Below are 125,934 nucleotides of genomic sequence, written 5' to 3' on the forward strand. Positions count from 1 at the left end.
TTGATAAAAATAGAATATTTGTCAAGTACTAGATTGATGGAGTTGACCAACACCTACACCCAAAATTGCTTGCTTAGTGCCAGAATTTGAAACTTATTATCTTACATATGTTCTTTGTTTTGGTCATTCAACTGTGACCTTGCTGAATGGATTTGATGGACAGAAACTGAAGAGCCCATTGTGTATGTATATATACATGCACACTGATGTGTGTATGTGTCTTAGTGTTTGTGTGTCCCCTAACAGTGCTTGACAGCAGGAGTTGATTTGTTTACATTCCCATAACTTAGAGGTTTGGCAAAAGAGACCGAAAGAATAAGTGCCAGGCTTAAAAGAATAAGCACCAGGGCCGATTTGTCTGATTAAACCCCTTCAACTTTAACCAAACGAATCAGTCCTCCTGCTTATTTTTTTCAAGCCTGGCACCTATTCTTTCTGTCTCTTTTGCCAAACATCTAGGTTATGGGGATGTAAACAAACCAACTCCTGTTGTCAAGCACTGGTAGAGGACACACCAACAGTAGGACTCACACACATCTGTGTATGTGTATATACACACACAATGGGTTCTTCAGTTTCTGTCTATCAAATCCATTCGTATGACTTCGGTCACCCCAAGGCTATAGCAGAAGGAACTTACTGAAGGTACCACACTGTAGGACTGAACCCAAAACTATCTAGTTTTGAAGCAAGTAGGGGCATATATTCTGGGTGTGCTAGATGTGTGCTGCTCACCCATTGAAAATGGCAAATTCATTATAAATATTAACCTTATTCATTAATTTAATCACTAATCTTAATGGAAAACTTTTGTTATACCTCTGCTTGAAATTTGGTGGCATTGGGTGTGGCAGCACACTCGATGCAACCACCCCCATACATCACTGGAAGCAAGCTTCTTACTACACAGTTGTGCCCTAGTGTTCCCTCCCTATTTTCAAAATTTCCCAGTAAAGTTGACATGTAAAATTGTTCACATTTCTACACACACACACAGACATCACCATTTTGTATGTGTATGCATATGTGCTTGAACATGAATGATGAATGGCTACTACTTTCGTTGCTAATCCTAAATTAGCAGACAACACACACATGTGCACGTACACACGAGTGTGCACACACACGAGCATGCACACACATACACACATGTACCTACACACGTAAACAATTTCTTCCCCTTCCTTCCTATCTGTCTCACCCTCCACTCTTTATGTCTTCGCTTCCTTCTATCACTGTCTGATTTACTCAACTTTTGTTTTTGACTCTTCCTCTCTCGTTTATCATACTCTTCTTTACTTTGTAGTTATTTGACTCTCCTCTTTTTCATTCACACATATGTTCTTGTCCTCTACTTTCTTACCTACACACACACACATACAGGTCTCATGAAGGCTAGCAGGTTGAAACTTTGATGCCATTGTCATTACTCTTGTGAAAGATTATAGCTATACTCTACAAAAAGTATTAAATTCTTCCCTTTACTGTAAAAGAATTTCATTATAACAGTATAAAAACAAACATTAGTGCATGTGTGTATGTATGCACGTGGATATGTGTGTGTGTGTAATGCATGTGTGTGTATGTATGAATATATAATATATATATATATATATATATATATATAGGTGCAGGTGTGACAATGTTATAAGAAGTTTGCTTCCTAACCATATTGTTTGAGGTCATTTCCACCGCATGGCCCTTTGGACAAATATCTCTGCTTACTGGGTTTGATTCATGCAACTAAAAAATTTTAAGATGATGTCCTAGCATAATAGCTGCAGTCAAATGACTGAAAAAGGCGAACGGTATGCATGTTTGTATGACTTTGGTTGCTAGGTCAATGACGAATAGCTAGCTACTCTGACTTAGTACATTCCAGTAGCCACCAGTCCAGACATCATCACCACTTCCACTGTTGCTCTCGACACTTAGCTGCTCATTATTCATTTCATACTTGAAATATTTTACAAATTTATTTAGCTATTTTACGGTGAGAGTCCCCAGCTTTTTCACATTTTTCATGCTTTTTTCCTTTGAAGCTAAGTGGTCAGATTAAGCAATTATTAGTGTTAGAAACCAGACACAGACTCTGCCTCTTTGACTTACTTATGATATATATGTGTGAGTATATATATATATATATATGTGTAGTATATTTGCCACCTAAATGTGGCTAACCCTTAAGGGTTATGCTACTGTAGCTTGTAGCGTGAGGAAGACATCTCCTCCAGCTGGCTATTGACACACTTTCTGTGACCTATCAATATTTGCAAAGGGAAGTCATCGTTCCCATCTCCAGCCTGACGTGATACACACAGACCCGAGTTACTGGGTATTGACCCATCATCAGCGTGCGACAACCACCAGTTGGCGACAGGAAGTGGTTCTCAATGCAAATATATATATCATTTTTCCAGTGACGAAAAGTCACTGATCTCGTAAAAGTGGAAACGAGCAATAAATCTCTGAGCTAGGACTTGTTTACATGCTTTTAGAATAACTGCTGGGAATCCATCAGAGCCAGTAGCTGAGTTTGGGTTCATTTCATCTATAGCCCTTATTACATAGTCTCCCTTTATATTGATGTAATCGATCATCGATGCCTCTGTTTTTATATCTGCAGTGGGAGAAAAGTCAGCTGTATTGCTGACTCGCAAGGGAGGGCAATGTACTTGACCCCTTTACAGGGTAATGTTGACTTTAGTGAGTGGAAGGGATGACAAAATTATTGCTGGACTAGTGACCAGGCCTGAATATTTATTTACAAAGCTGTGGACTCTGTTAAAAATGGTGCTACTGCTAAACTAGGTGTGAGATATTTGCTCAGTGTGCCATGTGACAGGATTGTACCTGATACCATGCAGATGCAAAGAGAACTTGTTAATCAAACCATCACACCTGTATCCTGAAATCTCTCTAATTTTACCAGCAAGTTTGTAATCAATTCTAGAAGTTTATTTTATTTCTAATGGCTAATTTATGCCGCAAATTGTTAAGGTTTGTCACTGTTGACAACCTCATTGTTTTATCAGAAATTAACAAAACCATTACTTTCAGTCATTTCAATAATATCATTTAAAATCTAAGAACTCTTAAATCACATTTTATAGAATGCTGGTGTTTTAGGTAGAATTGGTTAAGTTCTCTTGAAGACTAAACATGTCTGCAAAATAAGTCTTTTAAAACTTTTGTGCTTCACATCTTTTCCATTATATATATATATATATGTTGAAATATACAGTATGTAGATGAAAATATATGTATGGATTGTATGTCTATTTACATAACAGTATATGTATGTATTCCAGAGGGTGACAAGTTCCCAAAAAAGGTGTGTTTAGCCACATAGAATAAAGGTACTCAAAATAAGTCAGTGAATAAAAATTGATTATGGCTTATATATATATATACACATACACGCACTGTGTATCTATACACAAGCAATGCCTACACACACACACACACACACACACACACACATATCTCTTCTCATATATGGTACATATGTACACTGATGTACATATATGCAATGTATATGTACATTGATGTGAAAGCATATGGCTCTGTGGTTAGAGCATCAGGATCACAATCATGAGGTAGTGTTCGATTCCTGGACCAGGCTGTGTTGTGTTCTTGAACAAGACACTTTATTTCACATTGCTCCAGTTCACTCAGCTGTAGAAATGAGTTGCAACGTTACTGGTGCCAAGCTGTATCGGCCTTTGCCTTTTCCTTGGATAACAATGGTGGCATGGGGAGGGGAGGCAGGTATGCATGGGCGATTGCTGGTCTTCCATAAACAACCTTTCCCAGATTTGTGCCTCGGAGAATAACTTTCTAGGTGCAATCCCATGCACTTCGATTGAAGGGGGTCTTTGTACATTGATATAGTGTGTATAGCTACTTACATACACAGCACGTATATGAAAATATATATACATATTGTATATCTATTTGCATATACATACTGTATTGACATAGGTTAGATCTAACATAGGTTAGATCTATAAACTTTCATTTTATGAAATGTGTATTAGAAATATTCTTGCTATACCAGTATATGACTGTTTTTCTGACAACAAAATATTTTAGTAGGACATATTAAAGGTTTGGACTTTATAATGTATGTGAGAATTTTCACTGTGAAAAAAGAAAAGTCGCACCCAAGTTGATTTTTTTTTTAGGCTGTGATATATCTTTTCTGTATTGGAAATGGCGCTATTGTTTCAAAAAGAACAAGTTATTATGACAATCTAAGTTTGTAAGAGTCTATTAATTTTCAAGGTGAAAGGTGAATTGTTGAAGAAATGGGAAAAAGCAAGATAAATTAATGCCTGTAAATTACGGCTTCTCATTATAATTCTATACAGATAGTAGATAGACTGTGGGCCTGTAATGAAAACAAGAAAGATGTTTTGTTAATAACTCTTAGAACGACAAAGGACTTTTTATTATTCAGGACCCCTTAGATGAGCAAGAAGATTGGAGAAGTTCTCCATTGACTGGAGGTGCTGGCTGAAAACTTGCAACAGAGTGGACTCTGCCAAAGTCACCCAAGGACCAGCTAATGGTCTTATACTAGGAGACTGCTTTAATCAATTACTGTGATTAGGAGTTAAACTCTGAAGACTTAAACAATATTCTATAATGTATTTAGATAAATGCCATAGTTAGGTCTAGACCCTATGCTCATGGCTTTTGGAGGTCCTCTGAAGCCAGTAACATGGAGACCATTTGCAGGCTTGTTGAATAGTCACAAGTTGATATCTGTAGGAACGGAATTCCAGAGAACCAACATTTTGAGGAGGCAAGACTTGGCATAGTGGTTAGTGTAAGGCCTGAAGGTGGAGGTAGATTTACTGTAGATGATGATAGGGGGATGAATAAGTGAGTGAGGAATACCTGAGAAGAAATGGTAGGAGTTCAACTAACTCAGAGAAGCAGAGCCTTCTGTAATAAACATGACAGGGAGGTGTCAGTATGTCTGTGGGTCAGAATTTGGTACCATATTTTCCTGTTGGAGTCACCATTTTTCTTTTTTTATAAATGACAACTACTGTTTGTGGAAACCCTTCTTGCAGTTAGTTGTAGGCCTGTCATGAGCCAAAAAACTCATAAGGCTTGGAGCTTAACATGTTTCCCATGGCATACAACACTAGCACCTCTACCTACACACACACCTGAACTTGATGCCAGTCTGTTGCACTTGTAGTTAGTAAACTGATCCTTTTACTCTCCATTTCCTACTGGCTGAGTCTTTTGATATTTACCAAAGATTGCTTCTTTCTCTGTTGATTTCTTGCATCAATAATATTTTTGTGTCCTGTCAGACACCTCTCCTGTCTGTGTAATCAGTTTGTGATTAAAAACAAGACACAATGGAATGGTTTAATTACTCTGAGGCCCACAAGAGAAATTTATAATCATCATTCATCTTATACCTATAAATTGATTACTGTATACAGCTCTTTACTTAAAATAATTTCTTTCCATCTTTTATTTAGCTCTATATATACTAGATTTTTATTTATACTAATTTATATAACCTGTATAATTTGTTTAATCTGTATACTAATTTTGAATTTCTGAAGCATGTAGGTATTTCCTCTAAGTTTGTACAAATATAAGCAATGTGACTACTGACTTTCTTTCATTAAACGTTTTGTAATGAATTTGGCAATTAATCTGCTAACAATCAAATTTCTTTAGTGTGCCAATTACTACTGGCCTTTCACTGTGCTGTGTCCTCTTTTTGCCTCTTCTTTTACTCTGAACTTGCTTCTTCTCTCAAGCTCTACCAAAACTTATCCAAAGCACCAACCTTTCCCACCATGTCTTGTACCAAAACTTTATTTATTTATTTTTTGAGAACTCTATTCCTTTATGGAAGGTTACACTGAATACCACCACCATCTCCTTTCACATCCTGATTAAGAGGTGCATCAATGCCACCTATATGGTCACTGTACTGACAAACATGTAAAAGAAAGTTTAATAAAATTGTTACAGTTTAATTCTTACTAGTTTCTAATCATTATTCAATATTGGCCTCATAATTTCTTCAAAGTGTCTTATTATAAGCCAAGTCTTGTCATTGTTCTTGATCATTCAAGAATGTATTTGGTGATAGCTTGGTTCAGTCTAACCATAACCATTGCATCTTTAACATATTTCTTGCAACAATCATCATATATTTGATACTTCATTAGCCTATTAGGGTGTGATTTAAGGTTGTTTTGGCTGTTATTTCTAGCAGGTCTAGTGACTACACTGAGTCTCCTGTTTGGCTTATGTAACTGTGTTTTAATTTCAAATGGTTGAGGTTTGTAACTTCTCTATTCTTCTATCATTCTTGATATCTTCAACTATAAATACAGTTCTATGACTAACTGCTGCTGTTGTTGCTGTTGTTTAATCAACAAATGGAGAATTTTTAGTTGTTATTTGTAAAGTATATTTTCCATTAAACTAATTTCTTTCAGCATCGGTTATATTAATTTTCTTTTCTCCAATACCAAAAATAATTGTTTTCTGTCTGTTAGCATCTACTTTTGATAAACATCAGAAATTATAATCAATATCATTGTTGTCTCCCTGTCAGAAAAAATTATTACAAAAATAAAATGAACAACCACTGTGTAACCTTTTATAATAGTAGAAATACTTCCTGTTCATCAATATATTTGCATAAGTTATTTTCAGAATCTTTGCAATTTATCAATAAGGCATCTTCATTTAACAACTTTGTCCATTTTATAAGCTATTTTCATAGACCTTATCTCCAGTTTTTCTTTTATAAGTCATCAAAAAAGCTCTTTGATTGTATCTGACTTTTATTATAAGTTTTCCTTGGCCTAATTCTATCTATCATACTCATTATTGCAATGGAGCTGATCACTTTCTTCCTCTCTACTACTTCCTTCCAGACTTTATATGCCAATCAATTTTTTTCAAATATCAGAGGTTTTGGTGTAGTTTCTCTGCTTTTCTATAATTAATCTAAGACTTTCTTTATCTTCAGTAACCCACTATATGTTTCCTCTAATAATATTTACATTTATCTGATGCCCTTGCTAAGTAGTCTATCTTCCATTTTTACTCACTGTCATTTGATATATGGTACCACACTTTTACAGATTTGGTTTGCACTGATTTTAGTATTGTTGAAAGTCCTCTATAATTGGTAAATAGAGAAATAACAAGTCAAATGTTTTATTATAATGCTTTTGCTGGTTCCTCATCTATCATTTAGTGGATTATTGTTTCTTAACAAGTCTTGTCTGCCTCTTAACCAACCTGTAATGAGTTCGAAGGCAATTAAATTTTATCAAATTATTAATGTTTATATTATACCCTACTTTTTAAATAAGCTGTTTCGTAACCAAAATATCCATATTTACACCTGGTTGTGCCAGGTTTAAAAGATGAACAATTAATTGATATTTTAAACAAATATCACAGTGATTGCCAAAAATTTGGGCAGATTGATGTTTGTCAGGGGTTCTCAAACTGAGTACCCTTATTTTAAAGGTACCCAACATGAGAAAATGCTGGGGTGTGTGGGATTTGTGAAAAAACCCTGGAATTTTAAAGTAATCACACCAAGGTCTTTTGCTGTTCTCAGTCACTTACTGCTATGCACAAAGGTTTTCATCAAAACAAATTTCACACATGATTGGCCATTGAAAAGGATTTGTGGATGTGTCTCTCTGAAACTGTCTGGAATTTAGATAAATGTTAAAAAGAGTCAAGTTTAATCAATCTCAGTAGAAATGTAATGTTAAATAAAAATTAATTTCTTACATAGCTGCAAGGTGAGAAATTTTTGTGGGAAGGAACATTTGGTTATATTCATGCCAATACTTGATTAGTACTTTAGTTTATTTATTCCACAAAGGGGAAAGACAAATTGACCCTGACAGAATTTGAACTATTTAAATTGAATTAATAACGAATGATAAATACATCTCCTGTCTGTTCTTTGGTATCCAACTATTTTACACTCTATTCTTCACACAGGGTACACTAGTACTGCTGGAAATATGATGAGATACACCAACACAGACATGACATGGTAAAGGGGCATGTTAGAAGTTTTAGAATTCCTGTACATTCTGTCGCCTCTCAAATACTATTGTAGTCTATATGATAACTTTACTTGTACACTCAATGTAGCTTATTCAGTATTGAATATATAAACCTTTTACTGTTCTTGTTTTATCCATTAAGCCACAGATTCAGAGCATGTTTCAGAGGTATTTAAATCAATCACACCAGCTTTCGTGTGTACAAGTGTTCACCAGGTTATTGCCAAACTAATGTTTAAAACACACACACACTCTCTCTCTCTCTCTCTCACCAGTCACTTAGCAGAATTATATGGGGGGGGGATTACACTTTTTAAGTCACATTCACAGCAATGGAATTGCAGGTTTCAAGCTGGCTTGATATGTTCAGATTTTCTCCAGTCAGTCATGTTTTGTACCAGAGATATCTGGTATTGGTAATGACCTAACTAAAGCACTGCAACAATTAGGTAATTAAGTGTACAGTTTGGTAATTAATTTGTTCCAAATTTAGAAGTAATGCTTTGTTTTATGGTGACAAAAATGTTAGATTGTTTTAAAATTCACTTGTGTGTGTGTCCATGTTCTGAGTTCAAATTACACCTTTCAGCATTCCAAAATTGGTAACATAATGATTAAGGAACTAGTAGTTTAAATAAATTCTAATTAACTACTCTTCAACTTAGTTAATGTATACACCAGTTGTTTTGTGCCAGATTGCCTTTCCATCACTATATTTCTGGTTTCTCTAACGTCATCCCTTGGCCCACTTTATTTACATCCCATTAGTTCATATTTGTAATTATTCACATTGTTTCTGGCTAAAACCTTTTGGAACTGCCCTCCCAATAAATATCTTTGTTAATTGATCAAGTAGGTATGTGTAGACATTTACATTATCAAAAAACTAGGGCATAATTTGGTTACTGTTTCTTGCTGGTTGTATGACCACATAGAGGCTTTCACATTAACTCTTTGTGCTCATTGTTATTGTTCCTTTTCTACAGCTAGTTTAGTATAATATATTTGAAAAGTTAAATTTTTGCTCATTTTTCATAATTTGTTTTTCATGTATTCTTTTTAAGACTTTATATCTTGGAGTGTTTTTTTTTTTAAATATTGGTGTTCATAACATTTATAATGTAAAAATAAATGTAGAAAATTAGTCGTCGTAATATTTTATCTGCAAAGAACTTCTCAATGAGACATGTATTAAGAATACAGTGTGTTGGCAGATGCAGTGTTTTTATCTGATTTGGTCTCTTCAGTGACAAATACTGCAGACATTCTGAGCTAAACTAAGAGATACTTGTTTGCATATAGACATCAATAAATAAAACATTGACTGATTTATGTGAAAGCTAACCAAGGTTGAATTAAATTAATCTATGCACTTGAATTAAAATACTGGTGTGTATAATATTTATGTGTATACGAATGTTGAACAGAACTGTCTGTGATATTTTGTCTTGATGAAAGTTCTCGAAGAGACTTAAGTGTTAAAAACACAGCTTCACTCATAATTCCAGTGGATTGCTAGATATGGTATTTTAACCTGAGTTAGTCTCTTTAGTGATGAATTTCTTGCATTCTCTGAACTAAGCTGGAAAAAGTATTTTGAATTTTGGTTATCTTTCAGCCAGAACCTTAACAACTTTCCTGTCTTTACTCTGTTGTTATTTTGTATTTCTCACTACTGTTTGTCATATCAGGTTTTGTTACTAAAAGTGCTTGAGCATCCAGCTAGATTTTTTACAGCATTTAGTTTTGTTTTTTCTGAATATCTTGACAGGCATGAATTTTGATCAGAACACATTTGATAACATAATTACCAGTAATATACTAAGGAATTTTCACTTCATTATTCCTTTCTCCTTCACAAAAATGATTTTAAAGAAAAAGTACCTGGTCTAATATTAACCTTTTAACTATAAATCTGCCAGACATTCTCTCTAGTTCTTTGATACAAAATCTGCTACAGAGCTTAAACTGTTCTTATTTATTTCAAATTTTCTATAAGAATCTTTTGTTGTGTCCCAAACACTAGCTTCATGTATTAAGAAACTATTATTTTACTAAATCTCACTAATTTCTTGATTATTGAAAATATTGATTGAAACCCAGGCAATATGACCCTGAAATAGTTAAGAGAGAAATTCTTGTTTATTTTTGTCAATAAAAAAACATACAAACTTTTGTTAATCCAATAACCACTGACAAATCTCATTCTGTTTTGCTTTTCAGCTGATGAATATTCAATCATTTCAAGCCCGTCCAGTTCCATATCTGTGATTTCATTCAAGAGCTTGACTCTAAGAAGAGTGCGTCGGAGCATCAGTGATACGGATACCGATACCACACCATCTTCAAGCACCGTTCAGTCGTTATTTAGTAATACCTCATCATCACAAACGACCAAATCTATAAGCAGTTCACAACCACTTCTTACAATAAAGGACACAACAGTTAAATTGGCTCCAACAACAGCAACAATATCTACTGCTAAATCTGTTCCTATTTCTACAGCAACCTCAAGTTTATCTCCATCAACCGCAACAACTTTGCCTTCAACAGCTGTAACAAATGATAAAGTCACTGATACTTCTACAAAACAGTCGACTCATTCTGTTACGGCCAAGTCCACCTCCGCCCCCCCTACTCCAACTACTACTAATACACCAACTACAACCACTCCAGGATTAACTACACCTTTGATGAAAGTTGTTGAGGTAAGGACTTATTATTATTATTATTATTATTATTATTATTAAGGTGGAGAGCTGGCAGAATTGTTGGAATGCCGGGCAAAATGCTTAGCGGTATTTCACCCGACTGTACATTCTGAATTCAAATTCCGCTGTGGCTGACTTTGCCTTCCATCCTTTCAGGGTGGATAAAATAAGTACCAGTTGAAAACTGAGGTTGATGCAAAATTGCTACTCTTGTGGTAAAATTTGAAATCATTAGTGTTATTAATATTATTATTATTATTATTAAGGTGGTGAGCTGACAGAACTGTAAGCATGTCAGACAAAATGCTTGGTGGCATTTCTTCCAACTTGGAGTCGTTAAATTAGCTACCAGTCAAGTCGATGTAATTAATTATCCCCCGCTCCACAAATTCCAGGCCTTGTGCCTATAGCAGAAAGGATGATTATTATTATCAATATTATCAAGAATATTAATACGCCAACTTGTTTTTTTATGTTTGTCCCTGTGGCGTGTGTCACACTTCAAAGGAAGAAGTGAGTGGCAAAATGGGAGGACAGAGAGGAAGTGAGATAGAGAGAGGGAGAGAGAGAGAGAGTGAGTAAGTGAGAGAGGCAGTGAGTGGTGATGGCGTTTGTTTTGTTTTTAAATTTTTATCATGTTGCAACAAAAGTAGATACATAGATAAAAAGAAAAGTTGATAGATAGATACATACACACATTGTTAAATTGAAAGTGGGAGAGAGGAGGGAAGCAGAAGTGAAAGAGATGGTAGATACATAGATCAAAAGAAAAGTTGATATATAGATACATAGACATATTGTTAATAACTACAGCAAATATTGGATGTCACTTTCACTTTTCATTACCACACAAGGATAAAATTTACTCACAAGTGGCTGAGTACTCTGCAGACGTGCATACCATAAACATAGTTCTCAGGGAGATTCAGCTTCACACAGAATATGACAAAGCTGGCCCTTTCAGTTGCAGCTAGAACTCATTTTGGCCAGCTGAGTGGACTAGAGCAAGATAAACCTTCAAGTGGCTAGAAGAAAATGAAAAAAGATCCTTTATAGGAGCAGGAAAATCTTTTTAGTCATTGGTTCTCACAATAGGTGTTAATCCAGTTCTAACAGCGGCATTTGTAGGTCTCACAGACCTGAACGCCAAGCCCTCAGATTAACACTGATGTGCAGGCTGTTGTTATGAAACTAAGCGTCAGTTGAGGGCAAAGTCACCACACAACGGAATGGCAATAATTTTGTTTTAGCTTTCACTACTTATACTAAACACATGATATTTGTGCCTAGTTCATTTCTTACACTCTTTTTTGAAAATGGCACTCCATCAGTTATGACGACGAGGTTCCTGTTTATCTGATCAATAGAACAGTCTGCTCATAAAATTAACATGCAAGTGGCTGAGTACTCCACAGACATGCATACCATAAGGTTGTTCTCAGGGAGAGTCAGCCTCACACAGAATGTGACAAGGCTGGCCTCTTTGAGTTTCAGCTACAACTCATTTTTGCCAATGGTATGGACTGCAGCAAAGTGAAGTAGTGTACTTTGCTCAAGAACAATGTGTGCTGCAGGGAAGCATACGCATGACTTTATGATCGTGGGCCGAATACTCCTAGCCACTGAGCCATGCACCCACACTCTCTTCACTGTAGAGAAAAGGAGTGAAGTGATAGATACATTTACAGTGACAATTAGACTGAAATACAATCGATCTTTTCCAGCTTCTTTACTTTTAACAATGGAGAAGAGCGAGCGTTTTTCAGGTGTTTACATTTTTATTATGGGAGTTCTAGAACGATCGAGTGTTAGTTATCTCTTGTTTCCCCACCACCTCTGGTACTTATTTGCCTTTTTCATAGTTGTTCATGTCTTTTAGTTGGGTCAGGGGGAAAGACCGTGTTTTTCTTTTTCAGGCTCATTTAACATTTACTCTAGAAACTACAAACAAGCCCCGCTCCCTTCCTCTTTTTTCATACAAAAACTCATGCAAATTTTGAATGGGGTACAGCGGTGAAAGAGCCTAGAAAAATGGGTAATACCCTCTACAAAATGGGTGGGGGAGAAAAGTTTGCCAACAGGTGGCCACACGAAATTCCACTCTATAGTTTAAAGAGTGCTTTCTACTATAGCCTTGGGCCAACCAAAGCCTCATGAGTGAATTTGGTTGACAGAAACTGAAAGAAGTCTGTCATATATATATATATATATATGTGTGTGTGTGTATGTTTGTGTCTGTGTTTGTCCCCCACCACCATTGTTTGACAACTGATGTTGGTGTGTTTGCATCACTGTAACTTAGCTGTTTGGCTGAAGTAACTGATAAAATAAGCACCAAGTGAATAAGTCCAGAGGTCAATTTCTTCAACTAAAGGGTGGTGCTCCAGCATGGCCACCGTCAAATGACTGACAGAAGTAAGAGAGTAAAAGAATACCAGAAGAACATTTCATACCACACAACCAAGAAGGTTCTTTGAATGTGTACAATGTATTTTAAGGGTAAATAGTAGTTCTGTTTATGCTTGTGTAACAGATATTTTGGTTGGATGATATAGTTACCAGTTTTACACTTCTTTCTATATTCTGTAGGTGTCACAATATAGAAACATTTCTCATGGTACGAGCACACAATTTATAGATGCTTACATTATTTATGTTTTCTGTGAATTTTTCACAGATCCAAGTAGTTATTGTTAATACTCTAGTGCATGCTGATTTACTTAGCAGGTATTTTATCTTAAGATTTGGTGACAAGTTGCCTCAAATCTCAAGAATTTTTCTTTGGATTGTTGCAGAATATAGGATACTTTGCTGTAATTTGAAAATACGAGTTTCAGTTCCAATTTCTTTTAGTTTCTTAGATAAAATTTTGGGTGTTGTGTCAAGTGCACCTATTACTACAGGAATAATTGTTGTCTTGATCTTCGATGGCTCTCTAAGGCCTGATATTTCTCAATTTTTTTCAGTTTTTTTTTTTTTGTATTGACCCTGCCAGAACTACAGGAGCTTTAAAGAGAAATACTTCCCAGAGGCAAGGCACGAATCGTCTCCAGAGATGCTCTTCTGATGTTATACAAAAGGCAGCAGCTGAGCAAGAGTCTTTTTTGTGCATGGTGCAAAAGATTGTGCAGCAGCTGACCTGGCTGCATCAAATGCAAACATGGAACCTTGCCCACCACTGTGCAAGACCACCACAATCAACAGACATGAGATGGCCTCCCCTAATGCCAGCACAGCCGTCACACCAATATCTTTACTAAACATTGGAGGTCTGTTGCATCACAACAACAAAAGCAAAATCTTTTTCCTGAGAGACCTTGCTGTATGCAATTAAGCCCTATGTATAGCACTCGGGAAAACTCATATTAGGCCTGATATAGAGGATGCAGAAGTACACGTACCAAAATATACCATACTGCAAACAGACAGAAGGGAAAGGACCCATGGTGGAGTTGCTGTATACATCTTGAGGACCTCATGACCCAGGTCCTACTGTCATGCTCAAATTCAGTATGTGACACTCTTACTGTATACATGGGACAATACAATATAGTTATATACAATACATATCATCCACCGGATGTTCCAAACTACTAAGGCAAGTTTGAAGATTGCCTCACAAGAATTAAAGAAACCCTCATGAAACTGGAACATCACGTGAGTGTGTTTCTTATGGGTGATTTCGACCTCCCCAGTGTCAAATGACCCAAGGGCCTCATGCTCTCAGGAATGACTCATTGCAAGCAACCACAGGTGGATTCCTGCTCAACCTCACTAATGCCCTATTCATGGAGCAACTTGTGCTCTGACGAACCAGGGCGAATAACAAATTGAATCTCTGCTTCACAAACAATATGGACATTGTTCATAGTGTGAAAGTGATGTCCACAATGCTTTTGGATCACAACATAATAGAGCTGTCTATATATGAACCAAAAGTAGCCAGAGACATACAGCCTAAAGGAAGCACCCAAAATCTTTCCAATATGAACTTCCACAAATCGATCCAAAAAGAGATCCTCACACAGGACTGGCTGAAATGTCTCTCCACACTAGACATGGGAAACCATATGCCAGCAATATGTCCCAGAGCACAAGGCCAGCAAAAAAAAGGAGCAAGAATCCAAGGGATAGGAAGATCCTCATGAGATGATAGCTGAAGGTTGCAAATCGCTCCAGCCAATATCCTAAGAATAGTGAAAGGTCCTGCCTAAAAGCAACTCTTATAGAGATTGAAAAAGCCTGAAACAATCCTATGTGAAGGAGAGAGCAGACAAAAGAGCCTGGGTTATGAAAAACATCAAGTCAAACCCAAAGGCCTTCTTTCATTATACGAAAAAAATAGCCTCAGTTTGCTGCAAAATATGACCCCACTTCCAGAAGGATGACTTCCTCACAGATAATCTAACCAGGACCAGTGAGTCACTGAATGACCAGTTCAAAGTGTCTTTACCACCCCACTGGAACACAGACAAATGAAAGAACCAGTGGGTTTCTTTCTCTCTCACACGTACACATGTCCATTTCATATACACATTCATACATCTTTCATTTTAAAACAAAACTAAATAAATATTAAAATTTTTACAGAAATTAATCAACAAAACTAGCTGATCTGGATGACAATTCTGAGAGTCAAAGCAAAAGGTTGCCCCAAAGGAATACCATTATAAAAAATTTTTCGAGTGCATTCAACGTATCTCAGCTCCAAAGATTTGGCTGCTATTTCTAGCACACCCAGCTACCACGTAACAGCTATTTGCGATAAAGGACCCAAAATACATGTTACGTTGTAGCAGGACATGCAAGAAATAGCAACCAAATCTTTCCTCTTCTAGGGTAAGGAACTGTTTATGCATGATTTTGATGTCACATTCGATGAAAGTGTGCAAAATAACCTGGAAGAGAAAAAAAAACTCACAAAACAAAACTCTGTTGCTGGGAAACTCTGACTTTCCAGGTGACCCAGTGGGTTATGGGTAGTCTAGTATATATATATATATTCTCTTTTCTCTTTTACTTGTTTCAGTCATTTGACTGCGGCCATGCTGGAGCACCGCCTTTAATCGAGCAACTCGACCCCGGGACTTATTCTTTGTAAGCCCAGTACTTATTCTATCGGTCTCTTTTTTGCCGAACCGCTAAGTGACAGGGACGTAAACACACCAGCATCGGTTGTCAAGCGATGCTAGGGGGACAAACACAGACACACAAACACACACATATATATATATATACATATATACGACAGGCTTCTTTCAGTTTCCGTCTACTAAATCCACTCACAAGGCATTGGTCGGCCCGGGGCTATAGCAGAAGACTTGCCCAAGATGCCACACAGTGGGACTGAACCCGGAACCATGTGGTTGGTTAGCAAGCTACTTACCACACAGCCACTCCTGCGCCTATATATATATATAAAAATAAGCAACAGTTGTCATGCAGAACAACCATTTCAAGCTATCTTCAGCTGCACAAATAAATAAATAGAATTTTAACAAGTTGGACACATTAATATAGTTTTTCTCAGATATTTTAACAGAGCAAGAAGATGGTAGAAAGTACTGTTTTTGCTGTTGTAGCTAAGAAGAAACTACACTTTCAGGAATTGCATTAAAGCCTAGTGGGATCATAGTGTTGTAAGGGATTGTAATTCATTTCTAATTCATTTATCTCTTTATCAGCTACTAAATTTAAGACTAGAAAACTGTGTCTATTTTGAATAAAGGACAAGAATGAGTTGATAGCTTATGACTAGGGATGGTCATAAATATTATCATATGTATCTCTTTTCCTCAGGGAAGAAATAAGATATTTGGAGTAGTTAGTTGGATATAAATAACTGTCTATAAAAAGAGGCAGAATAAAGGTAGACTTGAAATCATGATGTTAATTACCAGTTAAAGGAGCAAGATGCTAAGAAACCTAAGACATTAATAGAGAGGAAATTTTATTTTGGAACACTATGGGTGATTGTTTATAAACAATATTGTTATCTTGTATAAAAATAAAATTTAAGAATTTCAGAAATGATATCATAACCAAAATAGGTAAAAGGTGTGTATATATCAATCACAAACATTAATAAGGAATGATTACATAGAACCAGTTTAATATTCATTCATGTACTTAATTAATTACTTATTAGATAGTTTCTATAAAAACTGCTCAGGGCATTTACTTATGGAATAACTGGAAAGATATACATGCTATCTATTAATTTTAAGCCAGAAATCTGAAAAAAGTAAAGATGCATACAAATACACACACATATATATGCATATATACACATACACAAAGATTTATATGTATATATGGATATAGTATAATCATCTTGCATAGACTTAAGTAACTGAAAAATATCTATTTCAGAACAAGGAAAATAACAATTTATAAGGGATAAGAGATTAATAAGTAAGGATATCAAAATAAGAAAACAAAATAGTAACAATTCATAGAAAATAATAAGAAATACATATAACCTACATATAAAGAAACAGGGGATTAAAATTAGAGGTAAAGAAGAGATAAAGGTAACACAAAAGGAGTAGGTATTAAGTATGGAAGTAGTGAGGGCAGTTAAAGGTATTCAGACTGAAGAGATTTTATAAGTTGTACTTTTACAGGTGCTATTGTATGTATATAATTTTATAGTTTCTAGGGGGTATATAATTTAGTCGAAAGGAGACTTGATTAAACTACAAATATACATAATATGATCAGTAGGGTAGAACATCATAGAAAGGAAAATAGTGTAATAACCAAAATAGGATGAAGTCAGACTAACTAGGGAGGGGTTATCACCGGATAGTATTATATATAGCACACCACATATTTATATATATATTTATCATCATCATCATCATCGTTTAATGTCCTTTTGCCATGCTAGCATGGGTTGGATGATTTGACTGAGAACTGGCGAACCATATGGCTGCACCAGGCTCCAATCTTGATCTGGCAGAGTTTCTACAGCTGGATGCCCTTCCTAACACCAACCACTCCAAGAGTGTAGTGGGTGCTTTTATGTGCCACTAGCACGAGGGCCAGTCAGGCGGTACTGGCAATGGCCATGCCCAAATGGTGTTTTTTACATGTCATCTGCACAGAAGCCAGCACTGTCAACGACCTCACTTGAATGTTTTTTCATGTGCCACCAGCACAAGTGCCAGTAAGGTGACGCTGGTAACGATCACGTTCGGATGGTGCTTTTAGCGCTCCACTAGCATGGATGCCAGTCATGAAATTTGATTTCAATTTCACTTGCCTCAATAGGACTTTGCAAGCAGAGTTTAATGTTCAATGAATGAAAGGTACGCATGAAGTGGGTTGGCTACACCCCTGGCATAGGCCATGGGGTTATGGTCTCATTTGGCTTGTCAGGTCTTCTCAAGCACAGCTTATTTCCAAAAGTCTCGGTCACTAGTCATTGCCTCGGTGAGGCCTAATGTTCAAAGGTCATGCTTCACCACCTGATCCCAGGTCTACCTGGGTCTAACTCTTCCACAGGTTCTCTCAACCGCTAGGGTGTAGCACTTTTTCACACAGCTATCCACATCCATTCTCGCCACATGACCATACCAGTGCAGTCGTGTCCCTTGCACACCACATCTGATGCCTCTTAGGTCCAACTTTTCTCTAAAGGTACTAACACTCTTTCGAGCATTCACACTGACATTACACATCCATCGGAGCATCTGGCTTCATTCCTTCATTCCTCAGCAGTCACAGCCCATGCTTCACTGCCATGTAGCATGGCTGCTCATACACATGCATCATACAGTCTGCCTTTTACTCTGAGCAAGAGGCCTTTTGTCACCAGCAGAGGTAAGAGCTCTCTGAACTTTGCCCAGGCTATTCTTACTCTAGCAGCTACACTTTTAGCGCACCCTCCCCTGCTACTGACTTGGTCACCTAGGTAACGATTGCTATCAAGTACTACTAGTTTTTTTCCCTGGAATGTGGTGGAAGTTGTTCTCTGCACATTTTCAGTGTTAATTGCTCCTGAGCATCTGCCACATAAAAAAACTATCTTCCCAGTTAGCCCTTACTTTGATATTGCTGCACCTCTTCTGTGTCCATAGCTTACACTGGGTACATCTTATAGAGTTTCTACCTATGCCTTTTGTACAGGTGGAGCAGGGCCAACTACCTGAAGGGATTTGTGGTTTGCCTGCCTTCCTACTTATTAGAGACTTTGGTTTTAGCTAGATTGACTCTAAGGCCCTTTGATTCTAATCCTTGTTTCCACACTTGATTTTTCTCCTCTACTTCTGATAGTGACTCAGCAATTAGAGCAAGGTCGTCAGCATAGAGTAGCTCCCAGGGGCATCCTGTCTTGAATTCCTCCGTTATTGCCTGGAGGACTATGATAAATAGGAGGGGGCTGAGAACTGAACCCTGGTGGACCCCTACCTCTACCCGGAATTCTTCAATGTACTCGTTGCCAACCTTCACCTTACTGACAGCATCCCTGAACATGGCTTGCACACCTCTCACTAACCATTCATCTATCCCTAGTTTCCTCATTGACCACTAGATAAGGGATTGGAGGACCCTAACAAAAACTTTCTCCATGTCAACAAAAGCCAGGTACAGAGGTTTATCTTTGGCTAGGTATTTCTCCTGCGACTGTCTTACCAGAAATATAGCATCAGTGGTGCTTTTCCCTGGCAAGAAACCAAACTGCATCTCATCTAAACTGACTCTCTCCCTAATTAGTTGGGTTATGACCCACTCCATGACCTTCATTACCTGGTCCAATAGCTTGATACCTCTGTAATTATTTGTATCTAAAGTGTCACTTTTACCTTTGTTGCAGTTGACTATTGTGCTGCTACACCAGTCATTGGGTATGACACCTTCATGTATCACCTGGTTAACAATACAGGTGACTAAGATATAACCGACACTGCCAGATATTTTGAGCATCTCTGTAGTGATTCGTGATGGGCAGGGGGCTTTCCCTGTCTTCATACTCTTAATTGCTTTATCTACCAAGGTACTGTCAACTTGGATAGCTGGTCCCTCTGTTGGGTTGACATTCGGCAGACTCATTTTCTCCCATTCATTGTCTTTATTTAGCAACCTTTCATAGTGGCATCTCCAAACCTCTCTCTTTGCAGCTTCATTTAGTGCAAGAGAACCATCATCCATGCGGACAGATTTCTCTCCTACAACATCATGATTCTCTCACATACTGTCTTGCAACATGAAATGTGTCAAGACTTTGGTCCTCACGGCACAGAACATTGGCAAATTTTCCTTATCTGCTTCCCCTCTGGCTAAATAAACTGTCTCCTAGCTCCCCTTCTGGCAGTCTGATACAATTCCATGCTACCATCATTCTTCCAGTCCTTCCAAGCCTGTTTCTTTTCTCTAATAGCCCTGTCTACAACATTGTTCCACCACCACGTTATTTTGGGTCGAGAGGGGACTTTGCACCATCCACAGATCTGGATTGTGGCCCTCAGCAGGTTGTCCTATAGAAACCTCCAGTTGTCTTCCACATTGTGTGAAGCTATGTCCCCTTCTATTTCATCAAAGGCTTTGAGTAATATGTCTCTAAATCTCTGTAGATTCATAGAATCTTTAAGCCTCCAGACCCTTCTCCTCCATGCTGGTCATCTGGGCATCCACTTGACCCTGATCCTGAAGTCACTAACTACCAGTCTATATTATGGGGTTCATTCTTCACCTGAGAAGGTTTTAACATTTATAAGCAGCCATATTTCCCTTTTTCTGGCGAGGTTGTAGTCAATTTGGCTAGAGTGCCTGCCAGAACAGTAGGTGACTAGGTGACTGGCAGGTTTCCTGAAGTTAGTATTGCAAACCATAAGATCATTTGCATCGCAGAACTCCAGCAGCCTGGTTCCCTCCTCGTTCTGGAAACCAAAACCATAGCCATGGAGGCCCCCTGTATGTTGTCCAACATGTCCATTGAAGTCAGCAGCCACAAAGCGTTGTTTGTTAACAAGGTGGTCTGCAAGAGGGTATCATTGAATCAGTCTTTCTGTCCATTGGGTAGCCCCATCTGAGGGGCATAGTCCAAGATAATGGTTGCTAACCCATGATGAAGCACTACTCTAATTGTAAATATTCTGTCGCATACTCTGACTACCTTGATTACCTTATCCACCCATTTTTCCGCAAGAATTATACTCACGTCCCCAACCCCATCAGTGTTTCCTGCCCAGAAAATCTTGAACCTGTGTTTTTGCCTGTGAGGAACCTAGTGGAACCTCCTCTCCACCTTACTTTTTGGATGCAGCATATATCGACACATCTCCTTTCAAGCATCTCAACAATCTTACAAGACCTACCTTTCAGTGTGCCGACGTTGAGAATGCCAACCCTGAGGTTGTGGGAGGTATGTGCCTGTGAGACCGTGTGATGGGGGACATCCACTTCATGTACCTGAAAAGAAAGCTCGTATTTGGCAGATTTCATAAGCAAACAATAGCCTTCAGTTCAACCTGCATACACTACACTATATATTTTTGCACAATATGATCACTACCTTACATAGGAGATAAACCCTAAGTAGGGGTGGGGATGACATAAAGCCTTTAGAATTGTTCATAGGAAACAACGAAAGGATGACAAAGGATAGGATCTTCCGGTACAGGTGGTGGTTCACACCGCCATCTAGTCAAGGGGGTGGAAGGATGAATGCAGCACCACCTAGGAGTGGTCAAGAACACAAGGGAGAAAAATATTCTTTTGAGATTTGTGTAACATAATTTAACAAGACAGCAAATGTTGACAATAGTAAAATAGAATTGAGAAATTTGAGAGTTTTCGGTCAGACAAACTAAGACAAAATTAGAGAAATAAGTGACTGTGTGATAAACTTCAAGAGATGAATGAACAAGTGAATATATTGCGGTTAAGGAAATGCGTGAACTAAGGTTATCTTAAGGCAACAACAAGGAAGACGAAACTATTGAAACTATATTTACATGTCTACATGGTAATGAAATAGGCAGAATAATGGAAAGAACTAATAGGGGTTTATCATCTGTGCAGAAATAGAAGGGTAGATGAAGAAGGTTGAAAAGACAAAACTTCTTATGTGAGCTTCTGGGATTCGTATTCTTCAGCAGAGGTATTGAAAACAAGTAGGGGAGTTCAAATATATATATATATATATATATATACATATATATATATATATATACATATATATATATAACTACCTGTATGTATGTATGTATGTATGTATGTATATATATATATATATATATATATATATAAAACTGAGAATGTGTGTCTCTCTGTCCGTTTGTCTGTGTGTTTCCCTAAAACTTAAGAACTACGCAACCAATTTCATTCAAATTTTACACATGCCTTACTTAGGGTCCGGGGAGTGTCATGGGCAAAAAACTTCTTGCCTAGGGCGAGCCCACAGCAATATCATATCTTCTCCACTATTTCAGTATTACATATTAAAAGTAAAACAAAAACATCTCTCTGTTGTATGTATATGGATGTGTATATATATACTTGTATATGTATAGCTGTATATATAAAGATGTATTTCTATAGATATACATGTATGTGAATACATGTATGTCTAGATGTATATATATATAGATGTACATGTTATATGTACACATATATATACACATATATGCATGCATACATATATACACCCATACACACACACACACACACACACACACATACATAGGTGCAGGTGTGGCTGTGTGGTAACAAACTTGGGTCCAAAACACATGATCCTCAGTTCAGTCCCACTTGTGGTAACTTGGCATGCGTCTTCTGCTATAGCCTCAGACCAACCAAAGCCTTGTCAGTGGATTTTGTAGACAGAAACTGAAAGAAATCGATTATATGTATATGTATGTATAATGTAAGTCTATGTGTGTGTCTTTGTGTTTTTCCCTCATCACTGCTTCACAACTGGTGTTCGTTTATTTACATCCCCATAACACAAGAAGAAACTGATAGAATAAGTACCAGGCTTATCAAAATATAAAAAAGCACTACGCAGTGTCTCATATTTTTGTTTGCCCACTCAGTTGTATCTATCAATTTATCTTTGTGAGTGTGTGTGTGTATACATACATACATATATATATATATATTTACATACACACATACATATACATATATATATATATATATATATATATATATATATATATATATATGGATTTCGTAGACAGGAACTGAAACAAATTAATCGTATACTCTTTTACTTGCTTCAGTCATTTGACTGCGGCCATGCTGGAGCACCGTCTTTAGTTGAGCAAATCGACCCCGGGACTTATTCTTTGTAAGCCCAGTACTTATTCTATCAGTCTCTTTTGCCGAACTGCTAAGTGACAGGGACGTAAACACACCAGCATCGGTTGTCAAGCAATGCTAGAGGGACAAACACAGACACACAAACATATACATACACATACATACATATATATACATATATACGACAGGCTTCTTTCAGTTTCCGTCTACCAAATCCACTCACAAGGCATTGGTCGGCCCGAGGTTATAGCAGAAGACACTTGCCCAAGATGCCACGCAATGGGACTGAACCCTGAACCATGTGGTTGGCAGGCAAGCTACTTACCACGCAGCCACCTCTGTATATATATATGTATGTATATAGGTAAGTGTATGTGTTTTGTTATTGGCAACATGAATGACAATGGTCAGAGACTACTTGAATTTTGCACATGTTGGAGTAACCAGCTGGGTTTGCCATTGCTAAAAGCCAAGAATTACTTACTATTGAAAGCCTGACCAACTGCAAAGATATCAACAATTTTTTTCTTCTTTTTCTCCTTCCTTTCCTTCTTTTCTTCTTTAACACCACTTTCAGATACAAACACACACACGCACATATATACACACACACTCTTTCACAAGACAATGATAAAAAGGAAATCCAGACAATTTTTTGAGAAGTTCCATTTTGCCCCCCTTGGAGTGACCAGTTGGGTTTGCCATTGCTAAAAGCCAAGAATTACTAACTATTGAAAGCCTGACCAGCTGCACAGATATCAACAAATTTTTTCATCTTTCTCTCCTTCCTTTCCTTCTCTTTTTCTTTAACACAGCTTTCAGATACAAAAACACACACACACATCTGTGCATGCGCTCTCTCACTTTCTCTCCATTCCTCACCCTTTTATACTATCTTATATCTCTCCCCACCCTACACACTCAATAATGCTATAAAAAGAGACAAAATTCCTGCAAAGGTTCAATTTGACAACTCCACTAGAGTGGACGAAAGCGCTACTATATGATATATGATTTATAACAACATGAAACATACTAATAAATATCTGTAAATATAAAACCATCCAGATTTCTGAGTACCTCATTTCTTCTAATATATAATACCTGTACATCATCTCCAAACCTTCTAATATATATATATATATATATTATATATATATATATATATATATATATGAATATATATATGCACATAATATGTGTGTATGAATATATATACATATATGAATATATATATATACATGTAAGCGTGAGGGCCGGATCAAAACTAAAACAATAAAGATATTGATATTATTTGGGTTGTGATGTATATATAATTTATTTTTCTAAGCCTGTTTAGAGTTGGTTTCGTTTTCCTATTGTTTTATGAGTATCGATAAAGGTATATATATTTGAGTTTTGAAATAATGGGGTATATATGTAGATATAGCGTATATATCTTATTTAAGTTGTTGCTGTTTTGGCTCGTTGTTAGGTTGTGGGACGTTTCGTTTGTATTGTATTACTTTGTTTTTGATGTATGTATATAGTTAAAGGTTTTTTTCATTGACAGGTCAAATTGATTTTGTTTTCCGTTTTGTTTATGCAAACAGAACAATAGATACCTCCCCTACATTCTCATAGTCAAGTTTAAAATATTTAGTTTTGAATTAATATATATAAAATAATGTTCTAACAAAAATATATACATGTGTGTATGAATTGTATATGTATGTAAATTGGAAAATATATATATATTTATTGATGATTAATTAAACTTGTGTGTGTATATGCTACTGGGAAAGACTCAAGAGATTAAGACTATTCCTTAGAGCGTAGGCGAGAAAGATATGCCATAATATACATCTGGAAGATCCTGGAAGGACTTGTCCCAAACTTTGGCATCGAGAGTTACACAAATGCCAGAACTGGGCACCACTGCATGATGCCAAGGACTCCAAATTTGCCATCAAGATGTAGGACAAGTTACTGTGATAGCCTGAGCTTCAGAGGCCCACAGCTCTTCAATATCCTCCCAAAGAACCTGAGAGACCTGCATGGGGTGGATGCAGATGTCTTTAAAATAAAACTGAATCTCTTCTTGTCAGGTGTCCCAGATGAACCAACTTCACAGCAGGAGGTGCAGATGAAGGCAGCTGCATCGAACTCTCTCATGCACCAAATGGCAATTGCTAAAAAGCATTCGTGAAGTAAAATCATGTAGCAACACCAAATGGCGGTGCCCCAGCATGACCACAGCTCGTGAGCTGAAATTAGATAAAATAAAATAAATAAAAAAATAAATGTATGTATGCATACATGAATGATAGGTGTGTAAATATGTGTATACATAAATGTCTGTATTGTGCCAATAAACCAATTATAGAATGGAATAGTTATTGAGCTAAAGTTGTGAATTTACAAAACTTCAGTTAGATTATTTACTTATTTATGATTAAGCATGTTCATATAGTGTCTTTGTAAAGAGTTAGAAATTATAAATATTTCCATTTGATATTTTTTGTCAAATAGTTTAGAAGGTATCTTAATCCGATGAGGCATCATTACATGTTCAAACAGATTTGATTGTGCTAGAAAAACTTTGTTTATGAATGAAGTGGAAACAGTTGTCATTGATGAGATGTACCATTTGTTTCTATAAAATATTTACATTGAATTGAATTTATAATTGGTCAATTTATAGTTTTGTTTCGTTTTTCCATTTCTGATTTACATTTATATATATGTATATAGGTACATGAAGCTACTGCCCCTATGTCCCAGGGTCTCACAGGCACATACCTCCCACAACCTCAGGGTTAGCACTCTCAACGTCAGCTCACTGAAAGATAGGTCTGGTGAGATTGTTGAGATGCTTGAACAGAGATGTGTCGATATGTGCTGCATCCAAGAAGTAAGGTGGAGAGGAGGTTCTGCTAGGTTCCTCACAGGCAAAGAATGCAGGTACAAGATTTTCTGGGCACTGAACACTGATGGGGTTGGGGGTGTGGGTATTATTCTTGCAGAGAAATGGGTAGATAAGGTAATCAAGGTAGTCAGAGTATGCGACACAATACTTAAGATTAGATTAGCACTCCATCATGGGTTAGCAACCATTATCTCGGACTATGCCCCTCAGCCGGGGCTACCCGATGGACATAAAGACTGATTCTATGACACCCTCTTGCAGACTACCTTGTCGACGAATGACAGGGACCTTCTCTTTGTGACTTCATGGACATGTTGGATAACAAACAGGGGGCTTCCATGGTGTACATGGAGGCTACGGTTATGGTTCCTGCAACGAGGAGGGAACCAGGCTGCTGCAGTTCTGCGATGCAAATGATCTTATGGTTTTGCAATACTAACTTCAGGAAACCTGCCAGTCACTTACCGATCTGGCAGACTACTAGCCATATTAACTACATCCTCACCAGAAAAAGGGAAATATGGCTGCTTATAAATGCCAAAACCTTCCCACACGAAGAATGTACCCCACAACATAGATTAATAGTTAGTGACTTCAGGATCAGGGTTAAGTAGATGCTCAGACGACCAGCATGGAGGAGAAGGGTCTGGAAGCTTAAAGATTCTGCGAATGGACAGAGATTTAGAGACATATTACTTGAAGCCTTTGATGAAATAGAAGGGGATATAGCTTCACACGGTGTAGAAGACAAAATAACGTAGTGGAGGAACAATGTTGTAGTCAGGGCTATTAGAGAAAAGACACAGGCTTGGAAGGACTGGAAGAATAATGGTAGCATGGAATTGTATTGGACTGCAAGAAGGGGAGCTAGGAGACAGGTTTATTTAGCTTGAGGGGAAGCAGATAAGGAAAATTTGCCAATGATCTGCACCGTGAAGACCAAAGTCTCGACACATTTCATGTTGCAAGACAGTATGTGAGAGAGAATTGTGATGTTGTAGGAGAAAAATGTGTCCGAATGGACAATGGTTCTCTTGCACTAAATGAGGCTGCAAAGAGAGAGGTTTGGAGATGCCACTATGAAAGGTTGCTAAATAAAGAAAATGAATGGGAGAAAATGAGTCTGCCGAATGTCAACCCAACAGAGGGACCAGCTATTCGAGTTGAGAGTACCTTGGTAGATAAAGCAAGTAAGGGTATGAAGACAGGGAAAACCCCCGGCCCATCAGAAATTACTGCAGAGATGCTCAAAATATCTGGCAGTGTTGGCTATAGCCTAGTCACCTGTATAGTTAACTAGGTGATACATGGAGTCATACCCAATGACTGGTGTAGCAGCATAATAGTAAACTGCTACAAAGGTAAAAGTGATGCTTTAGATACAAATAATTACAGATGTATCAAGCTATTGGATCAGGTAATGAAGGTCACGGAGTGGGTCATAACCCAACTAATTAGGGAGAGAGTCAGTTTACATGAGATGCAGTTTGGGTTTGTGCCAGGGAAAAGCACCACCTATGCTAAATTTCTGGTAAGACAGCTGCAGGAGAAATACCTAGCTAAACATAAACCTCTGTACCTGGCTTTCATTGACATGGAGAATGCCTTTGACAGGGTCCCCTGATCCCTTCTCTGGTGGTCAATGAGGAAACTAGGGATAGATGAATGGTTAGTGAGAGGTGTGCAAGCCATGTACTGGGATGCTGTCAGTAAGGTGAGGGTTGGCAACGAGTACAGTGAAGAATTCCGGGTAGAGGTAGGGGTCCACCAGGGTTCAGTCCTCGGCCCCGTCCTATTTATCACTGTATTTCAGGCAATAATGGAGGAATTCAAGATAGGTTGCCTCTGGGAGCTACTCTATGCTGATGACCTTGCTCTAATTGCTGAGTCACTATCAGAACTAGAGAAATTTCAAGTGTGGAAGCAAAGATTAGAATTGAAGGGCCTTAGAGTCAACCTAGTTAAAACAAAAGTCTCTAATATGTAGGAAGGCAGGCAAACCACAAATCCCTTCAGGTAGTTGGCCTTGCTCCACCTGTACAAAAGGCATAGGTAGAAACTATATAAGATGTACCAAGTGTAAGCTATGGACATATAAGAGGTGCAGCGATATCAAAGTAAGGCTAACTGGAAGATAGTTTTTTTATGTGGCAGATGCTCAGGAGCAATAAACACTGAAAATGTGCAGAGAACAACTTCTACCACATTCCAGGGAAAAAAAACTAGAAGTACTTGTTAGCTTCTGTTACGTAAGAAGTATCAGAACCTAAGAAGCATCAGATGTGGTGTGCAAATGAGACATCTGTTCTGGTATGGTCATGTGGCGAGAATGGATGTGGGTAGCTCTGGGAAAAAGTGCCACACCCTAGCAGTTGAGGGAACGTGTGTAAGTAGTAGACCCAGGAAGATCTGGGATGAGGTGATGAAGGATGACCTTCAAACATTGGGCCTCACCGAGGCAATGACTAGTGACCGAGACCTTTGGAAAAATGCTGTGCTTGAGAAGATCGGCAATCTCAAGTGAGACCATAACCTTTTGGCCTATGCCAGGGGTGCAACCAGCCCACTTCATGCATACCTTTCCCTCATTGGACATTGCAAAGACCTGTTGAGGCAAGTAAAATTGAAATTGAAATCAAATTCGATGATTGGCATCAGTACTAGTGGAGTGCTAAGAGCGTGATCATTGCCAGAGCAACAAGCTGGCCTCCGTACCAATGGCAAGTAAAAAGCACCATTTGAGCATGATTATTACCTGCATTGCCTTACTGACACTTGTGCTGGTGGCACGTGAAAAAAACATTTGAACGAGGTCATTGCCAGTGCCGCTGGACTGGCTCCTGTGCAGGTGGCACATAAAAAGCACCATTTGAGCGTGGTCACTGCCAGTACCACCTGACTGGCCCGCATGCCGGTGGCACATAAAATCACCCACTACACTCTCAGAGTGGTTGGTGTTAGGAAGGGTATCCAGCTGTAGAAACTCTGCCAGAACAGATTGGAGCCTGGTGCAGCCATCTGGTTCGCCAGTCCTCAATCAAATAGTCCAACCCATGCTAGCATGGAAAGAGGACGTTAAACGATGATTATATATATATATATATATATATATACACACACACACCTATGTATATATACATAGGTATATATGTTGAAGGCTGAAAAAGAACACGCGAGTTGATATGTATAAGGAAAAGTAGAAAATGCAAAAATAATTTTATCATGAAGAACATTTTAGTACTGGTTTCATTCTTTGTGACTTTTTCAACTTAGAGTAAAGCATGAAAAACAATTAAATTGTGGAAAAATTAAATTAAATTAAATGTTTTTTAAAATATTTCCATAGTTTTCAAATGTAACGGACATTTTCCTTTTTTCTGTCTGTCTCTTTTTTACTCTTATACATAAATATACACATATAGACATATATACATATATATATACATATATATGCACACATATATAAACATAAATATATACATATATATATATATAATATATATATATATATATATATATATATATTATATATATATATATCTTTATATATATAAAACGGAGAATGTGTATCTGTCTGTGTGTTTCCCTAAAACTTGAGAACTACACTACCAATTTCATTCAAATTTTACACATGCCTTACTTAGGGTCCGGAGAGTGTCATCGGCAAAATTAACTTTTTGCCTAGGGCGAGCCCACAGCAATATCATATCTTCTCCACTATTTCAGTATTACGTGTTAAAAGTGAAACAAAAACATTTCTCTATTTTATGTCAGATACTTTCACTTTAACAATAAAAATAATAATAACAATTGAATTATATGTAGTAAGTAATAATTAAAATCAAACTAAAGTATAATATAATCGTAACATAACAAAAGTAAAAATAGCAATTTGTATAAAATTGCATCAATGACTTGAACTTGAATAGGTGGTTTCACATGAATGGGAATAAATTAAAAATAAAATTAGTGTGCAAAAATGGAAAAGTCCAGATGGATAATAAAAAATTAAATTAAAGAAAAGACTATTGTCTATAAAGTATACAATGTAGAGAAAAAAGATTTGAAAACATGGAGGAAAGCACCTTCGGAAAGTGTCTTGGTGCGACTATGAAAGATATCTAATCAGAGGCGGTAAATTCGCCACAATAGAAACAAGGTTCGAGCCAACAGAGCGTGCAAGGGAGTACTCGACTCGAACTTGCAAAGTGGAAATATTTTATTTTTACGTTTATATCTGGGACGTAGAACATCCCGGAAAAAAATTAAAAATGCCACCACCCCCCGAATTAGAGGTAGGCTGGATTGTAGCCACACTTCTATACAAGAGGGAGGACAACATACAATTGATTGAAATTCCAAGAGATGGGCTAACAATTCCAGTCTGTTATATATTTTGAGTATTGTTATCACTAACGATATCAAGATATAACTTTGTATTTTGTATTTTATGTGTAGATGTATATATATATATAGATGTACATGTAATATGTACACATATATATACACATATATACATGCACTAGCACTATGACCTGGCAACGACGGGTCTTTAATGCTAGTATATATATATATTAGAAGAAATGAGGTACTCAGAAATTCGGATGGTTTTATATTTACAGATATATTTATTTGTATATTATATGTTTTTATACATCATATAACTTAGATCATATATTAGCACTTTCTCCCATTCTAGTGGGGTTTTCAAATCGAACTATATATGTATATATATATAAGCCTCAGGCTGACCAAAAGCCTTGTGAATGGATTTTGTACACAGAAACTGAAAGAAGACCGTTGTATATTTGTGTGTGTGTGTGTATCTGCATTTTTACCCCCACCACTGCTTGACAACCGATGTTGCTGTGTTTATGTTTCCATAACTTGGCAATTTAGCAGATGACAGATAAAATCAATACTAGGATTACAAAGAATAAATCCTGTGGTGAATTTTTTCAGCCAAAGGTGGTGCTCCAGCATGGTCACAGTCACATGACTGAAACAGGCAAAACAATAAAAAAAAACTAACCCATTTTAATCCCGATCAAGGCTAGGTATCTCTGCTAGTATATATTATATATATATAATATATATATATATATATATATATATATATATATATGTACTAAGAAGCATTAGATGTGGTGTACAAGAGAGACGACTGCGCTGGTATGGTCATGTGGCGAGAACGGATGAGGATAGCTGTGTGAAAAAGTGCCACACCCTAGCAGTTGAGGGAACCTCTGGAAGAGGTAGACCCAGGAAGACCTGGGATGAAGTGGTGAAGCACGACCTTCAAACATTAGGCCTCACCGAGGCAAGGACTAGTGACTGAGACCTTTGGAAATATGCTGTGCTTGAGAAGACCCGACAAGCCAAGTGAGACCGTAACCTGTAGCCTATGCCAGGAGCGTAACCAGCCCGCTTATGCATACCTTTCCTTCCTTGGACACTAAACTCTACTTGCAAAGACCTGTTGAGGCAAGTGAAATCAAAATCAAATTCGACAACTGGCATCTGTACTAGCAGGATGCAAAGAGCACCATACGAAGGTGATCATTGACAGAGCGGCTAACCGGCTTCCATGCCAGTGGCACATAAAAGGGCACCATTCGAGTGTGATTGTTACCAGTGTCGCCTTACCGGTACTTGTACCCGTGCTAGTAGGGTGCCAAGAGCACCATCCGAGCATGATCATTGTCAGAGCAGCCAACTGGCTCCATGCCAGTGGCACGTAAAAGAGCACCATTTGAGCATAATCGTTACCAACATCGCCTTACTGGCGCCTGTGCCGGTAGCATGTGTAAAAAGATTCGAGCGAGGTCATTGGCAGTACCGCCTGACTGGCCCTGTGCCAGTGACATGTAAAAAGCATCCACTACACTCTTGGAGTGGTTGGTGTTAGGAAGGGCATCCAGCTGTAGAAACTCTGCAAGATCAAGATTGGAGCCTGGTGCAACCATCTGGTTCGCCAGCCCTCAGTCAAAATCGTCCAACCCATGCTAGCATGGAAGGCGGATGTTAAATGATGATGATATATATATATATATATATATAATATATATATATTTGAATGTGTATGAATTAGTTGTAAGGATTCTTTGTGTATCAATGAATATCAACATATAAGATCTCAGAAAATGGTTAGGTACAAACATGGATCTCATGGTGAAATAAAGCAATGTTATAGGCTTCAAAGCATATATATGCAAGTACGATATTTAATTTGTAATCATCAGTCCAACTCACCAGTGAATCCTTTGTGTGGGTATAGAATAATAAATATGAATGGTTGTTAAATTTTGCGATAGCTATTTCAAGAAAATATTATTTAATGTTGTCAGGTAAAATTTTGAACAAGTAAGATTTTAAACAGTTGATCTAGACCAGTGCTTTTCAACCTTTTTGCTGGAGCGGAACCCCAAGGAAACATTCCACTGGCTCGAGGAACCCCTGTGCAATAATTTAATTGTCTTATGCAAAAAAACAGCATTTAATTAATGAAATGAAAATACTCACGTTCAGATTTATTTACAATGAAAACACAAACTGTAAAAAAAATTGTCATGTACATATGCAATTTTATTCTTGCATCTACAGTTATTATTGAAACATGTATTAATAAACTTTAGTTTGAATAGGTTACATTTATTCTCATCAAAAACTCAATGAGAAACTTGAGCCTGGTGTTTCTTGCACAACTCTTTAAGATTGGGTCATGCTTTTGATAGACACACATGAAGTTCATATTCCACAGACAGCAATTGTGCTCGTTTCTTGTGCTTGATGGTTGTCAGGGCTGAAAATCCAAATTCACAAAAGTAGGAGGTTGAAAACTGCACAAGAAGTCACAGCACTTTCTGGGCGATTGCAGGATACTCCTTTCCAACGAGCAACCAAAATGCATTCAGGTGAAGCTCAGAATGCTTCAACTTTAATGTTCTGTCGTTTAAAACACTGGCAAGTTCTTCTTCTTCTGTTAATGTGAACTGTTCTTCAAATGGCTCAAATTCCACAAATGGGTTTCTAATCCAGTCATACTGGTCAACAGATATCGATGGAAAATATTTGTCAAGATTTGTTAACAAAGTGTGCAAATGGTTCAAAATCAGTAGTGCAGTTTCTTGACAATTCCTTTTAAAAACTCTTGAAAACATTTCCAAATTTCCTGCAGCTATGCATTTCTTCCATATTGTCAATTTCTTCTGAAAAGTATTTATTTTGTCAGTAGAAGACAAGATATTTTTGTTCCTGCTCTGCATGCCATTGTTCAAGAGGCTTAGCTCATGAAATATATTGGCAAGATATGCTAACTTGGAACACCAATGGTCATCACTCAAACATTCTACAAAGTCTTTCAGGTTTTCTTGCAAACAAAAGGTCAATAACTCTTCTCTTAATTCGTAAAAACGAGACTATACTTTTCCCCTTGACAACCATCGTATTTCTGTGTGCTGGATTAAGGTGGAATGGTCTGCTTCCATACCCACACAAAGTTTCGCAAACTATCGACATTTAAGTGACCTCATTTTGAAGTAATTATCTATTTTCACTACCATATCCAATACAGATTTTAGTTCAGGTCCAAGAGTTTTAGCAACTAGTGCTTCTCTATGAATGAAACATTTGGATTCTGTTTTTGTGCGATTGGGACAAAGCCTTTAAGACATCCTGTCATTGCAGGGGCACCATCTGTACAAATACCAACACAGTTTTTCCAGTTCTATCCACAATACTCTAAATATGAATTTAAAACATCAAATACATCTTGTCCTTTTCTTGTTTCTGGCAACTCTTTGCAACACAGGATGTCTTCTACAATAGCTTCATCATTGCTTCTTGTCCTTGTCATTCAACTTGAACTTTTTGGCAAACATAGAAACTTGCCTTTTATTAAATGCCAATTCTCTTTTGAAATATTGTTCTTTTTTGCCTGACAACTCTGGATGTTTAGTCGTTAAGTGTCGTTTCAGTTTGGCTGGTGCCATAGCACTATTAGCCAGCTTCTCCCCAGAAATAGTACACAAAGGTTAAGGGCAGTTTGGGTTTCCAGTCCAAGTAAATCCCAGAGCTATGTAGTTTTCACAATATTGACGAACTTTTAGTTGCAGGGTATTTCCATCATTTCTTGGTAATTTCGATGAGGCAGCATTACTTGCAGTGGCTGCAGCTTCAACAGACTGCCTCAGACCCTGTGTCTCTTCATATGTATCTAACTTACGTTTTTTCAGAAAGCAGTAAGCAGAATGGTATATATATATATATAGATATATATATATATAATATATATAATATATAAAAGCAAACCAAATAGTGGCAGGACAAAATGATCTTTAAAGTGTAGCAAGTTTAATGATGTAAAATTTAGCTATTTTTATTAATGTTTTTTTAGTAATAGGTATTTGATTATATTTAAACAATATGCATATAATAATAAAATAGATTTTCGGATTTGAATTTAAAATGTCGTTTATTTGTTCATTGTTCTAATTCAGAAATTTGTAAGGAACTAATAGTTATGCATATTTACATATCTTATAATTTAGTATCAGTTTCCCTATTTCTTTTTTTATTCTACATATGTAATTCAACTCTCTTTCGAATTTTTTAATCTTGACATTTCACCAAATATTAATAGACGTCATACAAGAAAAAGATTTTACAAAAACGCCTTTTAAAAAGCTAAAGATCTTTTAAAAGGCATATTAACAACAACACCTAAATGGCTTACACAGTTAAAATGTTTCTTCCAAATATAGTCACTCGTATTTTACAAAAGAAAACTAAACCATCATCTAAGTTGGCATGCAACTCGTAGATGTGCACGTACATGTACACACCAAGGATGAGGGTCATCTACGCTGGTGTGCAAATCGTAGATGTACACATAGGCCTAACATGTACATAGATATCTGCACAGGAGAATTAAAAATTACTGTCGTTTAGCATTTATGTAACTTCTTGTGGAACCCCTGGACTGTACTGGCAGAACCCTGGTTGAAAACCACTGATCTAGACAGAGCAACATTTATTGGTTTAATGTTGCTTTCAAGTTCTACATTCAAATTTGTAACAGATTTAGAAGGCATGGTCTAAAACTGGCAATTAAGAAACAAAGATAAAAGATTATTGAAATATACTCCAGGAAAATCTGAATTGATTTAGCAATTTAATTTATGGTTCAAATTTAGACACCAAAGTAATGTGAGGTTTCTACAGACACAGTGGTGTTAGGAAGTGTAATTAAAAAGACATTAAAATAAATAGCTGATTTATCCTCAGTTAAGGAGACAAACAAAAGGATTTCATCAACCACCAACATTAATCATTGACTTTCACGACCTCATACCCAATGTGCATGTCAATGTATATATGTCTGTGTGTGTGTGTGTATATATATATACTTCTTTACTACCCACAAGGGGCTAAACACAGAGGGGACAAACAAGGACAGACAAAGAGATTAAGTCGATTACATCAACCCCAGTGCGTAACTGGTACTTAATTTATCGACCCCGAAAGGATGAAAGGCAAAGTCGACCTCGGCAGAATTAGAACTCGAAACGTAACTATAGACGAAATACAGCTACGCATTTCGCCCGGCGTGCTAACGTTTCTGCCAGCTCGCCGCCTATATACACACACACACACACATGCAAGTCGTCAAGTCCTATTGTTGTCTAAGAAGTGGGATTCAGTGACCCCTGCCACCAATCTGGCATAAATCTGAACTGTGTTGCATCTAATCATCTTCTCAATCAGTTGTATTTGAACTCTTTATGCTGTTATCATAACTTGGTCTTTCAGTTTGTTATCCCTGCTATTGCTTCACTCTGAAGCAGCTCTCTTGTTCTTGTTAACAACACTCTAGCTATTCTGGAAGTTATTGGCTATGATATCTGCTTGTACTCCCTCATTGACTATAAACCAGTGACTGGTATATGGTCTCTTTAACAACATTTTCACAATTGCATTAAGTATACCTGGTGGTGGCGTTGCTGCTGCATTCCTTTCCTTTTGCTTTTCATCTCTTCGGGGATGAAAGGCAAAGTTTGACTTCACAGTGTCGATAAAATATAATAGCAGTTGACTGCATCAACTTGTGCTTTCCCAACTAAATTGCCATCCTTCTGCTTAAGTCCGAAAAATTTATTATTACCACTGTTTCTGTTGTTATTTCATTATTGTCATATTTACAATTATTTTTTTCCTGTTGCAGGATAATCACAGATACTATAAGTCGTTAATCATTCAAGAGGAACTCAATAAGCACTGGATAAACATGGATGATGGGCCATTCAGTAACCACAGAGTTTTATCTAACAATCACAGAGTGGCTGCTGTAAGTGTTATTTAAAGATCTCTTTGTTCTTTTACATTAAAAATCAAAATATATTAGGTGTTTCAGAAAGCCTTAAGCTTGTTTTCTTTCATGATATATGAAAGCTGTTGTATGGTTTTGGTTTAATTGTTTGAGTGTGTGTGTGTGTGTGTGTGTGATTAGGCTGAAATTTATATGTGTCAGTAAAGATTAATCAACTCAAATACTTTCTACCTGTAAAATACATAGTTAGACTTTGGTGTAATAAAGATGGTTTAGCATAGCTGTCAAATGAAGTGTTAGATATCTTAAGACCTGATCCCTTGTGTTACTTCAAGCATTTGGTTTTTCAATGTAGCTATTTCTATAATTTCGTAGACATTTGCAGTAATAGTTTTTAGTTAAATCTATTTTTTGTTTCCATTTATATTTCTTTTTTTCTATTCTGTTATTAGTTTGACAGCCAATATCTTGCGTGTCCTTAGAATTATGCATTAACAACTGTCTCCCCTTTTCACAGTGGATCCAAAACAATTTGCAAAATATATTAACAAGGCTTTATAGAATGTGAAACAAAGTTGTATTAAGTCTGACAATTTTAATTTGTTTAAATACCTTTTCTATAGATAGTTTTCATTTGATTTCTTTCTTCACCAGAAACATAATTCTTAGATTAAAATCAGGATAGTTTCTAATCTCTGGAATATAATGATTCCTTGAGTCATCGAGAAATTCCCCCTCTGATGGTCCTAGATTTACTTGAAACAGCTGCCAAATCTCTCTCGTATCACTTTTTTTTTTTACTTAAAAAAAGATATCGTCTCACAGAATGATATAGGCTTAGATACACCATCAGCTAAAAAACAAAGAAATGGTCCTAGTTGGAATGCTTTGGCTGGCCATATATCTGTTGTTAACATTTTGCAAATATGTTCAGTACAAACGAAGATTTTATTTCCATATAGAATTGACACATTATAGGTTTTAATTTTTGCGGTTTAGAATTGCTTTAGGTTCAGCTAGTTATCATTTTCTGAACATGTCTTATATTAGAGCAACTGCCTCACACAACACAAAATATTTTAATCTGAAATTTATTTTCATTGGCTGAGAAAAATAAGTAAATTAAGAAAATCTCTCTCCAATTAATCTCATCTGCCTTAATGAAGAAAGAGCATGTTTCATAATATGGTCTCTTCATATAGCCTTTCATTATGAGCAAGAATATACGTGAACTGTACTCTGTGTTCATTGACATTATCTCTCATTTACCTCTACAAACATCAGTCTATCTAACTGACCTCTATTAATAATCTTCAAGTACTCTCTGGCCATTATTCTAGCTGACCTCTAATCTCTTACCCTGTCAATCTGTTACTGACCCCCTACAAATAGTGTCTTGTTATAATTCTAAATGTAAGTTTAAGACCTGTGCAGAAATGCTGTTTAAAAGAAAATATTGTTTACAAATTATTTTAAGATTGTTGAGCTGTTAAATTTATAAACATGTTTTATAAAAATTTATATCTTTTCATTTCTCAGCCAGTGAAAATAAATTTCAAATTTAAATTTTTTGGACATACTGTAGTGAATTTAACCATAGCTACTGGAGGTAAGTGAAGTTTTCTCTTACTGTTTTGTTATTATTTTACGATTCTAGACATCATATCTGCTGATGACTTTTCATTGAATCAGTGACAGTCATAACTTCTTTGTACACATTCCTTTATGCATTTCCCCACACCCACTTTTGCTGGGTTTGGACTAGGAAATTTTTCTTTTAATGCAGTCATCAACATTCATGTCAGTTTGAAGGTGATCGCAAAATATATTGAGTAAATGATGGGAATAAGTGGTTGGTGTAGAAAATCTGAACTGAGAAATCTAGTTTATTCTATTATTTACAACTATTTTGGGTATATGTACATTCATATATGTTTGTGTGTTTGTGTTTATGTGTGTGCACACGTCTATGGTAGGTGTATGCAGTTGAATCAAAAGATACTTCATAACTCAAGTTACTCAGAAAAAGAAAATATTGTTTCAATGAAATCATGTTGATCTCACCGATAATTTTAAATCTATATATCATCAGCATATTTATTCATTCAGAAACCTCTTTAAACCCCCCTTGAAGCAGAACTCACTAGCCCTCTCAAGCTATCTCGACCCCAGGACTTATTGTTTGTAAGTCTAGTACTTATTCTGTCGGTCTCTTTTGCCAACCTGCTAAGTTACGGGGACATAACACACAATCGACATCAATTGTCAAGCGATGGTGGTGGGGGGAAAAACACAAATATATACATACATGCATATATATATATATATATGGTAGGCTTCTTTCAGTTTCTCTCTATCAAATCCAAATATTTTATGATGGTTATTAAAAATATGTTTTTTTTTATCTTTCCACATTATCGTGTTATCTGCTTTATCATTTAAGATTATTAATTTACTTGATCTTAGTATTTCACCCTATCGTATCATCTCATATTACCATTTACATTATAATATCATTTTGTATCATATTATCACTTTGTTTAAAAATTACTATATGGCTGTCTAATTTTATACCTCTATATTATAATGCTATCAACTCATATAAATACTTTACCCTTGCTACTCATTGTTACATAACTGACATAAGATTCAATAATTATATAATGTTCATGATAGATCTATAATTATTTCTCAGATAAGTACTATTATGAACCACATAAGTATATACTTCTCATCACTGACTCATAAAAGTAATCCTAAATATTAATGACTTGTAGGCACAAGGTATTTCGTTATGCAACCATAATATGCTACAAAGTATATTAAACATTTTTATAAGTCAATACCATGTACTACTGTGTTAGCAGTGCACTTAAATTACATGATATGTAGAGATGACCTTAACAGTAATTCTAAACTCTGTACAGATATATAGACCAGGAATCTGACGTCAATTTTGTACTCCTTTATTTTAATGTAGTTAATTATGTTAAATTATTCTATGGAACCTGGTGCAGCCCTTGGCCTTACCAGTTCCTGTCAAGCCTTACCAGCATGGAAAATATATGTTAAGTGATGATGATGATGATATACCTATCAAATGCTGAAATATTGTAATCAAGGAATATATAGGTTTCACATTTTGGCACAAGGCCAGCAAGTTAGGTGCAGGAGTGGCTGTGTGGGAAGAAGCTTGCTAACCAGCCACATGGTTCCGGGTTCAGTCCCACTCATGGCATCTTTGGCAAGTGTCTTCTGCTATAGCCTCGGGCCGACCAAAGCCTTGTGAGTGGATTTGGTAGACGGAAACTGAAAGAAGCCTGTCGTATACATGTGTATATATGTATGTGTGTGTATATGTTTGTGTGTGTATATGTTTGTGTGTCTGTGTTTGTCCGTCTAGCATTGCTTGACAACCGATGCTGGTGTGTTTACGTCCCCGTCACTTAGCGGTTCGTCAAAAGAGACCGATAGAATAAGTACTGGGCTTACAAAGAATAAGTCCCGGGGTCGATTTGCTCGACTAAAGGCGGTGCTCCAGCATAGTCGCAGTCAAATGACTGAAACAAGTAAAAGAGTAAAAGAGAGAGAGAGAGAGAGGAGGGTAAGCAAACTACATCGACTCCAGTGTTCAGCTAGTAATTTATTGACTATGAAAAGATGAAAGGCAAAGTCAACCTTGGTGAAATTTGAACTTAGAACAGAAAGGCAGACAGAATGCTGCTAAGCATTTTGCCCGGCATGTTAACGATTCTGCTAGTTCACTGCCTTAAATCATAGAATATATTAGCATCTTTGTGTCACTACGATCCACAGTATTTATTTAGTAAGTGACCTCAGTATAAATATTAGGTGTTTTTTTGTTGTTTTTATATATATATATATATATATATATTCTAATTTGGTCTCTCTGACACACTTTCTGGGCCACCTTGACAGCAATATAACATTTTGACTGAAAAAAGAATTACATCATTTGGATTTAGTTATAGACTCTAAAGTTCTTATTTCTTAGGAATATAGTTCTACATATATTTCTGGATAATAATAATCTCTTGTTGTTATGATTTTTGACAGTTTATGTCAGGATAAATGTGTTCAATATTCTTTTGGTGGCTTTCTATATAAGTGTTTTAGTGTGACTGTGTGGAGAAATGCTGTTCTGCATCCTATACCATTTAGTTACATAGAGATGGCTGTACTGTTATCAACTAAAGAAATGTGTGTATATGTATATGCATGTTTTCCTTGCTGGTATGGGTTGGACAAAGAATTTTTTTTTCTCCATATGTATGTATGTATTTACACCTGCACACATGTATAAATATTTGTGTGTAAAATAAGCACAACGACTGTGAAACTTATATATATCTACAATCTCTGTGTCTTTACCTATATATGTGTATATATATGTATGCATGGATACTAAAATAATGTATGTATGCTTGCATGTATGTGTGTGTGTATGTATGCATGCATGCATGTTTGTGTATGCATGCATGCGTGTGTGTATGTTTGTATTCTATATATTCATGTGTTTGTGTGTTTTTATGTGTCTGCATGTGTGTGTGTACCTCTGTCTCTTTGTGTGTGTGTATGGGGTCTTTTTGTAACTATGTACTGTGTCTGTATGTATGGATGTGTATCCCCACATGTGTGGATGTGTGTCTCCATATGTTTCCTTGTGTGAAGTGAGTTGTGTGTGTATATATATGGTCATGTGTTTCAGTCTCCATTTGCGTATGTGTGCTTCTCTGTTCATATAGCCTAAGAACATATCCGTCTGTATGGCTATCTGTTTACATTCATATCCATATACCTACATACATGAGCATATACATATACACATATACAGATACTCACACATACATCTATCTACATAACAACCCACTACCTATTTTACTCTACCTGTATAAACTGTGGGTATGGGGGTATGATATCTACTACGTATATTTCCTATTTTGTACTGGGGGTGTTTCATTTATGAGGACGTACTCCTGTATTTGTCTGAGTGTTGGGTCCTTTGGGTGCTTGGATAAAATGCTGATGTCAAGTTGACCCAGGTTGCCTCCATGTTTGGTCCTTGGCATGTTGGTATAGTATGGAGGACTGTTTTTTGTCATCATATTGTCTCAAATGTTCATTTAGTCGTTCTGCAATACTCCTAGATGTCTCCCCTATGTATGTCATGTTCATGTCTTTACAAGCACCTTCTATGCATTTTATGCTGTAGACTACATTTCGAGTTCTACAGTTAAAGCTAGTTCTAATCCTACATACCATGCAGTTATCATTGGTGCATATGGTATTCTCAAAGGGGTACGTCCTACACAGTTGTGATCTGACGGAGTTCCCTGGCCTTTCAACAATCTTAATGTTGAGTTCGGTCTCCTTTGCAGCTTTCTTAAATCTACGAGCTAGTTCTCTATGGGCTGTGGCCTCTACAAACATCACTCCTTGATATTTGTTGGTTTTATATCACGTGTTCACCTTGTTTGCTTTGTCACAAGTTCTTGTTTCTATATCTAGGGCAGGTACCACTGGTATCATTACATATAATGTTATCTAACTTCTTTCTAGCACCCCTGTATACTCAAACCCTATCTTTTTTATCATATCCAGAGAATTGCTTATGGTGCATGAAGTTCTGTACCTTCGTTTCATAGGGTTTGCATAGTGGGGACACATTGTTCATTATCCTAAGTCTGCTATCAATATATTAATTTTCATCTTGTGTGACAAAGCTGAGTTCTTGCGAACAACATATTTCGAAACTAACTTTTATCTTTACTAAATTAACCTTTGAGACTCACAATTTGCTTCCATGTTAGAAACTCCTCTTCCTCATGCTTTGTTGAGATCATCAACATGTTTGATTTGTTATGGACAGCTAGCCATGAACTCTCATAAACAGAAGTGGACTGAGGAATATTAAATTCCTTGTTGGATCTGTTGATGAATCACTTTTCTGATACAAACATGCTCATTGGTTGAACTGTCCCTGCTCCTAGTTTTCTTGGCTACCAGCAGACTACAAAACTTGGTACCCTGTTAAAGGATTTTCAAAATCAGCGAGTGCTTTATATAATGTGTTGTTCTTGACAAAAAGCTTTTGTTACCCAAAGAGGGGGATATTCATGGTTTCATTGAAGTTATCTTCCTGATTAACTCGGCTATAGCTGCCTACCATTTGTCTGATTGGGGCCATCAATCGTATGCCTTTCTCCTTGCTTCATTCGAAAACTTCTTTGTTCCTCTTTTATCAGTTCATGGTGATACTGCTCTTCCAGTAATTAGGGATAATTGCTCCCAGCATTATTTGAATGTCTGAAACACATTTCCCTTGGGCACAGGTTCTGTATCTTATCAATTATCCTTGATACCCCCCTTGCTTTCCTAGGTTTCATATCTTTAACCCTTTTCTATTCATTTTATTCTGTCAAATGTAGTGCTCATTTATTCACATTATTTTGAACAAATTATGCATTATTTTGTAGCTTTGAGATTTTGATGATATGATTTTTTTAAGCCTTAGAATGACATTGTAAGGTAGGTGTGATGTGCCAGATCCAGCCAGTTTGAACATAAAACAGGTAGAATATTTGTACCAGATATAGTTGTTTTAAATACAAAAGGCATGCAACAGCTGGGTCTGCTTTTAGTAACCTGTCTTTTGGCCACAGTTTTTCTCATTCAACAACATCTCATATGTACTCACACATGCACGTGCAGTAGTCCAGGCTTAAATGTGGTTGGTGGTCAGAAATGAAGCCAGCCATGGAAATTATGCTAGAAATGATTCCAATCCAAAATGGAAAAAGTTGACTTAAAACGATAAGATGATGATGATGGTGGTGGTGATGATGTTAAAGCTGGTTGTGGTGGTGAAGATAGTGATGGTGATTATGATAATAGTACTCTCACTTTTATATTTTAATTGGGAAAATACAATTCTAATTACCTTATAAATTATGGTATTATTAATTCATCATACTAATAATTTTATGAATTCTGTTATTACTTTCTATCCAATTCAACAAGTTCTCCTTCTGTCCAGTTATTACTTGACCAATCCTCCACTAGAGAATTCCACATGAGCCAATAGAAAGCATCAATTCACTTGAAATACTCTATAAAACTACTTTTAAATATTAAACAGACTTAGCATCTCACATTAGTATCATGGTGATATGATCTGATTTAATGATTAAATTAGATATTTTTTATTAATATTTTTAAAATATTTTCTGAGTTTATTGTCTATTTTCTCTTGGTTTGATTTTTATTTTATTTTTTCATATATATACTCAAACTTTGGGTTAATATTAAAAATAAGATTAATTAAAATAAAAATTAATAATGGCTTTGCCAACCACTCTTGCTCATACCCAATATCGTTTGACTTTTTATGCGTATGTTCAAAATTACTTGCCAACTATATTTGATTTCTTAAAGTACCTTGACAAACGAATCTTGACATGGAAACTCTGAAACTAGATAAAATCAATAACATTGATGATACATGTGTGCACACACACTCACATACACATGTGTATATATGTATGTGTGTGTGTGTGTGTGTGTGTGTGTGTGTGTATGTGTGCAGAAAGTAAAGGAGAGAAGACTTCTTAATTGTTTGTTTAAATTGATTCACTGTGTTAGATGTAGAAAATGTGATACCCAGTGTTGAGTGGAATTATTCCAGACTATGGTTTTGATGATTAATAAGGCTAAAATGTTTACTCACTCTATGCAGTGTACTGCACTTAACGCAATAATTCAACTGGTGATAAGTGCTTTATATGAGTTTATTTACTTGTCTTCCTTTATATATATATATATATATATACACACACATATATATTATTAAGCTATGTTCTGTTTGTGTTGGTCTTGTTATTAAATGTCCTTCTTGTCAAGCTATCATTTCATCTGAGATTTATACAAAACTATTCAAAGGAGTTAATTAACTCCTTTGAAATTGTTCTCAAGTCTTTACATCTTTCTGAAGTTGCTTAAAGGGCCATTTTGGTCGACTGAAACTAGTTCATAGAAATAAATACATTCAAAGTGGTTAGAATGGCTGGTTGAAACTGGTTTGTAACAATTTTTTTTCTTATACTGGAGATAGTGGCTGAGTGGAAATGGTTTGTAGACGTTTTTTTCCTGGTGTTTAGTGGCTGGTTGAAACTAATTTATGATAGTTTTTTTTAAGAGTAATGGGCAGATGAAACTAATTTATATCAGTATTTAATTTGTTTTCACACACACCATATACATAATGTTTTCCTATATATATATATGTGAGTGTGTGTGTGTATTCATTTGCCAATGACTCCTCATTCAGTTTCTCTATCTTTCTTTCATCTCCCTCTATTTCTTCCTCTTTCTCTTCTCTCTTTTCTCTTCATCCACTAAATTTATCACTGTATTGATATATTTACTTTTATAGGTTTTCTTTACATGAGTCCATTTTTACACAAATGGCTAACAGCAACACAGTACATTGCACCTCTCATGGCAAACTTTGATACCTCCATTGGTAAAGGTTCAGAAATAAGAATCCTCGATACTGGTAAGCTTTCTTTTTTATTTTATTTTTTATTTTCAGAATTAAAATTATTTTTTATTCAAATATCAATAGGAGTAGACCAGAAAGTCAAATTGCTTCTGAAATAGATTTCTGTTCTTTCACATTTGCCAGTTTTCAATATTAACTATAGATATCCTAATTATCTATTTGAAGGAAGCTTCTACAAGCTAATAAAGGAAATAATCTATATATTCAGTAATTTTCCTCTAAATTCTTTTGTTACTGATATCTAAGTATATACATTATGTCTATGATGAGGAACATTTATCTAAAGATAAATGTATTTTAACATAAGGTATAACTCCCTGGAAAAGTTACCTTGTATGTAGACAAGACTCTTTGATTGTTCAGCTACTAACTCTCTATGATAAGAAATAACAAAAAAAGAAAAGAAAAGCACATTCCATGAATTTCTTCCAGACTGTAATTGTTTTCCATCTAAGAGAACGTCTTGCTTCATAAAATGTTCAATATATCTCAGGTTATGTCATGCTAGCAATTTCTAAAAAGAATGAAATAGTACTGTACATTATTACTGCTGACTAGAAAATTTAAGCACTCCATAATAAATAAACAAAAATCAAATAAAAGAAAAATATATAATGCATCTCTTTTCTTATTCTTTAATTTCAAATTCAAAATTTCTAATCCCACCAGACATGAAGAAATGATTATCTCCCTAGCAGACAGTTATTACAATAACAACGTGCTTTCATCTGCTTGTTACATAGTGTGTTGGCTAAAATGTATTAGGACTACATGTTTGTTCATTATTTTTAAGACAGTCTAATTTGAGAAAGATTTGGCTTCTATATTTGGAAACTCATGTGACTTTAAATGTTCTCTTGTAGACTTGTGAATTCAATGTTGATTCATTGATAATGAAGTTCAAAATTGATTTCTCAATTTCTCAGTTAAACCCAAAGCTGGAAATCTAATTCAGAGTCTTTAAAATAAAGACAGGAGTCTGATGACATGAGGTCAAACCTTAGTCATTCTGTTGTACTCCTGGACAAGATACAAGAAAACTGTTGTGTTTTGGGATCAAATATGTTTGATCTTTCTCTATGGTAACAGTCACAGTGTTTGGTAGTTGTCAGTTGCAGGGCAGGGATCAAACTGTAGAAACATTTACTCCAACTATGTGACTACATTTACTAAAGAATAGAAAAAATGGTTGTTGTTACATTGAGACTCTCCTTTTTAAAATCTGTTGGACAGACAACAACTGCTACATCAAATAGTTCTTGTCATGGTTCAGCTCTGATCCAGACATGGCCATCGTTTCTTTTGACTCAGTGTATTTAAGATTATATACCCAAAATGTCCCTTTTCTTTGGAGAGAGAGAGAATTGTCTACTATTTTGAACAAGTTAGCTGACCTGTAGAGGATCTCTCATTGTTTCATACTTCATGTTTGAAAGGTTGTCAATAAGAAAGGTGTCCAGCTTTGAAACAATTGGCTTTAATATGTAAAGGGCCAAAATTATCAACTAGCCACTAGTATGGAAGAAACGGATAGCTAAAGCAACCAACTCTGTTTAAATCATTCAAAATATTTGCCTTAGACGTATTTAAATTTTTTTTTATAAAAACAACAGCAGCAAATTAACCAATTAGGATTTTAAATTAACAACCATAATGAATTTTTGTGATAAAGTTAATGTGTAGGATTTAGTCACCTATACCATTATCATTGATTTATTAGCAACAATTTGTAAATTTTCTCCACTAATTAGCAACATTGTATAAATCTTCAAAAGTTAGCCCTGATTTATTAGCAACACTGTTCAAATCTTCACGTGTCACAGCAGTTTTGTATTGTATATTGAACTTGTCCCTTATTTCATGATTTGGTTTATTCAACTGAAATATTAGATAAATATGTATATTAGGTGTAGGCATAGGAGTGGCTGTGTGGTAACTAGCTTGCTTACCAACCACATGGTTCCAGGTTCAGTCTCACTGTGTGGCACCTTGGGCAAGTGTCTTCTGCTATAGCCTCAGGCTGACCAAAGCCTTGGGAGTGGATTTAGTTGATGGAAACTGAAAGAAGCCCATCGTATAATGTGTGTGTGTGTGTGTGTGTGTATGTTTGTCCCCCCACCATCGCTTGACAACCGATGCTGGTGTGTTAATGTCCCCATAACTTTGCGGTTCGGCGAAAGAGACCAATAGAATAAGTACTAGGCTTACAAAGAATAAGTCCTGGGGGTCGACTTGCTCGACTAAAAGGCAGTGTTCCAGCATGGCCACAGTCAAATGACTGGAGCAAGGAAAAGAGAGATATTACCTCTCATCAACATTGTTCTGGTTTCTCCTTTCTTTTCTATGGATATTTTACTAAGAAGCACTTCAATGAAATATGAAGATCAAAACAAACTATTCATGCTTCCTAAATATATCTTTAGTTAAAAAAAAATTATTTAAAATTTAGTTTGTTTGTGTATCAACTTAATATTGAATTTTTTTTATATTGGTTTCTTTTGCTAAATTTAACAGACTTAAAATCTACCTTAAAACTATTGTGGTTTAAAATTTAGGTCAAACAGTGATTTGGTAAAAGGAAATTAAGATATTCCATTTGAATGTTACTATTGGATTCTGAAAACAAATGGACTGTATTGATCTAATGCATTTTATTAATTTCTGTTTTTAGTTTTTTATATTTCACTTCTCTTTGTTTCATTAGCAAGAAATGAAATTTTTGTTTTAATAAAACAGACATTCACTGCCATTTCTTTTTCCTTTTTTCACCAAATCTAATGGTCATTTTAAATTCGTTCCTAAGGTATTTTTCACTCTCTAGGTTGGCTCTGTATCTGCATCTAGAACCTCTCCAGGGTACTTGCTGGGGCAAAGTTTCTGTGGAAGGCCAACAGTTGCATGTTCTGCATATCTTCCTTCTTCAAACAACCACTGTTGTCAAAGGGAAAGGCAAGGACCATCACAACTTAGCGTCGGTGTTGTTGGTGAACTCAGAATGTAAAACAGCTGGAACAACCACCACAATGCAGTTTGTCAAAGAATCTAATGATTCTGTCAATACCCTGAATTAAGTATATTATAAATAATATTCTTCAAATAATTAATAATTATAATTATTCAAATAATTATTAATTATATTCTTCAGTTGGATGGCTGCCTTTCACTCTACTACTGCTCTTGATCAATACCAGTGTATGTGGATTCTCTTTGAAACCATGCTGTTTCATCAGCTTGTTACATCTCCTTTTAAATAATGCATGTAAATTATCTCTTGTTGATTAGTTAAGGAATTCCAAGATTTTTGTGTTGACCTTGTACAGCTGTTCTTTTGATGCTGTGGAGATCTGAACCCTGAGGTGTGGTCTCCAAATAATGTTACCATATTCAGAGTAACTTAGAGAGAATACTGGAGACTGGGTCTTTGTTTGTGAACAACTTTAAATTTCATTTGTGAATCAATGTGAATCACTAAATTTATTCTATGGGGGAATCCAAAGTATGAGCACCTGACAAAGACACTGATTCCTTTGACATGAATGCATGCATGTTGCAAGGTAATATGCTTGCCCCATTTCTTTAACATTTCTGTTGACAAACTTAGAGAACTCAGCTTTACTCTAATAAAATCCATCTCTCCTTGTCATCCAGCTGCAACAATAACAAATTCTGTTGATATTACTGTGTTAGCATGATATATAATCTCATGATTTACCACCTTTCTACATGACCTTGAGCAAGTGTCAACTACTATAGCCCAGGGTCAACCAAAGTGTTGTGGGTAGATTTTGTAGATAGAAATTGAAAGAAGCTCACGATGCGTATATGTTTGCATGCATGTAGTGGTGGTATGTTTTTATGCATATATGTATGCATGTGTGTGTGTGAGTGTATGTGTATCTTTGTATGTATGCATATATATCTATATATATTTATATACATATGTAGGTGAAATAAAGATCAGAGATACTTTGCTCATGCAGAAACTGCAGGAGCTACTCAGAGGTTTTGCAAGCTGTTCTAACTCCTTTGCAATGCTGGAAACCTTTCCATTTCATCAGTAAACGTCTCAACATCACAAGCAGGTTTCAACCCTTAGCCTGTACTTCACCTAACAGGGTCAGTGAGAACTGAGCTAGACTTCACCTATGGAAGGGTTCTACTTGCAATCTCTTATCAACTATAGCCATCTTGAGCTAGTTCCATCTGCTGTGCCTATTTTCTTGATGGCTTTCTTTGGTTTTCTGGCTTCTGGGCCTCCCTTCTATTCTGAAGGAAATAGTTCACTATTCCAGATGCAAAATAATGACAGCCAACTTCAGTTGTGAATGAGACCACATGGCAGCCCTTGATCAGAGCCTTGTTGACTAATTCCTGAGATTTCGATTTACTTATCTGGTGAGAAATATTGAGTCTACCCTCCCTGGGTGCTGTGAGTTCAACTGCAATGATTGTTTTTGTATTCTTTGAGAGTAGGAACATGTCTGTTTGAAGTGATGCTACCAAAATCTCTTCTGGGAATTCAAGTTTACCCCTTGCATCACCCCGCCTGAGGTTGACTACAAAACAGAAAATGGTCCCCTACACTTTTTCTTTGGGAGCTTGTCACTTTCATTTAGAAATTTGGTACCCTTTGATGTGGTAACTAGTGTTTATTAGCTGCCACCCTTTGCAGATCAGTCCACTTGACAATTTCTGCTAGAACCTTGTCATGTCTCCACTTGTATTGGCCTTCTCCCAGTGCCCTATGGAATCCAGTCAAAATGGGGTTCAGGGTGCAGAGTTGCCCTGCACTCTGCACTCATATTCTAAGGTTGTTTCAGGTTGCCAAGAGGTCAGTGACTACAAAGAAGGAAGCATGGACAATCTTCTCAGATCAGTGCTCCAGAGTTCCTTTCAGGACAGTGGATGTTGAAGTGCCTGGACCCACTGTATCCATTGACCCTGATGGCCAAACCTTACTGTCTTCAGCTGGCAATCCTCCTCAGTTGAATCACAGATCCTTTGCATTATAAGTTCTCTCCTACCTCTGGTATTTTCCACCTCTTGGTGCTATAATTGCCAAGTTGTCGCCATCATTGACCCACAACTCCAACAATCTCTTGGTGTTTCCAGTATGTCTCTACTTCCTTCACAGTTTCCTGAGCTTTCCATTTTCTGCCACACTTTATGGTCAGGTTTACGTGTTTGACTTTCTTATCCCCAGACAGAAACAATGTGGTGATTGTTTTTTGCCTTTGTAGCTTTGATTTTCCCCACCACTGATGAAATTGGTAGGTGGAGCCTTGTACAGATTGACTGAGTTGGAATTTGTGGGAACATCCAGCCATCTTTGCATGAACTTCCTTCACAACCTTTCCATTGTCTCAACCCAAGTTATAGAGAAGTCCTAAAGCAAAAATGGCTGCTGCAGTATGGGTGTGATACCATATTGGAAGCATGACACTTTGAACCTTCCAAGTAACTGACTTTTATCAACTGCCCTCAGCCAGGTGCCTAGTATGGTTTTGGTGTCTTCAGCATTGCTAATATCCTTAAGAGTATGATCATAACTTTTTCCAAGGCAACAGACACCTATTTTTCTTGAATTGTCGGTATCCTTGGGCCCTGAATTCTGGTGTCATTTGTTAGCTTTCTTTTAAGGATATACAGGCTCTGAGATTTTGCTTGAGGTATGAAAGGTGAATATATATTCATTTAATGACATCCTTAGGATTACAGCCTTTTCATGTAGTATTAATTTCAGTGTGGAAGTTATGCTTACATGTTTGCATTAATGTGTATGCTTGGTATTAAGCAATACAATTTTATATTCACAAATTGATGGAATTAAAAAAAAGCTAGCTCATGAGATCACCAGATTGTAGTGATTACACCAATGATCAACTAAGTGTGTGTGTGTGTGTTTGTATGTGTCCAACTGTCTCTTTGCTTTGACATTGGGCAGCAATTGTAAGCTAGTGTCACTGTCATGCAAGAGGTGTTTTTTGTTTCCAGTCTCCCATATAATCACAATTGGGCATTGTGAAATATTACCTTACTTAGAAACAGATGAGGGTTGGTGATGAGAATTGCATCCAGTTATACGAAATCTGTCTGATCCATGCAAATCTGGAAAAGCAGATGTTCCATATGTATTACGTGGTTGATAATATTTTCAACCAAGACGTTACCACCCAGTCACCCTACAATGGTCCATATCAAGTCATACATCTGGGAGATAAAACATTCCAACTCCTAATTTGCAGACGACAAGACACAGTCTCCATCGATAGAATGAAACCAGCCCATCTCGATACTGACAGCCCTGTTCAAGTAGCCCTGCCACCAAACAGGGAGCATCCTTGACAGATCACACCAATCCTTGACGAGGAACAGTCACCAAAGAATCAAGTAACCACACGCATGGGCAGGACAATTAAAATGCCTTCCTATTTCCAATCACAGTCAACAGTTCTGGTGGGGGAGCTATGTAGGGCAGGATTTGTGACAGACGAACTGTAGACAGGAACTTCACTGTGGACAAGCTAGGAAGTTGGTCAGCAGCAAAAGGGACTTCCGGTAGGAGAAAAAAAAACCCCAAAAGAACGTCAACAGTGTGTGTTAAATGAATCTGAATGAACTAAACAGAAATAACTGGTGACTTTAGCCCTGATGTACATAAAGTAATAAACCTTTGATAAATGTTTTCTCATCTCCACTAGCTTGTTTGTGTATAGCTTAACAAAGCTATAATCCTATATTTTAGCTGATAATTATACACACTATCTAAAGTCTCAATTTAACTGTCTTTCACCAAGACATCTTTAGTTCAAAATCAACATTGCTGTCTCATTTTTGTTTTGTTTTGTTAGTTGAGATGAAAGGACGGTGAATACAGCCTGTTTTTTTTTTGTTTTTTTTTTGGTTTTTTTTGTTTTATTCTCTAGTTACTTCAGAATGGCATTGATCAATACTTTGGTGGGTTTTACACATATGGTTACAAATGTCAGAATTAAACACAGTTAGTTAAGAAGAACATTAAATCTTTGTGCAATTTGAGAAGTGAATTTGCTTGATATGTAGGATAATAGTCAGAAATTAATAGTCTTCGCTTAGCTGCAAACAATGAGTGCAAGAATCTGCCAAATAAGAGAGATCCAGTATTTCAGATGTAAAAAAAAACATGTGTAGTTAGTAGAAGAATTCAGTATTTTCTGATCCATCACCTACTTTGATGGTTTACTAGCTATAAATGGCTGTTCCTCTTTCTTTAGTCGTCTGATTAATGTTGGATCTCGTTGAAAATTAAAGCAATTTCTCAAGAATCTTTAAAGATGCATAAGGCAGTTGGTATGAAGCATAAAAGTTGAAGTGTGCAAGAGAAATTACTGTATCGTTTTTGGTCAGTGATACATATAGACATTGTTTGGTGGTGGTGGTGGTGGTGGGGCAGTTCTTGTGCAGCTGTTATTTGAAGAGTACTTATTGTCAAAGAACAGGGAAGGGGACTGGAAAGACCCTACAGAGTCGATGGAAAAGAGTTGGTTGGTAAACAATGTTGTGTGGTCAAGATATCTAATCAAAGCCCAGTATAGAAAACTAGAAATTAAAACGTTGATGCAGTATACTGCTTACTAATTTCTAGAAGTAACTTTAGGGCCTAATTGATAAGGCTTTAATTACCATTATGCATTATACATTTCTCTATCATTTTGTTGGGATTATAGAGAAGCCTAGTAACATTTTCATGTAGAGATTTATATATTTGTACACAGATCGACCTTTAATGGGTGTATTTCGTAAGTAATTAGTAATGTGGTATAATGAGCAGTAAAACTATTTACACTGCAAATTTCAATTTTAGATATATGTTTTCTCAGAAATTAGCATGCGGCATGTTTTTGATATGAAGAAATCGATCTTACAACATATATTTAAGGTTTATTGGTTAAGTAGAGTTAATAGATCACCAGACAAAATGCTTTACAGTATTTACTCTTTTCTCTTAATGTTTTAAGTTCAAATCTAAAGATAAACTTAGTTTTGGGAATAAGCTCCACCACTACTAACTTGGTCACCTAAGTAACGGAAAGTGTCTACTATTTCTAAGGATCTCCACTTCCAATAAATACGTTAGAACGGAGCTGTTAACATGGTGTTTAAGGAATTTAGCTTTGCCATTTTTCTTTATTTCTTTCAATCTCATTTCTTCTCTATTTCTAATATCATCATCTGATAATGTGGGCATCTGTATCGTATTAAACATATTTAGCATTGTGAATGTGTATGGTCTACTAATGAAGATGATGCCCTCGTGATTATAATGTTATAGTTGGATATCTGAATTTGAGTGGTGCATTATGTCCTTGAGCAAGGTATTTCACATTGCACCAGTTGATTCAGCTGAAAATGAGTCCCAACTAAGTTCTGAAGCTGCCCTCTCATTCTTCAACTGCCACTTCCTCTATGTTCCGCAGGGTGGGAAGGCAGAGAGGGTGTCTATGTCTGCTGGAACTGCATAGGGACAGTCTGAAATAGAGAAAACATGGCACTTGTTATCAGGTTATACTCCACTTGTAAGTGACTAAGTTATGGGCAGTAGTTTTTGACTTTTAGCCTTACATATAACAGTGTTTGCTTTTGTCTTCAAATCCAGGATTCACTGTTTCTTATTTAATTAACTTGCCAATAACCTTCCCAACAGCTTGACATTTCTTTGAACATTCAGTTATTTCATGTGTGTGTGCGGATGCACGTGTGAATAGAGTTTACAACACAATGGTTTTATTGTCAAGGTCAAACCGTGACTGTCACTTAAAAGATTTTCCTGTTGTTCTAAATTATTGTAATGTCATTTATTATTATTATACTATCAAGTCAGTGATACTCTCTCAACCAATTTTTATTACTATAAAACTACACTAATGTTTCGTTTTGGGATTTGGTTTGCAAGATTCTTTATATGAGTTCGTGTGTTGAAGCATATTCTGTTGTGTCTGGGGAGAGTCACTCTCTTTTAGTGCCTTATAGTCAAGACTATTGAAAAGGTTGCAAGACACAATGAACATTTTAGAAAATAAAAATAAGAAATAAGTGGAAATTTTACCGGTGAGTGTGTTAAATAATAAGGCACTAAAAGAGAATGACTCTCCCCAGACACAGCAGAATACCCTATCTTCAATCATTTATTTTTATTTTAAATTATTTTCTTTCTAAACTTTAATATTTAATAATACTAACAGAAACACTGCCCCCTGAGTGGTTTTCTGTTAGTCGCTAATTTATATTTACACATTTGATTCTCAAGTTGTGTAATTATTCTAAGTTACATCTAATTTCCCTTTGTATCCTTTATTCATCAATAACTAAATGTAGAATAGGAAGCACTCAGAGACTTAAAATTTGCGAGGAAATCAAATATTATATTAACTCATCTTAGCTGTGTAAAAGTCCTTGGTTTATCATATAGATACATATCAGATGATTTCATAATTTGCATGATGGTGAACTAGATTGCACACCTGGGATTTTTACCAATACATGTATTGGTAAAAATCACAGGGAAAAACTTATTGTTGGTTGAAATACATGTGATTGTATAACTGTTATTTGCTCTGCATTACTTTTTGTATCAAGTACAGTACAATCTCCTGTTACAGTACATAAGGTTATTGATAGAAAATGAGATACAAGGTGGTATCAGTAAGTTCCTGGACTAGTTACGTTTTATTAAGGAAATAACTTATTTACCAAAGTTTTGACATCTCATTTGAAATAGTTACTGGTCCCAGAAGAGGGTGTGGAAGCAATACCATATTGTCTTTTGGTGATAAAATCGAGTGAGGAGAGCTTGGTGACAGAGTGCATTGTCATCATGAAACATCCAATTCTTCGCGCATCACAGATCTGGTTGCTTTTGCTGAATGTCCTCTCTCAAATGTTTCAAGACATTGCAGTAGAACTCGCAATCGATGCTCTGGCCCTAGGGGACAAATTCTCAATACACAACACCATGGATGTCAAAAAGCAATGAGCATACCTTCGATTGAGCTGTGACTCTATTGTACCTTTTGAAGTGCCTGTGTCACTTGAAGCATTGCGTATGACTTATTGCCTCATCACTGTATGCTTGCTAAAGCATGCTCAATGTCTCTGTAACAGATTTCCCAAGTTTAGCACAAAATTTCATGTTGGCTTTTTGTTCCAACTTCCTTTCCATGATAAAAATCGCAGACTACAGCATACATGTGATCACAAAAACACAAATTTTGCAACTTGCAAAGTAAACACAGCTATGTCACTTAGCACACTGCCTCATGAAGCACACTGCTAGTTCTCACTGTGTGCTGCAGAAGTAGTCCAGGATATCACCTTGTGAGTTTATATTTGGTAATATTGACATAAGTAAATTAAAACACCTTTTCATCTTCAAAAACACTTTGCAGATTTGATGCGAAATTAAACTTATAATTTGGAGAAATGTTTTTACTGATATATCTTGAAAGTAGCATCATGATGCCTGAGAGAGAAAGAGAAAAGTTAGATCACAGCATTAAAAAACACGATATCACATTAAATTCAAATAAGAATTTTTTTAATTGAAATCTTCAATAAATATAAGTTCATTGAGGACTATAATTTGATAAAAATATTAAAATTGGAATTTTTAAGAATTTACTAGACAGTTTAGTCTTTAATAATTGCCTTTATTTTTTAGTAAAAATTATTTCAAACTAATTAATAAGCAATGTTCTTTATTGTAGTAAAGCTGAATATCTCATTTTAGATTATCTTTTTTATTTTTTTATTTTATTTATATATTTATATATTTATTTATATATTTATATAACGCTTTGGCGTTAGGAAGGGCATCCAGCTGTAGAAACACTGCCAGATAAGACTGGAGCCTGGTGCAGCCTTCTGGCTTCCCAGATCCCCGGTCGAACCGTCCAACCCATGCTAGCATGGAGAACGGACGTTAAACGATGATGATGATGATGATGATGATTATAATTTTCCAATATTTTGTTACTTTTTCAGAAAACATGTTTGTAGTTCATTGGAAAAATGTTCATCTCCACGATCAGAAGTCATCGAAAGGTGAGGATGAATTTTCATTTTGTTTTTCTTTTTAAATATACCCATGAAATATGTCACAAAGAATATAATCTTTTAGAGCGAGACAAAATTGTAACTTTAATTTATTCATGTAAAGCTTTAGTGTAATTATGACCCATATATATTTTCTTTGTCACAATATTTATCTATCACTTCAACATTTAAATTTAATTTGTCAAAATATTTTCGTTGCTTTGAGACCATGACCTGTTCACTGACAAAGCTTCGTACTGCATCTCCTGAGATGCACCTTCCACGCTGCAATTGTTTTCGTTCCAACACACGATCTCAGATCAAGTCACTTGCTATGCAAGTACATCTCTGTAATATCTAAATACTCTGTCAGAAAAGAGTCTTATTTGGTTAGTGTTTCTTACAATCACAAGTAATTTCCATTTATGAAGAGAGGAAATAGTTCTATTGTTGCCATTAAATGAAATGTCTTACATTGTTAAAATCTTAATGGCAGTAAACCAAAAAGAGGTCTGCAAAGACTGCTCTTATAAAGAATGCATTTGTATTACCTCTGAACTTCAAAACATTTTGGATTTAAAGAAATTATTTTCATACACAGATTAGATCTGTGTATGAGCTGGTGCCATGTAAAAAGCACTCAGTCCACTATGTAGGGTGGTTGGTGTAAAAACCATGTCAAAACAGACACAAAAGCCTGGTGTCGTCTGATGCCTGGCTGGCTCCTGTCAAACTGTCCAACCCATGCCAGTATGGAAGGCAGGCATTAAACGATGATGATGATGAACTCGTGTGTGGAATTTTGTAGAGTGAGAAATTTTACACATCTATTAGTAATAAAGTAATATGATGTTAATTCAGGTGCTTTATAAAAATAAAAAATCTCCAGATGCTAGTGTAGTCATAGCTGTGTGCTTAAGAAGCTTACTTTGTTATCCTATAGATTTTAGTTCAATCATACAGGCCAGCACTTTGGGAAAATGTCTTTTACTATAACTCTGGGCCAACCAGTGCCCTGTGAGTGAATTTGGTAAGCAGAAACACTGTGGAAGCCTGTTGTGAATACATATGTATGTACATGCATACGAACATACAAACAAACAAATTAGGATAATATAACACAAAGATAGAGGATAACAGGCTTTAATAGTTGATCACATTTGCTTGTCACTGCACACCAACTTTAGTTGGTGTTTATATTTATATACCATTATAGAAGATTATTTTTTATAATTACTGTATAGTTGAATGCTGCTCAGCAACAGCCATGTGTGGGTACTTCATCAAGGCAGAATATAATTGATTCCTATTGGATTTTTCTGGGTACATGTGTGTCTTTGTATATGTCCCTTCCTACTATTGCTTGACTACTGGTGTTGGTTTGTTTATGTCCTCATAACTTAGCAGTTTAGCAAAAGAGACTGATAGAATAAATACCAGATTGTAAAAAGCTATAAGTACTGGAGTCGATTTGGTTGACTACACCATTCAAGGTTGTGCCCCAGCATGGTCACAGTACACTGACTGAGAAAGTAAGAAAAATGTTACACTTCATCTTTATTTATTGGAATTAAAATGAAGTTATTTCAACACCTTACAAATTCCAATGCATACTTAAAGAACCATTTTCTATAGATCAGTTAGCATGGTGTAGTAATCAAGCTGAAAATAAAGGCTCCACATTATAATATTATAATATTAACTAGCTGATATGTTTAAGACATTTAGAAGGCTAACTGTTGATGATAGTACTTAGACATTCTAAATTATGTTAGTAAATCCTCCTTTATTATGGTGTCTGCCCTTAAGAAAACTTAAGGCTCCCGTTCAGTGGCCTAAAAATGTAAGGTGTCTTTGAATAGCCTAACTGAGATGGGATGACATTTACTAACAAACATTTGGTTACCATCAATGTTCCCTAATATATCAATGACCTATAAACTTGTCTTCCAATCATTTCACATTTGCATGCTGATGTTAATAACTTTTAGGCAATGTCTTAAGCCAAAAATTACTTTGAAGTGACTTCAAATTGAGTGGACCCTATCACTTATGAAGTTTGATTTCATTTTATGCAAAATCTTAAAACATCTTGAAATACTATAACATTACAAAAATATATGGATCTTTTCGGTTTGACCGGCAGTTTTTTAAAATAATTTCCACATAACTAAACACTTTTAAACTTCGTATACTGGTAGAATGTGTTTATAAAACATCTTTTTCTCTTAGCTTTATTGAGAAAATTCTATAGTTTGTAAGATATTTGTTGTTTTTTTTTTCTTCAATTTCTGCAATTTCAACCAATCAATGAAAGGTGAAAACATTCTGTGCCGTATGAATATGTCCCTCGTTTAAGAAACAGATTGGGTTTATTTACATTTCTGAAGAAAAAAAAAGATACCCTTCCTCCCCACCCCTAACACTAACCCTAACTAACCCAAGCCCTAAAGCAGATTGAAATGCAATAGATCGATACTAGGGTCATAATTATGGGTGACAATTTCATATGACACCGCTAGAAAAAACGGCCGTTCAAACCGAAAAGATCCAAATTTACTCTTATATAACATTATTAAGTAATTAAGATGCACAACTTAAATATTCCCTCCTGATATAAATCTCTTATACAAGGAATACAGCTGAACAACTGAATAGTGTCAGAAAGTTTCTGTTTATACTGTACTGTTTATTTTCAATCAATGCATTCATATAAATGTTGTATTACAGTTCTTGTGAGTTAACTATTTTAAGGCTTGAGTCTGTTGCTAGTGATGCAGCCATATTGAAGTTTATGAAGCATAAAATAGATAGCACAGGGCTACATTAAATGTACTTTTTTTCTTTTGTGTTTCTAAATATATATTGTAGATTTAAATGACAAGGATTGATAAAGTGCTGACAACAGGAATTTTGTTTTCTCTTTACAGATGATTCCTTTAATTTCCAAGTGATTTTACTGAAAAATGGCACAATAAAATTTGTATATAAAAAGGTGATCATTCAAAGTTTGTTTGTACAGTTAAATTTTAATTTAGAATTCATTATCATAGTTTTGTGTGTTAATTAAGCCAGCAATATAGGAAGATTTTACAGTTGAAGACAACCATGGATAAGTATGGTATATCTAAATAATAGTCTTGCTGTAAAAATTGGTTGGTGTTAAGAACCAAATTAATGAGAGAGACACAGAGAAAGCTGGAGATTTAAGACCCTTAGATTACTTCATTTAATCACTGATAAATCAATACATCTTGGAACAAAAATGATTACAAGGCCATATTGTGAATTATTTATTTCTTTAGGGGTTAATCAGAGGAGGAGGAGGAGGTGTAGTCATAAAGGCTTCCGAATTGAATGGAGGAAATAATCCTGAGCTTGCAATTGAGTGAACTTTGCTACAGGCACATCCACTCAAGGACCAGCTGGTGGTCATGTTAAACTGGGCAACAAATTAAATTCACGACTGATATAGTCGTTAACTTGGATTTCAAATTTAAGCAGTCCTCATAGCTGTACTAAATATATTTATAAAGAAAATCCCTTACACTGCATTGTTAGTGATAAACTTTTATTTAAGATACATGATACTGTTTTCCCTTATCGTTTTACAAGAAATCAATTTAATTTCTACTTCCAGTTACCAATATCTCCTTATTTTATCAGTTCACAAAACCATCCTGTAAAAATAGGATTGTCCGATGCATATTACATTGACAAAAAGGGTGACAGTGGTAAGTTTACATTCATGTCAATTATCTAATATTTATTTTGCATGAGAGTCATGATAAATGGAGTGAGTTCACTGTTCTTCATCAAATGCATCAATTAATAGATAACTTCAGAAGAATACTTCTGTCAGGCTTTGAGTATCAACTAACCGTTCATCATATACATAGTAATAGTAGTAGTTGTAGGAGGAGGAGGAAGCTACATTGTCACTATGTATCTGTGTGAAATATAGTTCTTCTGAGTGTAAATATTGTGAGCAGTGAGGTGGATGGAACTGCATAAGATGTACAGGGTGTCCACAAAGTCTGGGTACATGGGGATTAACAATACTTTAAGAAATTATTATTTCTTATGTTTAATTGTTTATGTTATGATTTTATTTACTCCATGTACCCAGACTTTGTGGACACCCTGTATAACCTAATTCTATATAAAAATTATTTTTTACCTTTTGATCACAAACAATTTGTGTTTTAGAGCACCTTAGTTAGATATGTACAGGTCAAACAATTCAAGAGCACAATTTTGTTTAACTTTGGTCTCATAGCATTGGTTCTGTTAGACTCCTGTATGCTGTGCCTGTTCAACATCCCAATAATGTGAACCTAGTTGCTCCTCTTGCTAGTGTTCATTTGAAGGTGTTAAAGCTAATAATGTAATAAGTTTAAAATTGAAAGTGAAATACTGCAGAAAAGGCATTGTAATGAGTCCTGAACTGAAAAAAAGTTTAGACAAACAAGACATTAGAGATTACAGGTTCTCAATCATAAACTTTACAAAACTAGAATCTAAAATTATCCTCTCTTAAAACTGTGGGCTTGTTCATGTAGCTGAGTAAGCAATACCTGTGATGTTCTGTGTAAATGTTTATAGATAACATTGTTTGCCTGTCCACTACACAGCAAAACATAAATATACAGTGGTGATGTGTGTGCGCTCACACACACAAACACACACACACACACACACACACACAAACACACACACAATGGAGTATTTGAGGACATATTGGGTAATATAATAAAACAACTCTAATCTAGCAAAAACCAAATGTATGTTTATAGCAATTTGTGTACATGTTCTCAGTAAGCTTTCTTATAAGAATTATTTTATCAGTCTGCCACTGGCTTCAATGACTGCTTTGATGCAAGACTGGAATTGGTGACATGCCTGTTCTAAATGGTCTTCATTCATTTCAAAGTCACCTGAAGAACAGCTTCAGTGAAGCTATGGTCTTGTAGGGATGTCGATTAGTCTCCCTTTCAACAATGCTCCAAACATTTTAGTCCATGGGATTTGAATCCAGTAAGTTTGGAGGACACAAGTTTCATGTTACATGATCATAAAGATTGTCTAACTTCTATTCAGGGGTTACATGGACTTGGTGGGAAAGTGCTGAGCTCTGTTGAAACACATATGGCCTTCCACTGCATACTTCATCCATCCAGGATTTAACAACTGTCTCCAGCACCTCATTGTATCCAGCAGCATTAATTCTAAGAAGTTGTGGAGGGATGTGAGTTGGCATGAAATGACTTTAATTATTCACTATTCCTAAAAAAAACAATCATAGTTACTAGCAACTTAGTGTGCATCACTCTGGAAACATTTGTAATTTCCCCTGTTAGACTTTTGATCTTGATCAAACTTTTATTCCTCAAAGAGGAACCAAAGCAGGTCAGGTTTGTGAAGATTTTTAACCTTGTTCAGTAATCACTTGATATAGATCAGATAGTTTGCCTGTGTCATTACAGACATGAAGTGGCCTCCCCTCAGTACATGTGACTTGTTTTCAATGCCCTCATGCACAGCAGTTCTCATAATCTACTGCATCACCAGAAGATCTTTATTGATTACCCTTATTGATTTTCTAGGATCATCATCAATAATGTTTTGAGCCTTTTGGATGAATTGCAGTGTCCCTATTGTGTCCAAACGTTTAGAATCTTATTTTTGTCTTTAATACAGCTGTATTGTTCTTGCTGGAAGCTTCCTTTTTCATCCAAACTATGTATAGAACAAAGATCTTGCCACATTTAGAAAGTTGGCAATTTATAAACTGCTTTGTTTCACACTCATGTGGCAACAATGGGTGCATGTCTTTTCATTTCCTGTGTTAGCATTTTATCTGCCATGAAGGATCTGAAAGAAATAAAAGCTTTGTAATTGGTTTGAAGAGAGTAATATACTGATAATTAGGTTTCCTCAAGTACCCTTTGCACTCTGTATATTTGAGAGAGACTAGATTATACAGATCTCATAAAAATTTGATTGACTTAGATGAACTGAGGCAGCACATTCTTAGTTCATCATAATTAGTTATTTAATCATTGAGGGCATACAGTGATTCAGCAGGTAATCTCACAAGCATGCTTGTGTGTGTAAATATTCTCATTTCATATCCCTTTTCTATGGTGGTAAATTTGGATGAGCCATAACAATACAAGTTCACTCTTATCCAGAGTTATTGCTCTCACAGTTGGTTCAGGAGTCCATGTCTTGTTTGTAATTGATAAATTTGGTCAACTGGATGTCCATCCTATCATGTTCACTTTAAAAGACATTTACCCAAAGTGTCATACAGTAGAATTGAACCTAGAACCATATGGTTTTGGAACAGACTTCTTAATCCCCATGAAATAGATAGCACTAATATAATATGAGCAGTGATTCCCTTCTGTTATGAAGATACAAGAAATACATCCAATATCTTTTTATCTTATGAATATGTTCAAATAATTGTTTAATCATAAAATCTGTACTCTTCTGACATTTTATGTGGATACAGACATGAATTTTAACACTTTCCTTGCCATATTTTTAATTAAATATGTGTTTCACTTAATTGTGAAGATAACCAGGCATTTGGAGGGGTTTAGTAAACTAGCTATTTCATTTTTTTTAACAGAAGATTGTCCCATAAAATGAGAATGAATGATTTTATTTTAGATAAGAAGAGAAAAGTTTTGGATCAGAATTAGGAGTGGATTAATTTAGAATGCTCTTATGGAGCTACAGCTTAATATGAAGCTGGGGGTGAGAGATTTATATTTTTTAGCATGTATTGGCAGCTAAGTATTAGTAAAATTTAAAAACTTTTTGTTATTTTCATATTCTTTTAGGTATTGTCCGAATAATTTATGAATACCACAGAGTTACAATTGATAAGGCAAAAATAAGACAAAGAACCGTTGTGATACTTACTCCACTCCCAAGTAAGTCTGTTAACTTTTACTTTATTTGTTTTGGCTTTTTGTAATTATTGTCTCATTTTAGCAAACTTGATTCGTTTCCTTTACATTTGTATGTCACCTTTGTGTCTGTAAAGTGTATCTTGAAACCACTCTGAAGAAAATTCTCATTGTGTTGGTGTGAAACTTAGTTACCTTTGGGTTGGTGATGGAAGTTGTTTTACTAATTCTTTCCTCTGGGCATTGGTGATGCAAGAATTTGAAATCCATCCATATTGAGATTATCACATTAGATTGAATTAAGTAATGGCTTACAGCACTAAAGGCTCTTCTAACCTGTGTTAGAAGTGAATCCTATGATAAATATAACGATGGACTAAGTTATTGATATAGCAATTTAGTCAAGATCCAATAGTAATCATGACTTATACCCTTAGGAAACATACTTAGTTCTTGCATAATTTAGTATTTCATCTCTTTTCTTTTTACTATTCAATTAATCCTGTTGATGGAAGTTTCATCACTTGGTCCAAAGTCACCTCTCACAATACTACTTTGCCTGTCCTGTAGAGGGATCTTATCTGGCAAGTTATACTTGGTGATATCACAGCTGCTGGTGCCACAGAAAAATCACCCAGTACAAATTGTAAAGTGGTTGGCATTAGGGAGGGCATCCAGCCATAGAGACCATGCCCGTGCAGACAGCATAGCTTGGCACAGTTTTCTGACTTGCCAGCTGCTGTCACACCATCCAACCCATACCAGCATGATAGAAAGACATTTAATGATGATAATGATTAATTCTTTACTTGACAAGCAATCACATAATTAATTTCATTGGCAATCACACAGTATAGAACATAATGTATTAGGTATTTTTTACTATTCTTTATTCCTCCTTTCAGGATTGTTTATTTATTTGTTTCTTTGTTTTGTTGAAACACGTTTTGAGAGTACATGATGAAGAAAAGAGACTATTGTAATTTTGAACCTTCTTATCATATGTTAACAACTACCATGTACTATCTTGTATATAGAACCATATTTAGCCTTGTTAGGATGGTGTAACATTAAAAGCACGACATAATGCCAATAACCGAGACCTCTAGCATTATGTCATTCTTCAGAAGACCCATCAAACTGAGCAAAATGGCAGATGTGGCTGATACTGGAGTCACGCAAATGGCACCTATTCCAGTGGCATGTAAAAGCACCCATTACACTCTCTGAGTGGTTGACATTAGGAAGGGCATCTAGCCATAGAAAACCATGCCAAATCAGACTGGAGAATGGTGCAGCTTTCCAGCTTACTAGCCCTGGTCAAACTGTCCAACCCATACCAGCATGAACAACGGACGTTAAATGATGATATTGATAATGATATAAAATATATTGAATCATTGTAAAAAAAAAAATGGCATAATCATAGCTGGAATATCCTTATCTTAGGCCTGCTGATCCGGGGCTTACCTGAGATTATCAGCAACAGTAACTGTCTATTGTAAGGGCGCAGTAATGATATTTAAATTGCTGTTGTTTGGTTCCAGGATAAGCCTCAATGAGTAGACTTTTGATCAAAATACCCCACCATTGACTTTCCTATCTTTCTTATAGATATTTTAAACTATATTATCTAATGTACCTGATCCTTACGTAAGACAGCAGGGTGTGATTTACAACTCCATTGGGACTTCCCTGTTGGGATTAATTGTTTTTCATTGATATTTTTCAGGTAGTGCCTATAAACTTCAGCTGTCAAGGGGATCAACGATGGGAGAGACATTGTTCACGTCCCACTTGTTTTTAATGATACAAGTGGTACAGAATGATATGTCCATAGCTAGGAATTGAAACCATGCCCTATTCTTGATGATTTTGATGGGATAGCACCTTAGTGGCCCTTACTAATATTACTGGAATTCTTGCTCTGGTCCTTGGGTGGAATTGAGTGTGGCACTACAACGTGATGTTGGGTAGTGTTCCTCAATAGTGTCTCATTACCGTTGGACGGTTCAAGATTTTGAGAGTGATGTACCTTTTTATTAACACACTGATCTGTGCAAGATGATAATATAAAGTTTTGATCCTTCAACCAAAATGGTCACTTATTAACTTGGTCATTTGTGATTCTCACTGTAACATATCTTTAATACACACTGTAGTACACAAGTTCACATCACTTGTCTCTAAGTCTGCAGTGATAGCTCAGTCATGGGAACCACCATTAATACATTAAAAGTTCTTAGTTTATCTGATGAGATTTGATCTCAAAACATAAAGCAGTGATAGTACTGGGAATTCTTTAGTCTGATTAGCAACCAGCTTTGGTCATTCACTCTGTAAGAAATAGCAGTCAAATCTTTCCTCAGACTACTATCTTGAGACAAAAATACATTGAATAATATAGTCTTACTTGCACTATACTTGTAAGTAATAACTGGAATAACTTTGATTATAAGCCTGCTCAAGCCTGGGCTAAACAACAACTAATGTGAATATATATAGACAGATTGAATTAATGAAATGTATGAAGCCCATTGTTAATGATATTTCTACAAAATAATTGATATGTATTTGTTTCTTGTTAGCCATTAATTATTATCCTAGTAATTTTTTATTTATTGGTTAATATTTTTTTTTTCTTCTTTGCCTAGCCTGTAACCTTGCTGAAGATTGCCAAACATGTTTCACTCAGAAAAGCAACTTTTCCTGTAGATGGTGTTCAACTTTGCAACGGTGTTCCAATGGTATAGACTGGCACAGACAGTCATGGATTGCAAATAACTGTAATAGTGTTGTAAGTTGAGACTATTTTTCTACCGTGTATGTGTCACTGAAATTTAATGTCTTCACAGAATCAAAATTCGAGCATTTCTGTGGATCAAGACATTAGCAGGGATCTGTGAATATGTGCATCAGTGTGTGCATGTATGCAGGTGTATGTGCGAATATTCTTGCGCTCATCAAATGGATGAATATGTTCCTTTGGTACATGATTGTGTACAGTTTATGTATGTGTATTTGTAATATACACATACATATGACTGTATACATTCAATGCTTTACAAATTTTTATTGTATTACAAATCAGTTGTATTTGGAGAATGTGAAATTGCTTTGTTTTTTTCTATTCTTGGCATTTCTAAGATTTTATGAAAATCTGTTATGTAGCCCATTTGTACCTATGATAGCAGGTACAAATGAAAATCATACTCTGGTTATTAGAGCTGTAAGTTTCTCATCATTATGTAGATGTTCTTTCCTTCAACTTTTGGTGACACATTTGTATCTGCTAGGCAGCCGACTGTTATAACAGTGCATAATTTTTTATCTGTTGTCCCACAGAGCAATATCTAGTTTTGGTGTTTACACTAGAGTGCTGTTTTTTTTATTGGAAAAACACTAGTAATATTTAGTTTTTAAAAGTGTGGAAAAATTTTGATTCTGGTGTACCTTTGGTACTCCTACCAGGAAATACTTCATGCAGATAGCTTTGTAGTTGGTTTTAGTGACAGTATCAAGTCTCATGGAAAGGTAGTACCTTGTAGAAATTTTTGGAGAGCCTGCTGATGATGTGGGTAATATCTTCTACACTGGAGTGACACAATCAAGATTTTAGATACCTCTAAATCTCCATGTTGTGGATTCTTAGAAGCATTGAGATAATTCTCTTTTTTTTCATTGTTCCTTCAATTTGAATTAATTTTCCAGTGCCTTTAGCATAAAAATAGCTCCACAACATTATGCTGCCTCCACTATGTTTGATGGTAGGATTAATATTCTTCAGATTGTAGGCTTCTCCTCTTTCCCTCCAAACAGTTGCTCTATTATTGTGACTGAATAACTTAAGTTTAGACCACAGAACAGATTGCCAAAATCATTCAAGCTCCTTCAGAAAGTTCCCAGTAAACTTCAGATGAGCAGTTAAGTGCTTCTTCTTCAACAATGATGGCATGTCTTCAAGCCACTGATATTTAGAGTTCAAGTAGTTGTTGACCCTCACATGAACTCCTATAGCTGTCAAATTGGCATTCATCAATGCAGTTGTTATCTTACGATCATTGTTCTGCAGAGATCTTCTTTTTTTCTGCATCCATTTTCATTTTCCAACAAATTGTCTGGCAACAGGACTCTGCACCATGCCACACAAGCAGGAGAACCCAATCATGGCTGTCAGACAATTTTTGTGACCATATCACCCCTAACATCTGGCCACCTAACTCCCCAAACTGCAACCCCCTTGATTATTATGTGTGGGGTGCAGTTGAGTGAGAGCCCCAAAAAACGCTTTGTAATACCAAAGATGAACTGATTATGGCAGCATTCACCAACTTAAACAAGGAGACCTTCCAGAAGAGTTGCAGGAGATTCCGAAGTCGTCTGGAGACTGTGTTTGAAGCCAATGGCGATTTTATTGAATAAATTTACTCTTTAGTATTTCGAGATAATTTTTATGTAATTTTGGTAAATATATCTGTTAAAATGAGATGTCAGTGTTATTTTCAATTTTGCATAATTTAGATGACAATATATTCATCGTACCCTGTATATGTGTATATACATCTATCTATCTAAATATCCGTCCGTCCGTCCGTCCATCCATCCATCCATCCATCCATCTATCTATCTATCTATCTATCCGTCCATCCATCTATATATGTGTGTGTGTGTGTGTGTGTATGTATACATATATATGTATATATACTTAACATGTGTACATGTATGTTAAATCTATATGTGAGTGTGTCAATGTAATGCAGGTGAATAAGTTGTAACATTGCCTGCAAGATTCAAATGCAGCATCTGTAAAAACTGTGTAAATTTGCATTAGGTTAAACATTGCTCTTATTTGCATCAGCTAATATTTCATCAAATCTACTTAATTTAGATTTTTGGTGTAAGTCAGTGTGAACAGCTGACACATCTATTGATGAAGCTGTGTTGTCTCTGTCTCTACCTCCTACATTTTGCTGTCTTACATCACCAGAATTATAAGATATTTATCTTCCAGAACAAAACATCCATTTCAACATACTTTGATTATCTCAACTGCTGCAGCATATTTACTGTAATTCTCAGCCTGAAATCTAACCTGTGTTCTTGTTACATTTCCTGCTAGTCTTTTGTTTGCACCTCATATCATCATCATCATCATTATCATTATCATTTAACATCCATGTTCCAGTTGGCATGAGCTGGATAATTTGACAGGATCCATTAAGTCTGAGAACTGCATTGTGCTCAAGTGTCTACTTTGGCATGGTTTACTATAGTTGGGTGCCTTTATTAATGCCAACACTTTTCCGTATATGAACTGTAAATGGTCAATTTAGAATATCTCATTCTTCTACTCCTTACAAAAAAAAAAATGTATACCGTGTTTCACTTTCTGTTGAGAAATGTGTTACATTGATATATAACCTCCTCAAAACGTAATTTAACCCTTACTCTTTTGCACCTCCCAGCCTGTTTCATCTTTTTAAAATTCTTTGTATGCATTTGTATTTTTATTTATTTAATTTTACACTGCCTCTTACCTAAGTACATATCTCCTGTGTGTAGCATTATCTCGTAATCTTTCAGATTATTTAATGTGTCTTCTTTTTTCTGTCTGATATGATAAAGAAACACAGAATTACAGGTTTATTGTTTAACTTCACTCACTCTTCCACACTTTCTTGTTGCACAGAATGTAAATGAATTAAAGAGAAGCACATTCATTACAATAAATTTTGTTTACTGTATCATTTGTTTTTGGCTCCAATGTTAGTCTCTCTGGCTGGATATTTAATAGATAACCACCTGGTTGATTGATTTGCTAAGATTGATGTTAGAAATAACCTACCAATTTGAACCAATTCAAACTGCAAATGTCATGGACACTTGGTTGTCTTGTTCCTTAGTGACACTGTTGTACTGTCTCTGTCAACTATAACTTCAGACCAACGTCACTGGCTTTTCATAGAATGGTGCTTTTCACAGAATGGTGCTTATAATCAGTCACAATACCTGGCTTATACTTGATTCTCTATCAACCTTCCATATTTCCAATTTGCTTGCTGAATACATCAGTTCATATGTTCATATATTCTCTTCAGTATCAATAATATTAATATGCTACCTTGTTCTTTTTGTACTTACCTGTGGTATGTGTCACACTTACTTCAAAGGAAGAAGTGAGTGGCAAAGCGAATACCCCTAACTACTGAGCCATGCACCTTCACTCTCTTAAGAAAAGGAGTGAAACGATAGAGAAAGAAAGCGTCAGTCATTCACAAGGACAGACTGAAATACGATTGATCTTTTCAAGCTTCTTTATTTTTAACAATGAAGAAGAGGGAAAGACTTTTAGTAATGAATAGAGAGAAAGTCTTTCAGGTGTTTACATTTATATTCTGGAAGTTCTAGAATGATCGACTGTTAGTTCTCTCTTCTTTCCCCAACCCCTGGTACTTATCGCCTTCTTTCATAGTTCTTTGTCTTTTAGTTAGGGAGAAAGAGCATGCTTTTTTTTTTTTTCAGGCTTGTTTAACATTTTCTCTACAAACTACAAACAAGCCCCGCTCCCTTCCTTTTTTTTTTCCATACAAAAACTAATGCAAATTTCAAACAGGATATAGCTGTGAAAAGAGCCCAGAAAATTAGGTAATAGCACCCTACAAAATAGGTGGGGGAGAAAAAAGTTGCCAACAGGTGGCTATACGAAATTCAGCTCTATACTTTAAAGAGTGTAGACTATAGTAGACTATAGCCTCGAGCCGACCAGAGCCTCGTGAGTGAATTTGGTAGACGGAAACTGAAAGAAGCCTGTCATATATGTGTGTGTGTGTGTGTGTGTGTACATGTATATATTATTTTTTTTTAGTGTGTGTGTTTGAGTGTGTATTTGTCCCACCAGCACCACCATTATTTGACAACTGATGTTAGTGTGTTTGCATCCTTGTAACTTAGCTGTTCAACAGAAGAGACTGATAGAATAAGCACCAGGCTTACAGGGACTAAGTTCAGGGGTCGATTTCTTTGACTATAGAGCGGTACTCCAGCATGGCTACCATCAAATGACTGAAACAAATGACAGAATACCAGATGAACGTTCCATAATACTGAACAAAGAAGGTTCTTTGAATATGTACAATGTATTTTAAGACTAAATAGTAATTCTATTTACATTTGCATAACTGCAGTTTTACACTTCTTTTTATATTCTGTAACTGTCACAGAATATTTCTCACGGCACCAACAATTTACAGAAGCTTACTTTGTTTCCATGAATTTTTCACAGGCCCAGCTAGTTTATATGATTATATAAATTTCCCCATTCCTGAGATACTAAATTGTCAAGATATGCAGTTCTCATCCTGGTTTGAAATAAAGACCATGAGTAATAACAGCTTGCCACTATAGCAGTATTGACTTCATGCTGTGACTATATCTTAGAACAGTCCAGCAGACTGACTTACAGGAAGAGGAAGTGTTTGTAGGTATCCTTAGGATCTACCAGAGGAAGTCTATTCTGGTACCACCTTGAGAGAATATGTTCTGAGGCATGCAATTACTACTAGGACACTATTTTCCACTTTATTATCTTAGTAGGTAGGACTTAATCTGTGCTCCCTTCTCCTCTCTCCCTCTTATTTCAGCTGCTTCACTGTTACTTCCAGTCATTCATACTATCTTAGATAAACTATGCCAAAATTAGTTTTTAATTTTAGGTAATATTACCTTGTGTTAAATCCTGATTTAATATCTATATTCCGTGCTAGCATTGGTTAGATGATTTAACAATATCCGACAGGTCCAAAAACTGCATCATGTTCCTATGTCAACATTCACATGATTTCTATGACTCAGCCATTTTACAATATGTACTGAGTGCTTTTTCTATGCACTCACACTTGTGATGTTGCTATGCAGCTAGGAGAACTTAAGATCCTCTTTGACCAAGTGGAACTTCAGTGTGTTAGGAGATGAGAGTTTAAAGTATGAGAGAAAGTGGCTAGAACAGAACACATCTTTTACTGTAGGGGAGCAATATGACTGCACTCATTACAGAAAAGCGGGTGAGAGAGACAACAATAGTGTTGATGAAGTGCCAGGGTTGGCCTTTAAAATGTCTGTGGTAAGTAGAAGTGAGTGGAGAAAAGAGAACAAGGTTACAGGTACAACCTAGCTGTTCTGTCATTCTAAAGGAAAAAGAAAATATAAATTATTTCTTCACCCTAAGTAGTGTCACCAAAATGTAGCCGGGTCTTTATACATCAAAGAAATAATTTTTGTACAGTCTTTGATATATCAGCAACATTTATTTTTTGTGTGAGTTGAAACACTGAATCATTTAAGTGGATGAGTCAAGACAGAGAATCAATCAGGTTTGAGAATGAGTCAAGATGATGGAGAAGTCTTGTTGGTGAATGAATCAAATTAGTGAATCGTATTTGTTTCATTTATGGAATAAATCACAACCTTCTGCTTTAAGAAAAAAAAAATACATTAGGTAATGTCATTATCATCATCGTTATTTTAATGTCCACTTTTCCATGCTTGTGTGGAGAAGATGACATTTCTTGAGGCAGATTTTCTATGGTTAGATTCCCTTTCTCTCACCAATCCTTACCTGTTTTCAAGCATAGTTTACATCTCCATGTGACTAGACATGTTTTTGCAGAACATTAGAAACAAATGACACTCATTTACAGCAATCACACACTTTCAAGACAAGGAGTCACAAATGTACACACACATATGTATGTATGTATGTACATAGGTATGACAGGCTTCTTTTAGTTTCTGTCTACTTTCAGTTTCAATCTACTCACAAGGCTTTGGTTTGCGCAGGTGCTTCGCAGTGAGACTGAACTAAAAACCATGTGGTTGGGAAGCAAACTTCTTAACCATGCCTGCATCTATATAATGTAGCCCTGAATGTGCACAATTACAGGCTGATCAATTCTGAACTTTAACCCTTTAGCATTTAAACCGGCCATATCTGGCCAAAAGCATTCTGCCTGTTTTATGTTCAAACTGGCCAGATCTGGTCTCTCACACTGACCCTACAATATTGTTTTAAAAGTTAACAGCTACCTCATCAAAATCTCAAAACTACAAGATAATGCCTGATTAGTTCAAAACAATGTGAATGAAAAAGCATTAATTTTAGCAGAATAATGTGAACACTAAAGGGTTAATCCTATGTCTGGTGTAAAACAATTGTGATCATAACAATATCATATGTACTAATATTGTACTAAAGTGAATTATATTGGTTCTGAACATTTCTCACAGCTGTACAAAACAGTGTCCCATGTAAAAATCCTCATCATCATAACTACTGTCAACATTTTGTTTTACTAAGAAAAAATATGGCCATGTTTTTGTCTCCCCAGCCAGTTATTTTTGTGTGGTGGATATCAACAATTTTGAGAAAGTCAAAACCACAAATCAAATTTAATTCTCTGTTGAAATTATTTTTGTCTTTTAAATTTATTTATTTATTTATTTTATGAAGGAATATCATCTTTATTTTTTTTGTAAACATCTGCTTTTTTTTTTTTTTGCTTTTTTGGGGGTCATTAAAAACCATTTTCTTATTTCAAGGTATTTTTGTTGTTATTTTAGCTAAACAGCTGCTCAAGTATGTTTTCGAAGGATGTCGTTCAAGCACAGTATCTATAGGCTTAGAAATGGAAAACCATGGTAAAATAGGTTCCTCTTTAGAATGTTTTGTTTAGCTCTTTTTTTTTTTTCCAACTCTAGTCAAGCTATTGTGATGCTTTCAACTGAATTGGCTTTACATTGTTTTATTCTGTCTCTTTGATTTCTCTACCAAAGAAAATTCTAGTGACGATTTCTCAGTGAAACTCCTCCCTCTCTAAAATAACAAAAGTGAATGCTGACTAACAAACAATTAGCATCTTGTTAGATAAAGGCTCTGGAAATGTCATTGGCCTGCTTTATATATGCATCTCCTCCTCACATAAAATCTGTTGCATGGTCTGTTTTTATTTATTTATTTATTTATTTTTAATTTTTCTTTTTTTCTTTTTTTGTTTTGCACTTCTTTTAGTTTTTAGAACTAAATTCTTCTCTGATCTTTTTAGGTTGGAATTCTTTGTAATTCTTGAATTACAGAGTTTTTAGATAATAATGCTTGAAAGTCAGTTATTTTCTCTTCCTCATCACACTTTCATATGAAGTTTGCCTAGGTCTATGAATTAACGCATTTTACCTCCTCCTGCTCTCCTTCATTCTCTCCCTTCCTCTCTTCCCCAGTTTATCTCAAATACTGACTCAGCCAGTGTCTAAAATTGGTGAATATTTTCTCATTTCTCCCACATTATCCTACCATCTTGACTGTCTCCCTTCGTTCTATGAAAACCTAATTAATTTTTGGTCTGTTATGTTTCTGATTCCACCTGGATTGTTTGACAATACTAGTTTCATTATATATTTAGATAATTATCTCTAGATTAATAATAATTGGGAACATTTCATTATATTTGTATTACATCAAAATTTCTATCTAAAACCTATATACATCGTGTGTGTGTGTAGATGGAATTCATATACATTTGATAAGCATGTATTCAGCATTACTGTGCAGATATCATGGCTAAATGATAAGATAACATGAATAAACAAACAGATGCTTCACTAATTAGAAAAGAAGATCAGTTTGTCTGTTTCTGTCCCTTTCTGTATTGCCCAAATAACAAAGGATATATCTTATGTCTCTCAGTAAACAAACTTTTACTAGTGTGATGTTTATAAAACATGTTGTATATGTATGGCTTCTCTGCATAACATCTTGTGTTGTATTTGTAGTTTTTAATTTTAGAGGCTGTCAACCTTCTACCATTATGTAAATATGTTTATGTTAGCTGTAGATGAGTTACATTCATCATCACTATCATCAGTGTTTAATGTCCTCCTTCCATGCTGGCATAGGTAGGATGGTTTGACAGGAGCTGGCCAGGCAGAAGCCTGCACCAGACTTCTGTGTCTGTTTTGACATAGTTTTTATGGCTGGGTACCCTTCCTATCACCAGCCACCCCCACAAAGCAGGCTGAGTGCTTTTTACATAGCACCAGCAGAGATAAGATCAGTTTTGGCGTGATCTTTACAGATCAATACCCTTCCAAATGCCAACCACTTTGCAGTGTGGATGCTTAAGTGGTACCTGCACTGGCAGGGTCACCAAGTAACTTTGCAAGACAAGGAATCTTTGAGAGGGGAGGGAGCATTGGAGGAGGTAATCTTGCATCATTTAATGAATGGTTAGAGTATGATTGAGAGACTAAAACAGGTGTCTTGCTGTAGAGAGAAGGAGAGAGTTATAACCATGAAGAAGGCAGGAACAAGTGTGCTGATGTAAAGGAGATACATGGTTACCTAACCAAAAGTAAGAGCAAGAGGGGGGAGAGAGAGTGATCAAGAATGAAGGCAGAAACAGGTGTGCTGCTGTAGTGGAGATTCCTGGTTACCCAGCCAGAGGTATGAGCAAATGAAAAGAGAGAGTGTGTGTGTGAGAGAGACAGACAACAAGAGTGAAAGAGAAAGCAGGAAAGAGATGGTGGTAAAGTGTCGGGATATACTCACAAGGAATGGAGAGCAGAGCAAAGATGGGATGGCAGAGTAAGGAAGGAAGAAATAAATAGTGGCAGTTGCCAGGACATAGCCCCTAAGAATGGAGGTCATAATACACATGGCCAGGAATTGCCAAGAGGCATGAGTAGGGAGTACTTGTTCTAAACAAAGTTGTTGGGTTAATTCTGTGTAGTTAATCACTGTTTCAAGCATGTCTCTTTTTAGCAAATTCTGAAATTCTAAATCTTCACTTCATATCCACCAGGAAGGTTGAAATGATCACAGCCACAAAATATCAGTTTAAAGATATTATTTGATCATATGTCATCTGAAGTGAATATACCCAATATCAAAAGATAACTGTAGAGACAACCACAACAACCTCTGTTGAAGCAACCACTGCAATAGTTTCTATTAGAGCAATTACAATAAGTGGTTGCTTGTCAAAACACCAAAACAGCAACAACAACTTTTATCAAGATTACCCCACCTTTTATTGGCAAAACAACAACAAAGTCACTGTTATCGCTACTGAATATATTGCAATCTGTCTGCAGTTCATAGTTGTTATTAGATGTTGCGAATGTGCTGCAAAGCTGTGTAATTAAGGAAACAAATGACATGTTCTATAAGCAGGTTAACCACTAACAGCTTGTCTCACCACTTATGTAATTTCCCTGATCAATTATTATATTTGCTTCAGTTCAAGCAACACAGTTGACCAACAAAACACTAAAACCCAGTACATGCATCTCTTAATGATGCCCATGCACTCTACTACTCTGTGTTATTGCCTTCTGATCCAATATATTATAATTCTTTACAATGTTCTGATTAAATTAGGATGTACTAATTAATTTCAACCTTGTAGGGTTGGTAGGGCATTGGACAAAATACCTTGGAATATTTAGTTATATTTTCTTAAGTGGTGACCTGCAGAATTGTTAGCATACTGGGTAAAATGCATAACAGCATTTCGTCTGTTTTCACATTCTGAGTTCAAATTCTGCTGAAGCCGACATACTGGGGTTGATGTAATCGACTTATCCCCTCCCTGAAATCGCCTTGTACCAAAATTTGTAATAATATTTAATTACATGTTGTTACATTCTGAGTTCAAATCTGACCAGGGTTAACTTTGCCTTTTATCTTTTTGAAGTCAGTAAAGTACAAGTAATGGAACCAACTGAAAATAAACTGTACCTTCCCTCACAATGTCTTTGTCTTCAGTATTCCAACTTATTTCTTAACAAATGGCTTTGCTCTAGTTTATGATAAATTTATTTAATAATGTGAAAATTATTTACAGTAGCCTAACTAATTCATGTTTATAAATATGTTTTGTGACACCAAATGTCCCAACTGAAGGAATAAAGCAAGAAACGTTAGAAGATTTACTTCAGACTGAGTTTGAGGTGAAGAACTATTAGGTTTTCATTTGTTTTTGAGATTGAGATGAAGTGTTAGTTTCCCTTTACATTGGTTCCTTACAAGGATAAATTCTTATTTCTGAGAAATGTTTTAGAGTGAAAAGAAAACCTAACGTGAGGCCTGTAGGTGTGTGAACAAATACTTGAATTCCTTTTTGTCACAGTTGCTTAGGTTTCTTTTACAAGGAAAGAACCATAGGTCAGAGTATTACTTTTCATCACAAGATGGTCCTTCATCAAAGAATTGAAGGGTCTTGCAATGAACTTTAGTTATTTCTTTGCCTGGCATATTAACGTATTTGACTTTCAAAAGTCTGGCGTCAACTAGGACCATTGCTAAATTATCTCTACTACTTCTAGTAATTAACTATAATTAACTATAAATACTTCATGACTTCCAATCCCCTTACATTTTGTTCTCTTTTGCTTATTACTTCCTGAAGATAATTCTTATTTCTGCATCTCTTATAAGTTTTGTTGTTTATTTTGTTGATTGTAGTAATACTTGTAGTTGTATAGTAATTACTAGTAGCAGTAGTAATGGTAGTAGTAGATTTATAGTTATTATAGTTGTAGTTGTTATTAGGGTGATGCACTGACAGAATTGTTAGAGCATCAGACAAAATATTTTGTGGTATTTCCTCTAGCTCTTAATGTTCTGACTTCAAATTCCACTTTGGTGTCAAAGAAAAAAAAAAGAAGTACCAGTCAAGTACTGGGGTTAATGTTATTAGCTAACTCTGTTCAAAATTGCTTACCTTGTGCCCAAATCATTGTTGTCATCATCATCACCACCACCATTATCATCATCATCACCATCATCATCATCATCATTTGGGTGGTGGATTTGGCAAAATCATTAAAACATCAGAAATTATATTGTTATATTCTGAGTTCAAATCCCACCAAATCTAATTTTATCTTTCATCCTTCTGGGGTTTATAAAATAAAGTGTCACTCAAGCACCGGTATCAGTATAATTTGACTAGTCCCCCTACCTAAGATGCATCCTGCTATTTGTATGATTTGGCCATGTTGGATCCTGTGTATTGTGTTTTCTTCATGCAGCTGAGAGCTCATGTTGGTCAGCCACATGTCACATGGCCACAGCAAATGGGACTTGAACTCAGAGTATAACAATATCATTTCTGATGTTTTAATGATTGTTGGTATTTGCTTGGGTCATTCCAGGCAATTCTCTGAACAGTGTCCCTGCCAGTCCCCATCTCTGGAAATACTTCCTCATCTGCTGTGGCCATGTGACATGTGGCTGACCAACATGAGCTGTCATCTGTTTTGGAGACTCAGAAAGCAGTAGGGTTATAGATGCTGACCTTTTCTTTTTGATTAAACAGTAAAAAACTGAGTTTGCAGTTGTATGCTGCACACAGGTGAAGATAGTTACAAGGAGAGACGGTGTGAGAAGAGGACTGTGAGGACCAGTAGAATTAATGGTCATTGAAGCTATTGAGTTTGATGTGAGAGAGAGAGAGAGGGTTGGATGGAAGTCAAATAATTTTGGTGTAGAAGGCAAAATTAGAAGAATGTGGAGAAGAGAAACTTTGAGCTTGAGTTTAACACCATCATGTAGCCCTTAGGTGCCTTTACTCATGCCCCCTTTATTGCATGTATTTAAACATATTTTCTGGTCTATATCAATTTCAGATCCTGCATAGTGTCATGGGCATTGTTGTTTCTCTTCTAATTAAGCAATGATGAGGATGATAATAATAATTAAATGGACATCTTCCTTGCTGTCATGGGTTAGATGGTCTAACAGGATCTGAAGGGTCAGAAGATTATATTGTGCTCCAATGTCTGCTTTAGGGTAGTTTTCATGCTTGGATTTCCTCTCTAATGCTAACCACTTTATACAGAGTACTAGACACTGTTATGGTACCAACCCTAGTGGGGTTACTTGGAGCTTGCAAGACTAAAAGGAGAAGGGAGGGGATGTAATAGTTCTTGAGAGGGTAATGTTTGCAAAGTGGAACAGAATTATTGTTGTGAGAAAGCATTAGTGGAAAGAGTAATAAAGTAGACACTATTAAGGGAGTGTGGAAGGAGCAAGAGAAAGGAGGAAGGGATGGTGAAAAAAGAAGGGATAAAGTGGTAAGATAAGGTGGGTTGTGTAGAAGGGTCCAGGACTATTCCACTCTGTAATGGCAATCATGGGTGAAAGGTATGATGAAAGGAAACATGAAAGAGGGTGAGATAAGGGTGGTGAGAGTCGTGAGAGAAAGATTAAAAGAAAGGTGTGAAGACCATGGAGTATTCTAGATGGGGAGAAATTATAGGGAGTATTGAGAAGGTGGTGAAGCTGTGGAGAGAGATAATGAGAGAAAATAGAGCAAAGGATGGGGGAGCAGTGGGGAAGTGCAATGAAAGAATTGAAAGAATGAAAAGATGGATGGTATCACAGAGGGAGGAAAGAAAAGAGGAGTATGAAGAAATGAATGGCGAAGTGAATGGTATATAAGTGTAGACACCAACTTAAAAGTGCTAGAAAGTAAAGTGTGTGGGCTTGACAATAAAGATAGGTTTCAAGATAGACCAGTAAGGTTTATAGTTCTATGGCCCTACATTATAGAGAGTTTGCTATATCAGTATCCAACAGACTAATTGCCATACAGGATGTTTTATAGTCTCTATTTTGCCATCACACCATTTCAGGTTCAAATCACTTCAAAATTGCCTTTAGTCACAAAGCAAAGACATTTTTAGGATAAAACAAAACATCATAAGTGTGTTGAATTAGGAATGACTTTGGGCTAAGCATTTGCCATATTAATTTTTCCTCAAGTGAAAGTACCAAATACTTTCTAGATGGTGAACCCATTTTCATTAATTTTATTCCCAATATGTGCTCCAGCCTGGCCTTACACTTCATGACTTAACTGAACTAAACAACTAACACTTTGATACTGTTTCTGCTGTTTCTAGGAATACCACATCTACTGCTGCTGTTACTACTATTCTACAACCACCACCATCACCACCTCCTCCACCACTGCTGATACTTCCTACCACCACTACCACTCCCCCTACCATAAACATCATCACTACAACCACTTCAACCACCCAGCTACTGCAACTGTCACTACATTACTATCAGTCAATGAGGCCTTTGTGTGGTTACTTGGCTCACTAGAGATAGATAAAATTTCCTTCAGATCATATCCTACCATCTTAGGAAAGAAACACCGGTGGGTTTTGGGTTGATTGTGTACCTAGTAGGATATAGAAGACAGGATTGGCATGCCTAAAATGTCTTCCTTGGACTACGTAACAACTGTTATAATCTCTCCTTTCTCACAAGAAGTTGGTGGTGAATCTAATATATAAATACTAATGTTAAATGTCACTGGTGGCAAAGCAGCACACCGGTTTATTTTAGAGAGATTAGTAATAGTAGCAGTGAGAAATAACACACACACTCTCTCTCTCTCTCTCTCTCTCTCTCTCTCTCTCTCTCTATCTATCTATCTATCTCAACCTGTGTCAGTCTTGTGTGTAAAATAGCCAGGAACTGAGCAACTTGATTATTATTATTCTGATCTGATTATATTTTTTATATATTAGTGTGTCTAGTGATGAGTGGATGTATATGTATGTGCCAGCTACTTCTACTGTGTGTGGGTGTGTGTTAGACGTGATAAAATTTAGCAAATCTTTTCATTTAGCTATCGTTAAAATCATATATATATATATATATATTTGTCACCTAAATGTGGCTAACCCTTAAGGGTTGATGCTACTGTAGCTTGTAGCCCCAGGAAGACTTCTCCTCCAGCTGGCTGTTGACACACTTTCTGTGCCCTATCAGTATTTGCAAAGGGCACAGATAGTGTGTCAATAGCCAGCTGGAGGAGATGTCTTCCTGGAGCTACAAGCCACAGTAGCATCAACCCTTAAGGGTTAGCCCCATTTAGGTGGAAAATATACTTTACGATGTTGTGCAGCTATTGTTTATACCTTGCTCAGAGATTTATTATTACTTGTTTCCACTTTTTTGAGATCAGTGACTTTTCCTCGCTGGAAAAAGTATATATATATTTGCATTGAGAACCACTTCCCATCGCCAACCGGTGGTTGTCACTCTTCTGCGTTCAGCTGCTGTTGCTTTGTGAGTTTATTTGGTTAATGTTTTTTTGTTGTTGATTATTTGTTGAAATTGTTACATTTGAGCTCCTGTTGAAATTGAACGGTTGTCATCATTGACAAAAATGTTCGCCCTATGGGGCGGAAAATTGTTTTTGCACAACTTGTTGGACTGTTTTGTACCCGTTGCAAGGTTAAAAAAAAAAAAAATTCTGTCATTTTGACAAAAAATATCTACGCTTCTTTCTGGAATACAGAGGCCATTTGTAAAAATGGAATTAAACCTATTTTCAAATATTGACTTTCTGTACTCAAACGAGGACTTCCCAGCAATGAAAGGAAATAACCAAGTTTCTAATCAGGAAGAAAAGAAAAAACCCAGTTTCTCTACTGCTGTTGGTGGTAACTTTTGTGAATTGGAGGTGTCCAAGGAACAACTATTTAAGTTTAGAAACCTTATTTTAAAAAGTGGCAATGAAACAAAACTGTTGCCACCACAGAATATGTTACAAAACTTAACTGCCAGAATGATAGTCTATAAGATATATAACTGGAAAGAGAAAAGAATTATGTCGGTGAAGAACGAGGTGGTAGAAAAGTGCCTCACCCCCATTTGGGGGAAAAATCACCTATGTCAGTCAAGGAGCAAGAAGCGCCACTGTTGAGGCACAATTTGAGAACGCTAAAACAGCAAAGGAAGTAACCACCCAAACATTAAAAATGAAGAAGTAATTTTGCTCCCAACCTACCTAGGCCGGAGAACTGCAAAAATAACTATAGAGGCTATACCAGCTGGTTACGACATAACGTAGATGGTGGCGGCTGTAATTTACGATGCAGAGGAGGAGATAACAATACTCCAGATGAGAAAGAAAGACACTCTAAACTGGAAAAGCCAAACACTTGAGATGGTGGTTCAAGCCTCAAATGACGTGCTTGAATCGAGGCCAGACCGCATTTTTATAGGGGAGGGACTGAATGCAAGAGTATTAGACGAAGGACGTAGACCCAATGTTTTAAATGTGGAGAAAAAGGGCACGTCCGGTTGGATTGCGAAAAAATAAAAAACAACAAAAAAAGACTGAAGTCCCTCCCCAAAAAGAAAGGAACAAGAAAGTGTTTGAAAGTGTCACAGGAAAAGCAGGAGAAAGGAACAAACAAAACGTAGAAAAAGCACAACAGAAGGAAGCCGAAGAGGAAATGGAATTTAGACAGTAACTTCACATAAAAGAAAGAAAGCCCGTGTCCCAGACTCCCCTTTCCTGACAAAGAAAACATCTACACAAAATGCAAGCTCACAGAAAAACTCCCCAGTCCATCCCCAAGTCGAAACCCAACACCAACCCCCACCCCTAAAAAAAAAAGCACTTGGAGAAAGGATTGTGAAGTACAATGAGAAAAATGAGTTTCTAGCGAGAGTATTAACTGTGCATCATAAATCATATATTCTTCAGCCAATACAAAATATGCCTCCAAATATACGGCCGGCCATCAAGGAAAGAAGCAGACCTATTTGAACAATCTAAAGTGAGATACCTGCAGTACATACAAGATGTTAGCCAAGAGATGGCCAACAAAAGACTTGGGCTTAGCCCAGCAGCTACACCAGTAGCTACACCTCAGAAAGGAACGGAGTGGGAGGTTGGTGAATTCGTGCAGCCCCTCCCCAAACTTGAAATGTAAGTTTCTTTATTTTCACCATGGAGATTAAGTTAGGGTGTATAAATGTTTGTAGCCTGGGGTCGAGATGGAAGCAAACTTGTCTCCTCGATGACCTCAGGTCACTAGAAATAGATGTATGTGTGGTGACTGAGTCCAAGTTGAATGGGCTACAGGCGTTCTCAACTCTTCTAAATGGCTATGAGAAATTCATTTCTCCTAGTCGATTGGGAGGCGAGGGCATGGTGGTGTTGTTCAGGAAAAGCTTGGATGTACAGGAAAGTACAGTCCTTCTGGACCCAGAAGTTAGGCTAGTCATCCTAGATGTGACACATGCAAGTAAGCAGTCCTTCAGGTTGATAGTGGTCTATGCTCCTAAAGAGTGTAGACAAGCTGGTTTTTTCAAGACCTGGAGAGCTTTTTGGTGACGTCAAAAACTCTAGTTTTAGTTGGAGACTTTAACACTGTTCTTGACGCATGGGTGTATAGTGTTGGCTCAACCAATAGAAGGGGAAATACTAGGAAGCTATAACCTAGTAGACCATTGTAGATTGGATGAGCCGCTCATTCCACAGTGGATGTGGATTAATAACGACAGTTCACACAGATCTTATTTAGATAGGATATTTGTTAGAGAAAGAGATAGGAAAACATTTAGTTGTCCACGCTTTTGTTGTGTCCTTTACATGGCTCACAAATTTGTGACGTGTTAAGTGTCATAGACAGGGACCAGGGTACAGGAAGATGAACAAGTCTGTTTTGACTTGTAAAGTCTTCCATATCCAGGTTAAGGAGTTAGTGCAGATGGCATTATGTGGCACCATCATTAATAATAGATGGTGGTGCACCCTCAAGCGAGCCATTCGTTCTGAGTCTCTTAGATTTAGTAACCAGCTAAGTTTAGAGAAGTCAAGAATAGAAGGGTATCTAATTAAGGAATTAGAAGAGGCTATGGAATCTGGCTCTTCATCCAGAATGATGGCAGTGAGAGTGGTTTCCTTCTGTCATTTCAAAGCCAAACACGAAGGATGTAGAGTCAGGGCTAGGTTACATGCAATGAGTAGAGAAGGTATTAATGTTGCCGAATGGGCACGTCATGTGGAGAGCAGGAGAGGCAGAAAAGCCTCTATAAAGTTTTTGATTGATGAGCAGGGGAGTACGATGCAAAAGGCTTTTCACCAACATTTCGCCCGATTGTTTGGGGGGAGCAGGTTGCTGGACCATGGGGAGTCCCTAAAGGACTTCCTTCCCGGCAGGCCACAACTCTTGGCACGGGAGACAGACTGTTGTGAAGGGTCGATTACAGCTGTGGAAGTCAAGGAGGTGCTGGCTGAATGTGCTGGGGACAAGTCGCCGGGGTTGGATGGTCTCCACTATGAATTTTATCGTAGCATACCAGATTTGTTCAGACACTTGCTGGCCTGCGTCTACACAAACTGGCAGCCGAATGGGAGGATTCCTAGTTCTGTGAGTCAGAGAGTGGTGACGCTGATCAGAAAAGACCCGAGCAAGGGAGCTCGTATTAGTACCTTTAGGCCCATAACTCTATTCAATGTAGAGTTAAAGATCTTCGCCAAGATGTTAGTAAAAAGGTTGACACATGTTATGGAGAAACTTGTAGGGAGGGTTCAGACATGTGCCATTCCAGGTAGGTCAATCCAAGACAATCTTCATCTCTTATGTTACACCTTAGACAGGGTGGGTAAAAGTACCCGGTAAAGGTGGGGCATCAAACCCACAGTCCAAATAAACAGTTTTTTGGTAACGTCAAAAAACTCTAGTTTTAGTTGGAGACTTTAACACTGTTCTTGACGCATGGGTGTATAGTGTTGGCTCAACCAATAGAAGGAGAAATACTAGGAAGCTATAACCTAGTAGACCATTCTAGACTGGATGAGCCGCTCATTCCACAGTGGATGTGGATTAATAACGACAGTTCACACAGATCTTATTTAGATAGGATATTTGTCAGAGCAGTTTGAGATCAAGCGCTTGGTCTCTGCTTCTGTATGTACTGATTCTTGAGCCATTGCTGCAGAGGTTGGAGAGTTTGGAGGGCATCCCCAATGAAACCGGATGTGGTAAGTCTGTTTCTGCATATGCTGACGACGTCACCATCACTGTGTCCAATGTAGCTCAGCTACCTTGTGTAGAAGATGCAATCAAAGGATACGAGGTGGCGGCAGGGGCAAACGTTAACAAGGACAGGTTCATCGGCTTACAACACGGCTCCTGGAGTGGCATGATGATACCGTCCAGTGTCCCACAACACTGGACAGAAGGTCCTGTTAAGTTGCTTGTGCTGTTTCTTTCTTTAGACAGTAGTACCTTGCATTGTAGAGAGTAGTATCTCTGAGATAGTACATCTCTCATAGTTAAATGTTTTTATCAAATGTATAGCATGCATAACTAGTTAATGAAAGGTCCTTTGATATCTGAATTACTCAACCTCCTGCTGCTTTTGAACTCAGAACACTAAAAGACACAACTAAATATCATAAGAAATCAATTAGTTCTCCAATTCTGTCAATCCAGCAAACAAATTGCTGTAGTTTTGCCAATTACCATTGTTTCAAATTACCTTAGAGGATGCAGTCTTTAAACTTAGTTAGGTAAACTGCAAATTGTTATTTATTTGAAAGGGTTGACATCAAAGAACTTGTTTCTGTGGAATATATTCTCTGAAACAGTCCTTTCAGAAGTACTAAAACACAATACAACGGCTGTAGAGACTATGTAGTGTATAAAATAATGTCTTGTACTACTGTTAATGTACATAAGTCAGCCTGTCTGACAAATGGGTTTCATATTTAATATGATAGGCTGAGAGTACCTGATAGAATGTTCTGTAGAGTGTGGTTGCACTGAGATTATCCATGCAATTTACAGATTAAAACTCCATCAAAAGATCTGATCACCTTATTGAATTTTTGTTTCTTAAACTAGCTGCCTTTAAGTATGAAATTCATTTCCCATCACCTCTTGTCTTTATCTTCCAAAAATTTCAATCATCCGTGTTTGAGTTATCACCCCTGCTTGGTGTGTTTAAATTTAAAATACTCTGAGTGGGTTTTTATTGGCCAGTTGCATTGAAATAATTAACAGACTGAAGTTTTTCCAATTCATTCTATTAAACTGGTGAAAATCTATTGCACTAAATTTCACTTAGAGTTACTAATTGTGTGAGGGACATTAACCATTATAAACAATTGTTCTAATAATTTTCAAACCACTCTCCTCGGCCACCACTGTCACCATCTTCCATCATAAGTGGATATTAACAGTATTTCTCTCTAACTTTTACTGTTACATTCTCTTCCTATAAGTAATTATTACATATTCCTGTTAAGTCTTTAAATCAATGAACTCTTGAGACATATATGAAATGTTCATTAAAGTCTCATTCTGTCTTTCTCTATCTTTCCATTCACTATTCCCCAGTCTGTCTATGATACAAATTAATGCTGAACATAACAAATGTCTAACGGCTTTCTCTATTGTGAATCATCTATCTTATCCTCTTTAATTTCATTGATTACATCCCCTAATATGTTGCAGTACATTCAACGTATTTCTTGATTGTTATTGTTCATATTGTCCCCCAGCGTATCCTATCTCCAGTGCAGCTGCTATCAGTGCCTTATACAAAAAACATGCATTACTCAAAGATCAATTCTTTTAATACCATCCTGTGTCCCATCTCCTATATTTCCATACATTACTTGATACAGTATACTGTATGGTCCCTAGAACAGAGTGAAGTACCTTACTGGCTGCTGGCAGACATGTGATTGGTCAGTTTTGGGCCATAGATATGTTTGGACACAAAAGTTGAGGTCACTTGCTGTAAACAACTGCTGTTCACATACTTATGGCCATTGTTGTAATCACTTTTGTTCTTATCATCATTTGATGTCATGGTTATCATCATAGTCATTACATTAGTTATGTAATTTATTTTTAATACTAACACAAATTTAGCAGTGGCTGTAGTTAGTCAATTGAATTGACATCACTACTTAACTAGCACGTTATTTTATCAACACCAGATCTTAGATAAATGAAAGATATGGCAGACTTACCCACTGTTTTTATACTATGATAGCGAACCAACTGAGTACTCTGGGATTCAGTGCTTGTGTCTCATTTGAGATCTCTCAGCTACTGAATATTTCCTTCTCATTATGAAGGAACTGATGAATACTTCTGAATCACTTCCACACATTACATTTACTTCTTTTGTATATTCAGTTATGAAATTGATGTCTTTATAGGAAAATGTTCCAAAAAATACTTGTATGATTCTTACAGTGGCCTTGCACAAAGGAGCCTCTTTTTTGTCACTTCTTGATCTCTAGAAATAACATCCAAATTTTCCACATACCATATCTAACTATTTGAACCCCTGGGTATGCTTCAACAGGTGTAATTTCATTTCAGTATGTCCCTGAGAGGCACAAAAGCAAGTGGTCATATGGTTTTATGTTTACAGCTGAAAATAATTCTGTGTCTACCAATTAGTTGAGCCATAAAAAACAAAAACATGCAACTAACTGCTTTTCTGTCTGCTCGGGACATAATCAAACAACGTCACACCTGCTAAAGCATATTCACAAGTTCAAAGGATTAAAAAAGAAGACATATTATTTAATGCTGACCCAGATTCTGAGGTCATGTCTGGAATGCTTTTGATAGTAAGTCTGCTCAATTAAGGCTGTCCTTGGGCTAAACAGAGCATATTTTAAGTAAATACTGAAAGTGAGCAGTAGGTGTTGATTAAATGAATTATCACTGTGACAATTTAGAAAAATATATACATACAAGTGTGTGTGTACAAATACATACCTGTCTGTCTACACACACGCATGCACATTCATAACTACATATATATATATATACAATCCTTCCTTTTATCACTCTAGCTTTCATGCACCTAAAGCTGGTCTCTCACTCACTCTCTCCTCTTCTCACTCCCACTGTTTTGCACTACCAGTGTCACTAAGGATAGCAGTGGTTCTCTTTGGCTTACCACACATTGCAAAGAATACCACAGGACTTGTCTGACTCTCTCCTCAACACCCTACAGCTCCCTCACTCCCACTTATCACCCTAATTCTCACCATTTTTACTATACATTTAAGAGATCTCACCAGACCTGCATGTACCTCATATGCTCCAATTATATGTCCCACTAGCTATATCAACATCCATTGTTCACTCACTATTTACCCATCTCTCTCTCTCTCCACTGTACTCTCCGTTGCTGCTGTTACAATAAAATGCAACCTGTACATTCTACTAAGTATGGGCTTATGAAAACCCTTTAGTCTCATCATGGAAAGCATAGCAACCTCTCTAGTGCTGGTTCCATGGCAAATCCACTTAGTACTGTCTGTCAAGTGGCTGTTAATCAGAAGGATACCCAGCCTTAGAAACCAAGCAAAAAATTACACTCACAAGCAACATGTGGTCCTCTGACCAATCTAGCCAATCTAGTGAAACAGAAATGACCCATCCAATTCTTGATGTTCCACACACACACACACACACGCATGCACACAGGGAATGTCATGCATTTATACAGTTGTAGTGCCATTAGGCCAACAGATAGTATTATTTACAACATTAGTTCTGACTGTTCTCTGAGTTTAAATCCTGTTTCCTTTCACACACACACACACACACACACACACACTTTCTATCATAAGCTGTAGCAGATAGATAGCATCAGCAATAGAAGAACCAATCAAATTAGTGATAGGTATCAGTAATTTATTTATATATATATATATATATATATATATATATGATGATGATGATGATGATGATGATATATGAGTGAAAATATTTTATGTGGTTAGATGATTTAGCATCTATTTTTCATCATATTGGCAAAGGGAATTTTTTCTTTTTGCCTTTATTTATATCTATATATGTATGTGTATGGATATATAGACAAGCATCGAAGTGCCATGATAGATTAAATATTTTTAGAAACGGAGGAAATCTCTAATTTCCTTCATTTCTAAATACATATAATCATCATTTACTCTCCACATTTCTGCTTGCATGGGTTAGACAGAAAAGTTGAGGTAAATCTTCTAGAGCCAGATTCTCTTCCTGTAACAAAACACTCACCTGTTTTCAAGCGAATTTCTCTTTGGTCGGACATGTTTTCCATGGGAGACTAGAAATGAACAACATTGTATGATAGTGATGCTTCTTTTACAATCATCACATAATATCAAGACTAGGGCCCACACACATTACATACACACACGTATATATACATACATACATACATCATATATATATATATAATATATATATATATGATGATGATGATGATGATGATATATGAGTGAAAATATTTTATGTGGTTAGATGATTTAGCATCTATTTTTCATCATATTGGCAAAGGGAATTTTTTCTTTTTGCCTTTATTTATATCTATATATGTATGTGTATGGATATATAGACAAGCATCGAAGTGCCATGATAGATTAAATATTTTTAGAAACGGAGGAAATCTCTAATTTCCTTCATTTCTAAATACATATAATCATCATTTACTCTCCACATTTCTGCTTGCATGGGTTAGACAGAAAAGTTGAGGTAAATCTTCTAGAGCCAGATTCTCTTCCTGTAACAAAACACTCACCTGTTTTCAAGCGAATTTCTCTTTGGTCGGACATGTTTTCCATGGGAGACTAGAAATGAACAACATTGTATGATAGTGATGCTTCTTTTACAATCATCACATAATATCAAGACTAGGGCCCACACACATTACATACACACACGTATATATACATACATACATACATCATATATATATATATATATATATATATATGTATGTATGTATTTTGAGATGGTAATTTTTTTCTTTTTTTTTTGCCAAATAAAGACATGCATTATATATTCGTTCTTCACTCATTTATTATTGTTCTTATTTTATCTTACACTCTTTGTCTGGAAATCTTTCATCACACATCTGTGACCACTTCAGTGGCCTTTTCCATCCAGAGTGGACTAAGTGGAGCAGGAAGATACATGTGGATGAAAAGGGTTACTGAAGAGGTCACAAATATGTGATGAAAGATTTCCAGACAATGGACATGAGATAAAACAAGAACAATAACAAATGAGAGAAAAGCAAATATATAGTGCATGTGTTTATATGGCAGTGGGTGGGGTGACCATCCCAAAATATAACAGTATCTGTTTCAATACATGGTTTCATGTCAGAAGTCTTTCAGCACAAATTCATAAACGTATGTATGTGTGTGTGTGTGTGTGTGTGTGTGTGCATTCAGTAAGTTAAAAAGCATATAAATCCACAAACAAATGGAAATTAGACACAGAAGGTCATCAAATCCTCATTAGTTATTGGCCAGAGGGTCATACACAATTTCATGCCTTCAACAATAATATTGTCCCCCCCCCCCACCTGATGGTGCTGACAGCAAGAAGCTGCCAGGAAATGGCAAGCCAACAAACAAGGGACCAAACATGGCAGAAAGTGAATAAACAAATATGCATTACAGGAAGTAAACATACAGACATGAAATAAATGCTATTGAAGTGGAGACTGTCGTTAGATGGATGAGGGACAAAGATAAGAACAAATGAGAGACAAAATGTGAACATATGAACAAACTGAAATAAATGAGCAGAATACAGCGTTAGGGCCAGACATGAGACAAAAATGTGGTTAACACCAGGAGGAGTATCCTAAAGGATGAGAAGCAGTGAAATGGGTTGTGTCATGTGTCAGTAGTAGGCAGGAGAAAAGTGATAGAGGGCACAGAGAGAGAGAGAGAGCAGAGAAATAAGGGGAAGGCAAATGGCAGGAACAGAAGTGTAGAGAGGTGGAGGGGAGACAGAGAGAGGGTGAAAGGGAAAAAGGATAGGATAGGAATATGATGTATAAAAATATAAAAACATTTATTCTAAACAAAATAAGGATCACACATATACACATACAATGGGCTTCTTTCAGTTTCTATATACCGAATCCACTTTCAATGCTTTGTTGGTCCCAAAGCTATAGTAGGAGACATTTGCCCAAAGTGCCTTGCAGTGGGACTAAACCTAAAACCACATGGCTACGTGTGCATGTGTGTGTGTGTATGGCCAGTGACTAGAACTGAGTGTATGTGTTAAAAGTGACGTAATTATATGCAAGAACCATATTAAGTAATTAAAAAAACCACAAAGCTGTTCATTAATTTTTGTTTATTTCGTGATATATCAGTATATTCATTCTATAAATGTGACATAATCAGTGATAGTCTTGCTGCAACTGTTTGAAAGTTAACGACAAGTTCTTACACGACTTGGGGTTTATTGCTTTTGTTGATCACATATATCAGTCTGTATAGTAAGACAACAGGGTCACACCTGCCCTTTAGTAGGCGAGGATGGGAAGGTGAAGGAGGAGGATGAAATACTGTAACTGAATGAATTAAAACCTAGTTTAAGTGGGGGAAGGAAAGCTGTATATTTGTCATGTATGTAAACTGGTGTCATCTGCCTTCAAGAAATAAATGCAAAGTGAATTTAACAGGTTTTTCATCTTTTTAAATTTGCTAATAAAGCCATGCCACAATACAAATGCTGTATAATATGCATGTGTTTGTATAATAAAATTTAAATACATCATCATCATTTAAAGTGCACTCTCCATGATGATTTTGGATTGGACAGCTTGACTGGGTCTGCTGAGTTGAAGGACCTTGTTACACACCAGTGTTTGTTTTGACATGTCAGGGTTTCGCTGACTTACGAAACAATTGTGAAGTTCAAACTTTTGCCTGGAGTATCAGCAGTATATATAAATATATATATATATATATATATACATACATACACATACGGATATCTGTGTTTGTGTGTGTTTGCATGTGTAAATCACACATACACATATATGTATTATATATGAAACACGTATACTTATAATAAGCAGCAGAAACCTGCTCAGTGTGGTGGTCTTGTGAGTTCATTCAATACTGACAGAATATTACTGTCAAATTTAGCTCTGTCAGCAGAGAGAGGCAAACAAACACACATGCTGTGTACACATATACATAACATAAACACACATGCACACACACACACATTCGGTCTTTAATGTTATACAATAGAAAGAATAATATTTGCCTTCTCGCTTTTGGAAATTGTGTGTTGATTACTTGTATGACACTAGTTGTTTACTTTTGATTTTTATGAGGTGCTGGAAATTCTCTAATATTAGATTTGTAACTATTTTGGTGAATTGTATTTCTGTTATCTTCTACTTGTTTTGGGCATTAGACTTCGGCCATGCTGGGGCTTCACCTTTAAGAACTTTCAGTCAAATGAATTGACCCCTGAATTCTTTTGTTAAGCCTGATGCTTTTTCTATCACTCCTTTGCCCAAGCCCCTAGATTATGGGGACATAAACACACTGGTTGTCAAGCAGTGGTGGAGGACAAACACGCATACTAAGACACACACACACACACATATTTATATATATATATTTATACACATGACAGGCTTCTTTCAGTTTCTGTCTACTAAATCCATTCACAAGGCTTTGGTCGACCTGAGGCTATAATACAAGACACTTGCTTAAATGAATGCGGAATCCTGTGGTTGTTACCACATCACCACGCTGCACACATACATTGTGTCACATAAGCAAATTGGGTATTACATAAATATATTAAGCCTTTCATCTTCTCGAGGCTCTTATTCTCTATTATACGTGTATTTTCCATCACTCTGATGTAAATCTATTATCTAGGTCAGATATATTACCAAATATGATGAATATTATTTTCAGAATTTTCAACATAAACAATGAAACCTGTAAAATATCTCTAAATTCGATGGCTCAATTAGTTTCATGAAAATGTTGTATGAACTGTAAATAAGCAATAAATATTATGATTTGTAAAATAAGAATAAGCAATACAGGGTGTCCCAACTGAAAGTAGTGTTGAAATTTGGTTTCATTTTTTAAGAATTTTAAGCATTCAAAGTATGAGTTCATTGTATTGGGACACACTAATTAAATATGTTCTGGAATCAAAAATTTTAACTGGAAAAATGCAGAATTATCGGAGTTATGGGCATTGAAAGTGTACATGCATCAAGAAAGTGCAATAATAAGGTTTAGCAGTTCAAAACTGTGAGTAGCGAAATGCAGAATTAGGTTTGCTGATCATGAGAATTAAATATTGATCGCTTAATTAAAAACTAACAACTGTAAGTGCAGGTGCTATTAGTTATTTTCCGTGAGTGTTTTAAAAAAAATATTGTGCAGGTGCTATGGGTTATTTCCCTTGGATGTTTTAAAAAATAAATTAGTTATATGAGGTAGATATAAAGAACCCTTCCAGGGGCCGTATTGTTGATTCTTTTCAACAATCTAAGTATGTCATGAGGTTTCCAGCCATGAGTTCTACTCACGTGTCAAGTTTCATCAAAACCAATAAAACGATGTGGGTGGGGTTAGCTAACAACGCCGCAAACAAGCACACACCAATTTTCTACATATGTAGTATGTGCTTGTATGTGTGCACGTAACAATTTCTACAGCTTATCCGAATGAACAGAGAAAGAAGTACACAAATTATATTTGACATGCCTGTCATAAACGTTGGTTTTGTTTTTTCACTTTAAAGGTAAACGATTGTGATATAAGTGATTACCTTACTGTCAATTCATTGGATTAATCCCAACAAAATATTACAAGTTTAGCCACTAGCTCAGCACCTATGTTTGTGTTCTTCACTCCAACATAATAAAAACTTTAACATACTTCCAAAATGGGACTTAATCCATGTGTATCCACATGCTTATATGTGCATGTGTGGCTGGTGCACAAGAATAATACTTACAGAAATGGACTTGTGCAATGTTACACCTCTGAATTTTTTCTAATTGCGATAATGAATCAAGGAGTTTAGTTGTTACTGCTTAAATTAATTTCCCTTGCATTTGCTCTCTTTTCCAATATTCAATTAAAAGAGAAAATATGTTGTTACCAACAATGTTAAAACATTAGTAACTTGATCAATCTGTCATTGAATAAGGATTTTAATTTCATTTGCTATACATTTTGCTATCATTTATATGGAGATTTGCAAGTGTGGCATATAAAAACAACTTATTTTAATAGAAATTTTATGAGTACATTTCCGTAAATGTTTTTCTTGTGCACTACCCCTCCCATGCACACACACACATACACACTTGCACATATACGCATGTGGATACATATAGATTAAGTCCCATTTTGGAAGTATGTTAAAGTTTTTGTTATTTTGGAATGAAGAACACAAACATAGGTGCTGAGCTAGTGGCTAAACTTGTATTTTGTTTGGATTTATCCAATGAATTGACAGCGAAATAATTGCTTCTATCAAAATCGTTTGCCTTTAATGCAAAAAAAAAAACAATCTATACGACAGGTATGTAAAATATATTTTGTGTACTTCTTTCTCTGTTCATTCAGTTAAACTGTAGAAATTGTTACACGTGCGCACCCACAAGCACAAAAATTCTCTGGACATTTAGCTGTTATTTTTAGCATATCAAGTTTCGTGGTGAGGGCTTCACATGCCATGGTCCTTTTGTTCTTTCACTATAAATCTATGCATGCAGAAACAGACAAAGCAGCCGTTCATTTTCACTTTTAGACAGCAGCATGGGGTGTGGATCAATTTTGAAGTTTTTCATAAAAAATTTGAAATTAAAATTCGTTTCCCCCACCATATTCTTAATCTTCGTATTCTACCATTTAGATTGAAAAAAGATTTCTAAAAAACTTAAGAAGTAGAAGAGGGGAAGGCTTGGCGTAACCATCGATAGGCATTCACACATAAAAAAAAGGAATGCTCTAGGTCGAGTTTATACAGTCCACCCCAAAAACTTTGAATGCTATCCTGATCAGCTGTGTATTAATAATCGAATAATATCTTGAATTTCTTGGGAAATTCTTTTCTATAGCTTCATGAAACTGATGAGGGAGGTTGGATTTGATCAGCTTACCATATGGAATTATTAACCAAACAGTTTTGCTAGGACATACCTTGCTATTAGGGTAATTATCTTTAAAAGTTCTCGATGTACCTTTATGATATAAAAAGGGTCTTAAATAAAATTATCTCCCTTATGCTGCAGATTTACATTACTCGATTTGGTGTTGTTATTCGAAATAAAATATCATTAATATCATTATAACTCGATTTCATGTCCTGATTAATAATGCATTTATTGTTGCAAACATTGGCAGAAACATACCTTTAGTCCCTATCAGTGATTTGTACCATTCTATAAAATTTGACCTTTGACTTTCTTCTTCCTTTTCACTTCCACTAAATATATCTACTTCCATGCCTTTAAGATTTATTCCTATTCACCTATCACTCTATATCTCTCCACTATTAGTTTTCTGCGAATTTCTTTCTTTCTACTCCTTCTCTTTCTTTGACATTATATCTACTAATGGTTTTTAAAAATAACTTACTAGCATTCTCTTCATCATATACCCAGTCATCAAATTCAATTAAAATGTCTTATTGATGTGTTTGGTTTCTTTCTTTCCCTGATGAGAAGATTGCATTATTTTACACCATTTTATTCCTTATGGAAAAATACTGTTTTCTTTGAAACATGTCGGAAGTAAAAAGATTTGAATCACAACTGTATTTAAAACCATTTATTTATATATATATGTATGTATATATATATATGTGTGTGTGTGTGTGTGTGTGTATATTATATATATATATATATATATATATATATATATATATATGTATATATGTAAATGTAATATTTGACAATTATTCGGTAGCCATGATAAAACTCTGAGCTTCGGATGCCGAGGTTTGAAATCCACGCCGCCATCTATTCAGTTATCCGTCCATTGGAAAAAATGCTATGAAAATGACCCCTATATATATATATATATTTGTGTATGTATATGTATATATATTTGTATATGTGTATATATATGTGTGTGTGTATATATGTATAAATAGATACGGATATAGATATATATGTATATATATATATATTTGTATGTGTGTATGTATATATGTGTGTATGTATATGTGTGTGTGCATACATGTGTGTGTGTGTGTATATATATATATATAATAATATTAGGGAGTATATCCAAACTTACAGGGAAAAATTAGATATAGGATTAAATCAAATTTCACAGTATAAATATAAATTAAATTAGAGATAAAACCACTATTAGGCAACTCAGTGATAGACATAAACCAAAACATAAAAAACACAAAATGAATATAATAAATATAATATATAATATATATGAAATTTAAAACTTTAAATTATTAAAATTTAAATTTATAAATTTTTATATTTGTTAATTTTTAAATTTTTAAACGTTTAATTTTTTTTATATAACTAACTAAAAAGTATAAAAAAGTTAAATATTTAACTTTTTTATACTTTTTGGTTAGTTATATAAAAAAAATTTTAAGTTTAAGAATTTTTTAATTTAAAAATTTTTTAATTTTAAAATTTAAAGATATAAATTTAAAATTTAAAATCTTAATAATTTAATTTTTAAATTTTATATTTTATATATATTATATATTATATTAATTATATTTATTTTTTGTTTTTATGTTTTGGTTTATGTCTATCACTGTTTGAGTTGCCTAATAGTGGTTTTATCTCTAATTTAATTTATATATATATATATGTATGTATGTATGTATGTATATGTATTTGTATATGGATGTTTCCAAAAGAGATTTCTAACATTGATTCTTCATACTTTGCTGGTAGTTTACAAGCATAAATTTCTGAAGATATGAAATTAATGCTTGTATATAGTGTGTGGTGAATTTATGGAAAGAAGTCCCATAAAATACATCAATTTATTGAAAAATGGGGGAGACAAATTGTTAAATTATATAAGAAGTTTAATTCTTGCCGACAATCATTTCGTACAGAGATATAATAATAATAATAAGGCAAATTCATGATTGAATTAGATTAAATTAAATGAATTAAATATATCAATGTAATCTTCAGTGCAGGATGTATAAGCGAAAATACAATGAAAATAGCAGAAAAATTTAATCTAGGAGATTAATAGTTTTATCCTTGTGAGAAAGAGATGTGAGTTATGTTTGGATATTTGATCATAACTAACGGTTATAATGGTTATCTAACAATATAAGTAAAGAGGTATCAGAGATGTTCCCTGTATAGATTTGTATGGAAATAAAAAATTCTAACTTCAAATAAGTTGCATAGGGCAAAAATATGTATTAGAAATGTCCAATGGAAAGACACTTCTAGGTTTGAATTGAAATATGGACTGACTGTTAAAATCATTACATAGTATGATGTATTTTTAAGAAAATTTTCAATACATAAGAATGAAGTTTATTGTGAGGAGATGGTATATAAAGAGCTAATACTATATAGTTAACATAAACAAATGGTAGGAGAAATAAAGATGTAAAAAGGGTTAAAGATGGAATATGATGTATAAAAGGGACTTATGTTTGCAGAAAAACTAATATTCGTTATTATGTATTAAATATAATGTAGAAAAATATGTAAAGACAGAAAAATAGTTATTAATACTACCAATACAATATTACAGGCTTGGTGTGACTATAAAGATGGAAAAAGTGAAATTGAAACAGGGAATAAAGATTGGAATACGAAAAAAAAAAATGTGGGGGAGATAAATGAGCTGGGAAGTAGAAGAGTAAATATATATGTAAAAAGTTTATTTTATAGAAGTATTGATGTGTTAAGTTATATACAGTAGATGTATTTTGCTATAAATAAAAATTTATTTTAGAGGTAATAATCTAGCTTAGTATTATGTGAGAAGGATATGTAATGGTAGTAGGGTCATAGTGGTATTCAGGTTATAAGGGTGTGGTGCCAGTTATGAATATGAAAAAAGATACGAGCAGGAGGGTGCACATAAGTGAATAAAAATTTATAGATAATATAGGAGAACAATAATCTAATAGGGAGAAGAGTGTATGTATATGTGTGTGTGTATATATATATGTGTATATATATATATATATATATATATGTATGTATGTAAATATGTGTATGTATGTGTATGTATATATGTATGTGTGTATGTATATATATATATGTGTGTGTGTATTTATGTGTGTATATGTATGTGTATTTATGTGTGTATATGTATGTGTATTTATGTGTGTATGTATATGTATGTGTATATATGTGTGTATATGTATGTATATATATGTGTGTGTATGTATATGTGTATATATATGTATGTATTTATGTATATGTGTATGTATATATATATATATATATATATATATATATATAGTCAATACAATGATCACACGCTACACACGTTCCTTGCAAGCACTGTTGTAAACATTGAAAATGAGGTAGAATGTTAAAACTTAATGCGCATGCATAGCGGAGTCTAATGTCAATCTGTGCCAAGCTCCTTCACTCTGCGTGCTTTAGAATTGTTACTATGGCAACTGTCCGGATACTTATTGATCAGACCTTGTATGTATAGGAATAAATGTGTGTTTTTGTGTGTGACTAGATTCCACATGTTTTCTGTGCCAATCTCTTTATAGAGTGTATGTATGTGTGTGTGTGTAACAGGAATTGACATGTTTGAAAGAAAACTTTCAATTAGAAATTAAACTATTAATCAAGGATTGCTGATGAAGACAAAAAGATGTTGCAGAGAATATGCTAGTGAAATTGTGTTTGTAAAAAGATTTTGGCTCAGTCTTTCAGTAAATGTACTGTATGTTACAAGAAATTGCAACCAGGAATAAATCTTCAAAGTTGGTGAGATTAATCTTGGCAAAATGAAAGGTAGTCGCAGGGAGATTTTAGGGATGTGTAGTCGGTGTGGGCTGTGTAATGGAAGTGAGATGGAGTTGAACCCTCAATCAGTACCTTCACTGGCTAGGAAAATGGATATATATTCAGCATTAAAGAAGATAGAGTAGGTATACAGTTGGCAGTGAAATGGACAGATAAAGTGCTTGCGGTGATCAGAGTATGTGGTTGAATAATTAAGTTTAGGCTAGTTGCAGGTAATACGGTAACAACTTTGAGTCTTATTGTAGTCACAATCAAGAATGATAGATAAGTAAAAATATATTTTCTATTAGCTGTTCTTGCTGGACCACAACTAATAGCTAATGGCTCCAATGACAGATCTTTTTATTACAGCAAGTGGCTTTAATGCATTTGTTGATCAGCAATGGGGCTTTGGGTAGATTGCAAGAAAGAAGGGGCGTTTAGGCTATTGGAATTTTGTAATGCAAACTGCAACAACTTCTGAAACCATCTAGCTGTATTATCACCTGCAGCTCACAAAGCAAGCAGATTCCACCCTCATCAGGAAATGAGGCAGACTAATGAATGATTCAGAGTCAGCATTAGAGAAAGGATTTCATGGACCTAGTGGTATGTGCTAAACAGAAGGAAAGTCCCCCTGCTGAAAGTATTGCTGTGAACCACAAACTTTATCTAGGGATGGAGCAAGATTCTAACCAAAAGGAAGGGGACATGGTGGTTATTAGTGCAATGGTTGGAAGAAAGCCACAAAAGCTAAGAGACAGGGCTGAAAAACTAAGGTGCTACAAATATTCTTTGGTCACAAAAGAAACTTGATGGATATATTTAACAAGGAGACCACTTAAAACCAAAATTTACCAATATTCCATGTCATTTGAACCAAGGGCATGAAGTGTTAGGCTATACTCTCAAATAGTTTATATGTAAAGATAATGGCACATTTACCCTCACAGACACTGCCAAGAAAGAGAACTGGAAATGCTACTATTTTTGATTGTTTAATAAGGAGAATATGTAGGAGAAAGAGAGGGAGAAAGGAACTACTCTGAAGTAGATCCAATTGAGATCCAGACATTAACAGTATTTGGCAAAGTAGGACATAATAGATTCTTCATCCAAACTCTGAAATATAGTACAAAAACAAGAAGCAATAATAGAGGCATCAGATTGATGAATAAAGTCTTTTAGGTGCCAGAGATTTATTAGCAGAGCATATCAGGGCAAACATTAGTTTAAAGGATATGTAACTGGGGTTTGTATCAGCACTGAATAATACGAATGTCCTCTTGCTAGAGAGAGAATGTTTCTTGAAGAAAGTCTAAATTTTGTTAACCAAGAGAAGGCATTTTGCAAGATAGAATATCATGAAATCTAGTTGTCATTTAGACAATGGCATGTAGATGAATGGCTTGTGCGAGTAATATAAGCCACATGCAGAAATGTTGTTATAAAAATGCGATTTAGCAATATTAAAAATGTAGAAAGCAGGTGTCCAAAAGGGCTTTGATCTGAGCCATCTCTACTATAGTAGATTTCCACCTATGAAGAATATTTAAGAATTGTGGGTTTTTTTCTTAAGATAATCAGTACTGTGTTATTGAAATTAATAACAATGAATTTATTTAATATATATCCCACATATACTAATCATTTTTTTTGTTTTTTTTTTCAGGAAATTATGAAAAGAAAAGTGAAATGTCCAATGAAACCAAGTAAATATTTTAAATTCTATATTTCTTTTATTACACTGAATGCAAAATGTTAAATTATCAATATATATAATTTGCTTTTATAGGCACAGGTGTGGCTGTGTGGTAAGAAGTTGACTTCTAAACCACATGGTTCTGGGTTCAGTCCCACTGTGTAGCACCTTGGACAAGAGTCTTCTACTATAGCCTTGGGCTAACCAAAGCTTTCTGAGTGGATTTGGTAGATTGAAAGATATATGTATATCAATGTATGTATCTTTGCATCTGTGTTTGTTCCCCACTGCTACTTGACAACTGGTGTTTGTCTCTGTAACTTAGCAGTCCAAGAAAAGAACTAGACTTCAAAAAATAATTAATCCTGGGATCGGTTCATTCAACTAAAAACTTCCGAGGCAATGTCCCAGAATGAATGCAGTGAAGCAAAAGATAAAACATAAAAGATTTAAGACAAGTTCTAGAGTGTAATCTCATATTTAGGGTGCTAACAGAAGCACAATTCTATAAAACTAGTAATTCTTTCTAATGCTTGCTTCACTTAGCATCTCCATTCTCTCCTACTATTTTGATCCCCATCCATCAACATTTAGAATGGAAAGAGATTTCATTTTTTTTTCTTTTAAACTTTCTTTACTATTTTCTTTGCTTTGCTATATGCATGGATACTTTTCCATTGTTGGGAAATTAGCTTTTGTGCTTTCATTCTCTTGATATTTGTTTACCAAATATTTCTACAGTTAAAGAGGAAACTGCATTTAGATTGCCACACTTGTAAAATATCAGGCAAGCATTCAATCTAAAGGCTTCAGTATAAATCCACTTGACGACCATGTGGCCAGTGGTTTCAATATAGATTCACTTGATGACTATGTGGTCTCTGATTTCAATACAGTCAGTGACCACATGGTCAGTGATTTCAGTAAAAACTTACTTGACCATATTTTCAGTGGTTTCGAGATAGACCCACTTGATGAGTATGTGGTCAGTGATTTCAGTTATCATTGACCACCTGGTCAGTAGTTTCAATATAAAGTCACTTGATGTCCACATGGTCTGTGGACATCAGTGTCAGTTTAATGTTCCTTTTGTTAGTGACCCAATTATCTCAACTTACCATTATTGTGTTTCAATCCATTCCTGAATTAATATTCTTCTCTCATAATTAAATTATGCCTTGAAGATATCTAATTAACTTACAAACACTCCAAACTGTAGTGAAGAAGTTGTTCCTTTTTAATTTGATAAAATACAACTCCTTTAGTTTTATTTTTTGTCCCTTAATGAGGAATTTTAAGCTATTATTAAAATTGAAACTCTCTGTTTACTTGTTAAAGTCAAGAGTAACTTTTGAATTTTATTTGTGTTTATTGCATCTGATTTCATATTCAATGTTTACTAGGTTTAATTAAAATTCTGTAAGTCTCCATTTTAATGAAACACTACACAATTACTGTTATGGATTGCAGTAAACAAACTTACTGTAATCCTGAATGCACATTCAACTGTTTAGGTAATGATGCTAGCACAATAACAAAACCACTTTCTGCTTGTTTTACTCAAAATTTTCCTAACTGAAGTGCAAGATAACAAACATAAATTGGGAAAATTCTCAAAAATAAAATGAATAACAAATATAATTCTGTGTATTTCTATATATTTGTAGTTTATGCAGTTTTGTTTTTTACTCTTAGTAGTTAAAATAAAGTAGAATCTCTCTATATATAAACGGCAAAATGTCTGTGTGTGTGTCCTTTATACAAATCCACAATTTTTCAGTTAGAGGGCTCACACTTTCTATGGTCATTCAAAACCATCCAAAGGTGGTCGTGCACATCTTTACATTTCCCCAGTCACCCCACAAAGCCATTAAAAAATCAATAGAAGTGACTTTTTTGTGAATTTTCTATTCAAAACCCAATCAAAATGCCCGAAACTTGATACGCCAATTGAATGCCAGCTAACTGTATGTGATTGGTCAGAGATTTGGACAGTACTCGTGTGTATGTGTACACTCATGCAGCTGTATATGCATGCACTAGCACTATGACCCGGCGTTGCCAGGTGATAGTGCTAGTTTCTGAACAAATTACTTATTTACAAGGTTTTGGAGAGATTTTTTTTACCTCCCTTAACTATACTTGACAAAGTCATTTTCTTTTCTAATGTGTTTTATATAACTTTTTACACTCATCATCCTCCTCATCATAACAATTTTTCAATGCTGGTTCATTATAGCTATGCTCTGGATCTCAGCTTATTTACAAGAAAGGAAATACTATTTTCTCTTATGAAGTTATGTTTTAAATACTGCATCCTTCCTTGCCACTCTTCACCTCTTTGTTTTAACTTTTTTGAGAAAGCACTATTTTATGTACCATCTTTTTCACTCATAGGGCTATTTTATGTACCATCTTTTTCACTCATAGGGCTATGGTCATGCTGGGGTACCACCTTGAAGGATGAATTGGCTTCACTACTTACTTTTCAATCGTAGAACTTTTGTCAGTCTGTTTTGCCAAACAGATAAGTGAAGTATTGTATGTGTTGAGATACACATACAAATAAAAATGCATGCACATAGATATATACATGTATATGTGGTGTTTATTATTTCAATTTTTATCAGTTAGATCTACATTCTAGTGTTTGGGGATAATGAAAAAGACACTTAACCAAGGTGCCAAGCAGTAGGTGTGTATATATGTGTGTGTGTATATATATATGTGTGTGTGTGTATGTATACATATGTGAGTATGTATATATGTGTTTATGTATATGTGTGTAAGTATATATATATATATATATGTGTGTGTGTATATATCAACATCATCATCGTTTAATGTCTGCTTTCCATGCTGGCATGGGTTGGACAGTTTGACTGGGTACTGGTAAGCCAGATGGTTGCACCAGGCTCCAATCTCATCTGGCAGAGTTTCTACAGGTGGATGCCATTCCTAACACCAACCACTCCAAGAGTGTAGTGGGTGCTTTTACATACCTCAGTCACGAGGGCCAGTCAGGCAGTACTGGCAACGACCACGCTCAAATGGTGTTTTTATGTGTCACCTGCACAGGAGCCAGTCCAGCAGCACTGGCAGCGACCTCGCTCGAATGTTGTTTTTCACGTACCACAGGCACAAGTACCAGCAAGGCGACGCTGGTAACAATCATGCTCGAATGGTGCATTTTACGTGCCATTTTACATATAAAAGGATTGTGACACTAATTTTCCAGTGATTTTACCATAGACATTAGCTTTTACACAGTCGTTATGGTGAGTGTAGCAAGCATTTATCAGTGCACTGATTTCGTTTACTACCCAGTGGCATTTTAGAATATTATTGGCCATATCCAATGGGATTGTGCGTCAGTTATTGATGACTTGATGTATAATAGTGAATGCACCATTGAAAAGTTTGTGTTGATATATTCAGAAATGTGTGTGGCTATATCTGGGTGTGTGTGAGAGAGTTCAGTGTATTTAATACAATCAGAATAAGGCGGTGAGCTAGCAGAAACGTTAGCACACCGGGCGAAATGCTTAGCGGTATTTCGTCTGCCATTACGTTCTGAGCTCCAATTCCTCCGAGGTCGACTTTGCCTTTCATCCTTTCAGGGTCGATAAATTAAGTACCAGTTACACACTGGGGTAGATATAATCGACTTAATCCGTCTGTCTGTCCTTGTTTGCCTCCTCTGTGTTTAGCCCCTTGTGGCTAGTAAAGAAATAGGTATTTCATCTTCTGTTACGTTCTGAGTTCAAATTCCACCGAGTTCAACTTTGCCTTTCATCCTTTCGGGGTCGATAAATTAAGTGCCAGTTATGCACTGGGGTCAGTGTAATCGACTTAATCCATTTGTCTGTCCTTGTTTGTCCCCTCTGTGTTTAGCCCCTTGTGGGCAATAAAGAAGTAAGAATGAGCAGTGTGTTTAATAGAAATCAAGAGAAAATAATTGTACTCACGGGACTAGTTTTAGAACTAATCTTAGGTTTAGTTTTGGTTTATATTTGTTTCTCCAAGTTGTGTATAAATTTGTGTAAATTTATCTTCCGATGATAGTAAAATAGTTGAATCCAAGAGTTCTGGGACTAAAAACAAGGAAAGTTACTGCTGTTTTCAGTTGAAATCTGTTTCTTTGGCCTGAACTATGAAAAGTACGTCTTGTCACGACGAATGCCCAAATTAATATATATAGTGGTTCGGCAAAAGAGACCGATAGAATAAGTACTGGGCTTACAAAAGAATAAGTCCCGGGGTCAATTTGCTCGACGAAAGGCGGTGCTCCAGCATGGCCGCAGTCAAATGACTGAAACAAGTAAAAGATATATATATATATATATATATATATATATATATAGATACACATATAGATATGCATATATACATATATATATTTCTAATATAGGATAAAATTTTTTGAAAAAAATTCTATCAATAGTGATTTAGTGTTTGCTTCTTCCATGGGTGCAAGTAAGTATTTCACTTATTTCTTTACCTCATTTATCACTGATGAAAGGAAGGTTCTTATGAACTAACTCTGAAATTCGGTCCGATATGGTAATAACGGGATTTTTTTAGAAATTTCTGTTGGCTTTCTTGGAAACACGTACTTATAATGGTTATTGACGTTTTGTCTATTTTCGGCATACTTTAGCATTAGAAATTTTTTATTTTGCCCTTACTTATAAATTGTGTGTGTATATATATATATATATATATGTATGTATATATATATATATATATATATGTATATATATATATATATGTATGTATATATATATATATATATATATATGTATATATATATATATGTATGTATACACTCACGAAGTGGTTGGCGTTAGGAAGGGCATCCAGCCGTAGAAACACTGCCAGATTTGACTGGGCCTGATGAAGCCTTCTGGCTTCACAGACCCCAGTAGAACCGTCCAACCCATGCTAGCATGGAAAACGGACGCTAAACGATGATGATGATGATGATGATGTATATATATATATATACATACATATAGAAAATATACATAGGGTAGGAAAATTAGAGAAATTTTCTACCAGTAGCTAGCATGCATAAAAGAGTAAGTAGACAACAAACTTTTCATATAAAATTACTGTACATTTGTACACAAGAGGTGACCCTAACAGGACACTCTACATGCTAAAAGGAGCAGTCAAAGCCCAAACCACGGTTAAGAGTAATTTTGAAAGAGATGATAAATAAAAACATTTTCAATAGTTACCACATGTACCTAGGTTTTGAACATCAATGAACAAATAAAAAAATTTCCCATTTGCCATATATATATACATATATATATATATACACACACACACACATATATATATATATATACACATCTATATATACATATATATATATATATATATATATATATATATATATATATATATAAACACTGAAAATGCTCAGAGACCAACTTCCACCACATTCCAGGGGGAAAAACTAGAAGTAGTTGATAGCTTCCATTACCTAGGTCACCAAGTCAGCAGCAGGGGCGGGTGTGCTGAAAGTGTAACTGCTAGAGTAAGAATAGCCTGGGCAAAGTTCAGAGAGCTCTTACCTCTGCTGGTGACAAAAGGCCTCTCGCTCAGAATAAAATGCACACTGTATGACACATGTGTACGAACAGCCATGCTACATGGCAGTGAAACATGGGCCATGACTGCTGAGGATATGCGTAAGCTCGCAAGAAATGAAGCCAGTATGCTCCGATGGATGTGTAATGTCAGTGTTCATACTCAACAGAATGTAAGTACCTTGAGAGAAAAGTTGGACCTAAGAAGCATCAGTTGTGGTGTGCAAGGGAGACGTTTGCGCTGATATGGTCATGTAGCGAGAATGGATGAAGATAGTTGTATGAAAAAGTACCACACCCTGGTGGTTGAGGGAACCTGTGGAAGAGGTAGACCCAGGAAAACCTGGGACGAGGTGGTGAAGAACGACCTTCAAACTTTAGGTCTCACCGAGGAAATGACCAGAGACCGAGACCTTTGGAAGTATGCTGTGCATGGGAAGACCCGGCAGGACAAGTGAGACCATAACCCGTGGCCTCTACCTGGGACGTAGCCAGCCCACTTATGCATACCTTTCCTTCTTGTGACACAAACCCTACTTGTGAAGACCTGTTGAGGCAAGTGAAAATCGAAATCGAAATCTTTCAACATCAATGGAAAGTGTAGCTGAGATACCAGTGCCGGTGGCACGTAAGAGAACCATCCGAACGTGGCCATTGTCAGCGCCGCCCCGACTGGCCTCCGTGCCGGTGGCACATAAAAAGCACCATCTGATTGTGGCCGTTGCCAGTCTTGTCTGGCTCCTGTGCCGGTGGCACGTAAAAAGCACCATCCGATCGTGGCTGTTTGCCAGCCTCATCTGGCACCTGTGCAGGTAGCACATAAAAAGCACCCACTACACTCTCGGAGTGGTTGGCATTAGGAAGGGCATCCAGCTGTAGAAACACTGCCAGATCAGACTGGGCCTGGCGCAGCCTTCTGGCTTCCCAGACCCCAGTTGAACCGTCCAACCTATGCTAGCATGGAAAACGGACGTTAAATGATGATAATAAATGCCAAGTGCAACAGCTTGTTAATACTTCAGTTGTAGTTGCCTGACTAAAAAAATAGTATATGTGATGTGCATTTCATCTAGTTAAATTCTGTTCCTAATTAATTGCACTATAGCTCTCTCTGCAACTTTCATCACCTGGTCCAGCAATTTGATGCCTCTATGATTACTTCCATTTCAGGTGTCTCCCTTAACCTTGTAGCTAACTATGATGCTGCTTCACCATGATTAACTATTCAGGTGACTCCTGATGAACCAGGAGCCCTCCCTATCTTCATATCTTTAATTGCCTTATCTATCATGCTGCTGTCAACTAGGATAGCTGGTCCTTCCGTTGGGTCCACATGAGGAAGACACCCTTTTTCCCAATCACACTCTGCATTTGATAGTCTTTCATAGTAGTCCTTCCACATCTCTTTGTTTTCATGATCACTAAGTGCAAGCCTATCATCATGTCTATTCACACTTCTCTCCCACAATATCTTGATGCTCTCTAATACACTGTCTGGCGAGCCAGAACACTTTAAGTCACTGATCTTCACACTGTAAGACATTGGCAAACTTCTTCTTTTCTACTTTTAGCTATCTGATATGGTTCTTTCCTACCCCAACTCTTCCAGTCCTTTCCAAGCCCATCTCTTCTCTTTTATACCTCTGTCGACCTCACTGTTCCACCACTATGCCACCCTTGGTCTGGTGGAAGCTTTACTCCAACCACAGATTTGGTCTGTTGCCCTCATTAGATTGTCCCACAAGAACTTCCTGCTGTCCCCTTTGTATGTCTCTATATCTACCTCCTCATCAAGGGCTTCTTAAGGACATCTCTAAACCCATATGAAGGATCCTAGAGTTTCCATAGCCTCCTCTTCTATATTTGGTTTGAGTCTCAGCATCTTTCTAGCTTCAAGTCCAAAGTCACTATATTTATTTCAATATGGATACAGGCATACCTGAGTTATACGAAGATTGCTTCCCAATTGCATGTTCTCTGGTTCAGTCTCATTAGTGGCACCTTGGGCAAGAGCCTCCAATTATAGCTCTGGGCTGACTAAAATATATATATATATATATTGATTAATTATTTTATTATTCTAGTTTATTTTTAACTTGATAAGTGGCTATATTTATATTGAAGTGATTTTACTACTACTATTAATTTTTTTGCTATAATCATTTCTTATATATAGCCATGAAATATGTGTCGTTATTCTACCAATTCTATACGTTTTTATTATTTTTTTGCAATTTACTTAATCATTGGTATTTTATTGTTATTTTAATTTTAATATTTCTGTTATATGTAATTTTCTGGATGGTGTAATTTAATTGTTCATTTTGAATTGATAAAAGGTGGTTTTTTTCAAATTTTTTTTATATATATGTATTATATTTTGTGAAATTTGATTTAGTATTTCTAAATTGAATTTTTTTCCCTGTAAGTTTGGATTAATATTCCCTCAAATAATTATATATATATAATTTTATGAGTGTGTTACTGACTCCTTGCCTTGCCATCATTTAAATGAATGTGACTAACATGCAAGATGTGTCCTTCATTCTCAGTCTTCTCTGAAAATGTGTCTGGTCATGAGAAATATTACCTTATTTGGAAATAGGTGAAGGCTGGTAACAAGAAGAGAAACTGGCTTTAGAAAATCTGCCTCAATAAGTTATGTGTGTTAAGTTATGGGAAAGTTATGTGTTTGTGCATGTTAGTATGTATGTACATGTTATGCGTGTTAATAAGTATATATTAACATGTTGGTGTTTATTCTATGTATTACATATATGTCTGCATATGTTGTATGTGTATGTATATTTATATTTGCATATATACACAAGCATGTGTACATGTACCATGCACACACACACAAACACAATTAATTAGCTGATCTTTTATTATGCATTTCATTCTAGAATTAATTATTTTCCTTTTTCTTTTCTTTTATTCTAGTTCCAGTAGCAGCAATTATTGCTGTTGTTATAGTTTTAATTTTGTGTATTGCTTTGGGAGCTTGGTGTTACTATGGTTACAGTCACCCAACATCGCAGCTTGGAATGTGGCTAATGGAGGTAGGTTTTGCTTTGCATTTTTCTTTTTGTAGGCATCGAAGTGATACTAATGATTATATAACGAAGTACTTGTAAAATAGATATAACATCATTTAGAGTGTTACAGTATTGCTGTAGACTTCAACATCATATCACAACACTAACAAGGCTGCCAGTATCACCTTATCCCTCTGTACACCATGCAAACCATTGCACACCACCTAGACTGTCCACCAGCTACTACACTGTCCAAGTACCAAAACGCTGGACATCATCTACATTGTACATCACATATGCTGTACACCAACTACTACACTGCATGCTAGGTGTTACATTGCACACCTACAACATCACACTGCCTGTGATACTACACACCAGCTACTACACTATACACTAAGTACTACTCTTCACACTACCTACAACACTGTGAATTAAGTACTTCACTGTGCACCTTATACCACTTACATTAGGGCAAATTTTGGGCTTTTAGTGTCATATGATCTATAAATAAAAGCCAACCCTCTTCATCTTGTATTCTATGTTGATTGTGGATACATCAGATAATATACTCCGAGTTACATTTTATGTAAATATAAAACTGGATAGTTCTTAGTGAAAATATTTGGATCTTAGATGTGACCTGTGAAGGCTGACATGCAGCTAAACAGCTCTATATATGACTAAATATATTGTCATTTCTTTTAATACCAAAATATATAGTTTAATATAACTTGTTAACACTACCAACATTATTATTTGATTACATTTATTGTAACTGTGTATCGTTATTATTCTAGCTGTGCAAGTATGCAATATCTGTGACAAATCTCAATTTGGGTGCTGATTTCAAAGTTACACAGAAACAGTATGATTAATCTGATTAATCTCACAAAGATTTGTGAAAATAACTTCACAAAATCCTGTCTACTTTTGAAGTGAACTATTTAACCCTTTAGGTATTTCAGTCTTCTAAACATGAGCCACAAATGGGAGTTGTTAATAGGCAACTTTCCTACTCATGCCACTCTTGAAAAGATATAAATATTCTTCACTATTAAGATGTTAATTTTTACTATTTTTCTGTCTGTCTGACCTGCTCAAGCATTATTAAATGTTTCAAAACAATTTTGACTTATTTACAGAACCGACCAAGTCAAGTGAAGGCTAAAATGGCTAACATGAAATTTTGGAAACAGAGTACACCAGCTGGAGACAAATACAGGATAGAAAGCAATGCTTAATATTTTCGAAGAAAAAAATGGTTGCAGCTTACAATCAAGACCGTGTTTCTTTATTTGTTTTTTCCAGATTTATTTTGGGGGGGTTTTCTTTATGTAATCATCTTATATATGTATGGGAGTATACATACAAATAAATATATATATATATATATATATATATATGTTTGTATGTGTGTGAGTGTGTGTATGTATTTGTATGTATGAAACAACAGACCAATACAGTGTGGTTATAAATATATTTCTACACAGAAATCATGCAACATATATCTGACTAACATAGGTTTAGTCTCGCAATAAAAATAAACCTGTGTAACAAAATATAAAGAAGTTTTGTGCAGACATTTACTATATATGTATGTGTGTGTGTGTGTGTGTGTGTATGTATATATATATATATATATATATATATCACAATTTAGGTTAGTTGAAATATGTTTGTCAAGTATTTCAACTGTTAAAGGTAAATACACTGCAGTTACCTTACAATGAAAAGGTGTGAAAACTCTCCGTTTCTTCAGTGTCACCCTCTCTTTGGAGTAAGAGTCTTCGATGTTTCAAGTTTGTTGATCCTTGTTGATCAAACTGGGAGCATTAATGTCATAGACTCCTGAGAGTGGGCAACACTGAATGAACGGGATGTTTTCACCGTGAGAGAATTTTTTCTCTGCAGTAACTGCTGTATATTTGGCTTTAGTAGTTGAAATATGGGACAAACATATTGTGATTATATGTAAACGATGCTTAGTGCATTTACTCCAATATATATATATATACATATGTATGTATGTACATATGTATATGTATATATATATATACATATATATGTATGTATATGTGTAAATACAGTGAGAATTTACAAAAAAAATAAAAGATGAAAGCAGGTGTGTGTATGTATATATCTGTGTGTGTATACATATGTATATATATATGTATTTATATATCTATATATGTATATATATGTATTTATATATTTATATATGTATGTATATATATGTATTTATGTATATATATATATGTATTTATATATCTATGTATGCATATATATACATGTATTTATGTATGTATATATATACATGTATTTATGTATATGTATATATATATGTGATATATATATAGGTATAAACACATGTGTGTATATATATATATATATACACATACTTTTTTACCCATTTACTTGTTTCAGTAATTTGACTGCAGCCATGCTGGGGCACCGACTTTAGTCGAACAAATCGGCCCCAGGACTTATTCGTTGTAAGCCTAGTGCTTATTCTATCAGTCTCTTCTGCCGAACCACTAAGTTACAGGGACTTAAACACACCAGCATCAGTTGTCAAGTGATGTTGTGGGGAAAAACACAGACACACAAGCATACACACACACATGCATATGCATATATACATATATACGACTGGCTTCTTTCAGTTTCTGTCTACCATATCCACTCCAAAGGATTTGGTCAGCCCGAGGCTAAAGTACAAGACACTTGCCAGAGGTGCCACACAGTGGGAATGAACCAGGAAACATGTGGTTGGTAAGCAACCTACTTACCACACAGCTATAGCTGCACCTACATATATATGTGTGTGTGTGTGTGTATATGTATGTATATGTATATATATTTTTGTATGTATATATGTATGTATGTGTATAATATATATTGCCCCAGCATGGTTACGGCTTTGTGCTGAAACTACAAAAAGAATGTATATATATGTATGTATATATATATATAATATATATATATATATATATATATAATGTGTGTGTGTTTGTATGTATGTATAATGTTTGTATGTATGTATGTATAAATGTTTGTATGTATGTGTAAATATATGTATGTATGCATATATATGTATGTATGCATATATATATATATGTATGTATGCATATATATATATATGTATGCATGCATATATATGTATATGTGTATACATATAAATACACACATACGTATATATATATATATATATGTATTTATATGCGTACATATATATGTATGTATATGTGCATATGTATATATACATATGTATGTATTTGTATATATATATATATGTTTGTATATATATATATGTGTGAGTGTGTATGTATATGTGTATGTATATATATATACTTATATGTTTGTGTATGTACGTATATACATATATGTATAATATATACATATATATATGTATATGTATATATATGTATCTATATATATATGTATCTATATATATATGTATGTATATATATGTATCTATATATATATGTATGTATATATATGTATCTATATATATATGTATGTATATATATGTATCTATATATATATATATGTATATATATGTATCTATGTATATATATATGTATCTATGTATATATATATATATATTATATATATATGTATCTATGTGTATATATATATATGTATCTATGTGTATCTATATATGTATATATATATATGTACATATATGTTTATATATATATATATATATATATATATATGTCTGTGTGTGTGTGTGTAAAAATATTTGTGATGGAAGCAGTATTGATATCGAATAGAAGTATGTATATGTCTGTGTGTGCTTACCTATATATTTGTGTGTATGCACACACACACACATACTTGTTTGCATATGCATGTTGTGTTTTGTTAGTGAAAAGAAGTTTTGATTGCTTTGTTAAATTTGGATTATTTTTCTTGTTAATGATTTTGTTTCTTTTATTTGTAAAAAATTTTATTTTAATTTCTTTTTTGTTTCTGAGCTTTCTGAATTAAATTGTTATGTAGTTAGTTTTCATGTTAAGTAATGAAATATTTTTTTTAATATTGTTGTTTTGTTCTTATTTTTAATTTGCTAATCAGAATCTATAAAGTTATAGTGATAATTCATATTGTCCAACTCATCCAATATCCTGGTGATATATTACAAACAAACAAAAAAAAAGTGAAAAAACATAAGATAAGAAAGAAAAATAAAATAAAAATCTGTTTTATGCTTTTTTTTCTACTTGATATTTTATTTTATTTTCAGTTATTCTGGGATTGCTTTCTGTATAATTATGTTTTGGTGGAGGTTGAATCTGTTATAATTGCTAATGTGGACTCTAGCATTATCATACAAGTCTTTTATTTGGTTTCCAAACTTAAAATATCACTCACTTTGTTATGACTCATTGATATTTTCAGTTTTTGTTGTATAATTAATCATTTCCTTGTTAGTTACTCACTAATTATGTAATATTTGCCTTGGATTTTCTTCTTTTTAACACTGCAATATGTTTCTTTTTTTATTTGCATTATTGCATTTCAATTTGATGTCTTATTGAATGATGACAGGGATCTTTTTGTTTTTGCTTCATAATTTGCAAGGTTTTCTTTTTTCAACATTACATTGAGATATAGCAAAAATTTCATCAATGTTTCGTAGTTATAAAAATATCTGGTTTTATTAAATGGCACAAAAATTCTAAACCTAAACCATGAAACATCCATTTAAACTGTTTTCTTCTTCAATAATTCTCTACTTAATATTTGTTTACTATTTAAAACCAACATTAGAACTCTTAGCTGCAGTCTAATCTTCATTTATATTTTGTTTTTCTAATAAGCTTTGTATTTCTTTTGTTTTCAGTGTGTTTGGCATTGCAAGCATTAGGTTTCTGTTTACTAAAGCTAAGAAAACAAATAATTTAATTATATTTTAGAATTAAAAACAATGTTGATCTTCCCTTCTTTAGGATTTTTTTGATGCAAAAACGTATGTATTTGTAAACTTTGAGAAAACTATGATACATAATTAATGATAAACTTTTAATAGAGATGAGATGTAAATGTTCGCTGAAATGAAAATGTATTTTAGAGTTTCTCCTTTATTGTTAGGAAATCTCATTTCATTTTGAATATGAGCTATCCAGTAATGTTACTACACTCACACACACACACAGAGTTAAACAGATATGTCTATATTGATGCAGGCATGCCTGTATTATAAGAAGATTGCTTCCCAAATAGTGCTCTTGAGTTCATTCTCACTGGTTACACCTTGGGCAATGTCTTCAGTTATAGCTCTGGGCTGACTAAAGTCTTGTGAGTAGACTTGATTGATGGAAACCAAAAGAAGCTCATTGTATGTATATATATATGTGTGTATGTGTATATATTTATATATATATATATACACACACACACACACTTATATATATATTGTGTGTGTGCATGTCTCTCTCTCTCTCTCTATATATATATATATAGAGAGAGAGAGAGAGAAAGAGAGATTTATACATGTGTGTATAGATATATATATATATATATATACACACACACACACGTGCATATAATATGTGACAGTTATTCGGTTGCCATAATAAGACTCCGAGTTTCGGATTTTGGGGTGGAAAATTGGTCCGGCATCTCATCAGTTATTGAGGCAATCAAAAATTGCTATGAAAATGACCGTTTAATGGTCCAGAGTCTTATTATGGCAACCAAATAATTGTCACATATATTACAGTTAAATTCCTCTATTTACATAATATCAAGGTCTCATTCATTCTTTTGTTGTCTTACCATTACTATTAATATATATATAGTATGTGTGTAGAGAGAGTCACAAACTTGACATATTCAAGGTAATTATGTTTGTCTTGTAAATATTTTGTGTCTGTCTTCCTTGGGCATATGGACAGAGAACACAATAGACAGACTCTCAAGAGAAAGATATGAATGTGACATATGGAAGCTGTCTTTTACTATTTCTTTTTCATCTGTTCATTTCTCTGTCTGAATGTTTACACACTAAATGCAACAATATCTTCTTTGAACCATCTTAGTTTAGTATTTATCTTTTAACCTTTCTGCTACTTTTTACTAATGCTTCTATTATATTGCTAGCTTAAATATTATTCAGTCTGTCTATTTCATAGCAGTTAGGAAATTGGTAGCAGGATATGATTAAAATCCATCCCTTCTCACTGTACCTTGGTCATTTTCCTTCAAAATTTAAATGTAATTCTTTAATTTTGATGATCACTATCTTTGAAATTTATACTGGGGAATTATTTTAGTACACTTTAAAATACCATAAATTTTCATCTGTTGTCTTTTTTGATTGGCAAATATTTATTTAGCAATTTTTTTTTGTTTTAAATATAGCATTCATATTCCTTATTTTCTTTGCTATCAAAGACTGCCTCAGTGTTTTGTAATGGTAGTATCTATATGATAGTCTCCAACACTGAAAACTGGTTTGTCCCATTGATGAGTTGAGTTGAATTGTGGATAGTTTCTGAGATTATAAAAAGTGCCATAGAAACAATCCCCAAAAATTGGATGAGCAATGATGTTGTCTTTAATAAGTGAGTGCTTTTATCAAACTTAGATAATCTTGCTGTAATATATTCGTAACAGAGATTGAAATTAACATCGAACTCAACAGGTGTGCCATTATGATTGTCCAGCATATGTATCATGTTTTGATTCTTAATTTCTATCAGATTCTTTCATTTTAATTTAAAGTCTAACATTTATTATACCTACATATCATCTACCATTTTTCTATAGGTTCCCATTATAAAAGTAATTTTTTTTCCTTTGGAGGGTAAAACTGTTTCTGTCATTCTTTCTTTGCTCCCTCTTTTAATAATTTTACATATTTTCTGCTATTGTAGTGCATGTGAGCACTGTATACAATAAACTCATTATTATTATTCCTTTCACTACATCAGTGACATTCCAATAATGCAGTATCTATATAAGAATATTCCTTGCTTTCTCTGCAACAATCTAAGAATTATTTGTAAAAATTTGTATAGATATAGAATCTATTTTGGATAACAAAAACAAGAAAAAAGAAAAAAAATGCAATTTTTTTTTTTTTTTTGCTGAGTTAGAATCTTTTGTTCATTAATTCTTATAGCATCTTAATTATTATGGCAACAAGAGCAGTTATTTAGCTTAATTTCTGCATTCTCATATTGACTATTATATTTATTGGTTTCTATCATGGAATATCTATTTATGAAGAAAACTTTTGTTCTTGAAATTAACTAATATATAACTTTATGTATCACTCACATTATTAGTATACAATCCAATATTATTACTATATATATCCCCCTCCCTACATTTTGAATATCCTTGTGCTGAAATAGATAGCACCAATTAAAAAAAAAGAAAAGAAATTTGATAAATGATTTGTAATATTTGAAAAATTTTTAAATGAATATTTTGATGTTATCTATTTTACACAATTCTGAGTTCAAAGAAACAGTCTAGGAGTTTATTTTTCAATTTTCAAATATCAATTAATCAGCAAAGGAATACCCAAGTGTGCTTAAAGGAAAATTGGTTATTTCACTGTGCATTTTATATATATATATATATATACATATATATATATATGTGTGTGTGTGCGTGTGTGTATTTATTAATGTTTTAACTGTAGTTTTAATCAGTGGATTAAAATTGGTGAATCCAATCTATAGTGTGCTTTTTAGGGAAAATTGGTTACTTCCCTGTATTTCATATATATATATATATATATATATTATATATATATATATATATACTGCTAAAGTATGTTTTCTTCAGTTAATTAAAATAGGTATAATATCAGTAGATAGACAAGATTCTACCATACAGCCATCAGCTATCATAGCTTCTTGTATTGCCTCCCACCTATATTTACCATTTGTTATTCATGTGAGGAATCTGATGGCTTTGGATTAGTCAGTCTTTTTTATTTAATTTCAATTTTGTTATTCTTTATTTGTTGAAGTTTGCATTTTGATTTTATTTTTGTTCTATTTTTTTCACAAATGACTAAAAAATTTACTGTGATAAAATTTGGAAATTGTATTTTCTTTATAATTAATTTGATAATTTGATTGGCTGTCTTTAGTTTAAGTTATCTTACTTAACATCTTAATTATTAATTCAATCTTCTCTTACTTAATCATACATTTTTGAGTAATCCTTTTTATTCTGGAATTCTTATATTGTTGTGCAGCAAGTAACATCCTCCTGGTTTCTTTGACCAATGTAATTCTGGATAGAACCAATCAATTTTCATTCCTCTTTGTTTATTTTTACTTTTTCCCCGTTTTTTTTTTTTTTATCCCCTCACACTATGTTTGGTAAAATGCTGGGTTCAGTCACTAAAAAATGAATTATCCAGATTTAATTTTTCATGTAAATAGAATGTTTTCCTCGAAACTATAACTAAAAGAAAATGAGTGCCGAAGAGAGCATATTGACTGTTTCAATATCCTTTGTCAAAAAAGAAAACTGACAAGTATTTTTGCCACCCTCCTATGTTTTGTTTTTTCATTTTGCTTTTTGTATCCCAACAAACATTGAAATTGGATTCACAAAGAATATATATATATAGCAACATTTTTCTGTCTTGAAATATTATGCTCTGTAACAAAATTTCTACCATGTAGTGATGAAATGATATCAAGGAATACTTTCATACTGCTATTTCTTTTAACTAAGTAAAAGAGTAAAAAAAAAAAAAGATGAAAAATGTATTTTTCAGTCACACACATGCACTCACTCACACACACACACACACATTCTCTATCTCTCCCTCCCTCTCTCTTTCATGCACATACATACATACATACACACATATTTATAAATATACATTTTTCCCCTCCCTCTCTCTCTTTCATGCACATTCATACACACATATTTATAAATATACAATTTTATTGACTGGAAATGAATCTCTGTACGGTCAGTATTTTTAATGCAAATCTCTTGGATAAATTCTTACTTGGACCATTCCAAAGGACTGAATATTTGTGTATTCATCTCCCTCACCCCTTTTACACATGACTCAGGCTGTTACAAACTGGCTTTGAGTGTATGTGTATATATATATATACACATATATATATATATATACATGTATATATATATATATATATGTGTGTGTGTATAAATATATATATATATGTATATATTGATATATATATATATATATATGTGTATGTATATATATATATATTGGTAAATCTGTCCTAAACAAATGTACATTTTTTTAGTAAACGAGAGTTATTTTTGTACAATTTTGTATCCTTAGCAGAGTGAGCTGTTTGAGCGTCTGATTTAATGGTTGTGTGATGGGTTAGACATGTCTTAGCTTTATATAGTCTTCTAACACTTATTTTTCTTCTTCCAAAGACTGCTGTGGTTTGTTTCTGTTGGTTTATTTTTATTTTTACCTGCTTGCTTTGATGTGCCCCACCCCTCACTCCTGGCCGCCTCGCGCACAAATTTATTCAGCCCATGAACCCTTCCATCTATATTCTTTATAAAATATTTCTAAAACCTTGCTGTTTTAATTCTCTGGTTGGCATTTTATTGGTTTCATTGTTTTGATCTTTTACTTTGTTTTGATTTTTTTAAACTTTTTTTTTTGTTTTTTTTTTGACAACGTAATTTGAAGTCTCCTTATTGATTGATTAATTATATTTCCATAATTATTTAATTAATCACAATTGTTTTTCAATTTTCTTTTATCTTTTTAAGTTTTTGTTATGTTTTTTGTTTCTCTCACATTTAAACAAAATTGTAAAAATTAATAAAGAAACTGAACTAAAATCAGCCGTAATTTTGATTAATGGAGCTTGGGCTGTAAACTCTGAATGGTTCCTTTTTAAAATTCACCAACCCACATACACACACAACACACACACATACACACACGTACACACACACACACACACACTTATATAGCTCCTGCCATCTCTAATATAGGTCTATATAATCTGACCTATTGATTGTATGCAAGTTGTCTGAAGTTAACAAGAGAGAAAAAAAAAACCCACCGCCGCCACACACACAAACACTCATGTATGAAGAAGATGGCCTCTTAATTTGATGGTGTCTTTCTTACATGAAGTAGTTTAATCTAGAGATTCAATATTTTGTTACAAGCCTGTGATCAGTTATCACTGGACAATTACGTTGTTCATGGCTTTGTTATGAATAAACTTTTGTACCTTTTCTAACTTGTTCATTGTTTTTATTGTTTTTATTATTGTTCTTATTGTTCTTTCTCTCCCACCAAGTCATCTCTGATTGAGTGGACATTCACAGCATGAACAACCAGTCTTGTTTCAAACATAGTGGACCAAGGACTATATTATTTGTCTTCACTTTTCTTTAAGATGTTATTATTCAAATTAAAGGAAATTTGGCTGTGATTTCTAACAGATCCAACTACCATGTACAGGCCTCTTTCCCTAGCTCCTGTTGAAGTTGTTAATAAGAACAGGAAATAACAGAATCATCAGCGCCTTGTTTCCCTGGGCATGGATTCACTGAAGCTCCGGCGTTTGGCGACGGACTTGGTAAACACCCACAAAGTTATCAACCACCTCACCAACAACAACACTGAACACCTTTTTGATCTCCATGTGTCTAACACACGTGGACATGCCTACAAAGTCAGAAAACAATACAGCTCCCATGACTTTCGGAAACATTTTTTCACGCTCAGAGTTGCTGAAGCATGGAATAAACTGCCTGCGTCAGTTGTTGACTGCCATGACACTGCATCTTTTAAGGCCCTCATGCTTTCCGAAATCCGCCGAAACTACACCTGATTATATATACACTTTAGATGAGTTGTAGTGCACCTGAGCACTGTACACAATTATTATTATTATTATTATTATTATATCAGCACATAAAAGTGTCAGTGTTTCTTCCAGCACCTGACATTCAAAGTACAAGTCTCTCTAAGATCAGCTTTGCATTTATTCTTTCCAGGTCTGATAAAATAAAGTTCCAGTGAAGCACCAGTTTGATATAGTCAATTGTTTCCCTCCCACTAAATTACTGACCTACTGCCTAAATTAGAAACATTTGGCAGAACCGTTGGAGCATAAGGAAAATTGTTGAAATCCTGCCATTGTCATCCTTCATCCTTTCAAGATCATGAATATAAAATATCTGTCAAATACTGAGGCTGAGCACATCAGTTGATCCTTCCCCCACATTTCAGGCCTTGTGCTTATTGTAGAAATAATTAACTGTAGTGAACTGGTACAATTGTCCCACGCCAGACAAAATGCTTAGTGGCATTTCTTCTAGCTTTATGTTTTGAGTTCAAATTCCTCCAAGGTCAACTTTACTATTCATTCTTTGGGAGTCGATTAAATAAGTTCGAGCTGAGCACAAGGGTCGATGTAATTGACAAACCACCTCTCACGAAACTTGCTGATCTTGTGCCCATAATAGAAAGGATTATTATTCTTGCTGCTGCTTCAGTTTTGATGGCAGAGTAGCAAAAACTCTTGAACATCAGTTTTATTTTGTTCAGATTGTCTCTGTACTCAAACCAAGGAATATTCTGACTCATGACTCTAATATACAATTAGTATACTAATTACAAAATAATTAAGCCATATTGGTGTATATCGTAATAATTGTAATGTATTTACAATACATTATATAGTAAAATGCAGTAGTACACACACGGCTGTGTTCATTTGTAGAAAGGATTTTAAAATCGTTTGAAAATGTGTAATTTTAAGAGCACTCAATTGAGAAGAGAAAGAGGGAAGTGAGGATTTCAGAAAAGGAATGGCAGCTTGCAAGGATTTAGATCCGTATTCCTATTTCTTTATACCGAATGACTTAGGGTTCTTGCTATAAGATTTTAAAGAATTTTTAATTTAGTCTTATATAGAAGTGTGGCTGTGTAGTTAATTTCCCGACTCCATTCGTGTTCGGTCCCACTGCAAGTGTCTTCTATAGCTTTAGGCCAACCAAATCCTTGTTGTGAGCGGACTTGGTGAATGAAAACTTGAAGAAGCTCGTCATACGCACACATGCACATATATGCATGCTTGTATGAGATATCTACACTGCGTTTCAAATTATTTACAACGTAACATCTTTTTATTTTATTTAAAAACTACTCGTTGGAATTTAACGAAACTTTCACAAAATGGTGGCAGCAGTTATATGCGCGTGGTGTATAAAACACGTGAGGTTGCGTAAAACAATACAGAAACTACGGCCATTCACGTAAACTTTCACTGTTTCAAATTATTAGCGAGGTGTAATTAAAACTCGTGCAAACAAGAAAATACCAATTTAATTGTTTAATTACATACTGAAATTAACACATACAGTCATAAACATGGAAGAAGTAGAAATATATATAAATAGCATTCAAAAATGGTAGGTGAGCTGGTTAGTAAGGGCTATGTGTGCCTTCGTTTGAAATAAGCTAGAAAAAGCGCTGGTCCATGAAACCTGCTAATTTCGGGATCTCTTTTGATGTCATACCACGCTAAACATTCGCTATTGCTTGCTACAATTCATTGGCGTCAATTCACGTAAACTCGTCACTTTAGAATACTCCACATGTTTTCTATTGGGTTTAAGTCGGGGAAACAGACAGGCCACTTCATCTTCCGAGGTCTACAGAAGCCTAATTGATGGTACTACTCTGTAGTTTTCTTCGCTGAGTGCGAGGGCGCATTATCTTGCATCAATATTACAGTTGTCTTGAAGGCAAGGTTCAAGGTGCTCCCTCAGAAAGGGTATGTAAACATCTGCGGTCATTTTAACATAGTCAGGCACTTTCCAAGGACAACCATAATACCTGCCCAAATCATGATGCCTCCCCTCCTCCTGTTGGTGTTTCAAGCATTGATGACGATCTCGTTCGTTTATATCTCATTCCTTACTCCAACCATCAGGTCCATCAAGGGTAGCACGAGTTTCGTCCGTAAAAAAATTTTGAAGTCGACCTTCATATGTTCTGCCCATTTCAGACGATTTTGTTTAATGGAGGCCACTGGTTTAGCGACCATTTTTAGAAGACAACATCTGTTTCTTTATCACCCACAAGGGGCTAAACATAGAGGGGGCAAACAAGGACAGACAAACGGATTAAGTTGATTACATCGACCCCAGTACGTAACTGGTACTTAATTTATCGACCCCGAAAGGATGAAAGGCAAAGTCGACCTCGGCAGAATTTGAACTCAGAACGTAATGGCAGACAAAATACGGCTACGCATTTCGCCCGGTGTGCTAACGTTTCTGCCAGCTCGCCGCCTTTAGAAGACAACATCGGGTAATACTGTTCTATATGGCGTAGGGGTTAAGAGCACGGGCTATTAACCCCAAGATTCAGAGTTCGATTCCAGGCAGCGACTTAATAATAATAATAATAATAATAACATCAAAAAATACCTTAGGAATGATAACCCGGGTTCAAAATTTTCCCAAGACACCTGATGAAGGCTGGAGGGCATATCAGCCGAAGTGTTGTGTTAGCAACAAACAAGATGAGGACAAATATCTGTCAAATATAAATAATGAACATCGGGTAGTCCTGGACATAGCTGTTTCGCCAATGCCCTTGAAAAGTTCTCCACTTGTAAGACCTGGGTTCTTTACAGCTTCACACTTAATTCGTCGGTTCTCTTACATATCTTCATAGAAGCTGTAACAAATATTTTGCGTTTGGTGATATCTTCCAATTATTTGAGATATTTCTAATGTTGATTTACCTTTTGCAAGTTCAGCAGTAATGACAGATTGCTCTGAAGCAATTAAGTCATTTACGATCCATAATTACACAATTACCAGACCACTCGTTAATAATTTGGAAAACTGAAATTTCGTGGAAATCATGCAAATGGCCGTGGTGTCTTTACACATGCGCAAAACCTCGCGCTTTTTACACACCTCGCACATATAACTGTTGACATCATACTGTAGCAATTTTGTTGAATTTCAACGAGTAGTTTTTAAATAAAGTTTTTAAACAATGTTACATTGTTAATAATTTGAAACACCGTGTGTATGTGTGCGTATATATACGTGGTATGATCAATAAGAATCCGGACTGTTGCCATAGTAACGAAGCTAAAGCACGCAGAGTGAAGCAGTTTGACACTGATTGACCTTGAACTAAGCTGTGCATGTGCACTAAGTTTTAACGTTCTAGCTCACAGTGTGGCGTGTGATCATCGCATTGACCATGACAGAGAAAACTGAGCAGAGAATCTGCATCAAATTTAGCCAAAAGCTTGGTAAAGTTTCCAAAAAGTCTTCATCGTTCTCGACACAATCTAGGAGATCTTGTGCAACTTGAAACCCGAGTGTCTATTTTGTCAGCTGTAAGCAGTTCTGGCACAAACTTAGTAGGCACGCGTCTCGTAACTTAATCTTCAGTGATAACGGACTGAACTGAACTGAAACTAATCTTCACATCGTTTGATAACTCACGGATAGTGATTCGACGATTTCCCCTCGTAGCTGCACGCACTAACGACATTTTTGGGCTATCTTGGAAGCGTCAGAACCACTCGTACACTTGTGAGCAGCTCATACACCCCTCTCCGTACACTTTCTGTACCTTTGCGAAGCCTCTGAGCAGGTATCGCCATGACAACTTTCTCTGACATGGTCAATACAACGATCACACGCTCCACGCGTTCCTTCCAAGCACTGCTGTAAACAGCAAAAGAGAGCTAGAACGTTTAATCTTAGTGCGCATGTCTAATGTCAATCTCTGCGTGCTTTGGTATCGTCACTACGGCAACACTCGGGATACTTATTGATTAGACCTCATATATATATATATATATATATATATATATATATATATATATGCAGATGGGAACTGGAAGAAGCCTATTACAAACACAAGTAATGCTACAAATCTTAGTAAATGCATTTGAGATTTAAAGGTTAAGAACATTAAGTATAATTTAAAGTGGTACATTATTAGTTATGCACCACCGTACAATATTGGTAATTCTACATGTGATCTTTGCTTTGAAGAAATGCATTATGTAATTCTAAATAAATTTTATTGAATTTTCATGGCCACTTTACATTAAGATGTTGCCATAAATTTAGAAAGACACTCAAATATTTCCATTAATACTTATAATAATTTTAAAATTATTATATAATAAGATTAATTCTTATAAAAGGTTTAATATGATGACTTAATAGATAACTAATTATTGTGACGTAAAATATCTAAGTTTCTATTAAGCAAAACGTAGAATTCTTATCTTTTATTTCTATTCTTTAGTTATCCAGTAACGTCATCAATGATTGTATGCAAAAATACTCTTTTTTTAGATTATTATTTTTTAGGTTATTTTTCTTATGTAGATTTCTAATTGTAGATTTCTAATGTAGAATTCTTGTTTGTTTTATTTTTTATTTTGATTTCATCATTCACAGCGTCAGGAATAGTTGACTTTTCCTAAATACGTTTTTGTTTTTTTTTTGTAAAAGAATTTCGTTATCCAATGACATCGCTACTAGTTGAATGAAGGAATGTCTTAGGCTGAATTCAATTTAGGTATTTCATTTTGTTAGCATTTATCAACTGCTAATTTTTTTTACTATTCTTGGATAACTTTGATAATGTTGTATTAACATATTTTTCGAAGATATTATTACTAATTTTAATATTTTCTCTCTCTCTCTCTCTCTCTCTCTAATATATATATATATATATATATATATATATATAATAGCTGTTAAGGACGTTGCAGAGTATAGTATAAAGCTGATCCACCGTCAATTATATATAAAAAAGGTAAATTTTGATACTTTCACCAGCACGATTTTCACTAAAGAAAAATTCGGATTTTTGGCGTGGAATCAAGTAGCATGACTTCCTTATGAGCCGCAAACCCCTTGTTTGGAAAAAGGAGGTGGGAAACCGGATTCCCCACCTATCCCGGAATCATTGGAATTTTTTTTTCGTTGAATCAATTATGGTGACCTCCTAATATGCCACAAAACCCTTTTTTGGGTCCGGAAAACGGGGTGGAGTGGAACCCTCGGAAGTTTCACCCCCACTCACAACTTTTACACAAATACATTTTCCAGAGTGTGGATTGCATGGTTCGTGATTAAATATATGTTAACGGGAGTGGCTGTGTGGTAAGTAGCTTGCTTACCAACCACATGGTTCCAGGTTCTGGATTTGGTAGATGGAAACTGAAAGAAGCCCAGCATATATATACATATATATATATATATATATATATATACACGTGTGTATGTATGTGTGTGTGTCTGTGTTTGTCCAATCCCCACCATCGCTTGACAACCGATGTTGGCGTGTTTATGTCCCCATAATTTAGTCGTTCAGCAAAAGGGGCCGATAAGATAAGTACTAGTCTTACAAAGAATAAGTCCTGTGGTCGATTTGTTTGACTAAAGGCGGTGATCCAGCACGGCCGTAGTCAAATGAGTGAAACAAATAAAAGAATAAAAGTATATTGTGTGTATCTTAAGCTGAATTTTTTTTATCTAAAGGTGTAATGTATGCATCTATATAAGAGTGTGTATGTATATGTAGACGACCAGCGTTTTAGAAAAAAAAATTTTCGCACCTAAACTCATTTTTGTGAGAGTGTGGTGGGAGAGAGAATAAAAGTTTTCTCTCTACAAACAAGCGATTTAAAATAAATATATCTTAATTGTTGTGTGAGAGAAAATATATATTCTGATGGTAAAATATAGTACCTTTTAAAAACATCCTTAATTTACGGATTAAATTTTGTGCGTTTAAGAAAAAAAAACTTTTTGTATTTTACAGCACTATGTATGTGGGGGTGGGGGAGAGAGAAGGGAGAGAGATCCAGGAATTTGACTATTATTTTTAGCATATCGACATCTACAGTTTCAGGGAGCTTGGAGTTTTTCATAGAATATTTGAAATTGGGGTTAATCCAATGATTAAAAGTAAGTGAATAAGTATTTCGTCTACATATACATGCATACATACACAGTCATATATATATATATATATAACATATATATATATATATATAATATATTATATATATATATATAATATATATATATATATTATATATATATATATGTGTGTGTGTGTGTATGTATGTGTGTGTATGTGAAGGCGCGTGGCTTAGTGGTTAGGGCATTGGGCTCACGATCGTATGGTCGAGAGTTCAATTCCCGGCAACGCGTTGTGTCCTTGAGCAAGATACTTTATTCACGTTGCTCCAGTCTACTCAGCTGGGGCCCTCGTCGTAACCGACGGAGTGTACCTATATATACATACATACATACAAACATACATACATACATACATACATACATACATACATACATACATACATACATACATACATACATACATACATATATATGTATGTATGTATGTATGTATGTATGTATACGTATACAATGTACCCCCCCCCCGCTTATTCGCAGTTCGGCATTCGCGGTCTCAGTTATTCGCGGAACAAATATTTGTTCACGGAAGCCACCGCATATTTGCGGAATTGTAAATATTGTCCGCAATTTTTTATGAGTTCTTTCGTGGCAATATCTCCCTTCTTCTCTCTCTTATTATTATTATTATTATTATTATTATTATTATTATTATTATTATTATTACTATAGATTACTGTATCTAATGGTAATACAAACCAAATTTTTCAAAATCAAGATTATTTTTTAATGTCTGCTCAATCTCCCATTGGTGGTATGCGCATATTAGACGCAAGGAAGTTTTTTGTACGTTTTTTTGGCGGGGAAAACTGCATCCAGTAGCTATGTCTAGTGTTTTGTTGAGTGTTTTTTGCAACATGTTATTAAGCTCTAAGATGCCACCCAAACGTCCTACACCTTCTAAGGCTTCAGTCAGTGAACCTAAGCATCAGAAAAAGGTTATGACGTTCCATGAGAAGGTACAACTGCTGGATATGATCCAGGAAGGTAAAAGTTATACTGCAGTAAGTCGCTGTTATGATGTCAACGAAAGCACTAAACGCTGCATTAAGAAAAACGAGGTAGCAATCAGGTCTA

The 125,934-nt window shown here is 35.2% G+C and overlaps 1 protein-coding gene across 1 annotated transcript; it reads left to right on the plus strand.

The window, feature by feature from the left end:
* The first annotated feature begins 10,305 nt into the window (after nt 1–10,305).
* Nucleotides 10,306–109,123, plus strand: LOC115214780 (plexin domain-containing protein 1-like). Its single transcript, XM_029783811.2, has 12 exons — nt 10,306–10,798; nt 36,202–36,324; nt 37,846–37,915; nt 44,759–44,881; nt 55,907–55,966; nt 58,888–58,952; nt 59,598–59,691; nt 62,812–62,904; nt 65,535–65,677; nt 99,201–99,240; nt 107,774–107,892; nt 109,014–109,123. Exons 1-12 carry the CDS (start codon nt 10,784–10,786, stop codon nt 109,110–109,112), a joined length of 1,044 nt encoding a protein of 347 aa, XP_029639671.2. The 5' UTR covers nt 10,306–10,783; the 3' UTR covers nt 109,113–109,123.
* Nucleotides 109,124–125,934: the final 16,811 nt, after the last annotated feature.

The sequence above is a fragment of the Octopus sinensis genome, linkage group LG8 (assembly GCF_006345805.1).
Source record: "Octopus sinensis linkage group LG8, ASM634580v1, whole genome shotgun sequence".
Classification (NCBI taxonomy): Eukaryota; Metazoa; Mollusca; class Cephalopoda; order Octopoda; family Octopodidae; genus Octopus; species Octopus sinensis.

Bases quoted from the DNA above. Each gene is read 5' to 3' on its own strand.
- LOC115214780 (XM_029783811.2), top strand. The intron at 37,916-44,758 runs GTAAGTGAAGTT...TTACTTTTATAG, and splicing joins TTTAACCATAGCTACTGGAG to GTTTTCTTTACATGAGTCCA. The intron at 58,953-59,597 runs GTGATCATTCAA...TTCTACTTCCAG, and splicing joins TAAAATTTGTATATAAAAAG to TTACCAATATCTCCTTATTT.